At 39.1% G+C, this 144,179-nt stretch overlaps 3 protein-coding genes across 3 annotated transcripts; 2 read left to right on the top strand and 1 right to left on the bottom strand.

Moving 5' to 3' along the window:
• Positions 1 to 34,688: 34,688 nt before the first annotated feature.
• ctnna1 (catenin (cadherin-associated protein), alpha 1) lies at positions 34,689 to 106,323 on the bottom strand. Its single transcript, XM_029440876.1, has 18 exons — positions 105,984 to 106,323; positions 104,064 to 104,196; positions 103,616 to 103,811; positions 95,136 to 95,302; positions 94,623 to 94,742; positions 92,892 to 93,158; positions 89,767 to 89,970; positions 67,746 to 67,826; positions 67,324 to 67,476; positions 62,811 to 62,903; positions 61,351 to 61,507; positions 60,481 to 60,681; positions 57,489 to 57,640; positions 53,756 to 53,866; positions 51,772 to 51,953; positions 47,266 to 47,371; positions 37,543 to 37,677; positions 34,689 to 36,539 (listed from the first exon to the last, which is right to left on the bottom strand). Exons 2-18 carry the CDS (start codon positions 104,181 to 104,183, stop codon positions 36,252 to 36,254), a joined length of 2,733 nt encoding a protein of 910 aa, XP_029296736.1. The 5' UTR covers positions 104,184 to 104,196; positions 105,984 to 106,323; the 3' UTR covers positions 34,689 to 36,251.
• lrrtm2 (leucine rich repeat transmembrane neuronal 2) lies at positions 72,445 to 75,701 on the top strand. Its single transcript, XM_029440877.1, has 2 exons — positions 72,445 to 72,547; positions 73,231 to 75,701. Exons 1-2 carry the CDS (start codon positions 72,544 to 72,546, stop codon positions 74,868 to 74,870), a joined length of 1,644 nt encoding a protein of 547 aa, XP_029296737.1. The 5' UTR covers positions 72,445 to 72,543; the 3' UTR covers positions 74,871 to 75,701.
• A 31,008-nt stretch (positions 106,324 to 137,331) lies between the features above and the next one.
• On the top strand, positions 137,332 to 140,831 carry mchr2b (melanin concentrating hormone receptor 2b). Its single transcript, XM_029441944.1, has 2 exons — positions 137,332 to 137,735; positions 140,073 to 140,831. Exons 1-2 carry the CDS (start codon positions 137,332 to 137,334, stop codon positions 140,710 to 140,712), a joined length of 1,044 nt encoding a protein of 347 aa, XP_029297804.1. The 3' UTR covers positions 140,713 to 140,831.
• The last annotated feature ends 3,348 nt before the right edge of the window (positions 140,832 to 144,179 follow it).

Raw genomic sequence — 144,179 nt, 5'->3', positions numbered from 1 at the left:
CGACCCCCTCGGGTACTGTTGAAGACCTATACGCTACACACATACAAACTGACTGTGCAGGCGGAAACAGAAGTATATGTGTGTACACATATGATCAAATATTTACTTGCCAATACAAAAGTGAATTTTCTCCTCATTCTCCCCGTAAAACAAAAGTACTGAGAATCGTTTTACGTCTGCACAATAGTTTCCTTCCATTATTCATTTTGTGTGATTCATTCTTGTTAATCTGCCTGAGAAATTAAATGCATGAATTCAAAACACACCCAGTACTGTACCGTGTAATTAGAGCGTATTATGCACTTAACTGCAATTTGAATAATACAATGCAAATCACTTTCCGTTGAGATTTTTAAGGGAGGATACTTTACTTTTCACTTTACATCCACCGAGACCAGATCAGGGAATCAAAAAAGGGTGGAAAGTATTCCACTGAGCATCCCATTAGAGGGTCTGGCCTTCAACTTTTGACTCAGCTGTTGCCTGGTAGCACTTTGTACACATCACATGATGTGTCAAGCTAATCGCTAAAGAACAGCTGCAAATATTCTGCAATTGCAGATGAAAATACACACCCCATGATTTTGACCTCAATTGGTTTTTAAGTCTGTAAAGCAAACCATCATGTCCCCAAAATGCCCATCTCCCCTAATAGTCATTTTAACCGCAGTTTATTTATAAAAAGGGACTCATATCAACTGTCAGAGGGTTTTGATAAAACGCTTCTCTCAGTTTCAGTTCTCATGCAGTCATTGCAGAAGGCAGACAGTAATCGTCTTTCATAATTCAAGCCTCATAAGTCCTAAATTGAATCTCAAATGCTTTTCTCTTAATGTAATCCAGATTTATTGAATTACATATCTGCTATAAATGTATTATTTGCCCTAAGCATATAAATCTATCAAGAGTTTTTATTTTATATAGTATCTCAAAGCGCAGAGGACTTTCAATGGCTGGTCATTAAATTACAACGGCAAACTTACATGGGCTAAAATACTGTACTATTAAGAACTCAACAAGTAAAAGTCAATTATGTGCCAGGGCTTGCGTAGAACTGTTTCCTAATAAGAAGGCTGTTCAAACTTCAGAGGGATGGAATATTGGCTGCACATAAGTAAGACTGTGCCGCAGCCTTTTTACTGAGGCATGGAAAAATTGATTGCAATATAAACACATTTTAATGAGTCTGATGATCACTGGAATTCAAAGCTAATTTGATTGAGTATCACAACAAAATGCAGCTTTGGGAAATGTGAAGAAGATGAGCTAATGCCAATAATTCCACATTAAATCAGTGAATGAAATTAAATTATTCATTGAATTCTTTTTTTTATTGGATTTCTGACCAGATGGAGAACACGCTATGACGGCCCATGTGTACAAATGTGGACTTTTTTAAGTCTACTTTAGACTCCTTCTGGACTGCCAAGAATTTTCCAAAAATGTAAGTAACAAAAGGTCTCGTATACTTACCTCCACTTGTAAATGTTTGCACAATCAAAGTCTAAGCCAAAGTAAATGGACTGCTTTTATATAGCGCTTTTCTAATCTTTCCAATCACTCAAAGTGCTTTACAATGTCAGCATTCACCCAGAGTCAGAGGCTATCATACAAGGTGCACATCAGCTCGTCAGTAGTGATAACCATTCACACAATTTGGGGTTCAGTAACTTGCCCATGGACACTCCGACATTCTGACTGGGGGGGATCAATTTGTTGCTCAGCTATTTCCACATTACATACGTATATCAAATTGCAGATTTTAGGGAATGGGTTGTGCCTGCCTAGAATTTATGACGTCTGTTAGAGACACTGGCATCAGTGCTAAACCAAGACAGTGAGAGAGAGATAAATATTTTTGTAGAGACTTTACTTCAATAAAAAGATTAAATTCTGTGCGAGCCAAAAATCTTTCATTCTTATGAACCACAGAGTGCTGTCTTAATGCCAATCTATAATCAGAGACCTAAAGACTGAAGTCCCAGAGGGGAACTGGATATAGTAAAAGTGACATACTGAAAAGAGGAGCACTTTCCCTCTAAGAGACGAACTGAACTGATGAAACACGATGGATCTTTATGTACCGTTGAGGACTATTCTTCATAGATTCTAATAAACCTTATTGACAAATAAATACAAAAGCCACAAACACTTGCTTTTGATTCGTTGACTTACTTTTTCTAAATGTGTTTGAAATGTGTATTCATTTTCATACATAATATGTTAAAGCTGCACTACTTAATATTCTTAAATCAATAATGGATCAATTGTTAAAGGGGTTTGCTTATAGTGACAAACCCACAGACAGTTATCATTCAAGTCTGCAGTTACCCTCAGCTTTTTAGCATTTTTCAACTCACTTCAAGTGTTTTGTTTTTACGATCAGTGTATAATAAGTGAATGTAATCACTATGACGTTACCAATTGGTTTGTGGACAACGGTCTTTTGTCCGTCGCCATCGTAGTTTTTAGAAACCAGTGACACAAGGAGGGCTGGAGCTAAGTACTATTTGCATTAAATCTGCTTAGGTTTACACAGCCACTGGTCAATGTTGCAGTGTATTTTTGTATTTGTAACAGCCTTTACTCTTATATTTTGTCTGTTAATTGTATTAATTGTTCTTACTTTTAATGGTGGGGGGGGGGTGACAGATGTGTAATGTCATATGTCTTTTAAGATACTGGATGCCTACATTTCCCTCCGTATCAATAAAGTATCTAACCATCTGTCTATCTGTCCATCCATCCATACATCCATCCATACATCCATCCAAGTACGACTGAATGCTGAAGAAAACATTTTTAGGATACCAAAAAGTTACAATTAACTTTCATTAACTGAAAACAATGAAAGGGTTAAAGTTCTAAGAAGAAAACACAGAAAACACCCAAACCAGACAATGCCATGATAGCAACATGTCAATCACAATGTAGCCACGTCCTAAAGCATACACTGTTTGTTAGTCTAAATTGGAACATCATTTACTAAATGAACATCATGATGTATTGAATGAGACTTGAAACTATTGATTGAGACCATTAACTCATTAAGAAAATGTTATCTGAGGTAATAAAGCAAGTGAGAAGTTTCTCATCGACTTCTTTACTATCTGACTTCTTTTTGCAACCACTGGAGTCGCCCCCTGCTGGCTATATAGAGAATGCAAGTTCAAGGCACTTCCGCATTGGCTTCGCTTTTGAGACCCGGGGGTTGCAAAGGGGGTCGGAGAAGTCGCTTGGCTAAAAGGAGAGTCAGCTTTTAACTTACATTTGTTGAGAAATTGTTCATTTATTTACAACTTGTTCTGCAGCCCCTTTGTGACCCAAATGTTTTAATAACGCTGCAAAAATAACACTGGCATTAAAAATGTATGTGACAATAACATACCATTACTCCAAATTAAATGTCATATTAAAGAATTATTTATTTATTTTTAGAAATGCATACCAGAGGCAGAACAATCTACAGTTTAGGGTACAACAGAAAGCAGCACCACCAGAACTAGTGTAGTAGTGGTTTAATTATTTTTTCGAAAGAGGAGTTTGACAGGAACAAGAGGATTAGAAAAGGGTCTGTAAGTGCTACTATTTCTTAAGCAGAGGTTTTACCATTGCTATTTTGAAAGCTTCTGGGACAAGGCCTGAACTTAGAGAACACTTTATTATAATGGTTATTTCCTTAGAGAGGCACTGGAAGCAGACTTTAAAACAGCTTGGCTGGAAAAGGGTCAAGAACACAAGTGGATGACTTCATCCTGCTAATTGCAACACTGATTGCATCTTGAGTCATCATATTGAAGAATGACATTCTAGATGGAGGTTCATGGACGGGAACATACCAGGGAGTTGTTACGTCCACATTAGTGGCCCTTATAGAGACTTTTTAAAGAAATCAAATATTGCTTCACATTTAACATTCAATGCTAGATTATTTAGACTGAAAGCGAGGGATGTGTTCAAAAGATGACTGATTGTGAAAGAAAAGGCTTTAGGATTATTTTCTGAGTTTCTTTTTGAGAGAGTTAACAGGATTATTGTTCTGGCAGCATTTTTTGTAAATCAATATCTAATCTTAAAATGTTAGGCTACATGTTAAATCTAAATATTTCCTTTTTCTTTGCAGCAATTTATTTTCAACGGGCAAACAGTGTTTTCTATTCAGTTCGATTGCCTCTTTCAATTTGTGCAGGACTTACTGTCGCAGCTCAGAACTTTAGTTTATTATTAAAATCTACAAGGTACAAGTATTCACGACGTGTAAAGACTTTAGCTTTAGCTTCATGGATGTGGTCATTTGATGTAAAAAATAAATGCTGTTAAAACACATGCGCACACAAATACACAATACTAAATTCTGCCTCCTCTCTTTATCTTGTCTACGTGAGTATAAAAAGCTATAATTTGGAAACTCCCGACAATGTGACTGAGACAGTTAAAGAAAGCTGATGTTGAGTGTTAAATACAAACTAAAGCCATGCTATGCTAGGAGATACGATCACGAATGAAAAAACTAAAAGGGATCGAATATTTAAATCTGCTAATTTCAGGTTTTGAAGGGTCCGTCTCAGGCAAGCAAGGATACTAGATTGTGTTGATTATTGCCGTAGTGACTTACATATGTGGAGATTCTGTAAACATTTTTTAAGTGAGACCCATGCAATTCATTAGTAGAAGTATCTGAATTTTGTTTCATGGCAACAGTTCATTGTAATTGGAGGAAACAATGCGTCTCGGCAAAAGTACTGAACTGCGAGCAGTCGTTGACAAGACCAGCACAACTCACCTCAACAAGTAGAGGAGGAGTTTTTTTTGTCAGCCCACTTATGGAGTGTGTGAGGCTCAGTTTGGAGACCTTGAAAGGTAAGGTAACAGTGCAGCATCCTGTTTACAAGACCTAAGGTCATGGCTATGTGTCACTCATGTTGGACGCATGACAAGGACAAGCATCTGGCTTCGACTCCTTGACATGCCTGTGTGTCTCCGCAGTGCTCCTCCATAGCCTGGAGAAGCACTACAGATCCAGTTGTGCCTTGAACCAGTTCCACTTCTTATTTATGTCCTTAATTAAATAACCTCGCTATTGTTAGTGTGATGGGTTCATTTGCCATGAAATTGAAGGGACTTTGACCTGAAATGTAACGAGGGATTTGAATTGGAAAAAAGCAAACAAACCAAATGTTACTGTTTTGTTAGTTTGCTTTATCAGTTTTGACCGAGCTGTGTAACCTCAAAACATGGACTTTTGGAGATAGGATTTTTTTAAGCACACATTTTTATTCGTCATAGTAAGATAAGCACAAGTGTTAATAATAAGATCAACTATGGCTCTAGTGTCCCAGTAAGCCAGGACCGTGTGACTGAAGCAGCTAAATGTAATTCATTGCTTCACCTGGAAGTTCTGGTTTGCATACAGACAGTATACTGGTCTTTAAACAAGACAACTGGTTTCATAGTCAACCTTTACAGTACATTATCTTCTTGTATATATTTATTTATGCATGAGTTGACCATGCTATTCACATTTAGATGCCTATGTCACACTCTTGAATACATTAAATGAAAATGAAAAACGCAGACATGTTAAATTGTCTGGGCCCTGGTGAGCCACTAGTTAGTTGATTATACTCTTTCAGTGATCACGTTTGATTTCTGATTACAACCTATAAAAATACCTGATGGAGAGGTGTTTTAAACAACTGAGTCCTTTAATCATATCTCTCAACCTTGTGACCCATCTACAAACACTTTTCAGTGCAAAGTGTTTGTCACTAGATATGTAATTTAAAGCTACATTACAGTTTACAGGACCCCAGTGAGCTTTAAAACCCACTAACAAACATCCTATTGAGTATAAAGTAATAATATATGATTAAACTCTCTGATGTCCCATCTCAGTTCATGCGCACAGGAACATATTTTTAGCAAGGAGGGGGAAGGGCTGCCTGCCCTGGATACGTGCATGCATGAGACATCTTACAGATGTAGTGTCACAGTTTCTCTGGTTAAATCTTTACCTTGTGTCTAAATAATATTACAGCATTATAAAACATATATGATCAAATGCACTTAAAGCTGCAACAAGTTCAGCTGCTGCTGAATCAGTCAAAACTGCAAAAACTGAAAGGAGAAAAAAATCTTAAAACATGCAGACTGTATATTCAATACATACAAATAACAGTGTGGAACAATTGATAAACTGCACAATTAACCCAAATAGTGAAGGCAATAACTGTTGTTTGTGTAAAACGAGCCATTTGGATGAATTGTGAGCAGATTATTTCCTGTGATTGTTGCATCAGAGATCAGTTTTCCTCTTGTTGATGATCTAATGGTCAACATGTTTTCTATGAGACAGTAATGATTGAACAGAAATTATTTATATTAGAGATAATTTAAAAACGGTAAAATTATATTTCCACTGTGCATCACTCTGGCGTGTTCCTGCGTTAATGTCTCAGTTATCATTTCAAACTAAGCTGACCTGTACAATTTGAATTTGAGAACACAAAAAATAGTTATGCAATAAAACCAGAGGCTGTAAACTGCATTTAGGATCAAATCAACATTCAAGTTAATGAGTAGTGTATTATCGATTGTGATTCTGTATCATTTTATAGGGAAGGGACTACGTAGATAATATTCAAACTATACAATTAAAACTGGCCTGTGGGTAATGTGGAATGTAGGTCAGACAGTGAAAGAAATGATGGCAAGAAAGCAGTTGGTTTCCTCCCTCTGGTTAACGGGTTGATGGATAATAAACCTCCAATCTTCCAGCCCCATTCATGGCTCCTAGAGCCAGTACTGCTGCTTGCACTGCTCATGCGACCAAAGTGGTTTGAACCTGCCAAACTTTGCATCATTAGAGCCCCACGATCTAACTACTAGAGTTTAAAAGATCATTACACAAAAACAAAACAATGATGATGTGATGACCCCACAGTGGAGGGACAATATTCAGCCACACAGACATAAATGTGTGTTCAAATTGGCATCGACCAAACCGGGAATTTACTAGCCAATCACAGAAGCGGGTGACTCCTGAGGAGATGGGACTTTGAGGGGAATTTCTTCCCACACTTCCGAGCACTGTCCAAGAAGCTTACACCTACAGTCCTGACATACATCAAGGAGGTGAAGAAAATCCTGCATGCGGCAGGAATCCATCAAAGGGCTGGAGTCAATCGTCTTTTATATCCTTCCTCTTTGTGTTCTTTTACACACCAATTTAAATTAAATCCGTTTCTACCTCCTGTTTGAAAATCTATAATTATTGTTTACTGCATAACTGCATGTACAACTCCTACTTATGATTATAAAGTATTGTGACAAACTGGTAATGCTGCTGTTTTCTGCTGATTTCATTTGTTTGTGACATATTCATTAAAAAAGGAACATTAAATATAAATCTAACAACAGATATCTTGCATACATTTTTAAATCCTAAATACCTCAGATTTTAAAAGTACTGCCACTTATAAAGAAGTAGAAGAAGATACATAAATCCATAATCTGAATATCTAAAAGAATTCCTGCAAACGCTCTACATAATGTATAGGTGGTAGCGTACAGTGAATTTGTCCTGCACACTTCTCACTACGTCTAAATGAGATATTAAATAAAACATTCTTTATGGACTTAATTATTTTCAATAGAATATTTTTAAGCAAGCTCTTTATTGCATGCTGTGAAACATGTCTGAATTTTAAATTTCAAATTTGCATCCTTTGAAGATGAAAAAAAAAAATCCTCCTACATTTGAAAGAAGTGGATATGTCCCAGTGGGGACTTGGTGTCGGGGTGCACTACTGGGATTTCCTGCGGTCAGACAGCAGTACTGGGTCAAACACGTACAAAGAGAATCTGCTCAGAAAGTGGATAATTATTACAGGGGAGGATGGAGACATCTCAATGTGATTCTCTCTCGTCCAATAGGGCTAGTTACCGATGCAGTGGCCTCCAAGTAACTACTAAACAACTAAATTAAAGCCATGTTAGAAACAAGAGTAAAACAATGATAGAAACATATTTTACAGCTGGATAGCATAGACCCATTTCTTGCTTCTCTGACATGACCCCAGATCTGGGGTAAAGGTAAAGAGCTCTCTGGAGGACATTGTATGTGTACACTCTTCTCCTCATGATTTCTTTACTTGCATGGCAGGCAATAGGATCGGTTCAAAGTGAGAGTGAACAGGGAGTTTCTGTGGGTATATGCAGGGTCGAGCACAGTCAACTTAAAAAGATAAAGTAAACTTAATTTCCTAGTACAAAGTTGTCATATCCAAATAACAAATTGAAATTGAAATTGAAAATGAAAATGAAAATGAAAATGAAAGATCCAAGTTTCCAAATGATCATGCCTGGTGATGATAATTAACATGTTAATAACATGTTCAGGATTACTAGACTGCATTCTGATTCATAAAAGACTCTAATTTTTTTCTGTTCCGAGAGAAAAAAGCCCACTCCTGACCGGAGATGTTCAAAGACTGATTTAGAGTCAGTGGGGGAACAGTGCATGGGAGAAAATAATAATTAGCAGCTCAAATGTCACCGCCACTAAGGAGCAACCAATTTCGCATGCAGACATCTCGTCTCAGCCTCTTCTATTGAGGACAGAGGCAGAGGGACAAATACGATACCAAAGTATCGTTCTCAGGAAAGTAGCAAATCATGGGCAAAAACAATGTCTGTAGGGTATGTGACCCAATGTACATCCCTCTCCCAAGAGGTTTCCCAGCATCCCAGCCTCCCAGAGGGCTCCAATTTGTAGGCATGGCTAGGCACCGTCTGTCCTCCAGGGATATGATGCCCCTCCTGCTGCTGTACGAATACTCATCCACTGGAGAAACTCTGCTTTGTAAAGCAATCAGACTAGAGTCCATTTTCAGTCAGAGCCAGAGCAGTGATTCTATTACAAAAAAGTTTGACAATACCATGTTATCTCTGCGTGTCTGCAGCGGCGCGTTGTGTTCTCCATTTGACGTGCATCATCTGTTTGAAGTGAGGACTTAATACTGGCATGTGTGGCATGTGGCCTATGTGAGGAAGAGTGTATTGGAGTGCTATCTAGGAGTACAGCTCAGCAGAATAAACTGCACTCAGGTTTCCACACAGGGCTCTCATGATTAGATTCTCTTAGGGCTTCGGTAAAGATAACACTTTTGAGGATAAGCCTTTGCATGGCGGGATATGTACAGCGTGTATATGTGTGCGCGTGTATGTGTTTGGTGGTGATGATGGTGGGGGTCATACACCTCACCTGATGAGCGTGTAATGTTGTTGTCAAGGCCACAGACACCTCCACAGAGCACAGAGGAGATGAAGGCTGACGCTTCTCATCTGCCATTTCTAAACAGATTATTTCTCTTCTGCATTGAACTCTTCCCGCGCGCTTGTTGAGCCCCGACCAGTACGCAAACACAAGATAGCAAGTAATGTTAATCTGGAAAATCACAAATCACAAAAGGTTAAAATGTCACAGTCAATATTAAATAGAAACCTATCCAGGGCCTGCAGCTGAATCCTGTGGAGTTACTTTGTGACATCAAGCCTGGAGCTCAGGCAGACCAAGGCATTACTGGATATCACCCCGCCACAGGTTTAAGATCATCACAGTAACCATCTTTATCACGTTAATCGGCTACAGCTATGAGGAGCCAGCACCTGCTATTCACTTCAGATATTGAGTAGCAGCAAAAGAAGACACTGATGGCAAAAGAGAAGACACGGACACTCAGACAACTCAGACAACTCAGACAACTCAGACAATTCAGACAACGCTGATTGACTTATTTCCCCACAAAAGGACATGTCGTTATATTACTTTTTTACCCTTTGTACACCTGGCATGCGTCTTAGGCGCTCAGATCACAATACAAGTGTAAAAGACCGAGATGAGACCACTCAAAGCACTTGCAGAGGTGGTTTGTGAGACGCATTTGAGCAGATATCTTTATCACAATTTATACGCAATTGCATCACGATGCATCCCCAACAAAGACGGAACAGGAAATATGTCATCAAAGCTGCTTTTTGTTCCTCCTTTTATTCTCATCTCTAATTGATTCTCATATCGCGTAAGCAGGGACGGAAAATGTCCATTGAAACATATTACAAATGCGTCAAACATTTTGGAAAATTTGGTTTGATTTCTTCGTCTTCTTTTAATATCCGGCAGACTCGGCCCGGGGAGTGCATTGCTGCCTCCCGCCGGTTAAAAACAGCAATGAATTTGGTCTTTGCAAACAGAAATGATGTATGCGTTTAAATGCATATGGAGCGGGGAAGTGAGATCACAAGTGGTCACTTGAGACGTATTTGTAGACACATCTTAATGTCAGCTATGAACAGGGACTTTGTTCTAAACCTAAATAGCCAGAAAACTGTTTTACAGGATTCTTACAATGATAGAAACTGTAACTTTTGCCCACATGCTTACGATGTTTCAGTCTAGGACCCGTTGCAGGTTTACATGGCAAACAGACAATAGTACTACATTTCACAGATTTTCCAATGAAAAGTCCCAATGCAAAACATTTGTTTACCCGTATGCTCTGAAATACATCTGCCAATTTAACTTAAGGTGAGAGCAAAATCCTTTTCCAGAGCTTTACTTAAGTTTTACTGCTGTCATCTGTTCATTTTATTGTTTTCTAACTAGGCATAGGACAAAAGTGTCCATCAACAGCACACTCAAAAAGAAATTTAGTATAAATACTTCATTTTGTAGATTTTAGTTAGAAGACACTGTTTACTCTATCATAGTCGGTTGAAATGAAAATGTTGGAATCGGAGGACATTTCTTCATCGACAGAAAAGTCCAAACTAATCGTCCAGCAGTTTAAGATTAGATCATAAATGTGCAAACTAATTTGATATATCTTGCTTTGTGATCATAATCCTATGCTGCCTGGATACAACTGGTGGTTTGGATGGTTTTAATTTGTATGTTAACTGGCAACAAATTCAGCATCAGCAACGCTGTAGTAAAACAGCCATAAAGAAATTAAAGAGCTGAGAGACGTAACTGATTCAGCAAAGTGCACGCTTGGCAACTGCTAAACAAAGTATTCTCACTATTCTCACACACTGCCAGCTACGCATATGTCCCTAGTGAGCGACTGAGTGACCACAATAGGAAAATAATGGGCCACAATGGCATTCTTCCTCATTGTGGAATAAAGAAGAGCCCGCCCTGGTTTTTAGGTTTTAGATTTATGTAGTTTTGTAAAACATTTCACTTTGAGAAACACAATATTTTCAAGGATTCACAGTTTATAATTAAAACCCCATCCAGCTTCAAAAATATGGTGAATAGTTTTTTTTCTTTCCCATTCCTGACCTTTGGAACTAACTGTATATTGTAAGAGATGTGAAGTTCACTCTTGCATGCTCCAGCGGTTGTCGCAACTGGGGCTGGTACATCTACACACCACATCTCCATGCTGAGGCCCCAAGGCAGTAGTGTTGGCGCTAAATTGACAAAGCAAGTAGATGTGACAGGAGGAGTCCTACAATTGCATTTTGTAGGATCAGTGTTTTCCCTTCCTCTCTTGTCCCTCAGCACTTCAAAAATTAGACCATTGCTCAATTCAAACCAATATGATTTATCCACGATACCCACTCGCTGAGTTACGATGGAAGAGGATGAAGCCAGGAGCCTTGGGGGACACAACATGTAGATATGCTGTGGTCCTAGTTGATGCACAGCACTGCAATTTCTGTGTCGTCATTGACAAATACTCATCATCTTTAAGACTCTGCGACTGTAAAATGTTGTGTTGTGTTGTGATTTTTATCAGTGTCATTTCAGATCATTTGTTGCTTTCAGGTTCAACATTTTCACTCTTTCCCCTCAGACACTATAAGAAGGTAAGGTGACGACTGCAGCAGATTGCAGCAACCATTCTGACAGCAGCGCATACAATCATTTTTAGAGTGATTGAAATGTTAGATGTGTTCATAATCTGGAAGGTGGTCATGTGGTACGCCGCACCACAGTTGTGCATGCATTCATTACAATGGATCAATTGTTGCTTCCCAGGGAATAGCCTATAAAACCCCAATGGCTTAGATAGGATTCATAGCTCTTTCTTTGCAGGACACTCACTTGCTGCTAGGCTCCAGCTTTTTGATTGCATGACCGCCCTCTGAGCAAAGATGAAATGTATCAATGTTACTATAGCTCCCTCCGATCCCTAATTTCTTGGGTGCTACAGTGGAGTAAATTGCAGAGAGGCTCTGTGAAGCATGAAGCCCTAGCTGAATACTAGGTCAGCTAACAATCTCAGACCACATAGATACAGTGGCCTGAGTTTCATATCGGCCCACACCTACTGTCCAGCAAACTGAGAGGCGACGTAATTGAAAACATTGGACTGAAGCTTTCTGTGACTCCAAACTGCTCCTGAAAGCTGACCCCCAAATTATCTTCTCATTGCCTTTCCAATGTACGTAAAAGGTCACATTTCTTTTTGCAATTATTACTTTTCTTTTACCAGAAAGCGGTTCCTGCCACTTAAAAAGGTTTTGCCATGCATGTCTTTGCATTGCTTAAACAGCTAATGGTGTAAAAGGGCCAGAAAAGGTCTCACCTTTGATGATGAATTGTGGTATAGTATGATTATGTAAATGGTCTGCTCTTTATGCAAATACATATCTAAATAATAGCTGCTGATTGCTGTGCCATTACTGGTTGTTGGTGTTTAACATGTTCACAGTAAGATATGTCAGCATGTCATTTATTGTCTACCATAACCTACCATTCATTCTGCAACATTATTATCACAGGCCCTAATAAAAAAAGAATAATGTGATGAATACGATGTCCACACATTCACCCGGCTCTGAGACAAAAGGACAAAGCCATTTCCATTTGCAGTAGGGTTCTCCATAGCTGCAAGCATGCATGAGAAGGATGAAGTAACATTTGGCTGCTCAATTAATTTTAAAGGTTTTTACACTATTAAGCACAATTTATCCAGCGGCTATTACATCCCTACCTCGCTCTTCCTTTTTTTCCTCTTTGATATTTTTGTTGCACTCTCAAAATTCCTGTATTTTAATCTTGTGTATTAATATGCTGTTTGAGAGTGTCAGACCAATTGTCGACCCGGTCCTGTTTGCAGCAGAGCAAAACTGCATTTTCCTGTAATGTTATGTTATGGCTGGAAGCCCGACCACTGCTGCTGCTAACACTACAACCCCTCATCATGATGATAATCATCGCGAATGTAATCAAAAACATATTTCAGAGATAGAACTGAAAAAAAATAAATCTGGGGGTTTCTGGCTGTAAATATTTTTAACATCTTTAAAAACAATAAAAAAAGTGTATTTTCTTTTGTTGCTAGTAACTCTGCTTTTAATAGGCTTTATGCAATTTTAAGAGAAAGAAGGTGTTGCAAAAGTGATGAACAGATGTTGAACATAACCTCTGAAGAGGATCTCCTTCAGTTTTTCCTGCAACATTATCAAATATTCATAATATACTGTGGAGATTTTCAAATGTATTCTATTAATGTTTTACTGCTTTTAGCAATACAAACGAAATATCAAATCCATTGCATTTAGCAATAAAGAAAATGCAACCTCATGGACATGAAAAAAAAGCTTATTTCTTTGTCCCATTTAGATCATTAACTCATCAGATGGGTCATAATTCTTCTCATCAACAGAACTTAGACAGTAGTTATAAATGATCTAGCATCTGAATCTCTTTATACTTCAACTGGCTTCAATAGAGGGTTGCTTCCTGTTGCTTTTATCTTTTATTTCATGTACAGATGTTGGTCATAGTAAATATAAACACGTTTTAACCAGCTGAAAACACCAGGCGCCCTTCTGAAATACCCAGTGAGAGAACTATGGAGGTGCAGCGCTTTATCAGCTGAGACCCTTTGGTTGCGTCTGGTTGCTATCATACAGAATATCCGCCGAAGAAAGAATGTCGGTACAAGGTAGAGCGCTTGCTCTGTCCCTTGCTCTGAATCATGGGAAGGCTGAAGCACGTAAGGAGGGAGGACGGACCCGCTGGTATATATGGGTTTATGAGATTTTGTGGACGAGGAAACATCTTGCCGATTATGATCGTTCAAAAGCGGAGCCCGGTTCTTTGTCCTGTATTTGTCCTGCCACTCCTCCACTCTAATTGGAGAGCTGGTAAAGGCGACAGTGACCAGCATTTCATCTAAAGCTGAACATTTTTTAACTCTCTGCAACCAGAAAAACCTTCAACCTCAGAGGAGAAAAGACACTCGGCGGTTCCATTGCAAAGAATGAAAATCGTGCAGACCTACAAATACTCGAGAACTAAGAAACTCCTTTGGAGTAGATTGGAGAATATTAATGTTTGACACGTCTTAATTGAAAGTACTTTGACTTGTATTTATTTGCTAGTTTACATTCCTTTGCAAATAGGTTCTTGTCGTTTTCACAAAGTGTCATTCTTGCAAAACACACAGATCACTTACACAGTTCAATACTGAACATCAATGTGTATGGATACCTTAGAAAAAAGGCACATAAGATTTTCAACGACCCCACAAATGCCCTTTATGAATTTTTTAAGTTAATGCCATCATGTGTTTCAGATTGCATATGTGCATACTTTATTAAGATAATGTGCATTTGCCATTAACTATTGTGTATTCCAACTTTTTTTTAAATTGTTTTATGCGTATAAATTAATCATTAGTTTTTAGTGTTTCCTGAAATATCTGCGGTAGGCACAACCGATGTGCTCTTGAGCAAGGCACAGAACTCCCAGCTGCTCAGGGCGCCATACTGTGAGGCAGCTCCCTCGCTCCCACATCTCTCCATACAATAATGAACTTGTATGGGTCCCGTTGGTGCATTGTGTATTTTCGGGCCTGTATGTAAACAAATAGGTGTGAAAAATGATTTCTCTTCGATGGATTAGTAAAGTATGGCTTCTTCTCATTTCTTCAAAACTAACACAACCAGCCGATTTGAAGGTTTAGGTGCCGTCTATAAACTGGTGTAATACAACAAACCTCAAAGTAGAGACCTGTGTGTAAATTGCACATGAAAACCACCTTCAAAGAAGATGTGGATTTCCGCCAGCGCACATAGGCGTTGTTATATGTTATTTATTACAATTCATGCTTTCTGTCTTTATGTATTTCAGTGAACAATATAAAAAAACAACATAAAGCCATTTATAAGTCTAAAAGATTTGAACAGCAGGCACCACATGTTATCCACAGATTGTGTTAGAAGGCATCTCTAGCATTTGCAGTTGTTTCTTCTTGCTAGTTTCGTATTCAGCTGCGCAGGATGCAAAGGCTACACTGATTCGTACCTTTCTTCAATAACTGTGACAGCAGCAGGATGATTGCGAAGGTGATTTGGTTCCACAGAGTCTTGTTTATTGGCAGGAATTTAGCCAAGCGTGTCTTCAAAACCTCGACAAAATAATTTATCAGTTTGTAGTCTGCAGCAGTATTCTCACAGAGATACGCTCCAGAGCAAAGAAACTGGGGTACTGGCAGGATAAATGTCAGGAGATTAGAGAGATGCAGTCTGGTCATACAGTGTGTGTAACACAGAGAATGCACCATGCAGGTTTTGTGGGAAAATATTCAAATTTCTGGCAATAATATGTAAGCTGGCAGTGAGTTAAATATTAACAGAATCAATCTAAACTTGCTGATCCTAACACTTGACTCTTAGCTATTCTTCTACTTTTTTCCATCTTACTTAAAATATCACATTTCATTAGAAAGAACCCTAATCCTAACAACAAAGCCACATAATGGGATATGGCCCATGTCAAGTGGCACTACAACAAAGGAAAAGATAAATCCTGCTTTTTAATGTGATATTCACACAGTTTTGGCTTGTCAATAGTCTAAGAACCAGATTAAACTGGATCAATAGTGTTGGGCATCTGAAGAAATAAAACCAACAGTGGTATCACACTGTCACCACATTTGCCAGGTGCTTTGGAAAGGCAGCTGACAATGACAGTGTAACGCTGCAACATCTCTGAGCAGTCATAGCAGCGCTGCAACTCCTGCATCATCTGCATACTTTTATGTGAAGAAGTGCCAGGGTAAAAAGAAGAAAGCAAACTGTACTTCACCATTGTATAACCTTTCATTTCTCAAGAAAACACCATTACACATTGCATGTGACAGCATTTCTATTTACAATGTGCTGTAAATTGACAAAGCAATCACCCATCCTGCTCCATGGTGAACATACACACAGACACAGACACACACACACACACACACACACACACACGCACACACACACACACACACACGGATTATATCTAGCTGGAAAAAAAAGTGAAGAAATGTGAATTTTCATCTTGGACTTAATCTGTTCACACTGCCTGGGGCTTGGTGTCCAACCTCAGGGGAGCCCCGGCAATCCCCCGACTCTCTCTGGAGACCAGCAGAGAGAAATGTGCAACAGAATGGAAATCACAACACTCTCAGCCCTCCCAGATTGCTATTGAAAGCATTTACAGTACACTGGGTAAGACATGCAACCAAGCATTGATAATGAGGGAGAGAGTGAGAAAGAGAGTGAGCAAGTGTTACTTGTGCAATATTTGCAGACAAGTACAAGACCAGGGAGTCAACTCTTATCTTTATTTACCCCTCTAGTGGAATTGGCCATCAGGACTGGCCTTTGTGCTTCAGCCCTTTGATGCAGTGTTAGTGATCTTATGAATGACCGTCATGGGGTAGGGAGGCAATTCAGATGCAGCAGGGCTGGGGGAAGAGAGCCCTGAACAGTGGGTCTGGCATCTGCCACAGACAAGACAGACAGACAGACAGACAGACAAGACAGACAAGACAAGACAAGACAAGACAAGACAAGACAAGACAAGACAAGACAAGACAAGACAAGACAAGACAAGACAGACAAGACAGACAAGACAAGACAGACAGACAGACAAGACAGACAGAACAGACAGACAAGACAAGACAAGACAAGACAAGACAAGACAAGACAAGACAGACAGACAGACAGACAAGACAAGACAGACAAGACAAGACAAGACAGACAGACAAGACAGACAGAACAGACAGACAAGACAAGACAAGACAAGACAAGACAAGACAGACAAGACAGACAAGACAAGACAAGACAAGACAGACAGACAAGACAAGACAAGACAGACAAGACAAGACAATACAAGACAAGACAGACAGACAAGACAGACAATACAAGACAGACAAGACAGACAATACAAGACAGATAGACAAGAGAGAGAGAGAGAGAGAGAGACAGACAGACAGACAGACAGACAGACATAGAGACAGAGAGAGAGAGAGAGACAGAGAGAAACAGAGAGAGAGAGACAGTGACACAGACAGACAGAGACAGACAGAGACAGACAGAGAGAGCGAGAAGCACTGAGAGAGGAAGTAAGAGTGGCATCCATAAAACAATTATCATAGACAGGCGTGACATGCCTGGTAGGGCTGATTGCCTCTCCGGTGCTGGTAACAGGGGGTTTCAGAGGGAGTACACTCTGCAGATGACTGCATTATTTATAGATGAAAGAGGATCCAAAACAGAGCGATCAATGCACAGATGAGACCAGCTACCCAACGACTCCAGCCACAGCAGTACGCAGCAGAATGAGATGTGAGCGCTGCAGAACAGGCAGGTGCAGAGCTATTTCAATGGCTCCCAGCCCCCTTTCCCCTAAAACAACTAGCTACTAAACGGCCAGTTCTATCATTCTGACTGTGGGGGGAAAACTCTGTCTTGTCCCCATTTGGGAGAACCAGTAAATGAGCCAGCGTGACCATCGAGGAGTTACAGCCATTTGGGCAGATCCATCAGGGCAGTTTGCAGCCATGTTTCTGCATTTGAACACATTCCTGCACACAAGCACCCTCACAAATCTTTTGTTATCATCGAAGTGGCCGCTGTGAAGCCACTACACCATGTGTGATACGAACTGCACATGCTAGCCAGGGCGGTGCATGGGGACAGGAAGTAGGACCTCAGAGAGTACATTAACCTGCACCGATCTGCCAAATACAGCAGCAATTTCACACCTGAGTGGATAAAAACACGACCATCCATTTTTGCTGATGACAGGGAAAACCTCACAGTTTTAATTCAACTACTGTGTACGACACATATGTTCCCCATCATTCAAGAGAGTGTTTGCAGCAGCTGGGAAAGACATTACATTTGTTTCATTTTAATTATCTATTTCAATTATTTCCTGAGATTAACTGTCTTCTTACAAACATCTCCTCTGTTAAGCTCACAGTGTAGTGTAATCAAATGACATCATTTGTTGAATGACTAACTCTTAATTGGCCAGGTCTGATGAGTGGGTTGGTAAAAAAAACAAGCATTCAGAGGGATAATTCATTCATGATTGTAATCAAACAGCAATTGTAAACAAAATAGTTAACACAGTATGTTGAGCGTGGATTTCTTTACTTATCTTTTCTGTATCAATAGAATTAAAGTTTCTTCGATATTAAAAGGTCATGCGTCAAGTCACATTGCAAGAATAACAACAGACACCCCTATTGTGTTACACAGTGTGTTTACAGAGAGACTCTGAACCTGGTATTCATGTTTCAAACGTCCATTTCTCCTTCGATTAAAATATTTTAAACTACTGTTTTCGTGGCACTGCGGTCAATTGGAGTTATTAATTTTTTTAACTGATAATTGCGATACATATTGCAATATATCACGATTTATAACTGTTTCTCAATTTACAATTTGGAATTTGTCAACATCTGTTTTACCCAATAATATAGTATTAATAATTTTCAGCGCATTTCTGATTTCTTCGATGTCTCAATCTGTTTTGACCAACTTCCTGCCAATCCCACAGACATAAGAAAAAACTCAGCATCATCTAATGGACTGAAAAAGCAATTGTTACCAAAAAGTTTATTTTGTATTTGTAATATTAATATTTTTTACAATAAAAGATTAATAGTTGGCATCTGTGTATCAATACAATACTACACTGTATCGATTTCTTCCCCTGCCCCTATACATATATATATATATATATATATATATATATATATATATATATAAAAACAGTGAGTGTGTTTGTCATATGTTTTAGAGAACACAATGGCATGATTGAATTAATGACGAATCCAGATGTTTACTGTCGATGTGTAATTTGTTGTTGTCCTTCCACTTTCCTCACATTTTTTGATGTGCAGCTCCTATCTGGACCTCAGTGGCATGAACTGCAAGTTGACACTGCAGGAGAGAAGTTTGTATATCCTTTGATGTGTGATTTCAAGTGAACAAGGGCGAATGTGATGTACATGCGAGAAAAGACACCAATTAAGGAAGGCGCCACACTCCCAGAGAAGTCACACCATTATTTCTCTGAAACCCACTCAAACTCTGACAAAGGGCATGAATCAAACCAAACCCTTGGGCGAGGGCAGAAAAGAAAAGTGTGCGTGTTTGTGTGTGTGTGTGGTGTTATGTGGCTGATGTGTCTGTGCCTATATATATATGTGTGCGAGTGCACGTGTAGAATGCATCCGGCACAGTCAAGCTCGGAGACTGGGCAGTAACAAACAAGATAAGGCAGTCAGTGAAGGACAAGAAGAGACATTTTTAGGGATCTTCAACCAGAGAAAGCTCGAGACAGACAAGGTGACCCTCTAAGCCACAAGGCGTGAGGGCATGTTCACACAGAGCACTTTTTGGGCCGTTTTCTTGGATTCTGGAGAGTTTATTCCTGTTAATTGGTTGTTTGAGCAGGTGTCAACTATTTCTTGGTGTACACTCAGTAACTGCACTCATTTTGCCTGAACATCAGTCTCCGGTAGTACATTTCATTACCAGTAATAACCAAACCGCCCCCACAAAAACAACCGCAAACTACTTAATGCCGACCTGCCAAAATGCCAAACCTGAGAAAGCTGAACATCCTAAAATGAATACAGCTTAGACTCATTTTCAGCCGTCTCTCTATGTGTTTTGAATTGATCCCCCGAGAAGTTAAATTGAAGCAGATAACTGTCCATCACTTTTAACTAAAACTATAGTTGTTTGAAGCCGTCAGGGTGAACAATTGGGATCAAAATTAGAGTTGCAATTATTTGTCAAATTGACGGAAAAATAATTGCTGTGATGATAAAGTAATCAATGGAAACTTAAATTACCCAATAAAAAAATTAAACACAGTTAACCTTTCACCTTTCCGTTAGGATTTGTTCTGAAGCTCCCAACAGTTTCAGAGGCGCTCAGTAAACGGAAGTGAAAAAACATTACATTAGTTATCAAAAGAAGATCACATAGAATAGCGTTAATGCATGTGATTTATTTAAAGGGTCAATTCAGAGATTCAGTCGATTTGGGGAAATGTACACTTCCCCAGAGTCAGAAACTATTAAATGCTTTAGGACTGACCTTTTTAATTATGCAAGTCTGAAGTTATGTCAAGCAGCAATATTAGGCTATTTTGGCTCAATTGTTGAGTGTGGGATCAAATAATATACAATAGTAATAGCAATAGTAGTATTATAAAGTAGAGATGTGAACTTAAAACTGTCAAGTAGTTCAAACACATCTGCATTGTGAGAGTGAACTTATACCTTTTTTTTTAAAAAGGCTTTCGAAATGAGCCGTGTCCAGGTTACCAATAATTGGCTTGTGCAGTGGAAGCGACAGCCCATCAATAACAGCGGCTATGGCAGCTGGGCTGGTGTTATCTGTGTGAGCCCAATACTTCAGTGGCACTGAGAGTGCTTTCTGGTGCTTATTATGCTTTAGTAAGTAGCTGCAGAAAATAGGAACCAAACAGGCTTGTTAGGCTGTTCTGTACCAGTTGTGTAAACATCAATAATATTGAGACAAAGTCACATCTCTATATTGCAGAGAACTCTAGCAATTTCTTCAGTCGAAGATTTCAGTCTTTACAGCTGTGAAGCCACAAAAAAGTCTGTCGATTCTTTTTTAAATGACTTACCCACATCCAAACATAACAGTACGGTTGGACACTTCAAATAAATGTAATATGTAATAAATGATGAGGATCACAAACATCTTGGTATTTACCTATTACCATAATTTGGTATGAATGAGTATCTAATATCCTGTTCTATTCACAGTTTTGTGTGTCAAAGTGGTATAAGACACATCAGCTGAGAGAGTGTGTCAGTAGCTGTCAGAGAGCCCAGATTTCATAGTGGCTCTTCTCCAGACAGTGATGCATGGTTGTGCAGTAAGGACATCAGATATAAGTCTCTTAATACATGTTAATAGCCTACACCTTAATGAAACAATGTACTTTATACATTTTACATGCAATTACAAGTCATTTACAAGTCAGTCGAGTCAATTCTAATGATTTAACTTCATCTCTAAAGACCTTAAATCAGCCTACCACAAGAGGGATTTTGTGGGTTAGGGTTCACGGACAGATGGCTAGATAGAAATTCATAATAATGTAGCCACTGCTGGTTTTACTTCATACTTTCCTGAGTTTGAAAGGATAAATAGACAAAAATAATGACATTTTTCCAAACCTCTCAAATGGAAGAGGTTTAGCAATTGCCAAGTTACGGTTGCTATGGTACAGAATAATTAGAGAGCGTGCTCATGAGGGTGTGACTCAGCACTATCAGTGTACGAATTGGAGCCAGTGAATAAACATTAAGAGGATGTGAAATAAAGCATTGTTTATGCAGCTGCTGCCTCCGTCGAGTAAGTAGCCAATGCCAGCATCTCAATTCTATTTCTGTTCTTCAAGACTGTCCAAGGAAGAGGGAAGCAAAACGACCAGAAACTAGCTTTTATGGTTGCTTATATAAATGCAGATGAGTCCAGAGTCCTTAAATCTGTGAAAAAGTGAGTACACCCTCCAGATAAGATGCAGAGGTTTGTGCTCTGAGCTGTGAGAATGCAGTGATCTGTTCACAGTGCTGATATATTTAGCAGAGATTAAAGAACCATGTGATGCAACAGCAACACAAATGGTTGAAAGATGCACTTTCGGTTTTGTGATTTTGTATGGTTCAGTGTGTAATTCATTTAAAAGGAGGACAAGTCGATTGTACACAGTGGCAGGTAACGTCTAAGGATGACTCATTCAGCACTTTTGCATGTCAAGGTTCTCGCTTACCTTTCTCCTCTTTCCTAACTTTATAATGAGAACTACAGTCTCATAGTACATGCCATGTATGTGAAGCCAGACCTACATTTCATAAGATACATCATCTGTTATTTACCCTTTTCATTTTAGGATGAATATCCTCTCTAACATTACATTTCACTTAATGGTATGTGAGAATTTATGTCCCTAAGGATTTTTCACACTATGGCAAAGTAATAACCACAGTGAAAAAAGCAGCTCCACGCATTAATCACTCCCTGCTGCTCTGCTATGATCCAGTTTAAACACTGCTGGGCTTTGGCAGCAAAGCTGCAATAAAAGCAACTTGACATTGTACATTGTCACATGATTCCCTGCCTACAATAGTCTTTCTGTGAGAGCTCAGAACAAGAGGAATACACATGAATAAACACAGGAAATATATAAACACCATTTCATGAAAGATTCTCCAGGGGATGATATTTGACAGTTTTGTTGCAACCTTCCTCTTGTGTTCCCGTCATGTAAACAACATAAGTTTGAGGTAGTTAAATTCATATCTGTATTTGCTAATTGTCATCCTCAAGAAAAGAACAACGTACTTTAGTAAAGGCAAATGGAGACCTACTGGTGCATGACCCGATCAATAAGTGAGACGTTACGGTGTTTCGGATTTCTTTGTATTTATCTATCTAATTCTGCCAGCAGCAACCAATGTGTCACTGTCAGTCTGCAACTGGAAGGCTACAAAAGAATAAGTCTCAGGTCACATGGGTTGAGACGCTGGACTTCACAAAACTCTCTGAACAGGATGAGAGAGAGAACTGCCAGAGGCAGTGTGGTGCAAAGCCTCGGATCACACCCTGGTGGAGAAGCTAATTGGCCAGTAGTGTGCTTTAAGGCTAGTCTGCTCATGATTTAACTCCTTCATTAAGTGCTGCTTGCTTGCTTGCATGTATCCTCTGCAATGAGAGGAAACAGAAATGAAAGTGTCTATGAAAATGATGTAGAATACTTACCCACAATGGACCTCATTTAGGAAATACTAAGTAATGCAGGGCAATGTGCACTGCAGCAGGACATAAGCAGAAGCGCTGTCCTCTGAGCACCAAACACTTCATGTTGGCTGTTGGTACATTGAAAAAAGGAGTGTATTACATGGAACCACAACAGAAGCACAGATTCAATTCCATGTGGTAATTTGAATTAGCCAATACTTCATTTTGTTTGATTGGAACAGAACAAGTGTGATGAAAAGAAAAACACGACCAGGACAATGCATGCATTTCTACAGTATTTATAAACAGATACAACGCCAGCTTTGGAGAATATATTTGGACTTGTTTGACCATGCAGGGAGGCAAAGATTGGCCGCGCTGACCGGAGTTATTGCAGGTCAATTAACCAGAGATTTTTGCAGTCATGGGCACTGAGTTCAGTTACGACAACATCAGTTATGATGTGCAGTGACGGCTGCCAGTGCAGCTGTCACACTGAACACCAGTGTCGTTCAGGTGGTCACTGGCTGGCTCTAACTGACTGCTACAAAACAACACTATAACACCTCACTAAAACCTCATTTAAAATAGATAAAACTAGGTGGCGTAAAAAAGTGAATGCATTCCAAGATGACGCCTGACGTCTACCGTTATTCACATATTGTCATACGGGCGTGACTTTATGCATAAAATGAAGAACACATTTATGCGTTGCAAATGGTTGCTTCATGTAACGTTTAATTCAAATTGGTGAATGTATCCTGATCACATATTCATAGTGCCACTCCGCATGCTATGAAGTATTTACATTAAGACATTGAAAAGCATTCTACATACTAGAGCACTTCAAGTTAGTTGCATCGCCCAGGGCAAAACAAAAGCAGGCGTCCTCTGCAGATGCCACTGACTCAGTGATTGCCAAAGTCCAAAAATCACCGGCTGCCGCTAGAAACGGTGTGTGCTCTTCATTTTGCTGCACACCTACTACTTGCACTCCGTCTGTCTGGGAAAAATCTATAGGGCAACAAAAATTACTCGCACGCAGATGTTTGAGTGTTTCTCCGAAGCGTTTAAGGCTTGATGTATGCTATTATAAAAGCAGTGTGACGGCGGCTGCATTGTCAGCACTCTGCTGTTCTATTGGCTGATAGGGGCTGGGGGCTGTTTGAGGACTGGCTGACTGAGGATATGACAAGATAAAGAATATTAAATTACCCACTTCCAACAATAATTACATTTTAAATGAAGCATCTACGCATTAAGAGATATTAGTTAATTATTAAGGATTCTCTTGGGACAACTTCTCTCTTATATTTGACACAGTAATTACAACATCTCTAAATAAGGAATGTTGTATTTATTTCTCAATTTTTTCAGTTGATGGCCAAAAAAAACCACTGCACAAAAGGTGCTACTACGAAAGCCCTGCCTACATTTACCGATCCTCTTGCATGACAGAAAGATTTGATATCATCATGGCTGTCACTTAAAGATGCGTCTGCAGCATCGTCCACATAGCAGTGTGAAGTAGTTCTAATGAGGCTGAATCATGTTGTAATATACGACTTCATCCTAAGCCTATTTCTTTTCCACAGAATCAATCTCGACGAGAAACATGATGGGACTTTTGGTGTGCGTCTGTGCGTGTGTCTGTGTGTCTCTGTGTGCAAGTGATGCCATGACAAGTTCACTCAACCCTTAGACAAATTTAATAGTATTCCCTCCGCTTTCATATTGAACTGTTGTACATATTACACAGCCTTCGAGGAACACGCAGCAATCAAGGCAAGAAAGCAGACACTCCTGAGGCACTCTTCCAAAGCAGAGCCTCATTTTTCTGTTCTGCACCCTGTTTCATCAAATATACAGACGGACAATCAGCCTGATTCACTCACCCTGTGGAAGGTTACTAGAGAGAAGGGTGGGGGGGGGGTTAATGGCTGTTTTTTTTATGCAAGATAAATACTCCCTTTTTGATAAATACAGCTTGTCAAGTGTGCATGGTGACTGAAATCAGGCGTGGAGAAGAGTAACAGGTCATGCTGTGAGGCTGAGCCGAGTTCATGCCGCTATCACCACAGAGAAATGATTTAATATCACTTTTAATTAAGTCAGCCTACATGGCAGCTCATTATAACAGAAGGTTGATCTGCTCCGTGCATTTTGAGCTAATTTCAGTCCAGTAGCATTTATGCCTGTATCTGTGTCCATTCAGGCTCACCATGCTCAGTGGTGTCACTGCAGGGCTAAAAACATTACAACATACGTGACATCATTACTATGGGAACTCACGGCAGAAATAGCACAGGTCTTAGCAATGCATTGGTTTAAATTGCCCACAAAGAGTAAAAAAGTAAAGGCAGTATGAGCATAAAGTGCATGCATTGTTTTTCTGAAGGTTAAGTTTGCCCTTCATGGAATTAATTCATTCTTAATGCACCAGTCTGGTCCTCCAAAATCTTGTTGAGTAAGGATGATACGGGCTCCATGCACAACTAATGTGAAACTTTTCTGATTATGAAAGAATAAGTACAGTTTGAAAAAAAGTGCAAAACAAGGGTGTTATGGTTGGAGATGAGAATCACTGTCTGCTTTTATCTTCAGCTTTTAGTCCCAGGTTGGACCATAAGTATTGTATTATGCCGAATGCTAAAACATTTATTTGCTTATTGAACATTGACCAAAGCCTGACATTTACCTTCTCTAAACGGTTATACATGTTATGGAAAGGGAGGTTTTTGAATCCTCTTTTAATCATCACACATGTACACAGCACAGCACAGACAGTGAAATCTAGACTCTGCATTTAACCCATCCTAGTATTAGAAGTAGTGGGCAGCTACTTTACAGCACCCGGGGAGCAGTGTGGGAGTATGGTGCCTTGCTCACGGGCACCTCAGCAGTGCTCATGGGGTGAACCATAAAAGGATCATGCTGAATATTGTTAACCTGAGACTTAGTTTTGCCATCGACTTCAGTTTAATATTGTACATTTTCCATGAAACAACACGTATCGCCTGTGTAGCTAATGCCGGATAGAGCCCATCCATGAGCCACACTGCTGCACTGGCTATCATGTTTATTAATTATGATTAACATGGGCACTGTAGTTTATTCTGGGTCAAACACATAAACACCAGTTGCCATAAATATACTGTATTCTTGACTTGTTTTGAAAGATGTACGTCTTCAGATAGGACTAACGCTAACAATAAGAAAAAGAGTGAATAGAATATTACCCGACTTTAGTAAAAGGAAGATAAAAGGTAAAATAAAGTTAATTATTCTTTAAAGTTCAGTGGCACAAACCAAATAGCCACTATAACCACAGTTGCCTACACTTGACCATGAGCTAATCCTTTCACCTGATGCACAGATGAAAAATAATTGTCCGATTTGTTTTTTTGTCACAATCCAATTTGTGGTGGAGGAACATCATCTTCAATAAATTCCTGTCCACAAGAACTAATTTGCTTCACAGAGTTTAACGAGACTCGTTTGGAAGCATTGGCGTTTAGCTCATTAAATATTGAAATACACATAAAGTGTTAACTTCCCACCTGAGGGATGCATTAGCCACTTTCATTTGGATGCAGATAATTTAGGCCAACACAGCAAAATAGCTGCTTATATAGTTGGCAAAGAAAGCACTCTTGGTGGGGAAAATACAGAATAAACCGTTCCAGTGTGGAGGGACAGGTTTCACAGCAGATAGCGTTGAGAAGTGAGGAGGGATTACTAAGTGAATAACAAACTGGGTGCTTTGCTGCTGGAGCCGCTGTTCTTGCAGGTCTCGCTTGTGATAATTGACATGTGACACCAGCGGTACCACAGCATCATAGGGAAACAACAAAACAATTAGTGAGTTATGTCTTCGCCACCACACTCTATCATTTCTAATTCTGGCTCCATCACAAATAATTTTGGACTAATAAATTGGTTGTCGTGCAAGTTCCTGGCTGAATGTCACAACTTTCACAGGTAACCATGGTGATAGAGGCAACGGTTCGATTGGTAAACCATCTCTTTCTGAGAGATGCCACAATGCTGCTCTCCCCTCTGGTATAGTAATAACTTCACCACATGCTCGTCTTTTCATCCGCACTATATTAGATAGCCTTCGCTCCCCGTCTACACAGGAGATTCGGTCCCGCTGTGTATTGTGGCGCTCGCCACCGGCCAACTCGCTGCCCCCCGAGCAAACATACATTTTTGTGGTCTAACTCTCGCCCTAATGAGCCACAAATCACTGAGTGCATTTGAAAATCATCACTAACCTTACCTATAAAGAACACCAATAAAAATGAGCAGGTCTTCGATTAAAGCATTTAAAGCCCATATGTAGAGTGGGGCCAGTGGAGTACATTAAGTGATTGTAGTGGATTTCTATTGACATTATGCTATGAAGAGAGAGAAATGCACACACACCCACACAATACCGCAACCATGAACTATGAGGTCCTTGGTTTCTCTGCTAAATTACTCTGTTATGTAGTGCTGGGCTCTATGCCTCTCAAAAAGTATTTTCTTTTACCTTTTCAAAAAGGTCCAGAAAACATCTTTACTTTAAAAAGGACAACATATCACTCTGACCGTGTCCTCTATGGTCTAAAAGGCACAACAAAATGCCTAATCAAGGTAAATAATAGCAATATTAATATAAATCAATAGGTCTAAAGCTCGTTTCCCAGCACCATTTATCTGAATGATCTTCACTCTGGCTCCCTTTCAGAGCTCCCTGCAATCCTCTTGACCTGTCAAATCTGTGTACAGTATGTGTGAGATGCTTCCCAAACAAATAACAGTACTGCTTCACAGCCTGTTACCACAGTGGAAGACGTGTAGGACACACTCAGTCTTCAAATGCGGAGAATAAGTCTGGCTATTTGATTAATGCTGCAGCTGGGAGCGAGATCTAATTGTAAAAGCAGGATAAACACTTACTCAGAGAAAGGAAACGGTGCAAATCAGACCACTCCCCAGAGTATTGAGGAAGGAAATTGGTTTAAGGATGAGACACAGGCTTGCGTACCAATGAGGAGGCCCGTCACTCCTCCCTTACTCTCTCCATCTCACCTTCTCCACCCCTCCTGCGGCACCTTTGATTCAAATCTTCACAAAAGATTTGGGAATGTGACACAGGTCTGTCTACTTTGCCTCCTCTCTGTATTAGCTATGCTTGTCCAGTGAGCACAAAGTCAGATCCCTGGATCTGATTGTAACTGATGACTTGAGAAAATATAAATCACACTTGAATTGCAGCCCTGAGATGTCAGCCATTAAAATACAGTGCTGGGTACCCGGAATACATATGAGATGATTGGTAGTCAGCAATGCCGTATGACACTACTGGATTACTTTATGCAAAGGTGTTCAACTGAATGTTTAATATCTAGGTCTGTTTAAATAGCTGTCAGGATGTATTTCAAGTAAAGCACTGGAGAATGTCATTGAGGGAATGTTAACACCTAGAATAAGAAATAAAATTCAAAGCAGTTCTTCCTTAAGGTTAAAGAAGAAATCACCTCCACACAAGAGAGAGCTGAAGAGCTGATCGAACAAGTCCATCTCAAGAAACTGGATTTAGGTGTTTGCAAATAATCCACTGGCCTTGACCGAAGACAACACCCCTGCCACGGGGGGGAAACCTGATAGCCACAAATCACTCTAGCCTAAAGTCAATTAAAGAGCCAGCTAAAAAGCATTTTACATCTAATTACAATCACACAAATTGTCCCGGACAGCACACACATGTTCACCCCAGCCATTTATCAGCAATACAATAAGAGCAGCCCTGACTGCAGGGCTTACAGTATTAAGCTGTTTTTAACATAATTACCTATGTCTGTGCCACTGCTGATTCTATTACTTTTTACTGCCTTTTTTTGTGATTCCTTGGGAGCTGATTATAAAAAGTGACTTCAAATGAAAAGATAGTGCTCTTTTTAATGCTGGCACCATTTCACTGCATTACATACCATCCAACTCTACAATGTTTTTTTCCAGACTCACAACCCCAGGGATAAGTAGCCTTCACTTACATTAGAAAGAGGTGATTTTAGGATATAGATTTTATGTAACTGGTCTCAGAAGCCATGCCATGAAAAGGAGAAGGTATAAAGTTGTGTCCAGTGAGATAACCTTCTTTATAGATGAAAAGAGCAATGGATTTTATGGCTAGATTAGGCATTTCAACCTGTAGTTTTCCCCTTTTCTTTTTACTTTACCTTTTCAACCTGGTGTCAATGTTTAATTTTCACAATTATTACAAATATTAATTTTCAAATGCAACATTAAAAGTCTAATTTAAAATGTAATGTCATTACTGTAGCATGCGATCACTGGTTTACCACCATAACCAGTGCTGGCAGGCTCAGTGGTAGTGCTGCATGTAATGCAGACCTCTTCTCGTCTTTAGCGGACACGCAGACTGGCGAGGTTGGTAAAAAGGACTAGTCGTAAGACTCAGCAGTCACAATACAAATCTTTGCGATGACCGCTGAGGAGATTAAAAGCCCCATACCACATCACTAATTACACTTCTATAAAGAAAAGCTAAATTAAATTCCCCAAAGGACAATACTTCTACTAAACATGATTACTGGGTTACTGTGCCACTTTAAACCTGACACAGGCCGGCCAATATACTGTACAATTCAGTGCCTTACAACGGTTACCATTTTCTCCTCATGTAATTAATGTTCTTCCAAATTTCCATCTCTCAGCTCGAAGCTGTGGCTTTAGGGGATGTCTGGATTCCTTTTTTCTTCAGACAGCTCGTCGCAAAACATTTTTTATTAATGGGAAGATGTCATTATTAATGACACCCTGCAAAGGTTAGACTCATAAGGTCAGGGGAACTGATGGAAGACCTTCAAAATGGATTAAGTACGTCCCATTTACTTCTGAGTTTCTAGTTTCCAGTTGCCTCTAGTGTTTGTTAAATAGAGGAGGCATTTCATTGTCTGTGCTGTGACTGCTAAGTAACTAATTAGAAAAGTATCCATTACCTCGTTTGATTTGATATTGTACATCTGAAACATTCACCTGTCAAATGATTCTACTACAAAGAAGCTCAGGGCAACAAATAAAGGAGAGCCGCTCTGGTGTGTTTGTGGGCACCGGAGAGCAATACAACTCAGTGTCCCTGGTGTCCTGCTGAACTCAATGGGCTCTTGGATCCTGTGTAAAGCCATTGACATTTTAGTGAGGACTACCTTATTTAGCATGATAGCACACTGGTATCTGTATGTTGTGGTTCACTGGCCCTTTCAACCAGTCATATTTAACATTTATTCTCAAAGAGAGCCAAACCCATCTATCTGAGACGTCCACCTTGGCACTGACAGATTTGCCAGTACAGCAGCCTGTGTTTATCGCCAATTCTCTCTCACTTGGTTGAGGGCTAATACTTCAGAAACCTCTCCATTCCCGTTTATGTACAGCATAGCTCAAAAGCTATTGAGCCCAGCCACCCCTTCCTCAACACCCTGCTCTCCATCCATGTCGTCCCTGCCTCTCCCAGCACGGGTCCTCTAATTTTAAAATATTGGGAATGTCTGGGAAAACTTACCCTATTGATTAAACTGTCACACTTGACCACTGTGATTGATAAAACTTCATTCAAACATGTCATGGAACGACTGTAGTTTGAGTGACACAGCAACACACAAATGGGAGGAAACGAGCAGCGGGAGGGGGGTGGACATGAGGGGCTGGTCTTTGCTGTCATATCTGCATTCAAATGTCTCGTACGGCCACACTGTATTATTTTACTCCACAAAGCATTGGAAGATTGAAGTCTCCTGTTTCACAGCAGAGGAGAACCCTGTCAAGACTCAAATAGTCTCTGGGGAGCAGCCATTTTTACAGAGATGTATTCGTCTGGGGACAACTGGTGGGTTCTGCCTTAAACATGAGGTAAAGCAGGAGCAATGAAACGCTAAACCAGGTTAAGAATCTATAAGCCTAGCATACCACTATGCATACAATTTTGACATGCCTAAGACAACTTTAATGCTAATCGTGTTTTGTATGATTTTTGCTAACATGACTGGAAGTCTAATAGGACATGAATTTCCCTGAATAGTTGTGAAGGGAGCAACACACTACTAACCATTCAATGCCCTGAAAATTTGTGCCGTTATTTGAAACAGATTCAAATAATGCACGGTAACATCAGGCCAATGCAATGTATGATTTTGCAAGATGTTTTTTCTGTGCCTTTGCTTGTAAACATCCTCTACAGATTACATGGTGGCACCTGCGAGATGCAGCTGTATAAAAGTATTTAGCTCGCTTGGAATTTATTGCGTTTTAATAAATGGTGCAATGTGATGCATTCTGGATGAAAAGTATAAAATAAAGAATTCTAAAAAGGCATGTTGCTAGTGATGGAGTCATTTCTCTTCTTACTGAAAAACAAAACGTGTACTTATTTTAAATATCTAACTAACCTATATTTTAGAAAAACAATTACAGGAATATCTGTATTTATTTTGCATTTTATTTGCGCTCGTCATAGTGCGACTGACTCACACGCCAATCTGCTCGATAGGCTAACCTCAGCACCTGTTGGTACGGCTAAACGTTTCCGCATTAACTCCTCTCATCATTTTTGCGTTAGTCCTAATTTGATATTTGATTGCTTATTTAATTTGTTTCTTCATGCACTAAAAACACCCAGTCAACCCAAGTCAAAGGCAACATCAACACACAGGACTCACTGAAATCCATGGGAGATTTATTATGATTGTGTGTGAGGCCTCTACACTTTCAGACTTGTTCTGCTTATTTCCTACAGGCAGGCTAGTTCAAACCACCCTGGATATATATGAACATTGTAGGGTAAAGATTGACTCCTTACGTGACCACTCGTTATAGTCAGTGAGGGCCCACTTTATACAGAGATGAAGTGGAATACTTATATTTTTAAATTTTATTCATGATAATGAATATGTGTAATATTGAATGGGTTATTTAGGAACTCCAGTACTACGATGATTTTAGGGTACAGGTCTAAGTACCACTTAACAAGTATGGCCCATGCTGACTAGGTCTGCCCAGGCATCTCCCCGCCGCCCCCCCACCCTCCTCTTTCTTTCCTTTTTCAGTCAAACAGTGTGTGCATGGTTCCACATACTGATTCATTTTATAAAGTTCAGTGAAGATGTCAGGGCCCGGTGTCACTGACATTTGTGGAGTGAGAAGGATTGTTTCAACTTTGTGTTGTGGTGCGACTGTGGTTCAGCAGCAACACAACAATATACAATAATTGAGGATTACAAGTCCTGCCTTCAAACTTTTACTTGAGGCTGCATTAGGAAATCTTTGACTACTATAAAGCTGAAAGAATCATAAAAACATAGCACTAATTCAGATCCCACTTTACTGCATACTAAAGGCCCTGTCACACATATCCGTATGACAGAAACGTATGCCGGCGCATACGAAAATTTGTCAGAATCCAAATACGTCCAACTTTTCATCGGATCGGAAAAGTGAACATATACAGATATGTATGTCTAACCTGTTGATAGCGCATCACTTACTTATACAAAATGTATCAGACGAATGCCCAACGAATGCATAAGATATACACAAATATGGCGTATACAAAATATCGGCAACACGCTGGTGTACGTAGATATAAGGTAAGGTACAAGTATTCGTTAAGAGCTCGCTGTGTTACGCTGGGGTGCGTTGTTGAACGCTGATGTTTTGAGCTAATTTTCATATACGCCGGCATGTTTCTGCCATACGGAGCTGTGTATGTCTGGCGTGTTTGGCGTAACGTCTGTGTCCTTCAAACGATCACAACATACCCTTAATTTATATCAACCTATTGCCGATATTTCTTATGCGCCGGCATACGTTTCTGTCATACGGATATGTGTGACAGGGCCTTAACACATGCACCAAACATGAGTATCCCACTATGTGCCACAAGTGCATGAGCAACAAGATTTATAGGTAGGCTTCAAGGCTGCTGAACAAGGAGAAACAACCAGATGTCAAGGCCATCAAAGGTTTTGAGGTCCAATCAGAAATGCATATACACAACCACATCAAGCACCAACACACCACAGAATGTAGCATGATATATGTATCCATGTCCTACATCCATCAACAGCTCATACTCATACTGCAGCTGCTGTGTTCAATGTGCTAAATAGTTTCCAAACAGAAGAGAAGCACAATAATAGCAGTAGTAAATAAAAAGTAAGTTTCACTTACCATTGAGAGAATGAAGGTGTTGAACCATCTCAGGATTACATCCCTCCAGTCATGAACTGTTGGAGCACTTGCAGGTAATGTTTCTCTCAAAGGTCAGCTGGAAGCCCAGTTCTGCAACAAACTGGTTCTTCAGTGTGTAGAGCAAGACACGTTTTTACGAGTTTCAACAAAATGTCATAGAAGGAAAGTTCATAGAAAGTGGAGTCAGGAGGGCATGCCTGGTGGGTCGACTAATGTCCGCGCAGTGAGAACACCATCAGCAGCCTTTCTGCCACAACATTAGCTAAGTGTTATCCCAGTTAGTCTGTCCTTATACAAAGCACACACACTTCACCTTTAATAAAAACAGACTAAGTTTAGCTTGACTTGACTTGGTGTGGTTAGTCTCATCAGTCCCAATGCTCCCCACAGATGAGTCTTGATGATCAGTATTGTTGCCATATATATTCCTAATATCACAACTTGCACTATTTGAGTCAGTGGTTTTTGTTACTTTCCACCTCTGGCTTTGTAATAGGTATCCCCATTTATTAGTGTCAATGTATTTACATCTGATGTGATAAAACAATGTGTAAAATGCATCCTAAAGTCAGGCAGCGTTCCAAGAACCGCTTGGTTGCCAAAAGTCATCAGGCCAGGGTATGGAAGTCTTCTCACTGTGCTGCCACAATGGTGCTATCCATCTAGTTCACATGCATTTTCTGGGAAACTTTTAGAAATCGAGATCGTAAGTGGATGTAGATGAGTTAGGGTAACACCATAAAGAACAATCACAAAACCCCCAAATATAAGGATACTTAAGCTTACTTGCATGTGTAAATACATAAATGTGAAAGGGGATTTGTCGTGAGTCGGACTGTGTGATTACGACAGCACTTTGGGAAGAACATATTCATTTCAAATACATTTATTTTTACACATCTTTCTTGGGTCTCCCATTGCATGTTCTTCAAAGGCTATTGCTAGACACACCACCAAAAGACTGAAGAATGTGTTTGGTTTTGAAAGCTGCACTTTTCTTTTTAAGAGAAAATAACCCGCTAAAGTACAGCAACCTAATTACAGAAGTTACACGCTCATGCAGTATACAGCCCTCAAGTCAGTAATGCAGACTGTATGGGAGGCATGTATGCATAGTATAATACCTTAATTATGCACAGCAGCATATTTCAGTGTGTGCTAAAACTCATTTTACTTTAGAGAGAAAACTATTCTTTAGGGCTTACGCTTCCCTTGTTACTACAACATAAATCTGATATAATGGCAAAACAAAGCATATAAAGGAAAGTAGAGGTTCAAAGCAAAGGAGAAAAACATTACTTCAGTCTGCGGATAAACAGAGAGGAAAAAAACAGTGGTTTCATTTCAATTGTTTATTAAAGATATAAAGCAGGCACATGAATATAAGAAACATGCGCACTAATAAGTCAGCTCTTAATAACAAAAAATCCACAGCAAAAGTAGTTTGATATCACTCAAGATTCAAATCCAAACACGATTACAGCAAAAGACAAACCGTCGAAATGCTTAGGTCTACAGTAAACAATAAAAAGAATCCACCTGTCAGATAATCATACGTCGTGCTATAGTTCACAGATATCAAACAAGCAAAACAAGATTCAGCCCCAAGACCAGAGCAGCAGGGTTTCAAAGCCTCGCTGTATAACAATGCACCGCTATGTATGACTGGAAAACTCACACTTGATACCTGAAGTTAAAAAGAAAACAAACTCTCTCCGGTTTCATTTTAAAGCTCCAACTCATGGCAACTTGTTTCTAGTTTTCTATAAAGATTGTGCCCGACGTAAAATCTTGATTAGTGTTTTAGCTTAAGGACAAGGAATATAAGCAATAACCAGGGTTTAAAGTCAAAGAAATCCCCCTATACACCCTAAGCAGTGGAGAGAAAAACATATTGATCCCTCAATTTGGACACATTCTTAGATTGTGGAGGTGTTTGGTCTCATTGACAATTAATGAAGCTTGTCGGCTTCGGAAAGTTACGACACAGGGTCTACTAATTGTTTATCCCACTGGGTTCTCCCAGACTCTGAGGCGGCGAGGCTTCTATACAAAGTTTGACTGAACTGGGTGGAAGCGTTTGCAGTTATGCAGCAAAACAGAAGGCTGGGAAGAATACGCCTTTGATTTGCTGCATGATATGAACATGAAAACAAAACAGAAAATACAACGAGATGTTTAAATTATAAAGAAACGACATTTACCAGTCCAAATGTTAAAGGGGGTACAAGTCATTAGTTGTTCAGCACAGAAAATATTGTTTTTGTTTAGACTTATTTTAACTGTTTATAGTGGCATAACAAAGTATGTATAAAGTTAGAAAAAGGCAGAAACATGGAAAAACATTGACTTTGGTTCCTTGAGGCTGAACTAAAACATATTTAAAATCTTACTAGTTAGCCCAGCACATCCAAATGAACTACAGTTATTGCTCAAGTTAAAATAAGGCAGACAGATTTTGCATAGTTGATATTTGCAGTACAGGGATTTTGACATAATCAAACATTGTAGTGGAAAACACAAGCGACCCCACAGTATTATTATAAAACTGGTTAGAATACAAAAAAATCATAAGCCTCTTGGAATTAGTTCTTATAACACCTACAACCCTTCCTCCCATACAAATGAAAAAAAGGGAAATATATATTTTTCAATGCATTTGTCCAGTTGATTTCCCTCCAACTGCATTTTCCAGAGGAGAGGCAGTTAACGCTACAGACTAGAGCAAATTCCAAGTTATGGAGTAGAAACGAGGCAGTGTAGGAATATAATGGCCGTCTATTCAAAAGGTGGAACAAATGGGATAAAACCTTTTCTTTTTGATAGAATGACAAGCTCTATTTATATATAAACTCATTGGTCAATATTTTGTGTTCTCTTGAATCCAAAATAGGGGGAGTCTAGATGCTATCCATGGCTTTAAACTCGCTCAGAGCCTGCACAGGGTTGATATGCTTCTTCTGAGAGGATCTCTTGACCCTGTTGGTTTGGTCATCCTGCTTCTCTCTCTTCACCAGCGGCTTCTTCTCGGGAGCTTTCATCCTCCAGGAGATAGCTGGCATATTCAGGGCCTCCATGTTTTTGTTCTTCTGGTACTTAGTAGATGCAACGTAGGAGGCCTTGACGGTGGACACCACTGTGTTCATCAGGTTCTTTGCGGCCTGAATGAGGGACATGGCGCTGTCCAACTGAGTATACGGAGGAGACAGGCAGGAGAGAACACCAGAGAAACAGTTAGACTGGTAAAAATGGACAAAGCAAAGCCTGATAACTTTCAAATATACATGTCTATTGAATTCATGTCTGGTGAAAATAAAAAGTTCCTGCTTTTTTATTGTTTATTTTGCCAGTTTTGTAGGGAAAACCAAGACTGACGTGAGAACGGATAAATATAGATGTGAGAAATTTAAGACTATGGAAAAAGGTCACACTCATTTATCTCCACAATCTAATAGCCCCAGAGACACTGGTGACACTTGACTGGAAGTGTGAGAGGCATAGGCTCCTTCCAGCTCTACAGAACAAAGGAAGGAATTAATTATTTCCTGCACTTAGAGGCAACCTATTTTTATTCATTTGACTGGCAAGTAAGTAGTTAATTAAAGCGTGAAGGGTCTGTAAACATTGGCCATGTACAGTCTTATCTTAAGTAGTAGAAAGGTTAGGAAACATTTGGCCAACATTGGTCCTTTCCAGCACAGAGGAAGCCATTATTTCTGTTATCAGTTTATTCGATATAAAATATAAGCTGCAGATTACAGTGCAGAGAATGAATAATTAACTAATCACAACCAACAGCAGATGCCATTAAACTTTGGTGTTTTTAATTTATGTGGGCAACGCCAGATAATAGAACTTTAGAAAGTAGCCGATGCATTCTATTGATTTAATTATCTTTCTAGCGAAAGATTTCATTGTAAACAAACGCAATTATGTTTACATTCATCGTTTCTAACCACAATACATTGTGTGTAGCCTTTCCTTCCTCACTTTGCACGTTTACCTTTTTTTTGTGAACCACCTTTGAAGCTGCATTATGGCCACCAAATCTAACCACCAGCAAAAGTTACTTTTTCATGTAATACCTCATTTCAACCACTCTACTACTCTTAAGTTACTGTGGGGCATCTGCAGATTACAGATTGCAAACTGTAAACAATGTGTCCGTGGTTAAAATGGTGTTGAACTTACCCCAGAGACAACCAGCTCTCCTCCCAGGTTCTGCACCTCGGCCTTGACTTTGCTGCAGATGTTGAGCTGGTGGCAATACAAGGCGATACGCTGCAGGTAGGCCAGCAGATCCTGCTTACAGGTGGAGTCGGGGCACTGCGTGGGAGAAAGACAATGTTCAATTCGTATAAAAGCACAACCAGGTTTGTGGTTATAATGCTACCTTACTTGCAGGTTGTACAATTAATCCATTTTTGGAACTTGCTACTACTACTCAATCTGAATATGTATGTGTTTGTACAGATGCCATGATCTCACACTTTATCAAGATGAGTTAGTAGCACTGTGACAGGAAAGGTAGACACCCACAGTAGAACCGTGCTCAGAGCCAAAACAACAAACTAACGCCCACAACCTGGTAGATTGATAACTCATCTTCACAGGGTTAAGCACGATCAAGTCACACAAAATGAAAATTCTATTAGGAAGCAAACACTGCTGTCAATCAATTACTTTTAGGTGGCGGTATTAATCTTGTGTGAAGTATTTTTGTAAACAAAAATACATGATCTAAAGTGTTAACAGCAGTCCTGTATGTAGATAAGAAATGTTTTAATAATTAAACAAAGTCATCACCACACCTCCTGTCAGTAATCTGGGTTCTCGTGAGAAACAAGTTTGAGAACCCTTCACCCCGACAAGCCTCTTATTCTTGTTCCCAACCATGCATTACAATATTGCCAAAAGTCAGCAAACTAACGAAACAAAAATACATTGGAGCCATAAAAATTCCATCAACTTCAAGAAATCCCAATAAATTATGATAAAACCCACTTGAAAGGGGAAGCATGCAAAGAGCTCCACAAATGCATGTCATTTTGAATTGGCAATCTTTTTGAATTATTTCATCTCATCATAATTGAGACTCAGGTTCTACCTTGAAACACCATTTCCAATACATTTCCTAGTCTGCTAAACAAGCCCCCTGCCAGCATAGTAATTAGGCCACAGTGCCCATGTTAGCTGCTCATCAAGTGAGAGATGTTAACGCCCTGATGTGAGTCTGACGCTTTACATCAGATCTCAGCACATTGACATGAGACACTAATGGTATGCCAGCGCTGATCATGACATGAGAGACTCTGTTACAGACAAGGCTGGCAGCTTTTCACATCCCTTACTAACCTAACTTTACCTGTGAAAAGCACTGGGGTGACCACGTCTGTGCGCAAGCCAAGAGAAAATACTGGCTGAATAGCCACTATTTGCAGGTGCTTGGCAGTGTGAAGGAGGAGTCCTTTGGCAGTGGTTAATTCTGAGTGCAGGGAAAAGGTGAACGGGAGGTAATAGCAGCCAATCTTTTAATTGATGGAATCGCTGCAGAAAGTAGTTGTGGAGGTCAGTGCTGACGAACAGGATTGTGTGCATGTGTCTAGACAAACTGGAGGCATTTCGTCTGAGCAAATACACAGAGTGTAAATATCTCAATAATGGCCATTACTATTAAAGTGCACTAAATCCACATAGGGTGAGAAAACCCCTGATGTCGTTTCTCTATACAAACCGAGGAAAACGAAATCTTTGCCATCAAGATTTTTCCACACTTCAAACAGACTAGGACTTATGATGCTTCTAATCCTGCTGAGCGCGTCAGTATCCCTGGTGGGAGTGTAGCGCTCCGCTGAATACAGTGCACACATTCCCAGAAATACAGTCATGCATGCTTGCATCTACACACCTCCCTAGCCAGCACAACTGTGCTCTTTCATACACATCATATATCAGAGTGATGGGGTGCTATAGAAGAACTAGGACACAAAAACAAATATCCTTTATTGAGAGCTCTATAGACATCCTCTGACAATAGTTATACAAATGGAAGTCTTCTCTGTCACTACCATCCACTCCTGATTAATAGAAGGGCTAAGGAGAGAAGAGGGAAATGTAAGAGTTGACATTCTATTAAAGAAAGGTATGCAAGAGGAGATGAGGGGAAAGGGAGCTGGAGGGGATGATCATCATACATGGCTGAGAGACTAGAGAAAATGGGAGTGGGAGGAAGGTTGAAAAAAGAGGAAAGAACCAGAGAAAAATAAGTAGTTGGAGAAAAAAAAGAAGAGGATGAAGAATGAGCCAGAGGGGGAACAGTATGGAGGAGTAAATAAGGGGGAGAAATCCAACTGGGGAAACGGGACGTAGACAGGAGGATTCAACTGTAGTTGGGAGGGGGGTTTAAGTAAGTAAGAGAGCGAGTGTGTGTGCACAGACACACACATGCAATAGCAAAGACCTGGGATGAGGCTGAATGCAGCAGCCATGCTAATGAGGGCTTGGGGAAGTATTCAGACGGCTGAGAGCAGGGCACTGTGAAAGCATCACTTGTGCTCGTACTCAGCTCAGCTGCTGGCTTCACTCAGCACTCAGGAAACTCTGCAAGGCTGCTCTGAGTGTGACATGTGAATACAGAAGTTGCACAGAGAAGAGACAAGAACACCTTGGATTGTTTTTGGGAATGCAAATAGAAGCAGTGTGTGTGAGTAAGTCTTAGTGTTATTCACAAGATGATACCTGTGCTGCGCTACGTCAACGTTTCCACAAGCCAGACGTCTCAGTAGGTAACTCACATTTCACAAAGAAACCTTTTTATCCACCTGCCCTTATGCTCAATGGTATGAATAATTAATAGTGCAAATAATAAATGGGCCATATAATGTCGGTGTATGTGTTCAACGTATATGTTAATGTCTCTGCAGGTTGTGCAAACACCATAACCAAGCAGTCATGTTGAAAATCACATATAGCCTCACTATTCAAACAATTCATTTCCATTTCACCAAACAGAATTTGCTCTGGTGTGAAAAATAAAAGGATCATCACTCGTGTTCCCACTGAGTGCTGCTCTCCTCTAATAGTGACTTCAACCATTACAGCCCACCATTGAATTTTTTTTCCTCCAGTCTTCTCCGGGTGCTGCTGTAAAATGTTCCTGAAGCCTGAGGATATAGCCCTCTTGCTTTTTCTTACATGCTGTGTGGCCAGTTATGGACTGGGACAGTTAACATTGCTTGGTCAGCTACTATTGAGATATGGCAAAGCAGGGAGACAGCCACTAGAGACTTCATCACAAAACTCTGGATATCTTTTCAAGGCAAACTAATAGAAAAGTTGAGTCACCATCTTTCAAAGGGAGCCGGCAGCACAGGTAGAAATGTCAATGATTCTTGTTGTTGCTCGCCTCTTCACTGGTTGTTTTAAGTGCCTTCTCAGAAAAATAAAGGTGAAACATCAAAGTTGAGTCAAAGGGTAGCACATTATTATTCTAATTGGCTAATTGAATCTCTTAAAATTCATATTCATGAAGGTTTAACATTCTAAGTGTTTTGGTAGCTCTTAGTTTATTTACCATTTCTTAGCATTTAAACAATTGCTGTAGAGCAGTGTTAAAAAAACAAAAGGCTATACGCACACTCAGCCTTACAGAATCCATGCGTGCAATAGTCCACATGTCTCTCTGTCTCGCTCGCACACTATCCTGCTTCAGTCCATATGTGGTCTTTTCAAAAGCAACATTTTCATACACCTCAGGAAAACAGCCGATTTTAAATTGAAAACACATCTATGCTTATTTCTACTAGGCTCGCAGACAGTTTGAGAAAGACTATTTGAATTTGAAATTAAAAGCATGATATTTGACCAAATCTTACGGACCAGCAGGGGTCTTTGAGGAAGGCACATCTAGAGAAGAGCAGCGAGTAAACCAAAGGAATAATCTTTTTCCTATAACAACACACAGCCCAACACAATCAGAAAGGGAAATGAGGCAATAACAATGACAGAGCAGGATGTTGAACAAAAGGATTTCACTGTGCTACATTGGGTAATGTCCATGATATAAATGATGATCAGGACAGTCAGGTCCCATCATTGGAAATGCCATGCAGTTTCCTCTGAAATCTATTATACAGAGGCAGAGCCACTGTGCTGCTGCCGCCCAGCACTGACCTTTCAGGACGATCACCCAGAGGAAATGCCAATTTCTAATATTTACTGACAAGGCGGCATTCTAATGTGCGGCTGCCAGCAACCTGTTGGGCGGTGCCACAGGGCGGTGGACACAGAGGTATTTTCTGTTAAGTTTTGTTTTTCAGTCACTTCTGGTCATGAGAGAATTGATAATCCCACCGTTCTCACATCCCAGTGAGGTATTTAGAGTGTTTTTGCTTTGTGTTCTCATCGGAGGGCTGTTGTTTTATCCTCTCGATCTTGACCTGGTTAATGGAGAGCCAGCGAAAACGCAGCTAAAAAGAATACGGTTTTATTTCCAGAAGTATACCGATAACTATGCCTCAACCCTATAAATCACCCACTATCATAACTTACTGACAGCCCAATTTGTTCTCCTGCCAAAAGGTAAAAGACAACCTAAAAGACACACAAAACCTTCATTCAGGCAAGCTTCACTGTGTGGTGTTGTGGCTGGAAACAAATCCAAAACCATAGACCAGTCAGCACGTTTCAACATGTGGCTTTCTTGCGGTGGAAAAATAAATAAATCTGACATTTGTGTGCTTGTGTGTGCGATAGAGGGTTGTGGATAATCAACTGTGCCTAACCTGAGAAAGGACCTTTAGGACAAGAAGCCACCGGGAATCTTTATCTACCATTACACCGCTATGCTGCCACTGGGGGGGGTTGCAGGGATGCAGCGATATACGTATATATGTTACAGTGGGCCGACTGCCATTGGGAAAAATAGTGTGACTGAGATTCATGGAAAAGTTCAAAGAGATACAGGAAACAAAGCACTGGAAAGACCAGTAGTAGAAGTAGAAGATGGTGTAGCGCGGGGATAGGAAATGATTCCAACCTTTAGTCCGGACACACTTCAAGATGAATACACTGTAATGTGCAAACATTTCAATATAATAATATAAAGATAATAAATAAATAAAGTTTAAAACTTGAAAACAGTTTTACTGCTGGTTAAGTCTTTGAACAGAGCAGACTTCCACTTCACCAGACCTGATGAAGTGGAGTACGCTGGTGTTTTCTGTGCAGCCTAGTTAACGGGGCATTACAGTTAATGTGCTGTACATTAGATTGTGTCAGTCTGGTGCTGATTATGTTACCGTTGATGGCTAAATATAAATCTGCCATGGTTTACCAATATCAATCAAGTTCCATTTCGAACAGAATGATGATGACCAGAATTCCTCTCTGCATTGCATCTGCTAAAAAGATGCTCCATATTTCCGTGGGGCCAATTCAATCACACTGACACTTGAGAATGTTAATGTGACACTGAAGCAGACAGAGTTTGGGTATGACAGGAGAAAATCAAGCTGGGGGCAAGCCAAAAAGAGCGACTTTAGAGGTAACCACAGGGACCAATTAAATGGCCCTCATCATTTTTTAATGTTCAGGCTGCACCTGTCAGTCAGGCATTTCACTGTAGTACTTGTAAGCAAAACCTTTAACTTAACACGGCTGTTACTGAATAGTTAAGTGCTAACAGGCATGTTAAAACATTTATACATTCATTTTTCATTCAGACTTATATTTGGCCTGACCTTTGACTGCTTGTTGGCTCCAAAACGGCTACACAACCTCAGATTTACGATTGTAGTTCAAAGTCAAAGACTATACCTTAGGCCTTCAACAGTTGTACACTACACCCCAATAAGATGTGTAGGCTGTTCTTTCTATGTTCCTCCCATGATTATCCACCTCTGGGAGCTCTGTGATTACCAAACAGGGCTCTTCTTTTGTCAGCATTAACCTATAGCATTAAAATATCATGGGTAGATGCCTTCCAAAAACAATCCATTTGGAGTAGATACCCATTCTCAACCAGCAAATACTTGTCACTTGGTTGGGCTGAACTGCATTTGGCTGAGGTCTGACCCTTGAACCGCTGAGCTGAGAATTTGTAAGCTCTCTGGGTGGTTTTGCTTCCCCACTGCAGTAGATAATTTACAACCCTCTCTGCTGTAGCGCATCTAGGGCCAGAGCCGGGATTAGACTGTAACCAGCAACAGAGCCCATGGATCACCATAAATCGCCACTGATTGAATGCAAATTGGAAAAGTACACTATGTCTGTCAGTACACAACATGACAATAAAGCTTGCACAACAAACACATCAAGCACATGCCAATTCTCTAAATATGCAAGCCTTATTTTATGCGTTTGTATGTGTGCATGCAAGTGTTTATGTGGTGAGCAGGCAAGCAGCAGGAATTTATGGGCTAACATAGTGACTAACACATTTGCATTATAAATCTCAATTACATAGCATTATTTGTTTACCAGCCTGCTCAGATGGAATACTCATAAGGTGCCCTGCAGAGGAGGGTCATAAATTCTTAATAAACTGCAGTGCAGACCTTTGTACGACACTGACCTAAATCCTGCAGCTCATCTCTGCACTACTCGTTTCTTTAAACTTTAATAAGGCTCTATTACACATATTTAACCGTTTTTCAGAAACCCCAAACTAGACCATGTCCACCTAAACATCCCAGTTGAACACAATATGCCCGTAAGAAAACACGCCATGACACAGTCTTGCGAAGGAAAATGTGTGTTGAGATGCTGTGCTATCAGACTGGGACCATCTGCTGATGTGTTTTATATGGAGGAGTAAACCCTCATAGGCCCTCCAGGCCAGAGGCACAGAGCACAAGTGATTAATATGCCTAGGTTAATGAGCAGTCCCAGCATTACCTTTGCTCCTCTGACTCTGTTAGTATGTGTGCATCTTGGTGGTGATTCACTTAAGTATTGCTGCCAGAGTAGACCATCCCAACATGGCATGCCTTTGCTGTAAGTGGGCCTGTGGCATCTCCTGCTTTGTTCGAGATATGGCCCTAAATATAAACTGCCTGCGTAAATAATAAAAAAAAAATGTTTAACTGCCACCTGGCAATTATACTGCTAATTAAAAGGCGAATCACTGTTAATGGATTCATCTCTCAGGAGGGACGTTCCTCTCTTCACACAAATGCACTCTCCCTTCTTTCTACCTCTCCTATCGCTCCATCATTCTTCTCACCACCCCATGTCCATCCCTGGGAGCCCTGGGTGATGTGTTATGGGTGAGTGTCTCCTGGTCTGCTAGTGTTTTGGTCTCTGCTGAGAGCGAAAGGCTAAGAGGGACAGCTGGATGGGTTCAGAGGCTGGAGGGGTCTTCACTACTGGCAAAGACTTCTGTTCCAACAGCCAAAGCTCTTCATTTATTCATACTTTGAGTGCTTCAAAACCCCAAATCCCCTAATAGTGTACACACACACACACACACACACACACACAACACAAACAAACATAAACACAGAGGACAAGATAAAGAAACAACCTACAAATAGTTGAGGATCGGAGAATAAAATAGTTGCACAAATCCAACACATCCGTACACATGTGCTTGCGGAGAAGCAGGCCAGTCAACAGTCGTGTTCATGTGTAGGCATACACACGCACGCTCACACACCTGCACAGTTTCCCATCTGTTTTCTTTGGGGGATAACACTGTTTTCATTAAAGTGAATAAGCATCTTCTAAAGCGGCAGTGAGGCATAAAAAGTCACTTTCCAGAACGGCTTATTCCCTGTTCAGATTATTTGGATGCAATTAGGTCAGAACAGATAAGACTTTTAGTTGGTTATCGATGTGGGCCTGTTATATTAAAGATCTGAGGTCACCGTAAATAAAATCTTGGAGCCTAGCAACTCATGTCAGACTACGAGGGAGAGATCTAAATGCAGATGTTTCCGTTATGTGTTGGCATAATTAAAACCCCAAGCACAAATAAGACAAAGGCACTTGATATACCTCATACATCCTCTTTGAATGTGAGAAGTTATGGAAAAAAAGTTTTCTGCCAATATAAGTACATGTGGAATTTACTTCACAAGTGCCCCAGCAGCCCCAACATCTCTGCTCATTACACAAACAACCGGTAGGGAAAAAAGCTATGTTGTAAAACTACATCATCTTTGAATCAATTATTAACCAGGCAAACCTGGACTGTTTGGAGACACATAAATTATGGTGCTAAATAGGATCAAACAGATTTATTAATGACCAATGCATAGCATTAAAATCCATGTGTTGTAGTCAGCCCTGAAACATTCCACTTGCACATTACTTAACAAATAGGCTTTATGCCGTTTTTGTCATTTTGCCAACATATCAGTAGAGATGTCAACAAAACGAGGGCAAAAGACAGACAACACCTTTAATGTTATCAAACATGAAATCTTTCAGAAAATCTCTAAAGCCAGTGTGTGCTTTTCTGAGTTTTCTGTTTGTTCTTTGATAGAATTGGAAGAAACCCACAGCTGCTACATCTAAACCACAGAGGCAACCAATGTCTTTATAAGAGAAGACCTCAATCCGCCTGCCATGTCTTGTTGCAAACGTCACAATTAAACTCTTCCATGATTTAACAACAAATGGTATACATATTGCAGACATGGAGGCTATAAGTCTCAGCCTAAGAGATGGCAAATGAATAAGTTGGGGGGATAAATCATGTACAGTGTCTCCCTGAGGAAAGGTACAGTGCAAGTATTTAAGTGAAATATGAGGCCATGGATAATTGAATGTGTGTTTCCCAATGTCAAGGACCATAGTCACTGGGGAAAAGGATAGATGTGGAGAGATGATGGAATCGGGAATTGGGGAGTGGGAGATGGAAGAAGGAGAGGGTGGGAGTGTTTGATCCTGAAAGAAATTGGCAAAGACTGGTAAGGGGTGTCTCATGAATAACACAAATCATAGCAGTTGTTTACATCAGAAGGGGCCTGCTGCGTTAGCCCCTTACTTGGATTTGCTCCAAAACATGCAAAAGAGAAAAAAAAAAAAAAGGAAAAAAAAACATTTCTCCAAAACAAAATTATATGTACTGAATGTTTTTTTTTTATACAACTCTAAAGTAATGAGCACAGAATATTCTAAGAGAAAAGTTTGCCCTCTATTCTGAGTTTTTAAGTCTGGCTTACACACAGCGCTGTTAAGGACAACATTTAAAAACAAAAAGGAAGGAGTGTCAAGATGCAATCAGTATGAAAGCTTTGCTTTTTTAAACCCTGCGTGAGCACAACAGCACGCAACAATGTCAGTTCCTTCAGCAACACAGGAGCAGAGAACGAGTTGTGCATTTCTGTAATGAAAAGCTTTACTCAACTCTACACATGGTGTCAGCTTGTGTCCCGTGGTCACAATATTTCAAAACTTAGTAGATTTTAAATGAAACTTCGGAGGTCAATTAGTGACCATCACAATGATGACATGCACCCATTGTTGAAATTTGTACTGGAAGAAGTAGGATTAGTGCCCTTGTCTTCTAACACACACAGCACAGGTTTGATTCTTTGAGCACATTCTAAGGTCTTACATACCGATAGACAACAGGGAAGCAAAGGTAATATACGACTGGAGCAGTTAAGAGGGAAATAACTTAAATTGTAGCTAGTCATTTAACAACATCTTTCATGCCCGAAACATGTTACTTTCCAACAGGCATGACATTACTGTTATGTCACAAAGTTTGTGGTACAATTCATCTACACAAACAAATTAGTAATTTTCTTTCATTTGTGCCATATGTGCTAATGCACTTGTTGCTAATTTATCGTCCCCCAACAGTGTCGATGAGGCACAATTCCAATTATATATTGGGGTCACTAGTACAAAAGGTGTAGACTACATCAAACCCTTTGAGATGGAGGTTCATTAACGACTTACATTGTCAGCGATGGTGCGGCCCAGCTTGTCCATTCGTGATCCTGCCTCTGCAATTTTCTTGGCAGCGCTGATGACATCAGACGTATTCTTCAGCGGCCCTTTCCCCCTGGGGAGAAAAAGTGGAAAGATCAGTCACTGTTTCTGATCTCATCCAATATGCAGGAGCAGCATCTCATTTATGAAGCGGCTGTTTGTTTTGGAAGGTTTTTATTTTTTTGGGTCAGAGGCAAGTATGGATAGAAGAGCGTGATTTATGAGAATAGCTCAGGGAAACATCACAGAAATACCTGTGTATGCTGGTGCACAGATGCTTCCACACACACACACACACACACCCAGCCACCCACACACCACTAGCAGTCTGGCACCATATTGTTCAGTCAGAGCTGAGCACGTTTTATAACCTATTAAATTCAGAGGGGCAGCCTTCACTCTCAGGGCTCTCCTTAAAGACTGGGACCACAGCGTTGTGTACTCTCTGTTGTAACACCATCACCCCACTTACAAAATTGGGTGTCAAACTAATTTTTCCCCCAATCGTAATTTTAGCATACGATACTAGACAGAACTATCATATTCAGAAAATGAAACCGATTCAAGAGACCATAATTTTATAGTGGTTACCGGTGCCATATGCTTTCTACCACAACAGAAAGTAGCTTTGAGGGGTTTAATAAAGGGCTAAGACGCAAATCCGACTGGTTTCTGTGTGTTCTGCTGTTTTGTCTGCTGGCGGGGAAATGTTGGTTTCCCTCTAAAAAACTACACACACTATCATTTGTTTGGTCCTTTTCATCTAAGAATGGGACAAAGATGTAGAGCCAAAGAAAAGGAGATAATTGAAAGTAGACAGATGAGATTACAATTCCATTTAAAGACTGGTCATTGTCCTAATGTTAAACATCCATCAGTGACCATTCTAGAGCTAAGCGAAGCCCGTCCCAATACAGGTCAGTCCGGCCTTGACCTGACCCACTGTAAAGCTTGTCAGCCATTTACGAGGGTTTTTCTGCCCCCACAAGGGACTCTGGGACACAGTTGGCAAGAGGTACAAATTGGATTCAAAGCTGCTCTCTCCAGGCTAAAAAATGAGCAATCCAACACAGAACAGATGGAATTTTGTGTACTGTTCCCTCTCTTCCTCTTCCCTCCCCTCCCCTCCCATCACCAACACTTCCCCTCTTTTGCACTCCCTCTGCTGCTCTGCTGTAAAGCAAGTCAGGGTCCTAGTGGAAGAGGCCACGCATCAGAGAACAGACTGGAAGCTCTCCAGGGACATGTCAACCCCTGGAGACAGAGCTGGAGGCATTGTGATGGGTTCTGGGGGAAAAAAAAGCCTGCATGAATGTATGTTTAATAGAGTGTTGCTAGTCAAACGTTGTAGTTTGCCACAATAAAAAACATCACATTACAGTGCATAAATACAGCAACCACTGATTTCTCCCTCACCACTGGTTTCCTTCCTAAGAATATCCATGGCTTTAGCCCGGAGATATAAAGACCCAGCTCTGCCTAAATCGCCTAAAGTAACAATAGAGAAAAGGACAAAGAGGCCAAGGCGATAGACAAAAGAACTCCTGACAGGAAGACACTTGTAAAATTTCCGTAGTGGATTTATACATGGAGAAGAAACTGGGGGACTTCAGGTCTGGTGACAGATGCAGGCCTTCAGATGGGTGTAAGCCACATCGGACCGAGCACTTCACAGCACAGAATGCTCGAAGACAGGTGGCTCCCAAATATGTTGCGTGTTTCCAAGCCACGCATGCCTTATTCATGAGTGCCTCGACACAGCCATAAGCGATGCAAGAGTCGACATGAATGTCTCTCACTCTCTGCAGATTTGTCAGGAGAGGCCCAGAACAATTACCTCACACAGCATTAACCTTGGCCGGGCTTTGTGCCAGCTCAAGGTTAAGGGGGCAATAATTTGGGCACCGGCTGAGTTAGCCAGCGACTGACCTTCCATGTGCTACTGCCGCATGCGAGAGTCCAGGCATAATGTGAAGGTCTATATTAAATCATGACAAACATCCTTGTGTGTGCTGTCAGACACTCACACATTCATATACATACTGTAAGTCTCAGAGTGCCAAATAAGAAAAGTCACAATACTAAATTGTATTAGCCCATAAATAAGAAAACCCTCAAGGAGGAGCTTCACTATTAACCACAAAAGCCATTTCCACAGCTTTCTTTCATAAACTCCATTTCTAATGCCAATAACCGAGCATCGAGAATAGATTGCACTTATCAACAGTGATCACTAAAGTTAAAGACATTAAAGCTGGACTCAAAATATTCTGAATTTAATACTTGGCAACCCAACAATACTCAATAGCTACAAATTACATTTCCTTTCAAAAAAATTATTCATATTTAATGAATAATGCTAACATTTAACAAACAAATTTAGTAACGTCTTAGTTAGGTTTCTAAAATGTGAATCCAGACACTAGACTGGATTTATGTGTATATTAAATCAAGAGAACCATGTGAATAATGCTCCAAAGCTCGACTTCGGGACACCCCGTCGTTACAGTTGCTAGGTGACAGTGACGCAGTTTAGCCATGGTGCTTTACCAATATGTACATGTCATTTGGAAAACCTTAGCTGCCGCTGATATCCAACTATGGAACGACATTCCAAATGAAAAACATCTGTTCTTTCACCATTTAGGTTGGTGGTTTGTTATTAAATCCTAGATTAAATGTGCTGCAGATAAGAGGCTTGGATTTTTTTATGGTTTAAAATTCAGCCACGGCCCATAAAAAAGCCTCCTAAGGCATTCAACAGGAAACAGCATTTCTCTTCTTGTATCGCTCAAATGTTACCTACTGGGATTTAGCTAATGAAGGAACTCTCTGTACTGTGATTTAGTGTTCAGGATTGTTGCTTTTGGGTTAGAGCAGCTCTATTTTAGCAAAAAAGGACACCTAATGTTCAGTACAACACAAAAGCTCTGTCGATTACTAAAGTCGCAGGGTTCTGTGTGACCTCAGTCAAACCACTGGCTGTGTTACTACTTGAAACGCTGCTAGAGTTTTCCAGTATTGTAACTCTTTGGCCGAGGAGACGGGATCTTTGAGCTATTCAGATGATGAAGATAGAGAAGCAGCATTTCATCGTCATTACGGATGTGACTCACGAGTTAGGCACAAAATGTCCTTGTGAGTAATTCACTTGAAAATGTAAAAAAGGCACAGTCATACAAATACAGTCAGGCGCGAGCACAGTCAGCTAGTCAAAATTTCTTCTCACATCCCCCACACAAACTCACTCGCAATGTGTGAGCGAGACTATCACGCAGAGATAGAAATGCTGTCCAACCCTCATCACAAAGTATTAATATAACCACACCTTCTGATGTCATGTACACATAACCACAATTACAGAACTAGCATATGATTTAAATGATAAAAACAATGTTACATCATTCTATCATGGGTTTTTAAAGGTTTTACAAACTGTACAAACATTTCACAATACCAGAAATCATTACATAAATGTTGTCTGGGCAAGAGTATTGATTAATTTAAGAGTTTCCAAATCGGTTTAAATCCTCAGTTTGTATTTTGTTGGTGGCGCCATGCTTTCGTTTATATCTGTATCACCGATGTTATAAAATCTATGTGATGTTCATTCAATTCAAATACATTTTTCATCTCTCTCAAGTAGTTGGTTACACTGTCGAGATTTGCCAAACGACTGCTTTTCTGCAAAATCAATATTTCTGAAATATCAAACAAGTTTGTAAATTTACCGCAAATACCCTGCTTGTAACCGCAGATTTCAAAACGCACTGATTTTTTACTAGAGGCATAGAAGACATATTTACTGCAAAGATGTTTCATGCTATTCCCGGACGCGTCAGGATTTCTTCTTTTTGGAACCATTTTTCTACCATTTTTATGTTCTCAACAAACTACTGACAAGGTTGACTACGGCCACGCTATAGCGGCTCTGCAGAGTGAGACTGTCCATTTAAGATTTACAGTGCAGACCCAGCTTTATTCGTGTACCAGAGAGAGGGAGATTTGATGCACTGCTTATGGTTGTGCATATTAAGATTAGGGAAGAAAGGAAAAATAATCAAGAAGAAAATTCTACCTACAGTGCTGCTTAAGGAAAATGAAGAGCGTTGATGCATGAACAGTAGTGTTAAACTGGGTGCATTAATAGTGTGCAGATATGGGCAAATGTTGGAAACAAATGTGGGCTTATTGGGTGATTGTATTTGGCTTAACTTAAACATGCATTCAGTCTTGGAGGTATTTTGCTTGCACAACTATTTGAATATTAATGTGAGGACGGTAAGAAGACAAACGCATATCGGCCCTGTGACACAGATAACAATCTTAAAAATGTGCAGCCATACTATAAAACATTCATTCAGATTTAGTCTTAGGCCAGAAATGTATCTACAATTACAAAATGGGCCATCATTTGCAAGGAGAGAAATATGGCTGTGGGGGGTGTGAGCCAAGCGGTTTGTCCAAACTCACCTGGTGAAGTCTGTCATCTCCATCATGATCATGCACATCTGCTTGGCCAACACAATGATGTCATTGCCGCTGTCATCCCACTTGGATACCTCAGCATCCAGCTTGCTCTTCTCTTCCTGAAAGCTTGCCACCTGTTCGGCAATAATCGCCCTCTGCTCCTGGGGCAACTGGGCCATGATAGCCTGAAGGAGGAATTATGGAAAGTGTAGCGGGTTAGCACACTAGACCTCAACATACTGTTAGGGAGGCCATTTTTGTCTCAAGGGTATTTTGTTTTACATCATCTCCTATGGTTTCCGTGGATGCACACATGTTTTTTGCGGAATGCCTCTTGCAGTTGCCCGATCGCGCAAATGAAGAATAAATGTGATCTTTATCAATTTTTTTGTGTCGGAACATTTTATTTTGCTAATTTGATGGTTTGCCTCTGAAGTACAACAGAGTCGCTGCTTAGCGACGGACTCTCGTTCAGCGAGCTTTTACCAACTAAAAGAGGAAGGCAACGACCGAGAGGCAGCGGGGGGAACCTTGTGTAGAGCTGGCATATTTTTACCATCTAACTCGGTTAATTTAGAGCTAGTTAACGTTAGCGGACGGTGGGCAGCACAGTCCTGCTTGGCTAAATACCTGAACTAACAGCTAACGTTACAGGAAGTACCTTGACAATGCTTCTAATGTTCAGATTTGTTAAAACCGTCTGAGAAGTGTTTCTAATATTCTCCATTATCTTTGTAAAGGCTTGGGTTTGAATTGGGTTTAATTACATTTTACAGGTGTACAGCTGTGTATAAATTTAGTAGGAAAGTCAATTAGTACTCAATTGTAGTCATCAAAGATGACTAGCGGGCATGTTGGAGTGAAGTCTTAAGACTGAAAAATGACTTTATGAATGGACACGTCTTTTCTGTAAATAAATGCCATGACCAGGGCTCTCAAATGGACATTTCCCTCATTGGTCCATGTTAAGTGGAGACTTTCTGGGTTCAAAATGAGGTTCACAGCCACTAGGTAATATTATATATATTTATTGAACTGTTGCCCTGTTGGCCACTGAAGATCAATATAAGGGCATTTGTTTAGCAGTACTTAATATCATGTGCAAATGTGTTTAGCACCCTTTCTATCAATCCTTTTGGGCTTGACGGTTAAAGGGCAGTTTCCAAACAGGCAATCACACATTCAATGAATGGAGCTTGTGAGGCTGAAGTGGGCAGACACTTAAAAGCAGGAAATCGAATATCATCGCGAGAGCGCTCATTCCATTACTGGTAAATGGGACTCTCTCTCTCTCTCTAGAGTCACCTAAGCTTGAATAAAGCTGTTCAGGGCAGTGCAAAGATGACTAACAAAACAGCCGGATAAGCTTTGGTGGACAAAACAAACAGCATGTAAATGTACTGATGGATCGCTCCACCATTAGGGATTTTTGAGATTAATTACTCTGTATTTTTTTCTTTTCTTTTTTTTAAAACACTTTATTTAACCAAACAATAGCAGACTCATTATGTATCATCATCAGGTTGGCTACGCGTTTGAAAGAACAGTAACTCTGAAAACATTAAAATGAGGGAACAATTACAAAAGATCCTAAATATATATTGTCAATGTTTTAAATATGTAGAATTATTTTCTACAACTACAGCCTTGTGAATGAGATATGAAATTGCTCTTCTACACTTTATTTAATTGTACCAGGAAAATCATAAGATTTTTCCTCTAATGCATTGTCAAACATGCCACATGAATATATTAAAGATGGCAATATTCAAGCATGTAACTCAGGTCTTTATGTACGCCTGTACGTCTGAGGGGCTCTAGTGAATGCAATCTCTTTTTTGGAAATATTTTCAAAAGTATTTGAGGTTTCTTTTCACACATATCTCATTGGGTATTGTTGGTGCCATTTGACAACTATAGATTTTAAAAGGCAGGAGATAAGACCCAGAAATGTCTATAAATCCCACAAGAAGTGATGACATCTTACCCGCGCACTCTGGCCGGCAATAAGCTGGTCATCCTCTGTCTGCACGCTGGTCCTGCTGCGAACATCAAAGTCTTCAGTCTCAAAGTCAGAGTCGTCCAACTCCTCTGGAGTCTGTAATGGATCAACAGAGAGGGAGAGAAAGAGGCAAAGGAGGAGAGAAGAAACCAGGGGAAACGGTCAAAAAAAGCAGTTGGTTGTAAGTATAGAAGATAAAATAAATATTGGCAGCCTTTTGAGCATTATCAAATAACCAACCTGCTTACTATCTATGAGAAATGTCTCGAGCCTGCAGCCATGGCAGCGTCAGATAAATGTCTTCTTCCCCATAGCGTGGTACAAGAAACGTTAAACTCTAAATTAATTTGTAAATCAAGTGTAATGTGCTGCATGTGCATTTTGAGGGAAAATTAAGGTACAAGCTGGTATGAAACATATTTTGGTGGCAAAATACTTCAGAGTCCCATCTGTCGCTACTATCTGTAGAGAGGCGGGTGAGGCAGGAGTTGTGTTCTTCAAGAGTGTTGCCACTTCATCTCTGATCTTTCACCTCTTCCATAGTTTTGAATGCAAAGCAAGCTATGAGCAAGCATTTTCCCATAATACTAACATTCAAAAGAATTTCTATCTCTACAGGTCATGCTTGAGGCAAAATACAATACTGATTGACAGGAAAATGTATTCAGTGGTGATACCGGCCCAGGGAAAATGATTCGGACAGATAATGGTGCATCATCACGCCCGTGCCGCTACTTGTGCTTATCCAGCTGTCTCAATACCTCCCTTCTGTAATGGATTTGGAGCCCTCACGTCTAAAAATAGCTAAAAGGTCTCTGAACAACCTTACACTGCTTTATGAAATGTAGAAATGCTCTTGTTCTCAGGGGAGTAGGGGTATGGTTTCAGATACAACGCTGTAACTGTGACTCATAGGCATCTCTTTCAAGCCAGACAATGCTGCTCAGTGGGGCGCAGGTATCACCTGCTGTGGCCTGTGCAACAGATAACCTGTGAATGTGGGAGGCTCAGAAATGATAGCTCATGGTGAGCACCCAATGGGACACTACTGTAGAGATTTGACAACAATAGCCTACAGTTTAATTAAAAGGGATTCTGTAAAGGTAGCGCTGTTGGCACAGAAAATTATATTTTGTACTATCTTTCATGCTGTGGCAAAATACTAATCAATATTTTATTGTGTAATGTCCAGACTCTCCACTATCTGTCTGAAAGCTGAACTATTTAGTTCAACATGTATCCACATGGTATCTGAAGTGTAAAAGCTGCAAAATTAGCTTAAATTGTGACGCTAGGAAGTAGGCTTTAGTCTTATTTAGTATTTCTGTCTGCTGATGTAGATGTGGATAGGGCAGTGAAACCGTAAAAATGGCCATAGCAAATATTTTTGTGACATTCTTCTCATAGCCTCTGTAAGTGGAGCAGATTTCTTTTTAAGGACAGAGCCAGAAAAAAAATCACCTTGGGCGGTGACGCACAGCACAAATCATAAGGTAACGACAGCTGCCCCCTGCATCTCGCTGTCAGCAGCTCCCTGACTTTGAGACAGTTTGATGTCTGGGAGGCACATTCTCTGATGTCGCTGGAGGTGGGGAGAGGGCTCTGTCCGCCTGTCAAATATCCAAGGGACGGCCAACATAGGCTGCCTGTGCACCACTTAAAGAGGTTAAAGACTTGTCTATCTTAAGAAGCCCCAACCACACACTTGTCTGTTCTGATTTAAGAGTGGGCCACTGTGCCGCGCGGGTTTATAGAAAGCTGGCTGGAGAGCGAGTGTGCAAGCGCGTGCGTGGATATACCCTCTAGAGAAGTTGTGTCATAGTGCTAAACTCAGCTGATTTGCTTTATTTCATACATAATTTACTTGAAACTGCTTTAATTCAGACTGTCTCCTTGATGCTTTTTAAAGGATTTTGACTTTATTGAAAGTCTCAGGACATGAGCATGTGCACACACACATACAGACACAAGTGAAACATGCCTGGTTTCACTTGTAAACTGTGCCACTGAAAAACAGTTCGGCCAAGCAAAGAGTTCTTCTAGATAGAAATGATAGTATTTGATACACTTGTCTAACTGCATTACAAACAGCAATTAAAAGTAAGCGTGAGTAGACTGCTGTGCAGATGCTGCTTGAATTCCATAACTACCCAGTTAAGCAGCTGAGGCACTTCCTGCTGAATAAACACAACACAATCTGTGATGATTAACTCACACACCTGATCAAGAAAGGATGAAGTTTAAGTCGAGTCTCACCACTGTCTCCTGCTCAGTTAAGAATGGCAGAATTAATCTGACGGATTAAATTTAAGTACCGGTAAACAAGATTTTTTCGTAAATCCTCTCTTATTTTTAACACACCTCCACACACACACACACACCTACACACACACCTACACACACACCTACACACATACACTGTTCAGCCTGCCCCACAGGCCCAATGTTAACAGCTTAATCAATCTGGATAACAAGAGAGAAGCTGGGGCAGACTGAAAGTGATTGTAGTTCTCTGGCTTGCAGTCCAACTCAAGAATGCTAATTAAAACCGCCATCCTAAATCAATTGCTTATTATAATGCAAATACAGCATAATAGTCCCTCTTTTTTTTGGTTCTCGTCTGTCTGAGCAGCATTATTCATGGGTGCCCAGGCACCGTTTTGGAGCACCATTGTCAACAGAAAATGTGCTGTCAAGACTAATGATTCCAATTCAAAACATTAAAGTGTGGAAAATAATGGAAGGTGGCATAACAACCAACGAGCACATTGTGTCTCAACGTAGTTAATACATAATTAGGCACTGTGACACATAAGATGCAGTTAAAACAAATCCACTTACTTCTCAATGCATACAAAATCTAATTGTATTGAGTAGTCAAACTAGTTATACTATAAGGCCTTAAGAACTATCCATTACTTTTTATAACTGGAGTGGGTTTTGTTGTTAGCTCATTGTCAGTCAATTAGGTACCCAACTACCATCTGTCTCTGTTATAGTTCTCCTCAAGCAAAGGCCATTAACCAACGGACAACTAAGGCTGTCGTTGCACTAGATTGCAAGACTGGTCAATTAGGTCTGCTCTTGCATGAGACAAGTTAATCATTGGCTTCGAGGACAGCACGCACATAGTTTCTCACATATCATTAAAACAGCATCTGGTGCAGCCCAATGTGCGTGCGTTATTGTATTTTCATATTCTTATTTTTTATAACCCTAAATATTTTTTTATATATATATATATATATATATATATATATATATATATATATATATATATATATATATATATATATATATATATGTATCTATCTATCTATCTATCTATATCTATATCTATATATATATATATATATAGATATAGATAGATAGATAGATAGATACATATATATATATATATATATATATATATATAGATATAGATATAGATATAGATAGATACATAGATATAGATAGATAGATAGATAGATACATATATATATATATATATATATATATATATATATATATATATATATATATATATATATATATATATATATATATATATATATATATATGTATCTATATATATGTATCTATCTATCTATATCTATCTATATCTATATCTATATCTATATATATATATATATATATGAACATAAAGGTTTGTGGTGAAAATATATATATATATATATATATAAATATAATGAAGATACATTTTTTTTAGAAAACTTACTCTGATCATGAGGACAGCCTTGCGAATGTCGCGAATGCCATCATAAACCAGACGGGACGCGTCAATGAACTCATTCTCATCCACAGGTAGTGAGGGGTTTGCACTCAAGGCCTCCACTGCAGACTCCACTTGCTCCGTGAACCGTGGCATGACTGACGAAGGTGAGACGAAGGTTGGGAGAAGGGAAAAAGAAAAATATTGATGAAGATTCACTCCAAAAAACACAAAAAAGGGAAGGTACATAACCAAAGTAAGCACAGCCTAAAAGAACAGACAACAGACACATACCTTGTGAGGGATGACATGTTTTATACCACAAAAATATTAGAAAAAAGAACATAGACAGAGCTAAGTGTTGCAAAAAGCAACTGTCCAGCCACCACCTCCGACACAAAGCCGATGGGTCTGTCAAAGCATTAGCACAAAGGTGAGAATTTACCATAGCAGTGTGCCTCTGCTCAGCTTCCTTAATATTCCATATCCAAGACATTCTTACTGAGAATGCAGGTTATCAAAAACTACTTCAACACAATGAGTTTACGGAGGAAATATATATTTGAGATTATTATAAATGATCCCTCAAAGATACTAGTACAGCATCGTTCTGTCAAAAAAAAGTGTGTCAGTGAAGATAGTGGCTTCTGAATAATTAATTAAAAAGTGTTTGGAATTTTGCACTGTTTGTCTGCTTACTTACTGCCTTCGTGGGTTGTGTGAGAAATAGGGAACAAAATGCTCAAGGGAATAGATCCCATTTTTGGCATAACAGAGTTTTCCAAGTAAGAAATCACAAAGCTCTCCCAGTAGGCATGTACTTTGCCCCATTGACGATATAATAACAGCTCCAGAGGGCTCCCATGAACATATGCATTAATAGTATTTTAGATTCAGAATTTGGGATTCAGCTGGGCTTTCATGGGAGAGGCAGAGACGTCAGTATGCAGATGTGGAGGCAGAGAGCAGGAGGATTTGGTTTTGTGCTTGCAGAGCTTTTATAACCTGCAGGCTTCCATGTGAAAATTATGTTAAAATGAAAATTGAAAATCTGGTAGTACTGTGAATGTTAGTCACACAATCATTTCCCCATCACTGCAAATTACACGTTGTTTTTTTAAATAGTGGCCTTAAGATTTTTTCATTGAGTCCAATATGTTGTATCGAGTTAGCCATCGTATTAAAACAAAGATTGTGTTTTGTATTCTTCTAGTGTTTTGAAATACAGTCAGTCATTCTTTGGGTTTATCAATGTCTTTAACTAGGATTCTTAATAAATGCACAATATATAACCATTACATACAACTAACAGTTAATATTATTTTCAAATTAATAACAAATAAAATAAGAATTGTATATTAACATTGAGTCAGAAAGCAATAATGGATAATAATGAAATAATATACTGACTGATGAATTTCATGTCTTTGAAACTGTCCCAAATACTTGGTTCACACAGTTGAACAGTTGACATTAAAATGTGACTCTGTAGAGTTTGAACCTGAATTCCATCATTTTATTTTGGAGCTGACATGAGAAAATCTGACAGTCTCACAAATCTATGTCTCAGCCACAAAATAAAAAATCCAATTTGAGCTACAGCCTAAATTTCCTGATTTTTATGGGCCCACCCTCAAGAACAGTTTCTGAATCAGACAACCAACAAATCATTCTGCCATCTTGTTAGCTTGCTCGTGATGGAAGCTAACGCAGCTCACACATACTGGCTGAAAATGACATGGCACACAATATAGACAAAAGCAACTTATATGATATAACTTGGGTTTAGATATTGAGGGCTATATAACAAGTGAACAGGGGCTGTGCAGATCAGTATTGTCAGTTGAGTGAGAGGTGGTTGGATCTCACAATGCAGCATTCATAATAAATACAGAAAGGGCTGAGACAAGACTCATCTTCACTTAACAGAAAATTGCACTTCCCAAGCCAATTTGAGGATTTTGTATCTTGCTTTTTCTAAAAGCCAATAACATTTAAATTTGAGATCGCATTTACAGGAGAAATAAAAAGCTCTTTGAGAGCCGACTTCTGAGAATTAACTGAGTAGACTGATCAGTGGCTTTGGCTATAACACAAGACACCGTATCGGGCCTAAAGTGGATACAGTACCACACCCATCCCAGATAGACAAGTTCAGATGAGGAGCGATCGACAATTAGCAAAAACTCAGGAAGGGTTGGGAATGTTCACCATGCCCACCTTACGGGCCGAGGTAAGGCTAGTATAGATAAGAAAACAAGTACAAATGTTTAACCCTCTTTCTCATGACACTGGGCCAAAACACGGTATCCCTGTAGGGGCCATTGTATTCTTGTTTCATATGCAACATTTCATGAATATAACGCATAGCGTCTCCCTATTGAATGAATCCATGAACTTTCTTATGCATGTGTAGTTACAACAATAAAACAAGGGTAGCCAACACGGTGCCCACGAGCGTCTGGCCGCCCGCAGAGAGCCAATAAGTCGCCCGCAGAGCACATTCTAGAAGCAGCATGCGCCACACTTTAACTTTAAACCTTTGTCCAGCAAAGCAGTATTATTCCGTATCATAGCAACTAGACGCAACCACAGCGTCTCTGCTGTTTAAACACTGAGTCTACAAAAAGCTCTCACTGGCCTTTTCAGAAGAGCGCCTGCCGTTTTCAACTGAAAAATACGCATGGAGAAAGGTAAACAGGAACATTTATTTTTTTCGGTAAGATTATATCTAACAAGTATCCCTCCATATTACTCTCTACCCATCAGGTAGCTCAGTCTAAGTTGTTTTATTGCAGGGGTCACCAACCTAAGGAAAGCATGCTACAGTAATTAAAAATCTAGAGAATAATCCTGGTATGTGTAAGTGAATTAAGACAGTTTAATCATCCGATTACTCCGTTATAGTCCAAATTATTTAAGTGTATGTAAGAGCAGGTGTTTTGGCGGAAATAGGCACAACTATTTGGCTCATTACGTAGTTGAGTTTCTGGGGTACCTGTGTTAGTGAGGAGTTTGGTGGCCTCCAAGACCTTCTCAGTGTAGATTCCAGGTTCATAATTGTCCATTTCAGAAGTGACCACATGGACGACTCGGGCAGCACGGCCTCGGATCGCCCCAGCAGTGCGATCTAAACCATCAACATCCTTCTCCTGCAGCGCAATGACACACTTATTCACGTCCTCCAGGATGTGGTTCTCTGGGGACAAAAAAAACAATGTTGGAGTTAGGAGTGTGTATACTTTGTATTACTCAAACATGCCATCAGCCTGGCTGGGTGCAAATAGGTTATAGGTAAAGTTTAACTTGAAATGGTACTTTCATTTTGTTAGCATAGTCTTCAAATTTAGAGGTCCACCAGGAAGATCAAGTATAGGATGGGGAGGGCTGAAGACAAATTATCAGACTGCTTAATAATGGGGCTGAGCCTGCAAAATGCAAATGTCCACTGTGTAAATTAGTCCGTCCTTGGCTAGGGGTGAGAGAAGTCACTCTGCTTAATGCTTAACGAGAACTCTTTAAGGGTATGCCCGACAAACCATTTGTGCGCTTTAACACACGTGACAGGATGTCAATTTCAGACGTAGTGTTGCTGATGCTTCAGTGCTTTCCTCTGTAAAGCCCAATCAGCCTCTGTATGTATGGCTCTCATCAGAAAAGACTAATACCACAGATACTTTATAGCTATTTACTTCCTCTTAATATTGGTTTTAAGTGCTTTGGGCAACCCATCTTATTACGGACCAAAAGCACTGTCAACAGGGCAATGTCTGTTTTCACATTTGAAGGAAATCACAAATCATTAATGATCATACAAACAGTATGAAACTTTAAATGTGCCCCTACATGGCAAAAGAGAACCACTCACCAGACACACAAAGGAAGTCATCAATGGATGTAATGTCATCAACAGCATCAGTGAGGACACGGACTTGCTTCTCCCACTGCTCCTTGAACAAATCCATATTGTCCTGGGCCACCTTACTGTTGGGCTTGGCAGCAAGGGCTAACGCTGCATTAATCACCTGTAATCACCCAATTACAGCCATTAAAGCTCCATTACAGCATAGCCCTCAATCACAACATTAGCATAGGTTGATTGTGCAAAGCCTCCCACTCTGCCACCCCAATGTTGGGACTGCAGCATGAAGCCAAGTCATTCCTGGGAGTGATTATAGACACTGAGTGTTTTGAAGGATTGAATGAAATAAACTAATAGCTGCTTGTTTTGGGGGAAGAAACAGCTGTGGATATCAAAGCTCAGGATGAATGAGAGTCATTAGATGATATTAAAAGGAGAAGTGGCAGCATAGTGGAGGAAGCTGGCAGGGGTGCATATGAGAGACTGGTAGTGGGTATAAAAGATGGAATCAAGGGTGGACAAATGGACAACAAGACTTGAGGTGTTTTTGCTTTACCTTACTCTACCCCACGTGTCCTCTATATCCACGATAGTATGTTTGAAATTAAAACCACAGAGTTGGATCATACCATTTACAGCTTTCTACTGTAGTAAACTGGTTTCCATTAGTTTTTATCTTCTGCATTTGTTTAACAGTTTAAATAAGTGCCCTGACTTGTATCACTATAGAGAAATATTCTCAGTCGGTATTTTATTCCTTTTTTGTGTGTACAGAACCTCTCGATATCAGGGGGAGGCAAATGTCTAGCTAGCCAGCACATAGACCTGGAATTCGATGCCAGGTAGCGTTACATTTGGCATGGTTGTATGTTCCAACAAACACTAAAAATCAGGTGGGAAACCAGTGTGGGATCATGTCCTCGCTGCTGTACTGGCAACTCAGTATCATTACCACTAGCTATGCCACTTTTTGTGTGGCATGTTTGTGACTCTTTTCCATATTCTATTTAATTTAATCATTGTTAAAATGAATACAATGTGGGAAGAAAGACAACACCCACACACCGCTTTGTGTCCAGTTCTCTACACAACCTTTCGAGCACAAATGCAAAATCACAAACACCGCAAGAAATTAGAGTAAAGTGTATTCATACCACCCTGATGTAAAAGATTGACAAGAAAACTAGAAGAAGCTACAATATTGTCCTAATCTAGTATTACAATACTTAACAGCATTTAAGAAGGCCTGAACAGTCTTTTTTCTTTTTTTTATATCAAAATCATGATTTGAAAAAATAAAAACATCAGAGCTGCAGTTTTAATTATAGCCTGCAATTAGTGAAGCCATTATGTGTATGAATTAAAAAATATATTTTGGCAACTCCTAGTACTAAAAGACAATTGGAAACATCTCAAACAGGTGCACATTCAAAAACAATGGGAGGAAGTACAAAACAGCCAGGTACCTGTGGGCAAAGAGTTTCCAGTTGAGATGCTGCCATGCGGACCAGCTTCACTCCCTCTTCATTGTTGGAGATGGAGCATGCCAGGTTGGCCACCTAAAGAAAAACACATGCACATCTACTTTTTAGCTACAGACAGGGACTCAGACAGTCTTATTTTGAGAGAAACAAAGAAAGGATAATTAAACTTAGAGAGGAATCCCTAATTCAGGCTACAATAATGAATGTGACTATCAGAAATGGAGTAGCTCTGCAATACAATCAATCCCTGTGGAATACAAACCCACTGCAGAGGATTAATTTATAAAGCTGCTAAAATAATACAATATGATAGCACAGAGGGGGAAAAGGACAAGCAGGAGGGGAAATAAAAGCGAAGCTGTTGAATGAATGGATAAAATACAAGTTTTGTATTTTGTCCACAAGAAAATAGTCAATTTCTCTAGATGTAAATGCAAGTTGTAGCCGAGGACTCAAAGACAGGTTATTCTGTGACTTAATCACAAGGTTGTCCGATTGCCATTACGCTCCTGGTTCATAGAGGCAAACATTCCTGACATGAGTGAGAACTGGAGTGCTGAGCTATGCAAGTCTTCCTTGCGGCTGCCAATATTTATGGTATGTGTGTATATTTTCTTGTATTGACCAACAAATCATGCTCTTGCACAATTATTTCTAAATAGTCTTGCATCTTCCAGAGTAACATTATGCATCTACTCATATTCACAAATATTTAGGTCAGACACTTTGAATATTCCCATTTGTGGGAAGGGATGTGATGTGGCAACAATGCTGAAACAGAATGACTGGGATGTGATGGAACTGTGCCAAAGTGGGATTATCCGATGGACAGAAAATGTGTTGAAACAATCAATTACAGAGGCAAAAAAACAACTCCTGATTGCACTACAGCATGAAAAGATCTGAAATTAGTTCGTTTTTTTAACAACCTGGTTATTATTTCTGTAGTTTCAGCCATCAATCTGTTATAATTTACTCAATGTAATTACCGAGATCTGGGTCACACAGAAACATAAGTCGTAGTTTTACCATAATATTATAAAGTTGAGTGCAACAGAACTGTCAGTTGTTGCATTCTGTATAAGTTCCACTGGAAAAAGCTAAAGCAGAGTCGCGTTTGATCACATTAATGTTAAAAATGCACAGCTTGTGTATTCATTTTAATATTTAGAATTATTTATAATAAAAAATAAATAAAAATAATAAATAAATAAAAAGGGGAACGGTTTATTTTCAACCTTTGGAATTCTTTATGATTGCTCATGTTTGCCTTGATAAACTTTACTAGCGTCTCCAGATTTAATATGGGAGATAAAATAGTATTATGAAAGCATAGAAATGTGGATCAAATCTATAATATTAAGACTCCGGTTGTTAAAGAAAATCTATTAAAACTCTGGCGGTGGAAAGCATAACTGGCTGTAAAAGTGGCAGAGTGAATGAGAGTGTGAAAGACCCTCATCCTCAGTCTCTTCGATTCTACAAGAAGATGCCCGCCACCAACTCAAAATTCCTGAGCAATTTTCCTGATGCGACAATTATTCCATTGCGCTGGCGACCCACTGAAACATTGATATAAACACATGCTACATCACGATGCAAACCCATGCAGGGAACACAGGGAGAACATTCAGTAGCCCGAGAGGAGGGGTGAGAGAGTGCTTGCATAACGAAAAACTGCCACTTCATGGAGAGACCTGCGTTTTCACTTTCATGATCTTTCACATAAGCTTTCTCTTACTCTCATGATACCACTGGGACAAAGCCATTTCAGCATAAAGGGACTGTGCTGGAAGTCAAACAAGAAAATTCTTGTTTGACTATCTATATATATATATATATATATATATATATATATATATATATATATATATATATATATATATATATATATATATATATATATATATATATATATATATATATATATATATATATATATACACACATACATACATATACACACACACACACACACACACACACACACACACACACACACACACACACACACACACACACACACACACACACACACACACACACACACACACACACACATATATATATACATATATATATACACACACACATACATATATATACATATATATACACACATACATATATATATACATATATATACATACATACACACATACATATACACACACACACACACACACACACCTGCTTTTCTAAGCTACATTCTTTCTCTGCTACCTCAGTGCTAAAACCTCCTCATCGTCCTGAGTACCCTGGAACCTTTAGGAACATAGCCTTGAGGCAACAACACTGAGCTCAGTCTATTTTCCCCCTGCTCTTAAGATGATGAATTTCACTGCTTAAAAATGCCTAGTAATATGGGACAAAAAAAAACCATGGATTTATTACCATAGTTTCTTTTCAGATGCGACTACATTTTAACACAGCCTAATAACATTTTGAATAGATTATGAATACAATGTGGAATATTTCAGCCCAACTCCCGAGAGCAAAAGGCTACAGCAGTGGCAGTTAGGCTTGCCGGGGTAGTCAATGTTACCGGTGTTCACGAATTACATAACTTTCCCACCGCCCCTATCATAGTTTTTCTTTTTTTATAGAAATAAAACCCATTTATATAATTTTCACAGGAGGCCATCAGTGCCCACGTTCATCAAATAATAAAACCGGGTTATCATGCTTTGAAAAGTGTATGATTACGTGAACTTTGTCATCTTACAGTTACAGGCTGTTTGATAGTTTACACAAAGTGTATCAGCAGGATTTGACACTTCAAGTAAATGAAAAGCTTTATTTACTTATATAAATACTAGGTTTCAAAAGCATGATGTTGTGATAAACAAGGGTAGAGGAGCTGCTCAAAAAGGGGCTTACAAATGAATGTGGGTCAGTCATAATGTTGCTTTTAAACAAATGTTTATGATCTAATGGACCATTTGCCCTAAGGCAGCCTACACATGCACAACGCGTGATGTCATACATATCCAAGGAAAAGCAAAGTGACATCAATCTCAGGCTGTGTTTGTAACTACCATTGCTAATTTATGCGTGACAAAAGATACTTTAGCTGATGTTTTATTAAGAATTACATCAAGCTAGCAGTTTAGACTTTACAGACATGGAGACTTACAAGGTAATAAAATAGAGATGATATTGAAAACTATCACTACCATTCTCTAGTATAACTGTATGGTAGTTTTTCCTGCAGTACATCTTTTCTTTCATTGTTGACATTTAATTGGTTTATTGAGGACAGTTGGTTTTATTTGTCACTTGCGCAGCTAAAAAACACTTTGTAAGGCCTTTATCTTCTACACTTAGATTGACACCACACAACCATTCCTATTTAAATGCAAATGTATTCAAGTTCATTGTGAGATTCACATGCAACTATGTTCAACAATTACAAAAAGGTATTTTCTATTTGATGCCATTCGTACATAACATTTTAAATCAAAGCTGTGCTTTTTCGTGCATCCCATCCAAGTGTTATAAAAATATGTAATGCCTGAGCATTAGGTGAGTCCACCAATGTCATGCTGTAAAGTCAATTCTGACACTGAGGCCTTCAGGGTCCCCAGTGTGGTCCCCTTTTCCCTCTAATGCTTCAGTGGGTTCCCCAGTGAATGCTTATACTGCCCAACCGATCCGACTACACTCGTGGTCCTCTGCCCTCAGGAAGAAGCCACTTTCAAATGTCAACATATGATGCTCTGACACAGGCGTTCAAGAAAATGAAGGAAATAACACTACTCTAACATTACTCATGTTTCTGTTAGCTTGTTGCCAATCCAAGTCCAACGCTTTGCCTTTCCTCATGCATCTGTTTTCTTGTTGCTATGTATTCAGCACTGGAGACATACAAATCCCAGTCATTCCAAAAACACGCACCTGTGTTAAGACATGACATCAACCACAGAGAGGGGCAATACGCAGAATGCACTGGGCCCAGTTTAAGATATTTATCTGTGTAGGTATCACTATAGCACTCATATCGAGTTGGCCCACTGAGCATAAACAGCTGTGGAAAGAATAACATTTCCTAGAGGTAGCACTATCCTTGAGTTGTGGTCGTTTCACTCGTTTGGTTCCACTTAAAAATTGTATCTGTTGCTATGACTACACATATGTTCTCCTTGTTTGCTCACTATAGCATCACAGCATCAGATTAGAATCAGCATCACCTTCTTTTTTACAAAGAGTGTGACTGCGTGTGTGTCTTTCACTCTGTGTGTCACACAGTGTGTACGTCTTTGTTTTTGTTGGGGGGGGGGGGTTTCTGTGATGTAATCCCTAAAGTGTATCACAAGGTAATCTCTCTGAGAACAAAGTCAGAGTGAGAGAACAGAGAAGATGGATGAAGACTGATGCTTACTATAACCTAAGCTAAAATGTCTGTAATCAATGGGATGTACAGGAAAAATATGAATGATCTGCATTTGGGTCACATTGGGTTTTGTCTCTGAAAGCCTTCAAAATCCTACATTACCTCGATCAGCTTGTTGGCGTGCTCCCGGAACACCTGTGCATATTCCTTGACTTCTTTCTCGTTGCCATTTTTGGCAGCCTCAATCAGGACCAGCAGGGGAACATTGGTCTCCAGGAAAGAGTCAGAGACATGGTCCATCACAGCTTTACGCAGCTGTGAAGTAAGAAATTAAGAAATGTATATTTAAAAAAGGGCACTTTTAAAAAAATATATCCCCCTGTACACATCTTCAGTAGAGATTTTTGATCTGACGACATTATACACCTTTTCTCCATAATCAAGACTCCTAAAAGAATAGCTTATCAACTATATTAGCCAAACTACAGATAACATGTATATACACAGCACCTTTTTTTCAGTGGGCAGGTTATGCGCAAGATGAAAACACAATGGAAAAAATTGTCAGTCAGGAAAAAACAAACCTGTCTGCGAAGGTCTCTGGTCTTCTTTGTCATCCTGTCGATGGCTGTGTTCAAAGCATCGCTCCTGTCCTTCCTTCCAGCCTGAAAAATGAGCACGGGAGAGGAATTAGTGATTTGAATGGTGTAGTGACAACTATTTTCCGAACATGTTTATTGTGGATGCTCATATGACATACAATGTGATGACCCTGAAGATCAGAATTAATTTCTGCAGACATAATGTAGCTTCAAAGTTTACCGTTGAAAATAACGTTCATAGTTCAAGTCATGTATCTCTCTCACTTGTTTCCTCTATATTGTGTTTTCTCTTTTTAACAACCAAATAATTTAGTTTTAGCGTCATTAAGCTGTCCCTCCAGGATCTGGGTATTTTTGTGGTTGCTAACTAAAATGATAGAAATTGTCAAAAAATAAAGTTATTTTAAAGAAATTTAAAACAAAAGAAAATAGAAAGTCAGCTGTAAAAGAAAAGGATTATTTCAAGAACTTTCTCCATGATGTCAATATATATATTTTTTTTTTCCTGGTTTGTTGTTAAATTAATAATCCCATGAAGGGATGTATTGTGTGAATTACCAGACAGACAACAATAAAACGATTCATTCATTTGAATGTAAAAGGTTCCAGTGAGAGTGAAATTGATCTTCACATTTTAGTGCAGCTAGTGTTTTACAGAGCCTGATCCATTTCTGGATGTATTGTAAATCACTGTGGTGGACCAGCTGTCTGTTGAAATACTGGAATCATTTCCTAACTGATAGCATTGCAAGTGAACCATGGAAAACAAACAAGCAGTGGCCGACAGTTTGAATTAATAATATACACACACTTAAAGCATGCATCAGTAAAAGGCACAGCTGCTTTGGGTTAAAACACAGCTAATTTGCCCCTATATCAGTGCTATAATTCATGGTCACCAAACCCTCTTAAGTGCTGCTGTTGTAAACTACATTTAAATTCAATTTCTTTTTTTCTGCAAGCCACAGCTCTCTACATGAATATTGTACAGAACACAATATATTACAGTAATCCATTAAAGACAAGCTGTGATGCTGGCTTTAGTTTCTTAATGAGATAGATAGCTCTGAAATTCCATTATTGTAATGACTAATTCTTATGTCAGCCTGTTACATAAATATACACAGGGATGTCACGATACCAGAAATGTAGTAGTCGATACCAACACCAGTCAAATTTGGCCAGCGATTCTCGATACCTAATTTGATACCACGGTAAAAAGAAAAAAAAACTAAACCCCATGTCACAAGACCTTATCATTTGCATACTGTTTTTTGTTAGGAATTTAAACTGGTCATAATTCCCTTTCTAGTGTCTATTTTATATTAGTGAAAACATCGCCTTCAAACAACTTGATTTATTCAAGTTTTCAATTCAATTCTGTGTTAAGAAGCTATTTGTATAGCTCAATATCACTTACGTTTATTTTTTGGACTTAATAAGCATCATCAGTAACAATTGTAGAAATCCTCGAAACACTTTTCAACAAAGCAAGGATTGGCTTGGCTTGTGTGAAAGAGTGGATGTACCAACATTGCCGCAATCATTAGAACATTTGAAACTCTGCTCTCTCCCTTGAGACTACACCCTGAGATCGATATTGTCACAGTTCTCAATGATTTGGTCTATTCTCCGTTTATAAATTTAAAAAACACAGCTTTAAAAAGGATAATCTCCATGCGCACTAATATTAGCACTAGTAACACTGAAAATAATGTTCTCATCTCTTTCCCACAAGTGCATTTTTAGCTCATACTCAATGAGACATTTGTGTTGATTAAAAGGTTATAATTTACTACACATAGCTAACTGTGTAAATTATGTCTTGTAGTATTGTAACACCATTGCCAGTTGTCACACAGCTAAGCAGCAGTCAAAGCACTAACTACTGGTCCCCACTGAGAGCAGAGAGATGTTCAGTCACATTCTGCAAACTGCTCAAGCGAAATGTGGAAAATCTAAAACTTTCAGGAAGGATGGAGAGAGATGGAGAGAGATGGTGAGAGAGGGAGAGAGAGGGAGAGAAAGACAGGGTGAGACAGATAGATGGGCAGATACTGAAGAATAATAAAATTAGAGCAAAATTAGATGAACAGGAAAGGGCAACAGGGAAAAGGCAAAGAACCAGTTGGACTCTGGGCTGTTCATCCCCCTGTAATGCTCAAATCAACTGCTACATAACACCATGGATGGTGGTGACATTGACCTGCCCCATCCCCCACTGCCCTTTGCCCAATGGGGGGTTGTGTACATAGTTAGGGGCCAGGGAGCTCCAACGGCACTAATCCCCCGTGATTTTGTGCTGGTTGGATGCAGTGCTGTGGTAGGGCTTTAGTCTGCTCTGTCCCTACTCTCTCAATCCTATTTCATTCACGCCTAGCCTATATTTCATTTCCACGCCAGAGGGTTCTAAAGCACTTCTTCAGGTGCTTATTATGGAGGCAGTTTCTCTGCGGCATCTTTTATGATACTCAAGTGAATCTCTATCCATCTCCTTTAGGACAGATTTAGGAACATCCCTTTTCTACAAAACCACTAGTCCGCTCGATTATGGAAATATTCAATGGAAATAACGGATGCTCAAGTGTCAAACGATATTCTATGATATTGTTTTATGCCATTTCAGCAAGTTCTCTTAATTGAACGTCCATTTATAATTTCACATATTTTTTCTTTTAAAAATGCTTTTTTAAACAACTTGAATTCCAAATGGGAAGGAAGCCCACATCAAATAGAGTGAATATCCATCACGCTCCCTGAGATTTAAGTTTATTGCCTCGTATTTTCCGCTCTCCCAGCGGGAGATGTAGTCTAACACAATGACTCGAGAGAATGACAGCAGCATGCTTGTGAAGTGACCTGGAAAGTCCCAGCCAGATGCATGTCTTGTCTTAAGACTTAAGTTCAATGAAATTAATTAGGAAGTATAAATGTAGTTACATCATTATCAAGTTATCAAGACAAATTCAAATTTGAATTATAGAAAATGTGTTTCAGTTACTCTTTCACTATCATCTGCTGCCAAAGCACACAGTGGAAATGTAATTCTTTGCTTTCATTAAGTACAATTTATTGCCTGTAGCAGTTGCAACAAGAGTTAAAATCCATATCAAATACATCAAACCAAGGTAATCAAAGTAACATACAAATATAAATTAGGGAGGGGTGTGGTGGGCTAAAGCAATCTAAGGTCATGATTAATTAAACAATGCTTGATGGAAAAGTGTTAAAGTGCAAAAGTTAAAGACTACAGTATCTGTGCTTCATATTGCCTCTTGTATCTAGTCTTTGGCTGCTTGAGAACTAGTTCATTGAAATTACCCTCACACCCATCTCCACCCACATTAAATAATTAAGAAAAAGTCAGCATTTTCATGCACTGAACTACGGACATCTCGTTCTGTTTAGCACTCTAAAATGGTGCTGAAATGTAGTCTTCTTTTAACAAAACCACAAATAAAATCCATCTGCTAACAAATCTAATAAAAAAAATGTAACAGCATTTTATCTCCGATATGACCTTGTGTTTCACATTTTCAAAAAAGTATTTGGTCTAGTCTATTACATGTTAAAAGCTAGCTTAATTTAACTTCAGAGCAGCTGGCCATACATCACATATGAGCACTGCACTCAGGATATGTAAATTATGTATATAAGCAAGACATCCTATGTTAGCATTGCTATAGCATACTCTCTCCTGTACAGAGATAAGAGAATGCAGCACATCTTTGCTCTCCCAAGCATAGGTTTATGTTGTCAAGAGACACATGTTACAAACTATATTTTGCTTCGTTGTTATTTTGTTTATGTCTTTGGTATACATTCATACACAGCACATGCCGAAGAGCAAGGCGAGGCAGAGATTTACAGCTGTGGTTAATTTCAACAGCAAGCTGCCGCAACACGTTCAAGATATCAATATTCTGATGGTGACGAGCCAGTGGGAGGGAAGTGGGGATGCAAGAGGGAGGTGGAGGAAGACTGAGGTGCACAAGGAGTGTGTATGAGGCAGGGAGCAAGTGACTGAGCAAGAGAGTGAGAGGGTGTTTGTGAGTGTGGGAGAGAAAAAGAGAGAGAGAAACAGTAGTGATGATCGACGCCAGGCTGCCACCACTCTGTAGCAGTGAGTGGCTGCAACAAAAAGCACAGAATAACATCCCTGACTCCCTGCTCTGCTTTTTTCTCTCTCTCCCTGCGTCTCAGCTAGCAGAGGAGGGCTCCGCACAGTTCTGCAGAGGCTATGCTGAGACTGAGCCAGCGTCGGAAGCAGGATCTCTGGCTGCCATCAACAAGTTAGGGTTGGAAGACCACAGCCATGAATAAGGAACGCTTGATCTTCAATTAACCATCTGAGCAGACATCATTGCGGTGGAAGGGAAACAAAAGGGTAAAAAAAAAAAAAGGAAAAAAGGAGAGGAGGGGGGGTCTGTTCACCGGAGTCGCTCTGGATGCAACTGATCAACTTAAAAAAAAATATATATATATATATAAATAATTATTTCAAGGATTCGTGGGATGAAGGACAAGATTCAACCCTTTCTTTGAGCTTGGATTTTCAAGGACTCTAAGCAAAATAACAGGAATAACCATCATCTTGGGTCATGGAATTTCATATTTTGTTTCAATTGGGTGGGCTCAGAATTGCTTTATTTCCAAAGAGGCTGATTCCTTTTGTATTTACTCAAAAGGGTTTTTTCCCTTTGGATTTTTCTTCCATCTGGTTGCTCCAAGAGTCTGCGGAAAAGGACAGTTGAATGCAGCCTCCGATGTGCACAAAAGAATGGGTAAGTTAGTCCCTTTATATGGCAGGTCTGGACATGAATAGGGAAACAAGTAAGAGCGAGGGAGGCTAAGGACTAAAAGCTCTTCAGCCTAGTCCATTTACTGCAAATGTCCTTGATCTTCACCAACACACGAGTTCGGAATATATACATGTTAAATACCATTTGTACTGGTAAGCAGACCTCTAAAGTAATAGACTTAAGAAAAGAAACCTCAATCAATTAAAAAAAAACTAAGAACTCAAAAGGACAACAGCATATTTGAGCTGCTAAAAAAGAAAAAGAATATACGCAATAATTGATGAATGACAATAATCAGCAGAATATTAGTATTTGATCCAAATTACAGAGCACAAAATGTATGTAACATAGACTAATTAAAAATAGCAAGGGTGTGGAAACAAAGTCCAGCTCATGTCTAATTGATCATTAAATATCTAAGAAAATTACATCTCCATTAATCCTAAACTCAAAATAATCATTTTTATGTACATTGTGAAAGTTGTCAATGTAAAATATCTAAACTGGTGTATGCCTGTTTGAATGTATGTATGCATGTATGCTTGCATGTATGTATTGCAAAGAACACAAAAAGCACAATCGTCACCATGAATTAGTAATAAGTGCTCTGCAGAGATAAGCTTTCCCACCCCACAGTTCATTTTGTTATCTTTGAACCCACCCAGGTTTCCATTCAAGGTGGCCATTGGTGGGACCTGCACCAGCGGCTCTGTGTCTGTGTGTGATCAGCATGCTCCTAGTGTGCCTGCTGCCTCCTGCATCGTGCACAACCTGCCCTCAAAAATGCCGCTGTGAGGATCTGCAGTTCTACTGCGACACCCAGGGGCTTCAGGCACCCCCAGATGGTGTGGACAAGGGGGCCCTGGGGTTGTCACTACGCCACAATAGCATCACTGAGCTCAGCCCTGACCAATTCTATGGCTTCAGCCAGCTCACCTGGCTGCATTTAGACCACAACCAGATTACAACAGTACAAGAGGACGCCTTTCAAGGGCTCTACAAGCTGAAGGACCTCAATCTGAGCTCCAATCGTATCACCAAGTTGCCCAACACAACCTTCATCCACCTCATCAACCTCCAGATACTGGACCTGTCTTTCAATCAGATGACTGCATTGGAACCAGAACTGTTTCATGGACTGAGGAAACTCCAGATACTCCACCTTCGCTCTAATTTACTTCGCACCACACCTGTTCGGGCATTCTGGGACTGCCGCAGCCTGGAATATCTGGGCCTGAGCAGCAACCGTCTACGGAGTCTGGCCCGGAATGGATTTGCTGGGCTCATCAAGCTTAAAGAGCTCCACTTGGAGCACAATCAGCTGACCAAGATCAACTTGGCTCATTTCCCTCGCCTTGTTGCCCTCCAGTTTCTGTATCTGCAGTGGAATAAAATCAGCAACTTAACATGTGGCATGGAGTGGACCTGGACCACTTTAGAGAAGCTGGACCTCACGGGAAATGAAATTCGTGTCCTGACATCTGATGTGTTTCAAACGCTGCCAAATTTAAAGATTTTGCTGCTGGATAACAACAAACTAAGCAGTCTGGAGCCCCAAGTCATGGATATGTGGCAGTCTCTGGGTACCATTGGGCTGTCAAGCAACTCTTGGGAATGTACCAAAAGGATTTGCTCTCTGGCCACTTGGCTAAGCACCTTTAAGGGAAGGTGGGAACATTCCATTCTCTGCCATAGTCCTGAATATGCCCAAGGTGAGGAGATACTTGATGCTGTTTATGGATTCCAGCTTTGCCAGAATTTTTCAGCGCCGGTTGTTCAGACCATAAGTACAACCACAGACGCTACTATAGCTGCAGAGATCACAAGCTCCTTGTTTGGAATTATGCAGCCGACCCCCACGCAGGACTATGCAGAGGATTTTGGGAGCTTTACCACAGTCACTACCACAACTACCACAACACCACCACGCACTGCTCAAGCAACTACCGCTACATTGGAAGAGGCAGCTGTAACAGAGGACTTCTCTGCAATGGACAACACTGTAATGACTCATAGGGTTATCATTGGAACTATGGCCCTTCTATTTTCATTCTTTTTCATCATTTTCGTTGTGTACATCTCACGGAAGTGCTGCCCTCCCACCCTGCGCCGGATACGCCACTGTTCGGCTATTCAGAACCGCAGACAGATGAGGACCCAGCAGCGGCAGCCTATGGCAGATCTAGCTACACAGGTACCCTATAATGAGTATGAGCCCAGCCATGAAGAAGGGGCACTCGTGATCATAAACGGCTATGGGCAGTGCAAGTGTCAGCAACTGCCTTACAAAGAGTGTGAAGTATGAACTCTTATTTATTCCTAGAGCATATGGTTTGCCATTTGACCATTTCAGATGATACAGGGTTTGCTTTTTTTTCTATTTTTTTTCCAGTTTATGTATAAAGCATAATTTCTACAAGTGAGATTTAAGAATATGTGAGAAATGTTGAATGCAACAATGACAGAGGTTGGACATGACAGTTTAGGGATGATGTAGAGATAGTCACAAATTTATTTTTCTATGAATGCAAGGTTGTTCATATCAGGCAGGGGCAATCATTTTAAACAAAAAAATTGTAAAACTGTGAGATTTGTCTTCACATTATCACTATATTCTGCAGCACAGAGAAAATACTTAGCCAAATGGCCCTCTGCTAATGGAATACATTAAGTGGAGAAATGTGATTTATGTCATTTCTTTTTAAAAGTAAATATTTGAAATCATGTTTCAAACTGCACCACCGGCACTGTAAGCCAATCACTCACTCACTGGGGAAAATTATTTGGATCAATTATCATAATGTCTTTTGTTTTCCAGTTTCGTTGTTTTAAAGATAACTATTATACATTAAAAGACCAAAATGAAATTCTGATTAATAACTGAAAAATAAGTCCTTATTGTTATGTTACAAATAAAAATAAATACCCTTGAGAGAAGAACCCTGAAATTAAATTTAGCATACACAAATGTTATTACATTTACCAAATGAGACACAAATCAATTAGGCACATCTATAATCTTCCATCAGATCAAAGGCCTCTCAGTGTTTGTTTACAGAATTTATTTGGGCAGCCCACCCCAAATAAATGATTGTTTTGCTTAAATTTGGATTATTTCCAAAAATGTTTATTGTTTAGCTGCAACAAAAATGTTTATATATATATATATATATATATATATATATATAAAAACCATTTTTGTTGCAGCTTGTTGGAGCTCTCGCCCACGAGGGCCAACCACCACAAATTAATTCTCAACCTGTGGGAAACACTAAGCATTGTACATATGTGGTTAATCTCCAATATACTACACTGTTTAGCAAAAACACATGGATGACTTCCTCATCTTAGACATCAAGAACAAAATGATTAGACCTTTAAATGTACAATGCCTTGTACATGGATTCTCTAGCCCCGTAATGCCACACACACTGTGACCATAATAATTCTATCAGCCTAACCTAGTAAGTACAGTTTGCTGATTTGCTATTATATACTAGGATCAATAAATAGACGATATAGTGTGAGGGTAGCAAGTGAAAGGGTAATGACCAGCACAATGCCAGATAGGAGCGCATTTCATTCTGAAAATAAAACCTTTCCCCAGCAGCCCAGGCCCTTTACTGCTTACACACTAATCAGGACTGACAGGCCCAAGATTGAACCAATTAAGGCAAGGCAAAAATAATCTAATATTCTGTCACCCACACCAGTGATCCAGCAACATTTAGCTTGTTGAGCCACTCAAAAATAGTTCTAGTAGAATCATCCTGCATACCACATAAAAACATAATTAAACCTTTTACTTTAAGACATTGTTCTTGTTAGGGATAATGGGTTGTCATTTACAAAATTACAAATGGAATTATGATGAAGAAAACATCTTATAATAGTTCTTTGGTTCGCAGTCACAAGTGTCAAGTTAAACTGCGGTCAATAGCCTGAAAGCGAATGGAGATCCAGTGATAAGCAAACAGCAAGCCTGGGTCAGGACACATTTGTATGCAGCAGGGAGAGGATGTGCATTAGCATCAGACTAAAGCTGCTGCCGCAGCTCCGCACTTCTTTGTGTTCAGTTTGGGAGTGGGGGCAGGGTGAAAGAGAGAGGGATTGAGATAAATTGATGGGACGATGGAGAGGGGCAATGATGGGGTAATGTCTTCGTTTATTGAAACCAACCAACCAACCAATCTTTCATGCCAAGTAAAAGTAGTAAAAAAATAAATGATAAAAACTGAAGGAGCACCATGAGCTGGAAATGCACACACCAGAAACTATTTATTTACAAGTAAACCAATTAGCTACCCAATGTGTGAACAGTACAACAAGTACAGAAAGATCAAGTACAATTTTTAACACGGGATGTTTGAATATGGAATTTTCTTCGAAAGGTCAACTTTTGGCTTTTAACCAAGTCAGTGATAGCACAGCCCCTGGAGCAGAGATATCTGTCTTTGAGCAATTAGGATGCAGTTTGTTGGCTAGTGCCCCCTAGAGGTGACATGTGTGGCTTTGTCTCTTTATTGAGGCTGTCAAAATGTGGCTTCCATCTCCAAAAATGAATTCTCGTGTCATGTCTCTGTACACATTGTCATATGATGCCTACAACAACTTCTAAGAAAATGTTTGTGTAAACCAAAAATTGTTACACTTCACATTTGATTCAACGAATAACATTGCTTACACTGATCGTAATGGTTTCCAAAGTCAAGCACCTCCACTTGGTTTCTGATTTAGTTTTCTTCCAGCTTCGCACTGCTTTTACTACTGCCCTTATTATCTGTCTTGCATGTTCAATTGAGTTGAATATTTCTTAATGTCATTCAGCAAACATTATGGAGAGACTTCATTTTTTATATCACCAAGAATGGGGATGTGTGTGGAATTCCTATAGAGTTCTGTCAATCATTTGACATTTAAATGTTTAAGACTACGGTTGTACTAAGTGACTGAAAATCCACAAAATTTGTAGAAATATGCATCCCTTTGCACTCTGGCTCTTTGTAAACTGTTTTTGTTTCCTCTTGTCATCCTCTAGCCCTGGTCCCCACCCTGCCTAAAAATAAAAAAAAAAGGAAAAAAACAAGTGAACCAATCCCCTCTCTCTTACCCAACCTCTTTGTGCAAAATGAATGCTTTTCTCTTCCCATTTTCCTTTTGTATTGTAATATGTACAATTTCATATCTGTATAGTGGATAAGATGTGCCAAACTGAAAAAAAAAAAAACATTTCCCCTCAAAACATATATTTTTTAAATAAAATGGTTATAATTTACAGAGTGTTTGCTAACTGATGAATGCTCACAACTTGGTTTGGTCTTTCATTATAGTTTGGTTTAATATATAAATCGTTAGCAATCCTGAGGCAAACCAAATCAAACCCAACCGTTGATGAAGTTGATATGCAGCAGTATATTGTGAAATGTCTGAAAGTATGTGTCAAATGAAACTACATTTAAATGTCTAATATCTTTGCTTGGCACAGTTTAGAGCACTAAAGGTTAAAGGATAAATGTGATTCATATTCCCTTCGGTCATATATGTCAACATAATGATTACAACATCTACTTTACAAGTGGATGAGATTAAAATAAATCCCAATTATGTTGTTAACTCTTGTTTCAGGTGTTCACAATGTGAAGGAGCTTTAAACCCCAGTATGCAGTGTTTTTACAGTTCTGGATATGGGCATTTAAATAGAATAATGCAGAAAAATCTGTGCCATGTACTGTTGTCTACTGGAGGAAGAGGAAGATTTAAAAGAAAGCTGCAACTATTGATTGTTTTAATTATCAATTACTTTCTCAATTATTCTTTTCAATTATTTGTTAATTGTCTATTAAGTGTTGACAAATATTCACAAATGGCCATCACAAGTCTCATGAACCGAAGGCAACGTGTTAAACTATCTATTTTTGTTCAAACAGTCCAAATCTCAAATGTATTGAATTTATAATGATATTTAAACAAAGGAAAGTGTTAAAACTTCACATTTGAGAACATAAAAACAGCAAATTATTTAGGGTTTTTTTCTAGCTAAATGCCTATATTGAATAATCCATTAGCTGACTGTATATCTGCACAACTAGTAGTAATTTAGGACGTATTAGTCATCAGGGTGTTTACTAACAGTTCTCAGTTAATGCTCCAGTGAGGTAAAAAAAATAAAAATGGTTTTGGGTGAAATTATTAACCATTTGATTTTTCATCTAACTAACTAAATGTTTTAACAAATTAAAACTACATTTAAGTACTGTGAGGCAAGCGTTAGTGCAGTAAAAACTACAGAGAATAATCTCAGCAACCCGGTAAAACCAAAAATGACCCAGAGCAACAGATAACGCATGGAATTGCCTGTGGCAGTTTTCAGAACAACAAAGGATGAAAGGATTTTTAAAGGCTGGCTTTATACTCTGAGTTTTTGCAAATTGGACATGGCAGATACTACCTGTGCAGATGCAATTTTGGGTTTCCAGCTGAGCAGATTGTATGCATGTTGATCAAGACAAGTCTACCTATTCTACCATAGCAGTTTTGAAAATTGAAACTGCATGGTGTACACCATGAATATCATAGAAGCCGAGAATCTTTGACCACAGCATGAATCTTACCCACACACAATGTGAATTGTTTGTTACGATGTAAATGTCAAAGTAATGTCTCCAAATGCCAATTAAGGAGACAAAGTAAACATTGCATCACCCATTTGTGGAAGGAAATACTTTTTACCTCATTTTATGTTTACATAGAAACATTGTGAGAAGAGAAACAACACCCACATGTCATCTGGTAAGTCAAAGTAACTCCTCAAACTGATTCTTTTGAGACCATTTAATGATATGACATCTAATTGAGACCAAGAGCCGCTTACGTTCCATTCCAGGAGTCTTGACCGATGGGGCTCACTCTTTTGAGATTAGTGAACTAAAACTATATAAACAACTGAGAGAAAAAAACCTTAAAAGGGTTCAAATTTCAGTTCATTGCACAGCAGACGAAATCTTTTGACAAATGCCCGTTGTAATTCAGCCTATATTTTCTTGTTGCACAGTCATTCTTCTGTCAACCATTTTTCAATTGGACAGCTGTATAACTTTCAGACAGACAGACACTTAATATTACATGACACATCCCAGACTGGGGACTTAAAACAAAAAACTCTCCCAAGAAAACGCTATGCCAAGCTTTTCTAATTTGTCAGAAACAAAACAAGCCTAATGTGCTCAAAAGAAAGAGCATAAGAGTTTACTTTAAAGACTGTAGGTAGGCAGTTTCAGGTAGACAAGTTAACTGACATGTATACTCTATCTGAAGGAATTTATATAGGCCGACATGGCTATCAAACTTTAAGAACCACTTCAATTTTACCTGGTCTTTTTTGATGAGGCCTACAAAGAGCAAGCTTCAGTAATTAACCTACAGAGCGTACCCAGGTAGTGGAGGCAATAAACCGATGAATCTGACTACATGGCATCAGGCGTCGGCAGGGTTGAAGGACTCAGAGCTTATGTATGCTTCACATACTCATTATGAGGCCAATCAATCTAAAATGCTTAAGAGGAAGGACATATTGATCTGGGCTGTCATCAACAAATATCACCCATATATATATATATATATATATATATATATATATATATATATATATATATATATATATATCCTAACCATAACACATTTAATGCCAGTCCATCACAAAATCAATTAGGGCTCCAAGTGCAAACAATAGAGGGATGAGCAAACCCACTAACTGCAAAATGCTGAACATTCCCGTTTATCTTGAACTTCGCTTCTCACACAAAAACAACTACATATTCAATCTTTGCATTCTAAATTAATTAATTGGTTCTTACATCAAGGGTAAGAGGAAAGTTGGTGACAGATCCAGACACAAAATTCTTTAATATAACTACACAGAAATTAAAAAGGAACTATAAATAATTGTAAAGGAACTATTAAAGTGGCCTATAGAGAAAATAAAGCAGTAATTATCCTAATAAGCAATGTAAAAGGTGTTGAGACAAGTACTGTTGAACACCAAGACCAACCACATCGACATCTGCAAACTTCAGTCTTAAAATAAACCGAATATAAGATATTACAAACATCTGAGCATAAATAATTAAAAGCAAAAACTAAAGAGACAATTGTACAAGAGCAGCGCTATCACCTATACAGACTGTGTCCATACTTACGGCATCAGCCAGTGGCTCACTCCCTCAAGTTGACCGTCACAGACAGAGACCATAGTTACTTACATTGTTGTAGTTTTATTTCCCTCTTTGTGGTGCATTGTTTCAGTTAAAACAGGCTAAATAAGAACAGTCTAGGCACTCCAGATGTCAAGTCGACCATTTCAGCCTCCTACCCACAAAGCAATGCTCTTAAATTATAGGCAAATGGTTCAAAATGTCATAAAACATTAAATAAAATGCACTGCTGAAAGCACTTGCTTTAAGTAACAGCTCTGACAGCTCCACCTCAAGTGTAGACAAACGTTTTCTGTACAAAATAAATGGATGACAGCAAATATCAATACATTATCCTGAATACCTCCCCAAACTGCTGGATTACAAAACAATAGTGGTTTGCATTGTTTTATGACCGCTAGAAGGTACTTTGTCCGAATACAAACTGGAACTTTTCGAAGTGGACTTTACATGTTCTCCTCATGTCTGCTGGGGTGTCCTTCAGCTGCTTCAGTTCAAAGACTTGCAGGTCAGGTGAACTGGAAACGCATCATTCCCTGCAGCCTTGAAGTGATGGTCTGTCTAAACATCAGTATCTGTATGCATGTTTTAAAACTGTGATAGAGTGGTGACCTGTCCATCTACACTGAATGTGTTCTTGGATAGGCTCTAGTCCCCTGGGCCCTGAACAGGATATAGGGAACGGATGAATAGATATTGGTAAAGGTTACAACAAATCAATATTAAATATCTCGAGTATGTGCTGAATGTACTCCTGCAGGGAAAGAAATGTGGGGTTTTTGAGGAAAGGAGTTAAAATGAGTCATTTGTTTAATAATGTCATAAAATAAAGCAATCCCCATTCTCCTTTTTAATTTAATATAATTAATTTATTGATGCCAAAGTCAGTGGTATGTCTGATGAAAACAAATGGACTTAATTACGTGTGTGAATGTGTGTGCATCATTTAGAGATATTCATCACAGCTCAATTCACTTTAATTCAGTCTGCATCACCTTCAAGCCAATGTAATTATCTGGATGAACACAATTGCAAACAACATATTCAAATCATGGTTTTCTTATAATGTTGAACAATGTGTGCATGTGATAATTAAATAATGTATTACAATGCTCCTAAGACCAAAAGCACACTTGATATCTCCTGTTTTATTTAAAGTGACTATACTGCTAACAAGTTCACCATATCAAGATAGAGTGATAATTAGTCAGTTTTGTGTTTACAGATCATTTTCGCTGCTTAAAAACCTGTTAGGTTCAATCTTAATGTGACAGCATTAAAATGAGACTTAAGCATTATGAAAAGAAAATCTGGTCCATTCTAGCGCGATGGGCAACGCAACTACAAAAACAATTACCAAAGTGAAATTCCCAGCATTGTTATGTAATAAAGTGCATGGGAGTCGTAACATTTTTTATGTTCTTAAGAAAAACATTTGAAATGGTCTCACAGAAGATAAGAAACCAAGATTTGATCATAATTGGATGAGAACAATTTGCATATTTAGCAACATACAAAAAACATTTCTGGAACCTTGACAACAGCACATTATGTATTGGATGTATTGTAGTTTTTAATTGGCTCCATTAGGCTGCTGGTTCTTTTCTTGTCTGATGAGCTGCCAGCTGGTTGGGGTTTTTCCAACTACAGGTTCTATAGCCTGGGCTAAAGCACTAATATTAACATTTGCTAATTGTGCTAATTATAGAGGTATTGTTTTCTACTGCTTCAGTAATTTGGGACACTTGAGCTTCGACACCTCCAATCAGCTTTTAGTCAGCATTAATATACCTGAATGGTTTTTCTTATAAAAAGAGGAAGGAATTTCTTGTCCAATACAGCTGCAAGATTAAATTAAATCAATGTAAGACTCCTCTCTTATACTGATACAGTCCTATAGCCACTGAAATGTTAAAACATAATAATGATATTAATAATGCAAATGGTGTGCACAATTTTGTATACCCTTGTCATCAGACTTTATATATTTATTTATTGTTTATAATATTTTGTCAATAAATGCATCAAAAATAAATGCTGCTCAGATCTTAAATTATGGTAAATACTGGTTTTGAACAACTGCAATTCAGAATTGTTATTTTCCCATTGAACCAGCAAAAGTTGATTTCAGTGGATTCTCAATAGATGTGGAACAGATTGAAATTTAAAAAAGGGACTCAATTAAAAGGATATTACAAAAGGCATACAAAAAACATATGACCGTGTATCCCCTTCTATATCACAACAATGGGAATGCTGTCAGAGGCCAGTTAAATGGGAGACTGTTTATTTTAATGTTATGAATTTTCTTTATAAAGTACAGTAAACAAAGTTAAGACACGTAACTGAACTGATAACTAAAAAAAGATTAATAGTTATCAAATGGTTCCCATTTAACCTTCAAAACTACTTCTTACTCCTTAGGAGTAATAAAACTCCAATTCAAAAGAAGAATGCAAGATGAATTTGACTGCTCTGCAGCATCACATTTGCCATGTGCGCACAAAAGGGATATTTGGAGGAATTAAGTAATCCCAAGGGCTAAAACAGAGAGCTTTTTAGGCTGAAAAGCAAATTGCATACTTAAACCAGTACTGCAGCAACACATTGTGCCTCAGACTGTATAACAAATGGGGGGAAGGTTCAGACAGGGAAACAATAATATATTAATCTCCAGAAATACATATTAACCTGTACAGACAAAGGTTGGCAAAATTGCCAATAAAATCATCCATTACTAAAAGCGCCAGACAAGTTTATAAGAAGGGCAAGCATGTTTCCCATGGGTTAAGTTCATGCACCCATTCAACTGATAAAAGGGGAAGTTAGACTTCAACTGTAGCATTACAAAATGTACATTCATGAGGCGAAGGCATTATTTATCCTTTTAGCTGTTAAGGGGGAAAAGAGTGCATCTTATCTACCTGTCAGCAAAGCGAATCAAAAAGCCTAGAATTCACCAGCAAAAGATCAAGGGCCAGGTCTGGTAAACGTTGCCTGACAGGCTGTTACTGACAGACCAGTGTTTTATGGAGGCTGTAAATATACAAAAAGCCTTGGGGACACTAAATCTTTCCACTGTTACATTGTGTGGGGTGTAATTTGTTTTAATTATGCATTTAGATGAGATTACAACTAGATAAATTGAACTGCTTTCACGCTGGTCTTGCATTAGGTCTAGCCCCTTCGAACGCTGCTCCCATTTTTTGCACACAAAAAAAAACGAACAAAAAAACTTTGGACCACTACACTCTACATTGTCTGTTAATGTTTTAGCCCTGTATACTATATTTTCACCCTTTTGGATTTGCATCATCGCTAACATTTTATAAACTTGAGCCGCGCCGCCGCGCCCCGCCCGAATAAAAGTGCATGTCTATTAGTATCCCCCCATTAGAGGTAACTTGGTGTGGCGTTGTTTTTAAACTCGACACCCATCATGATTTTCATTATCAGGTAGGCAGGGTAGATATGCTCCAAGATCCACTCAATCTAAAATGTGTTTAAAATGAGCGGCAACTATGCAGACACTGAGGAATAGGGATAAAGCTAAATTCTGTCACTCACTGTAGATTCCCAAGGCAAAAAGACAGCACGAGCTGGGAAAAGAGTGAGCCATCCAGAGAAAAAGAGACACAAACTGGAAGGGAAAGATTGTAAAGATGGAAGAAACGAGAAAGAGGATTTAGCGGCGAGAAAGCAAAGTGTAAGGGAAATACTACAGAGCTCCGAGTGGGCTGACTATATTGAGAAACACAGGGGAAAAAAGGGCATTGAAGAGAGATGCAGGGGTTCCACCGCAGTGGCCAGGCATGTCCTTTACATGCAGGTCCAGATGATAATGTATCACTTCAAATTAAAGGAATTTAAATGTCAACAGCTTAATATGTCAAAGCAAGCTAGCATCACTCTCTTCTGTGAAACAAAACTCTAAGAGATGCTGGGAACTATAGATGCATTATTAATCAAAAGTGGCAGAAACAGTTACACTCAACACGTGCCATGCCAAACTGTCATGACAATATAGAATAATTGAGGCCACGCTATGTGGCAGTGCTGGGGCTACTTTACCCCCACCCGTCTTTCCCCTTCACTGGCTGAGTAGACAAGCTCTAGTCTTGTTAAATGATCATCATAACACAGTACACACTTTCCACAACAGGACCAGTGAAAAAAAAACACTTGGCCCCTTATTCCAGTAATACAACAACATAATGTGTTCTATATATCAAGACATTCGCCACATTTTTGTTTCTCAAATCTCAAAGTCAGCCTTCCTTTCCCAAGGGTACGCCACGTCTCCAATCAATGTGCTATATAAAAGTATATTAACACACAGCTTGGAAAGTTTAAAATTAGAACTAAAAAGAATGTCCAACAAATAGAAAAGAAACACTAAAAAATAAAAGAAATGTATGTATAATTTAATAAAAATCCACCTGACATCTGAAACAAAATTAAAAGATGGTGCCACAGTCTATTAGACTGAAATTGAGCTTTTTAGCCACTTTACTGATTGCTTTTATTAGTATAATCCCAGTTCTATGTAGATCATGGAGACATTTATTTCAGAGACAATTCAAAAGTAATTTTCAAATAACCAATTGAATACTCTCTGCAAGAGTCTAATTTCTCCTATTTAACCGATAGATGTAATATTCCAACACTTTTTCCCATTCATTGATTTTTCCTCTCGTGGTTGTTTGTCTAGTGTACTGTGGGGATCCTCAGTTGAGGGCATACACCCAGAATTAGGTTACATATGACAAAATCACAGAAAAAGGCTGGTTCCGCAATTGTCCACTCTGTCACAATATATTTAATTGAATGTAGGAGACTATCTAGTGGGTTGTTGTCAAACTCAAAAAAATGCATGCAACACTATTTAGGTCATCACACATGATGGTAGCTGGCACTTTCTTTGTTAGTGACCACTGCTTGCTCAATATTTTCTTTTATTATTTCTACATTGAAGAATATCGATATTTTTTTACCTGGAAAATAAACGGTAGACTAACATATGGCAAACACGATAAACGGCAAGTAATTGATTTTGAACAAAGCCCAAGTTTCAATCCTTGAAATGCCTGAGAAGATGGTGAGGTAAGGCTGTCTAACAGAATGCTCGTCAAAGTGTCTGAAGGAGAGGAAGAAGAATTGAGAAGGGGGTAAACACAACTTATAGCTGGAGGGCATGAAGAAGCAGAAGGGATGAGAGAGAGAAAGAGAATGATTTAGGAGTCCATCCAACAGCCTCATCTGTGAGTGTAAACCCATATGCTGTAATGGCAAGATACTGTTTAATGACTTGCAGTGCCCCATCTACAATCAGAAATGTATTCGGACAAAATCAAGGCCATCAAAACACATGCAGCCAAATCAGTGATAAGTATGGCCCTATAGAAGGGCAAATCCTTTCCTGCATGAATGACATATTTCAAAGTACCTCTACAGCTCTGCTTTAGAATGAGAGCACACACATCCTCATCAAGTCAATGTGAGGTTTGTTTAGTCTGCCACGTTTAATCACAGATGCAGTCAGGTTACCGGTCACACTGTCTAATATTGATTTAAATGCTATGACACACCAAACAGACAGTAAAGAACTAGTGGCGACGAAGATGACTGTTGCGTCCCCTCACGTTGACTGCGTATTTGCAAAAAGTCACATTTGAACACACCGCAAAGACTACAGAGTCAACAGCAAACTAGTACTTATAATCTGCGCCAGCATGAGAGGATATAACTCTTAACAGCAGGCAGCGGTAGTCTGTATTAGTCATTAAACGGGAAACCGGAAGACCTATGACTGTAAATATACAAGCCTTTGTTAAGATACACGATTCAACATGACAAATCCGCGCCAGGGACTGTCTGCAGGGCCGAAAAGTGCCAACAGTGCAGGACTCACCACAAAAACAAAAAGGCCCACAGAGAGCCAGACATTGACCGGCAGCTGACATCGGTTTGGTGTGTCGCAGCCTTAAGGCACCAGGTCGAGGCACCAGGTCGAGACACCAGCTATCTCACTATGCTAACCCCATGTCAGCCACAGTTCTAAAAGGCTGTACAAGGCCATTAAATGCACACAGTGAACAAAGACATATTATGCTTCTCATTGGTTTCCTTCATCTGGCCAAATGAGCAGCCAAGTCCCTGTCATGTCCACTCATCATCACTGTGGTGATTAAATGTGTTCTGTAAATCTAAGTTCTTAAGTCATACAGGGCTACATGAGTGGCATGGAGGCGCCCAGTCAAGGAGAAAACTTGTTTTGAAGCAGACCAGAGATGCTGCATGAATGCCTGAACCTTAAAATAAACTGGCAGTGTTCAGGATGAGCAATGAGAGCAAACCATGGCTGTAATGCCTGAGCATGGACAGGACAATATTAAGAGAAAATGACATGCAAACTTAATGGAGATCTGACTTCTTGTTATTGTGTCCGTCAGGTTCAGTGAAAAACATTTGTCTACAGTTTACAAATGTTACATCCACCAGCTTGTAAATTGTTTAAAACTGTACTTCCAAGCTTGTGTGATAATTCTCCACAGCCCTTTATGCCTGTATGGAACATGATATTATTCTATTTCTCATGCCCAGTGCATCCCATGAAATCCAAATCACAAAACATCAGCACCGAGGGAAACGATAAACATTTTCCAAATGGAGCAAAAACAAAAACCAGGGATTTAGCCATGATTGTATGTATCCTTTTAATATCAAATACTTGCCCCCAAGTACTACCGAGATGAGCCAAACTACTACACTACTACTACAAAATACTACTTTACCATACTGAAACAAAGCTAGTTTCTCTGAACTGCAGAGTTAATGCAACCGTCATAAATATTTAAGTACCACCTTGATATGCTGTTATCATATCAGCCAAAGGGGCTGTGTTTCTGGTCCTGTATGTTTGTCTGTTGCTTAGCAGAATCCCTCAAAACCTACTTAGAAGATTTCAGTGACATAACATGGAGAGTTTGGTCAAGGGCCAAGAAGACACATTCATTTTGGGTGCAGATTTGCCCACTTATTAAGCAGGCAGGCTTAGGACATTGCCCAATAGTAAATAACCTGACCCAGCAGCCATGCAGCAGATGTGCCAGTCCTAAATTGGCCTATTTATAATATACCTATAGACCTTTAAAATACTGTTTTATATAATGTTAGGTTACCTCTTAACTTAAGAAGGTTATTGCTGTAGGTAGTAAGCAAGCTACACAGGAATGCTAAAAATTAGCAGTCACCATTCAAGCCTATAGTCGGTACTTGTACAAATTGGAAATCAATTTGCAGCATTTGCTTTGTTAAGATATTTGCGCTCTGGCAGAATTATTGTTGTGTGTGGATAAGAGTTAGACTGCTCTACTATCACACTGCCTGTCAAAACATCCATTACATCCACAGGACTTCACTAATGAAATGGTAAATATGTGCACTTCATAATTTGACCTCTAAAGACAGGAAGTACAACAGAAAACAGATAAAGTTTTAAGCTCATAAATGGTAATAAATAAGGCATTACCACAACAACATTTTTCTGGATGACACTGAAATTATGCTGTTACAGGGAGGATATTCAGGGTGCACAGACACTGAAACTCCATTGTGAAGTAGTACGCAACATATTTTTGAAGAGATATATGATGATAATCCATCCAGATACTTCCGTAATCCTTTGATTACACAAGAAACATTGACTTTGTGGATTCATCATTTTAAGAAAATGATAGAATCTAAGTGGATTTAACAGTATAAGATGGATTCAGACTATGCATCACATGTGAATTTTGGATGGATAGATAAAGTCAATGATCTACTCTAAAACAACCAGATAGAAAGTGGAATCTATATGTACAACATAAAGTAAGTAAAGCATAATAGAAATTGCATAATTTGTTACAATTTATTTGGAAACAGAAACTATGGTACTTATGATATCTACTGTCAACTAGAGACACCAGACTTTTGATTTCTTCGGCTGAATGGTTAGAAAATGAAAGCCCTGAAGCGACGTTCATCAACAAGTAGTTTGTGTTTTGATATAGCTTACCGATGACTACTCTCACCCTTGAAAAGTGTTGATTTCATAAACATAATGGCTTATCATTTGTTTAACAAAACAAATAGTATAGACCATCTGTGTTCCCTGGTATCATACTAACCCCATTTAAACCTAGTCACTTCGTGCCGATTTTAAAAAGCTACCTGTAAATGTATCCAAGAAACTAAACTGATTGAAATCCAAGGTTTCTTAATACATCCATGGTCTGTGTGCTCTGTCTTTGTGATAACGGCAGCTTACCTTGCAATAAAATTAAACTGAGTCTGTGATGATGAAAAAAAGCAGCAACAACAGCCGCTCCAAATTTTAGAAGTACCACCACACAGCAATAGATCAAAAACTCCACCAGTCCCCATCAAAACCACCAATCTCATATTCCAGTCAAAAAACAATCACAAAGCTCACATGTCACATGTCACATAGACAATTAATACATGTATACCAATCCCATCTCCTTTTTCTGGGATTTGCAGAGCCTATCCCCAGCTATGGCCCTAGAATTAGATAACTTGATATTTTTCTTTTCACAACTTCAAGTAAGGCAAGTAATTGGCTGGATGACAAATATAACCATTATGATTTTTTCCCATAGGGCTTTGTACAGTTTTGTATGCGCTAGGATTCACTTGGATCCATTCAAGTTCGACTTCATCTTAAAAGTATATTTTGTTTATGTTAAACGCAGGGGTAATGCTTAGTTGTGTTTTCAAAGTTTATATGGTCTGAAATGAACACCTCTTAAATTAAATAGTTTAGACTGTGGTATGTCTTTTGACCTTACAAGTTACCCTGTCAAACTACTGTCCAATAAAGACAAAATGCAAATATAGAAATAAAATAACAGCGCTGTTGGGTTGAGGATACAACTTAGAGTTGGGTGTGGTGGCAACATGTAGTAAATGGAAAGGTAAGACACTTACATTGCCCATATACTCAGACAGAAGGTCCTGAAGAGCCTGGCGCACAGAATTGCATTCGGCCACTATGCGCTCCCTGCGGTCATCACGTGTGCAAGAAGAGTCGGCCATGAGGGCAGCACCACTGATAATGCTCTCAAGGCGCTCCTCCAGGGAGGGACGGAAGCGCTCCTCACTGAACGCCAAGGGGTCCACGATGATTTGTTTCTGTGAGGAAGAGTCAAGAGGGGAAATTAGAAAGAGAGGAAAACATGCTAAAAGTCATCATAGTACATTGATCTCTCCTTCTACAAGCCACAAAGACAGAAATCTGGCAAGCAAGGGGAGAGAAAGGCTGATCTGACAGACTCACAGGGGGGGCTGGAAAACCTGAAGAAAAGAATGTGTTGAGCGGTCTCATTTGTGTCCATAGGTCAAAAGACAATTACCTGGTCTACAGTTTCAGTAGCGGTGCAATAAAGGTATGTTTCTTGACTAATTATGGTACGACCAGGGAATTAGGGTACAGTCACTTTTGTCTTCAATTTAATTAAATTGCCTTACATTCCACACAAGTGCAATAGACAGTCAACTGAAAAACTATTTGATTGGCTTGTGCAAAAAACATGACTGTCCTTTCCAAATCGGACTCAGGACTGCCCTCTTTTGATCTGTTTCACAGAGAGAAAATGACAATGGGTTATCCAAAAGCTAAAGTCTGTTACAAAGTACAAGTTAGCGGTGAGGAACTTTTTTTCTTTATCCTCTTTAAGACTAGGCCTGCTCCTCTGCTCTCCTGATTATCATTTGTTTGACTTGTTAAATATAGCTTCAAAAATGCACTCTCAGTGCCCTGACTGGAGAACACAAGTCAAAAAAATATAACCAATCTTTCAGAATGGTAAAAACACAGAAACAGAAAAGTTCTTCTAAGGACCTGCTGAATAAATCAAAAAGGGAAAGCAGGATCATGTCTGCAATGTAGACTACGAGATCCATTTCAGACAACAGATGTGCCTATGAATATGAAATTATATAATCCCTTTGTGAAATTATTTAAACTTTATAGCACTTGCTACTTTTCTTTTGAGTCTAAGAACTGCTGTAGTAAACCACTGTCCTCACTTTTATATCTGCAGGCTGAAAGAGGCCACTTAAATGTCTGATTTTACAGGGGCAAGCGTGCTGAGAGAGGCAACTAGTTGACATGCTGGAGAAGCACTGCAGAGGGTTAAGGTATCACCATGACACTTGGGGCAGCTAAAGAAAGAATGTAAATTCCCAAATGACAAATGAACCCGGGGCTTCCACGGATGCCTTGTTGCTACAAAATATTAAACAATTCATCTGTTAGAATTGTGGTTTATTAGGCCGCCCGCCCTCTATCACAGCCACCTCCAGCCCCCTCCTTTCCGTCTCATCTGACCTCCTCTGCTTGCGTGTCATATCACTATGGCAACAGGCACACGAGAGAGACACGGAGGAGGAAACAGAGAGAGAAATAGAGAGGGGGGGGGGGGGGGTTTGACTCATTTGCTAATTTTGCCTTGCACTTCAAAATGGGCATCAGAGAGGAGCTAGTCTGAAAAAGGCACGGCTACCTGTAAAATAATCACTGATGCAACAGTTCCGAGAGACTGCATTGTTGACGCTTGTTTTATAGAGATTAATCATTTGGAGCATCTGTCTGAGAAGAATGCGTTTATAGTTGAGAACAGTGTAGCTGTAAATCCACTCAGAAAGTGGCCAGACATCAGTCCATTCCTGAATACAAAAACTTGAGAATCGCTGTTTCAACACTTGAAACAGGAAAATCTAGTGAGTGAGGCTAACTGCACGATCAAGAACATAAACTTCTTCCTCTAGCCATCAGGTTACCATTCCACTAAAAATACAAATTTGTTGAAAGCAAATACACTCAGTACCGAGACCAGTGTTTCCCCTAGGTTTACTGCTTTGGGGGGGGTGCTGCCTGGGCTGGATCGGGAATAGAATAGAAATAGAAACCTGTACTTCTATAGAGCTCATAGACCCAGATTTAATTTGTTGTTGTGGAGCTGTTCAATGTCTTTGGAAGCTGTCTGACTAATTAATAAGTCTTCTGTCAGACTCACAAGGCACCTTTTTATTTACAGAAGTCAGAGGCACTAATAAAAAAATTAAAAAGACTTGGGTTAATCATTTTTGCATTTATCACTCCAGGAAGCATTAAGATGATTAGCACTATGTTTTACCCGGCTGTTGTGTTGAAGTCGTTTCATGTCAATATTATGATGTCTAGTATGTGATACATTTCTTATATACGTTTTTAGTTTCATATTCTAACTATTCTTATTATATTTTATTGAATACAAAATAAAAAGTTAAAGAGTAGTTCACCCGAGTCAAATGTGGATTTTAGGGGCACGCTGTATCTAGTTTGAGTAAACACTGGATGACACTTACTTTACTTTCAGAGGTGAGAAAGTGTTTTTAGTAAATTAGGGTTCCTCCCTGTACTAATTGTCAAAATTAAGTACACTTGTTTTTAACATGTTCTCACCTCTTCCCCCTAGGTACTTTTTCAGTTTGCTATGCTTTTCTATCGACGATGAATCCAAAATATACTCAAGCTGTATTTTCCAGAAGCAGGCAACCTAGCAACAGTAGAGCAAGGCTCAGAAGCTACCAGCAGTGAGGATGTTAACTCCATTTATTTACAAGATATATTTATAAGTACAGCCTAATGTGACATCTCTGTCTGAAAGCAAGAGCTGTGTTAATCTCCTTCATTTGACATAGAAGCAAATCAAGGAATGAAGTAGTAGTGACTCAAGAACATATTCAATGTACCCCAAAGCCATGTTCCAATTTGTCCCATAGCTCATCATAATTTCCACCTCAATCCTAATCCCTTCAAGGGTTTTGGTCATTTTATGATTCAGTTGGTTTAGTTCTATAAACTAAAATTCTGATCTAACCTTTCTGAGCAAGCCCTCATCCATCTCCGTTAACAAATAGTTCTATCATACCTTTGGAACTGAGCCATACTGTTGGAAGGGAAACAATCTTAAAATGCATGTTTTTATCTGGCAGATACCTGGATGTCAGGCAGAATTAATTAAATAATGCAAATGGGATGTGACTTGAAAGCCACTCATTTGACTTACATCAAAATTGTTGAGTGCATAGGCGAGCTCTCCACCCCCTGCTGCATGGAGTGCTGAGTCCTCAGTGGCCGTGGCCTGAGCGGCGTTGGAGATGCCGGAGACTGCATGCTGCAGCTGCTTGTAGATCAGGTCACGGTTTGCCTTGTAGGCTGCCACGTCAGGGTGCTGGAGGCAGGCACGAGATGCTGTGTACAGCATGGGGATGTTCCTTTGTAGCACCCCGCGAGCAGCAGCCATTTGGTCCTTGTGGTGGACATCCTTTAGCTCCTAGCAGAATGAGATGAAAGGGAGAGTAGAAAAAGATGAAAAAAATTATGGGTTAAACCGGAGGATGGAATACTTAAAGGGGGGCTGGATGGTAATGTACTTTAGATACAAAATGGGCCTGTCATGCCCTTATGGAGACACTAAGTGTGACAGAGTTTGTTCTGGATGACCCAAATTTATTTCTGTCCCCTGCGGCAACACAACACAGTCATAATCAGGCCATTATAATATGCCTTTGCAAATTAATGCGTTGCTATTCAGACCCCAGCATTATATTGCAAATACATCTTCATAGAAGAGAAGAGATAGTGATCGTTGGCATAGATTTATGGCATAAAAAAAAAAAAAAACAGCTCGCATACACAAAACGAAAGCCTCCCCTCCAAATGGAACACTCCCAGAGCTTTCTTCTACTATTGCTTCAGAAATGCTCTCAGGAAAACATCTGTCTTTAAGCCCCATAACTACTTCCAGCATTTACTTTTGTTAAACATTTTTAACAACATTTTCAAAAGTGCAATTATAAGTAAAAAGCAATTTCCTCACAACATGATCAGATATGGTATTATGATATGGAGAAATAAGATTGTGTCTTGTGGTGGGATTTTTCCGTAAAAGATACTATTTAAGTGCTTTTGTAAAATGAAGCTGGTACTCATCACTGTTTCAACTTTTTGAATTGCATCATTCAATATTTTTTCAGTGTGATTTAATAACTTGAAAAAACCCTCAGCGTTACCCATTAATTATCTAGGCAACCGGAAATATTTTATACACATCTCAACGGGTAGGATGCCTGGCCCTCGTCAGGTGCATTTCTTCCATGGTGGTGTGCCACGAACGACTATGACGGCTTGGAAAGGCCTTACCCGGACCTAGCCGCCTTCCGGGGCCGTGGACTTAGTGAAAGCTGCGCCCTCTCTCTCTCGCTCTCTCTCTCTCTCTCTCTCTCTGGAGGGACTTTGCTCCATGCTTCCGCCCATTATAAATAGGGTGGACTGCTCAGTGCTAAGTGTTTACGGCGATGTTGACCCACCCGACCCGTCTTGAAACATGGACCTCATCTCGTTAACCATGCGATTTAGGTGCAACCTTTTTGCAGTGTCATCACTATTCATATCTATATCCTACAACCACGTGTTCATATGTTTTCATAAGCAAGAATCAAACCTTTATGCTCTTTTATTGCACTCCCAGCCCACCTCACTGCAAATGGTAATAAGAAGATTGTTCATGTTTACGGCACTCTTCTTCTTGCTTACTCCCTCCCTTTGTTTTACTTACAATTTGTAAGTTGTTTTGTTATGTTATATTTTGTTATGAGTGACAAGACCACTAACACCCATTCAGGCACCCGATAACCTCCCAACCCAATGATTAATAATAAACTTTAATTCAATATTTAAATCAACGAGACTCCTCTGCTCCAACAATCTGACCGTGTTCCTCTTAACTGTACATTACCTGCTGTCTCTTGGCGGCCATCATGTTCAGCTTGTCCACCTCTGGTTTCAAGGCCTTATATTGGATCCCAAGGTCCTGATCTGTTCCTGCATTACGCACTTTCACAAGATTTTCCTCCACCTAAGCCAGAAAGGGAAGAATAAAAAATGAAGACAAAAATCTGGCCCACTTGGTTAAAGTATATCTACACTCTAGATCCAGAAATAAATTGCCAAAGATCTTCCTGAACATTATTAGACAATTCATGTAAACTTGCACTTCTGGGTGAATTGGATTACTCCAACCACTGCAAATGCTTTGATCACATGAATACCTTTATGCGGTCATCAATACAATGAGGTTGCTGTATATGCAAATAGACTACCATACAATTTCAGTGCTCAAAATAAGTGCTCTGTTGGTAATCCTGTTCTTGATAACAGATAAATTATGGCTTTTTTCCCATTGAGTGGAAGAAAATATAATTAAGCTTGTTTGTAATGTATAATATCCAGAAGAATGAAGCTATCTCACCAGTTTAAGCTGCAGTAGAAGTTTGTAGACATCAGACATGTCTGCCAGTACCAACAGATGTGTGACTGCCGACAGGAGGGCTCTGGCAGCACGAACCATATTGCCCCTCTTTACAGATGAGCAAGGGTCTTCTGCAAATTCTCCAGAAGCCTGCCGCATTGACTCACCTGAGAATGAGTGACAAAACAAAACATCTGCTGTAACTCCAAGGTTTAAACTGAAACTTCAAATAAACTGGTTCAAAGACAGACTTTTGAACCAGCAACTGGCCTTTAATATTTTAATTATCTAGGTATGTGCCTCAGCATCAGGCTGCGATATGGAAATATGAAAAAAAAACTACCGTAATTTCCGGACTATAAACCGCGACTTTTCCCCCATTTTTTGACCCTGCGGTTTATATAACGGTGCGGCTAATCTATGGATTTTTACAGCCACTAGGGGAATTCCTAAATCTATGGATTTTACAGGTTACAGTCCACCGGATTCCGAAAAAGATCGCGCAAAAGTAAAAGTGGAACCGCGAGTGGTACGAGAGACAGACGGACATTACGAGAGCGAGACAGTTTGTTCAGTGGGAGGCGTGGATGACTAGTGGCGATAAATCATTCACCAAAACTGGTCGCATGCGAAAAGCAACTTTCGCTCAAGTTTGCGAGTGGATCCTGACAGCGTGGAGGAGTGTTAAAACATCCACGATCACCAACGGGTTCCGAAAGGCTGGAATGCTGCGTGATGAAGAGGAGGACGCCGCCACAGCTGAGGCCTTTCAGGGGCTGTTCGATTCCGACAGTGACGAAGAGGAGTTCGTTGGTTTTGAGAGCGACATCGAAAGAGAGAGGAGAGTGGCTGACGAAGCCACCCTGAGCCTGTTCCTTTCAGACACTGAAGATGAGGACTTTGGTGGTTTTAGTACGCAGGAAGAAGACGAAGATGAGGATTAATGAATCCCCTCTGTACACGAACCCTTACATATGGTAATTAAAAAAACCTGCGGCTTATAGTCCAGTGCGGCTTATATATGTACACATCAGTCAATTTAGCTTCTGCGGCTTATATTCAGGTGCGTCTTATAGTCCGAAAATTACGGTAGATCCAATGAATCACAAAACAACAAATAATTGTTTTTCAATGCAATGAACTGCCTTTCTTTGTTAACCATTGAATCAGACAACATTTTCATGTATAAAACCGTTTTATTAGTGATAGTAGTAGTAGTAGTAGTAGTGACAGTAGTATCAGTAGTAGTAGTAGTAGTAGTGACAGTAGTATCAGTAGTAGTAGTAGTAGTAGTAGTAGTGACAGTAGTATCAGTAGTAGTAGTAGTAGTAGTAGTAGTAGTAGTAGTAGTAGTGATAGTAGTAGTAGTGATAGTAGTAGTAGTGATAGTAGTAGTAGTAGTAGTGATAGTAGTAGTAGTGATAGTAGTAGTAGTGATAGTAGTAGTAGTGATAGTAGTAGTAGTAGTAGTAGTGATAGTAGTAGTAGTGATAGTAGTAGTAGTGATAGTAGTAGTAGTGATAGTGTAGTAGTAGTGATAGTGATAGTAGTAGTAGTAGTAGTGATAGTAGTAGTAGTGATAGTAGTAGTAGTAGTAGTAGTGATAGTAGTAGTAGTATAGTAGTAGGATAGTAGTAGTGATAGTGATAGTAGTAGTAGTAGTAGTAGTAGTAGTAGTGATAGTAGTAGTAGTGATAGTAGTAGTAGTAGTAGTAGTAGTAGTAGTAGTGATAGTAGTAGTAGTGATAGTAGTAGTAGTGATAGTAGTGATAGTAGTAGTAGTAGTGATAGTAGTAGTAGTGATAGTAGTAGTAGTGATAGTAGTAGTAGTAGTGATAGTAGTAGTAGTGATAGTAGTAGTAGTGATAGTAGTAGTAGTGATAGTAGTAGTAGTAGTAGTAGTAGTGATAGTAGTAGTAGTGATAGTGATAGTAGTAGTAGTAGTAGTAGTAGTAGTGATAGTAGTAGTAGTAGTAGTAGTGATAGTAGTACTAGTGATAGTAGTAGTAGTAGTAGTAGTAGTAGTAGTGATAGTATTAGTAGTAGTAGTGATAGTAGTAGTAGTGATAGTAGTAGTAGTGATAGTAGTAGTAGTGATAGTAGTAGTAGTGATAGTAGTAGTAGTGATAGTAGTAGTAGTAGTAGTAGTAGTAGTAGTAGTAGTAGTAGTAGTAGTGATAGTAGTAGTAGTAGTGATAGTAGTAGTAGTACTAGTGATAGTAGTAGTAGTACTAGTGATAGTAGTAGTAGTAGTAGTAGTAGTATCAGTAGTAGTCTACAGGAGCTGCCAGGAGTCAGTCTTTTCCAGGCTACAAGGTCATTGAAGTCTTCATTTGGGACAAAGGAGTGTGTGGGAAAGAAGCAACAGTCTGACACATCTCCCCTGCCTGCTTAGGGTCAGCACGTGTCACACAGAGTGACAAAGACACACACACAGACACACACCTCTTCAATGTCGAGTAATAATTTCTGCTTTCACAGACATGCACATACAGCCCCCTTAAAAAAAATAAAAAAAGAGGTCAAAGCCACGACAAAGGGCTCACTGTCTGGTGTGTCCAGCACTATGCTTTGTCCTACATTGGATGGGCCTGCACAGTTGACTGGGCACACAAATAGACTTTGTAAGCTCACATTACGGACAAGACAGTAAATCCGTAAATAGTTTACTTCAGTTGAGGCAAAGCCAAATTCAAACTCTAAAAAGTGCCTTAAAAAACAGACATGTCGGGGATCCAAAGCAAAAAAAGAACTTGTCCACTATGATGTGGTAGAGAGCTCAAGAGACAGAAGCAAAAAAAGATGACGAGAAGCAACCAGAATGATTTTCCTTACAGCGATATCACTTGTGCTCTGGAAACAAGACAACTGAAAACTAAATTAGCAGCAATTAATTTTCCCTTTTACCCAATGTGTGCTGGGATTGACTCCAGCCACGCCGAAACTAAACAGGGTAAGCAGTTTAGAAAATGATGGATGCTTTCAAAGACAATAGAGATGTAAAAACATGTTGCGGCATGGTATTTCATAAAGAAAAAAAGGAAACACTGAACAATGGATCACAATTCTAACTAAACCTTATAAACTGGCTATGTAAAAGATGCGGAGTAAGAGCTGGATGCCGTGGAAGTCAAAGTGTCAGTGTACTAGATAACGAGGAAGCTGTATTTAGAAACCACGCTAAGTGACTCCTTGGATTTGACCTCTGGAATGTTTTCTTTGTGTTCTGGCCACAAGCAGTCAATGGATGAGTCCCCCAACTGATGTTTGCTGTGAGAACAAAACTGTATGTGTGACAGCTCAGACAGATTGATTTCCAAATGTATCTGGAACTACAGCCTCTCTTATTTTCCTCTCTACCACCTCTTAACATTCATTGAGTCATGCAACTCAGAATAACTACATACTTTAACTCGAGTACAAACATTTTCAACTCGAGCAGAAGTAATTTGCAAGAGCAAATCTGTTGTTTTCCGTTTGTTTATGGTCGAATCTATCCGCTGACTCGTCTTCATGCCACCTCTAACTAAAACGTGGCACCATAAAATCGAACTGAACGTCAGCATTTGCTTTTAGGAAATGGGGCTTTGTTAATTGAGAAATGTGTTTAGATAATAGCAGTCCTACCAGGTTTTATACACTTGCTCCTAACCTTCATGAGAACATCATGATCTAGCCAGGCTTAACTGGTTTAAGAAACTTCAGTGTCTGAAAAAATATATAAGCTATTCGGCTTAGTAAATGAAACATCAATAACAAGCCATCAGCAGTCCCCCCTTGAGGCAGATAAACTGACAACCTGTGAGTAACTCTGATAAATGTTGCTTGCTGTGCTAATACACACATCCCCCAACCTTTGCTAACGCCAGCAACATGCATGCCCACCAGCACTTTCAGTTCAATAAATGTGCACTTCAATAATTACTTACTGAAACTCTATACTCAACAATCAGAGGTTCAGATGTGTGCAAGCACGGCTCCCAACCAGAGAAAGACATGTAATTGAAGTGTTGCATTTCCCATCATCTATGGATGAGTTTTTGAAACTCAGGGACATCACAACGTAATGAAAACAATTAACTCCTAAGACTTTTTATCTAGTAAAATGCAATGTTCATTAGCGTTTTAAAAACGTTTGATAGAAAACATTTGTGTACATTACACAAATGCCATAGTATAACCATTTCCCTTACTGTATGCCAAGAAAGTTTGCTTCAAAATTCTATTTTAGCTCGTCAGCACATGCATAGTAAGTGATTTGTAGACACTTGAACTGAAATGCTAAGCTGATTTCAGCCCAAAAAGAGGCTTTGTTACAGAGCCAGCGTAGACACTAGGCAGCGTCATTCAGTTACATTTCAGCATGTCTATCCTGTCAGACAGACAAACAGCTATAAAATGGGTGAGACAGAGGTGAGCAACATCATCATGCATTGGATGTAAAAAAAAAAAAAAAAAACTCAACCTAGTACACTTCAGTTTGTGTACATTGCCAACCCATGCAGCAATTTATTGTTTATTAATTTATATATAGATATCCCAATTTAACCAACAAACAACTGAAAAATTAATACTGTTTATGACCAAAAAAGGACCAAATCCTCACAGCTTTGCCAACCAACAAAAGAGTAAAGCTAGATCAAAAGTTGATCAATTATCAGCCATCATTATTGAAGTAAAAAAAAATATATATTTTCAAATGGGCAGAATGCAATACATTTTTTAATTTAGCAAAGCAATGATTTGACCATTGAATCTGTGAAACAGATCTCAAACTGATCATTTTACCCCGACAGAGAGCGAAAGTAGTTTGTGCAAATGATCGACAACACAGACCTGAAACAGTCCACACTTCAGGCTGTTATTTCCCCCCTGTGAACAAAATCAATAAGGCCATTTTTAGAGGGCAGATAGTGACCAGTGCTCCTTTAATAAACTTCCATCCATCTAACGCTCACCTGCGGCCCACCAAGTACATGATGAAATGATTAAAATGTATATCACATTATAAGCTCGCCAAACATCAGGACAACAAAGACAAGGAGGAAGGGCAAGGCAGAGAGAACAAGGACATGGGCAGACAGAAAGGTCTGCAGAAAGAAAAGAAGTCCTTAAAAACAAGGGGACAAGAAATGTCTACTCATTTCAGTGATGCATGTGGTAAAAAAGGGGGGGGGGGGGGGGGGGGTTCAAATATTTAGAGAATATGTTCATTTGAGAAAAGAATCCACTAAATATAAAATGATTTGAAAAAAACTGGGTTCACTAGCCACTTCAACATGCATTGTATGCACAGTAGGGTTGTACAAAATGTCTTCTTTTTTTACATTTACAATAGCAAACAGAGTTATTCAAAGCTTTGAATGTCTGTCATCATATTGTATGATGTCATCACCCTAAAAATGTTTTTAATAGCGATTCATTGAATTGAATAAATGTTTTTTTTATTAAATCAACTTTCTTCAATGAAAATAACACATGTAGACGCTGACTGAGGGCCGTGGTGCTCGCTGTGTGTGTTTGACAGAGTGGGTAAGTGAAGGTGGACTATTGCACATTATATTTCTGTAAGTTATTAATAACTTACTCGAAACGCTGCATTGTCACCCACCCACTAATCCACCCGAACCTGTGATATTTTCTAGTAAGCCTAACGGGACCCGCGGGTTGACCCACGCATCACTACTACGCAGCTCCCACTTGAATGTAATTCTACCAATAATATGATAGTCTACTACCGTAATTTCCGGACTATAAGCCGCGACTTTTTCCCCATTTTGCGACCCTGCGGCTTATATAACAGTGCGGCTTATCTATGGATTTTTACAGCTAACGGCCACTAGGGGAATTCCTAAATCTATGGATTTTACAGGTTACAGTCCACCGGATGCAGGGAAAGAGCGCGCAAAAGTAGCGAGTGGTACGAGAGACAGACGGACATTACGGGAGCGAGGCAGTGTGTGAGACACCCTCATTATGGAAATATATATATTTATTTCGAGGAGTCTTATTTTGTTAAATATGCTTTTATGTTGATACTCCTGAAACCGGATACTCCTGAAACCGGCACTTTCTGGGGGTTCGCGCCACTTTTTCGGGAGACGGAAAGAAGGATACGCTGAAGAGAGGGGTGCATGTCCAAAAACCCCGACTGTGGAGTTACCGTATGATGATGACTTCCATGTGTTTCTTCTGTTTCAACGGTAATTTATGGACAAATTAAGGAAAACACCAACGGTCAGAGACAATAAATGCTGATTGAACAGGCAGAAGTTCTCCATCGTTATTTCCTGGTTCTACACAACACAACGCAGAGTCGATCGTGGTGTCAGCTACAGACCGGCTACATACACATCAGTCAATTTAGCGTCTGCGGCTTATAGCCCAGTGCGGCTTATATATGTACAAATTAGTCAATTTAGCGTCTGCGGCTTATAGTCAGGTGCGGTTTATAGTCCGAAAATTACGGTAATTATATTAGTGTAGCCTAATCTTTATATTCAAGTGTGCAAAAATACTTACAACAGGATGAATAAATGATTCAAATGTTGATTTAGAATTTGAATGTCAACGTTTTGAACAAAGCTTCAAAACTCAAGCTATTCGGTACAGCCCTAATGCACGGTCATTCTGATTCTGATTTCTTTCTCCAATTTTAAAACAGCTGGTAATCCACAGCTGGGGGGGAAATTATTTCTGAATCGAGGGGGTTTGTGTGTGTGTGTGTGTGTGTGTGTAGAGGTGGGGGGGGCGGTGTTACTCTACTCAATAGCAGTATTATCAGTCCTGACACGCTCCACTGAGCAGCATGGCATAGCTGACAGCCAGGCCTAGGCACCAGCTAACAGTGAGTGAATTCCAGTCCAGTGACAGCTTACCACAACTACAGTAACATTCCTGGGCACTGAGCACTGCACAGGCTATAAAGCAACATGTCATCTACCTCCAAACTACTCAGAGCGGAGCTCGAGCAGGGGACATCTAACTTACTGGGCATCTGGGGAGAAAAGACACAGTGACACAGATGTCGCTTCACAAGGTGATAACAGCCACCCTCAAGTCATAGCTCCCTGGTCTCAACGGTCTGCTAGTGTGTCAGAAGACGGTCAGATATCCGGAGCAGAGAGGAAAAAATTAGACTTGCAAGTGTGGTTGTTAGATGGTGGAATGCGCTATCACAAGCCAAATGGTAATTTAATTGGGTAATTGGCTGGCGATTTGATGGTTGATTCTGGTTTTGAGATGCACAAGTTGTTCATTTTGTCACACATGGAACTGGTACTTCACAAAACAACCCAACAGATAAACCTTATACACAGAATGCCAGACAAATCCCACCACCACCACCACGCTCCCTCAATAATCTGCATAGATAACACGACTTGATTTTGTCATCATCAGTTTAGACAACTTTAGCTGCTGAACAAAGGCAAAAAAACTAATACGTCTTACAGGCTGACACAAAGATCCAGGAAAGGACCCATTTCAGCCACTATTGTGAATAAACAAGTAAATCAAGCAGACTATATGCTCCTGACAAAGGTCAAGCACAGCTCAAGCAAAAAGGGTGAAGTAATAATAATAGGATGACTATAGTGGAATTATATTGCAGGGCTGCGTGATGTAGAGTGCAGCTGGACAATATGGTTGAAATTATGATCACAATATTAATAAGAATATGTTCCCATTATAGATGTAAATCATAAGTACATTTCTTTTGAACAGTTAAAACATGTTACACAAAAGCATTACCTAATTTTTGTATTTTTCCATCATACTGATATGAGACACGATAATATTGAATTATTGCCCAGCCCTAATTTGTGGGATATTTTTCTTTTCTGATCAACATTGCCGTTGTAATTTTGATCTATATCTATCTCTATATACTCCGGCCCTGAATTATGGTAGATAAATAAGAAGTCATACCAAACTTTTCACAAAAACAAAAAGAGTGAACACATTGAAAGCAATACATATGCTAAATCAATGTTCACCACAATTGTGCTATTCTCTCCTGTGGTCTAAATTTAAATCTTTGATTATCCATCTGTCACTCTTTGTCATAGAAATACACAATAGACAAAAAACAAACAGGAGTGGAAATATGACAACAATTAAGACTAAAAAGAGTAAGGTTTGGGATGCTGCAGTTCAAATACACCCCGAGCAGCAAGATCACAAACATGTCTGAGGGTGAACATGGTTAGATTGGATCCTGGTAGATGGCAAGGTAAAGACAGTGTATAGCTTGATGTGAATGTTAACAATCTGCATGCTTAAATTAAAAGACTATTAATGGGTTCACTGCATTCACCATAGCGAAAGGAAATCTATCAGGCTTAAAGCATATTCTTATTTTAAGGTCATCTACTGGGGAGATGATATGTACATAGTTTATGATTTATTTATCATACCTCCTATCTTAAGAAGCACTCTGTACATACTGGAAACCACACACTGTTGCATTTTCAATATACCTTGCTTGCGGACATCTTCCACAGCAGCAGTCAGCTCATCCTTCAGGAACTGACTTTCCTTTGCAATCTTTTCTCCTTTGTCCAGGAAGTTCTGGGTGGCATTCTCCACAGATGCCGCCAAAACATGAGCCTTCTTGGAGCGTCCTTTCTTCTTGTTAGATGGGCCTTTGTTGCTGGAGTTTACTAAAGTGGTGACCTATGGCAGGGATACAAATGGCTCAACAACAGAAAATGCTGCTTCGGTATAATACGTTACTTGCTATCATTTTAGAAAAACAAAAGCTGTGAGGTGCTCCTTTTTTATTCATTTTAAATAAACTTAATTTATATGCTTTCGCATCAGTTTTAAATGGTTATATTTGAAAGCATTTTTTGTAATGCCCCTGCCACCTATGAGCTCTTTGACCCTGTCCCAATAATCTAAATAAAAATGCAGTGTTTTCATTACCTGGGTGACCAGGGGCTCCAGCAGCCTCTCCACTGCCAGAGTACGAATCTCTAGGCTCTTTGGGTCCCATTTAAAGTTGATGTTGGCTGTATTGATGTTGGCTGTGTTGATGTTTGTCATGGTGTCTGGAATTCTGGGGATAAAAGAATTGGCAAAATAAGGGAAAACAATTTTGAAACCGATGACCAGGGCTGAGTAAATTTCATTCTTCAGAAGCAATTATGAAACAAAATTTAGACCATCAAGAATGAACATATTTTCTTCCAAAACCTTGAATATCTATGTCTACCCGAGATGATTGTGACTGTATGTTATAGATGGCAGGCTTTTAGTTTGCCAAGAGAACAATGTTTGCTGACTAAATGAAGCTTCCTTTATGAATTTCAGACTTTTAAAAAAAAAGTCTGTAAAATAGTCAACATATTCAGGTCTTTCTTTGAGTCGGCAATGCTACTTCCTTTGCAGAAAGACTGCCAGAGGCAGAGCACAGTAACACGGTGGCCCAATTTTGATTTCTCTTTTCAGGCAGCACTGCAACACCATTGATTATCTTTCTAACATGGAAGGGCAGGGATAATCAGCCAGCCCTGAGGGCTGAGGGGCCTCAACTGAAAAGTTGGTCAGCTGCATTATGAGAAGAATGTCATTGACAGCCACTAACCTACATTGTCAACAAAGAAGGCATAAATATTATAAAAATGTGGAGAACATTTGAATGATGACTACCTAATGATAATAGTATTAGTATTGAACTGTTATTTTTTGGATGAGTGTGCTTTCAATTTTGCCTTAAAATCCTGACTAATGTTTACATTTGGATGGGGTACACTTGTGATCTATGGCCCCTTTTAACTTTTAATCAAAAAAAGCCAGCCAGTATGGATGGATGTGGATTGTCTGGCACAGTTGTAACTCATTTTATGATGGACAACAATCTTAAAAGCACTTCTCTACGAGTAGTTATCAACCACTGCAAGGTTTTTCATCCACTATAATTTAAAAAGGTCAAGTCACACAGATCACTTAAAATATTTTCAATGTCGGTACTTAAACATAGATAGTTTTGGTGTTATTTGGTGTGGACCATGTCCATTGAAACCAAGGATGTAGTTGCATTTAAAACGGGTCTATTATTGCTGGGACGGCGCATGTGAAATACCGTTTACCTCTTTAGTATGGGTGTGGCAGAGGAAGTCTCTGAGATAGTTATCTCACAATCTGGTCAAATAAAAAACTATCTTTAAGGGAGGATACCACTGTCGGTGAATGTAATTTTGGTGAAATACCCCCCTTTAAACTCACAGCAAATGAACGTTAATCCATTGTGTCCAAGAGACACAAGCAAGGTGGTGTATTTTAGGATAATTAAATTGCCTTTTCTAATCAAGATACGTCCTAAATACAATAACACGTTAAAGATAACACTAATTACTAGAAGCAACAGGGTGGGACAAACACCTACAGGTTAACTAACGTAAGCTAGGCACTAATACTAACGTTAAGTAGCTTACGTTGCACCTGTTGTTTCTAACTTTACCTACATTAACGTTGGTTTTACTCAGCCAAAGTAACGTTAGCTAAATCTATATAACAACTACACGATGCAACTTTTCAGGCTTCAAAACTAGTGTTCACTAAAAGAACAAATTTCCCCAGGAGTTTTCTAATTAATAGGTTATTAACACTTCGAGGCAATTTAGCTTAACGTACGTTATGTTAACCTTACCTGCTAACGTACAGTGTGCCAAACACGGCACCTTGCTAATGCTAATGCTAACCGACACAACAAACATTAACGCTAACTTAGCTCCGTTAGCCTACTTTAATACGGAGAAAAACTTTAACTGTCGTGTCAATACGCTGTCCAATTAAGTATTCCACTTATTAAACAGAATAATACAAGTAAAGTCGTAAACTTACCAAGGACAATCCACTGGCAAAACTGGAGTTTAAAAGTTCAAAATGGAGGAATTGGAATTACGGAGTTCCTTGCCTCAAAAGTTTTCCTCCCTTTTCCTCCTCTCAGTGACTCAGTTTAATTGTGCTCTTAACTGTACTAGGTATTTCCTCTAGAAAAAAAATCGAAAAGTAGATACAAGAGCAGATTACAACGATGTTCAGCCGTTGGTTATCTGAAAGGTTTCGGTTAAGATTGTTTCGATGTAGCAGACTATTGCCCAACAATGGATGCGGCCGAGGGGGGCTGGGGCGGTGACCGAGTTCCTGAACTTCCTGGCAGCGGGGCAGGGCAACCACAGGACACAGCAAGCCCGCAAAACAAGGAGGTGTTTTGGGCGTGGCACTAACTGTATGTGTCCATATATGGATTAATGATTGCTTCTGTAAATCTAGTGTGCGACAAGGCCGAGCTGTGGGACAACAGTTTCACCTACTTAACATTTAGTCTAAAGAAGGAAATACTGGCAAACCTTGGAGTGAGATAGTCATGTGGCATCTGATACTTGTAGTTGGTACATTTCACAGTAAAGCACACATTCAATTATCATTTTCTCTAACCCCTGATTAACTAACTAACTGTTTGATGTTATTGTTTACTAATTGTGTTAAGAATTTAATTTATTTACGTTTCATATTTAATTTGATCAACTTTTTTAAAGAAAGATTGTTTATGACCTACCTAAATTGTCATGTGGGACCGTGAAGTCAAAATGGTGGCAGCTACTAATGTTATCTCATAATCTTGGAACATGTGCGTGTAAATATAATATAAATGTTTATTTTCTAATAACAATATTAAAGTTTTATTTATAAACTCTTGGGCAATTCACATTGTCACAGTGATTGAGTTAACAGAGAGGAATGTTTGATCCAAAACTCATTTTAGGTTATTTTAACAAGGCAACATACAAAGTATCATATTTCCACCATGTAAACCATTCATTGTTAGAGATTTTAAAATATTTTCTGTTGGAGGGGCATTTAATTGTGCCTGTGTCACTTCTCTTCAGGCGTTTAATACTGTCCAGCTGTGCCATGTCAAAACTCACACCCCAAATTAATTCAAATAATTACAACATTGTAATAATGGGATCATACATAATATGCTTAACCCCCATAACACAGCATTTGTCCCCCACTATAAAAAAGGATTTAAGTTAAGGATTTAATTCTCAAGCAATTTGTATCCACTTGGGGAAAATATTCACTTTTGTCTATTACTAAATCTTTTCAAATCACATGTGACTCTAATCTTCAAAGTATTTTCCACATACATAATATTTTAAGACATACAGTTTTGCATTCCTCCCATGACTATCATCAACTAAGATAATATGTCGTTTTTTGAAGTCCTTGAGTTCAAATGTTGGACTAACAAATTCAACACAAGATCCCAAAGTCAGCTGATGCGGCATCAGGTGCACACACACAATGAGCAGGTTGAAGCTTCGGTTTCTCATATTTCATTAATATATAATAAACATACTTCATAACTTCAGCAGCACTGACATTTCAGATAATACTTTTATTCAGATAGCTAGAGATGTCTGGCAGATGCTACACATTTCTTACAATTTCAAGGTAAAAAAACAAACTATATAAGCTATGATCAGTATGCAGAATTGTCACAGTTTTATGGTTTGATGCAGCTGTGACTGATAACATTGAGACATTTGATAAACATATTCTGCAGCCAATATATTTCAGTTTGGGCCTAATGAAGTGTGAAAGCTATAAATAGATTATCTAAAGAGACCAGGTGCCACCACTCCCGCCTCACTTTTCTACCTTACACACACAAACACACACACACACACTCACACACACACACACACACACACACACACACACACACACACACACACACACACACACACACACACACGCACACACAGATTTTACCTCATGTTTGTATAAAGTAGCTGGAACGTTGTTGATTTAAATTAAATTGTCTTTTTTAAGCCTGCATTGTTTTAGCACCTTTCCATTGTTGTGTTTGCTCAGTCAACCATATTGTCTGAAGATAACAAATATGTAATCAAATATGACAAGGCAATGAAAGCATGTCATAATGCCAGTTATATATGTAGAGAAAAAGAAAAGAAAAAGAGCAGACAATTCAAAGAGGTGGCCACAAAGAACATTACAAACAACAATGGTGTTTTGTTCTGCAGGCAAGTACAACTAACACACTTCTATGTGTTGGCTGGAGTAGGTGTTAATTAAGAAGCTCCACCAGTGCAGCATGAATTACAGTCCTGAAGAGAACAAGCTTACAAATGTACTCTCAAAGCTCCTAATGAAGGCCTCAGAATATAATTATCCTCTAGAAAGCTGCTCCTGAATATCTTTTTGTGCACTAATAATTTGCCAAGTAATTGTTTTCTCCACAGAGTTTTGACCATGCCAAAACTAAAGGGTCATGCATTAGATGGGCATTTTAATCCTGCAAACTGAATAATATCAGAGAACTATTTTGTGTGCAATATTAATTTCAGCCAGACACACAGGAGGACCTGCCCGTTACATAATGTAGCAGAGATTTGTTTATCCAATTAATACTGTGTAGTGTAGAGGGATTAGATGTGGTCCAATTGTATGCTTGAAGGATGAATGTTTGTCCAAGTAACAGCTTGCAGGGAGGGCAAGTTTGGGTGTCCTTGAACTTCAATCTTTTTGTACCTGTTGGGCCTGACAAATGATAAAATCACAGCATGCTATAAATAATTCCATCTCATAATGAGGAAGTGCACATGTTTGTCACACACTGAATATATAATGAGTACATGCAAATCTGCACTATGATTCATCGAAAAAATAGAAAAGATGGTAAATATATGTTATCTTTGTATTTCTATGTTCAAAATTATTTTTAAAAAGCCATTATTTTTTCCTAAACATTCTGCCAAGTAATACTATAGATTAGTTTTACATTTCTCTTCTGGAAACACAATGTCTTATCGAATGGAAGTCCTGGCACTGCTCTATGCTGATAAGAGAAACACTCATGATTGCAGCCACAGGTGAGTTTCTTTCATAATTGTGTTATCTATTGTTTTGCAGACATGAAAGTTCCCGTACATTTGTGCTTCCTGTCAGAGTGGTTACTCATACTTTGACATTGACTGAATTGGATGCTCCCTGACTTAAGGAGGATTTTGTTCCCTGACAAAACGAAAACAGGGACTTTCAGTCTGCCCACATACACCTGACTCATCCTGACAGCTGTCCATTGAGCTGAATGATGTCATCTGTAGGCTTTCCCATCCCGAGCGAGACCTTGTACCTCCATGATTAGAAATGTGGAGCAATGTAGGCGTCACTCTTCCATGGCAATACCCAAGGGGTGGAAAGGAAAGTCAACAGGCCAGTAACACTGATGATTATCCTCGTGAGCAGCCGTTCACTGTGACTGTCTTACAGAGGTGAAAAGAAACATACATTATCGCAGCGATTTCACAAAAAGTCTTATGGGAGGACACGTCAGGCATGTTTACAGTCAGATGTTGGGACAGTGATGTCAAGGTTTCAGAAGGTAGCCTTGCCAATTTGATAGGACCATTGAGAAGGTCACAGCTCTCAACTGCTACTAACCCATTGTCGACAGTATGAGCTCCACCTGCTGGTGTAGTGACTCTCCTCTGCTTTAGAAGGGGCAGGAAGTACCTAAATGAAATGCCTTTTGTGCCTGTTGTTGGACCCCTGAGTAACCTTGGGTAGTGAATAATTTCCCTCAGATGGTCTGTTTTTACTTATGAAACTTAGATCTGTAAGTGACCATCCCAAGCTTTGTTTTCTATGCTGCATTCAAGACAACCCGGGAGGTTGGAATTTTCCAAGGTTGAGATGGAGGAAGCCAAACGGGCTTGGTGTTTAAAGTGAGAAAATGAAACCTGTGCCTCCTGATATCCTGTCCTATTCTGCACATCGCCAAACGTAAGCAAAAACATGTCTGACAGTGTCAAAGTCATGTTTCTTTGGCAACTGTACACACATTTAAACTGTCAGCAGCCTCCACACTATTTGGGACATTTGTAACGTTTTCCCGAATAAGTTTTGTGCAGAGAAGATAACTTACCGTATCCACCTACTTTATAACATTGATTATATAGTTGAAATAAAATTGATTGATGGATTGAAGAGGTGATGTTGATTTTTTTCTGGGAAACATTGCCGTCGACAATATTTAAGTGCCTTTTCTGCTCTCCCTGCAAATCTTTTTGTGATCATATTAACTCTGTTTGCGGATATGTTTCACAGATGGGAAGACAATAGCATGTTCATAATCATTTTACACAATCAAGGATTACTGACTGAAATGCAATTACCAGCAGACCACCGACTGAAAACCCGCCCGTGAGTCACTAACAGTGCACGCACTATTCCAGAAACCTTGTTTTATTCCACAATTCTCCAGGGAGCTACTGCCCTAATTTTTTGCTTTCCAAATGGGATTCAAGTTAAAAGGAAGGTGAAAAATGTGGAGGAAGCCACAAAATGAAACATAATGCATTTCAATGAGATACAGGTTCAGACATCATCAAAAGCTTATAAACCAGATGTCTGTGTGCTTCACATTTACCTTACAGTGTGCATGTTGATGTTGTCAGCACTAAACACACACAAGGTCACAATATACCTCGAGAGAGCTAAAGACAGCGTATAAACATCAGACAGTACATTACTGTATGGTTTTCTTTTTTGAAATAAGGACCTCTGAGGACATCTGTGTGCCACAGGCTTTAAAAATACATTTTAATCTGTGACTTTTGCTAGCCAAGTAAAATAAATTCTATACACAGAGTCTGCATATGTAGATATAAATACATCTGTTGCACCTTTATTTGTCAATTGAGTAAAAAATAAACATTACATCATGATATGTCTTCAGACATTTCTACATGAAAGTGGTATGGAAATAGAATCAAATAGAAAGCATAGAAGGATTTAGGGCTGATAGAAAGTAAGACTTATTTGAGGTTTAAAAACTAATTATGCCTATAAAAGTAACTCTGGAGCCGTAGGTCCATAATTAGAACACTACAAAGCAGCCTGAAGAAACAAATATCATTTTTGGGTTAGTTCTGGATTAGTGAAAATAAAATCAGTGTGTTGTTGCTTGTGACTTCAAATGTGCCAAAATAGCTAAACTATATGTCACCTATATGAGCTTCAAAATGTCTTTTGGTCAGTTTTTGAATGTATTATACCCACTGATGTATATGTATACCCACAGCATGTGACTGAGTCCGACTATAGTAAGAACACAGTTGATGGTACATTGTGCTGCCTGTCCGAGTCAAGGGCTCCAGAGAAATAAAATAAAAGAAGTAGTCAGCTAATTCCTAGAGGAATTGTACAACACTGTTAGTTAGTCTTTCCCCAGATAAATAGTAAAAATGACCCAGGCAGTCTTGTGGCAAATTGGAAGTTGAACCCAGCATGTGATGGACACGACTTCCAAGTACGGGAAATGACCTTTCAATATTAATGATGCAGAGAGCCATGACATCATCAGGACCTGTTTGGGTCCATGTGCTCCTTAAGAAATGAATAGATATGACTGTACGAGAGTACAAGCTTACCCACAGCTCCATTTACGCCATATTTACTTGAATAAAATTGTATCAAACCTACTAAAATGCTCTAAGCTCTTTATTGAATGCAGCAGCAGAAGTGTATATTGTAATTCAATGAGCACATCCTCCCACTCTCCACACAGCTTAAGATGTCTTGTTGAAATGCAGAATTAATTTTTTCTGTAGTTTAAACAGAACTGATACCCACAAACATTTATATTTGTGGCCAGCTGAGAAACTACCTCACACAGTGTATTGTAGAATCAAATGTTCTCCAAACATAACTAATGCAATCACCTTTGCAGAGACACATATGTTTTCATCAGGCAACCACACAGCGGAAAAAGGGGGGAAAGTAATGTTGCTCTTTCTGTATACTCGGCCGAGCCTTGTTTTTGATACAGTGCAAAGCATGGGTCATTGAAAGCACAACATTTTCGCACGTCTCAGAAACAGCAGCGAAGGAAAGCGATGCACCGTCGGTCTGACACTGATTATTTCCGATGTAAGGACTCCTGGTGGGAAGGGTGTCACCAGAATGCTCGTTTATTTGTGGTTTCCATCTTGAGCTGCTGTCACTCACTTTCACCTGATGTGCTGAGGTTTGAACAGATAATGAGGTGTAGAAACCTTTAGCAGCACCTGATAGCAGCAAAAGGCATCTCCCACCTTCAGGGCTTTAAAATTCAAGAAGCATCTTGGAAAAATAGCTTTGTTTTGAATAATGAATACGAGATAGAAGAAAAGCTGAGCCACTCGTATGCAAAAATCTTGTACGAAATAAAAAATACACAAACTACAAATGCGACTGAAGTGATTATCCATTGAATGTTTTACGTGCCTACCATTTCCCAATAACAACATGGTAAATAGCATATTTTATTCCTCTAAGGGTACTTACAAACCTTAAGGGATTGAGCGAAAATGTTGATCGTCAAAGTGCGATGCATAATTAGCCATAAATTATCCAGAGTGCTATTCCTTTCCATTCCTCTCTCTGTAAATGCAATATACCTGCAGTGAAAACATGAGTTTGAAGAAGTAAAAGCTAACACAAACACAGCAGGTCTGTGCTGCACTTTGGTAACAAACCAGCACTGCTTACTTGGAAGTGTGTAGTTGCTGTGAACCGGCTTGCTGATGGCTGTGAGGAGTGAGATGCAATGTTGAAATACTGCGGGACCAGACAGCAATAAACGCCCGGTCGTTGCCAGGGTCCACCACAGTAAACAATCGCTGGGTATCTGTCAGCTGGATGTCTAATCAATCATGGGGATGTGTCCAGTTTAATGCACTGTCAAGGGAGGTTTATGGATTTCTATTTTGACACGTCAATGTTGCCAATAACAGGGAATCCCATGCGTCTCTTATCAACATTTCATGATATTTCATAAGGGGAGATCAATTCTGTTGTAGCATAAAATCAATGGACAGATTTCTTAGACTGACCAATTTTAATTCACTGATTTTGAACACCAGATTGCCTTCTTCAACCATAGGAGTAATAGGAGTTTGTTTTTCTTCCAATTGTACACACTACCAGTGCTGCAACTAACTGTTATTTTCATTATTGATTAATATACTGATTTTATTGATTAAGCATTTGGTCAATGCAGCACAAAGCAAAAAATGCCCATCCCAAGTTTCCAGAACCGATAGAAAGATGCTTCGAAAAGGCTTGTTTTGAACAAACCAACTGTACAAACATACATTTATTCAGCTTTACTATCAGAGCAGACAAAAACAACCTAAAATACAGCAAATATTCACATTAGTGACGCTGGAACCAGTGCATTCATACATTATCAAAGTTGCGGATACATTTTTTGTCAATTTATTGATTCAGCTCTACTGCATATTGTACACAGTACAAAGCTGTGGAGACACAATAGTTTCAGTAATTTACTGAGAGACTTTAAAGTGGCTATAATTGATCTTTTTAATAAGAACATTGTGACAATAGAGAAGGGGTAGCTCGTAGTAAAGAATTTACAGGGAATTATCACCTTAATCTGCTGCTCTACATCTAATCTAATCTACAGTAGGTTTCATCTCATTGTTTAGCTGTCTGACCCGTAGCTTTACAGGTTTGGTTCACTGCTCTTAAGGAGTCGTTTTCAGCTGCAGCAGGCAGCTGTTTTCAGACACAGTTAGCAACTAGCAGGTGAACACAGAGGAGCACTTAGTAGCTCACAAACCAGTAATTTCCCTCAGGAGTTGAGAGAGACCAAAAGCAGAGTTAAAAGAGAGTGAACATTGGGTTCATAGTCATCATGTGGTCAGAACACAACTCCAAATGAATAAAGCAACTGTTTGTTGCCAAATTCACCATATTGACATAAAGGTGTTGATGCGTCAATGTTGTTTTCACAACTTTCAATTTAAAATGTACTTCTCCATAGCACTTCTAAACAGTTAAAAATATAGCAAAATAAAACCACTATTATATTATCTGACCAAGCTAAAAGGAAAGAGGTGAAGAAAGCCATATTTGTTCAAACATACAAAACACATAATGTCAAATTGTGTAAGAAATGATAAGCACTATCTGTAACAATGTCACATCTCTAATATTGTTCTGTGTTTGCAAATTTGAACACAATTCAGATGTCTCGCACAAGTTAAATGCCAAGGTCCTAGCACTGATAAACTGTAATCATTTGTCCAGTAACTAGGGGTGTTGCAAAATGACATTTCACTTAGTGATCTTTCATTGAAAAGTCCTCTAATTACATTTGGATGTGTACAAACAACCTAAACTGAAGGAAAAGGATAAATGTCCAGAAGAAAAATGATCACACCCTATCAGTTTACATTGTGTGTGACAAAGCTGACGTCCACAGTAGGATGAAATACATGGCAGCGGAAACTAATCCCAGGGTTAAACTATAGTTGACTGTTGCGCTGACATGTCTTTGAAGACAGACAAAGACAAGACAAAGTGATAATAAAAGACACTGTCATATTGCAATTTCCTCCAGGAAAAGAACTATTGTTGCTCAATTTAACATACCAAGGTTATCTAGTGACAGGAGACAAGCCTGAAAAAATACAACCTGCCTGTGACGAATATAATGCCATAACGTGTCTTCCCTTAAGTATAATGAAACCATTAGGCATGAAGCATGAAAAGATAAGAATAACAAGTGGGATGAGTAGAATGACCCAGCTGTGTTGTTACAAAATCGGAGAGGCGAAATGGGTTTGGAGGGGCAGAATAAAAGGAAAACGCAAAGTGAAGGATGGTCCGAGTAAAGAAGAGGCACTGATCAAAGCACAGGAATATGTAAGGACTCTGCAGCCAGTCTGGGTGTTGCGGTGCCAGGCCCACCATTGCGTGTGTCAAAGAGCTTCAGTTGGCCCCTTTCTCACATGCAGGGCCACCGTCTGCACCTTCGACTCCTTTCTTGCTGATTGCTTAGCTTAATTTCACTGATTGTTGTAAATGTTTCATACACTATTGGAGAGTGTATGCCCGCAAGGAAGCTTCCTTATAAAAAATGTATCCCAACAGATGTCTAGGTCTGCCTCCACTGCCACGCAACTCTTATCTAAGCCAACAGAGAATTGATTAGAAAGCTATCTATGCTCACTGAGAGGACACATTCTTCAAATGCTGCATTGGATCAAGTTGCATTAGAAGAACATTTATGCAAATCATTAATATCAAAATTATTGAGCCACTAAGTCGCAAATTGGGCTCATAATGCATAATGCATATTGAAAGCACTAATCTTAGGCTTCCCAAAAGTGCACACGGACATGCTGTTTAGTATAACTGAAACATTATTTATTAAACATTAAGAAATAATACCAAAAATCCAAACATAACGTGATATAATGCAATTTAATGCAATCTTATGTGGTCAAAAAACACACCGTGCTACACACACCCATTCACAAGAAGGTCCATTAGATTACATAAAGTAAATTAACAGTTCATATTGATTTCCTAAATCATACTTTTAACCATAACTAAACATATATTAATTAGATATTTTCATTCCAAAAGCAAAACATCTAAATGGCAAAAACACATATAGTGCAGAGTAAGGATATTTCTTTTCTAAACATGAATAAATCAATGTTTATGATATTAACATTCATCAAAATATGAGCAATATGAAAAGTGTTGCTCAAAAGCATGGAAAATTGATACTCCAAAAAAATAGCTCTTCAGCTCTACAGATCTTTTTTGGCCGTTTTTACTAATTGCTTTGGTTTTACGGCCCACACGTGTACTGTAAGGTTGAGTGGGAGCCACTCTCATTAAACACAGAGAATGATTATCTACTAGCTGGCCGAGCAGCTAAAACCCAGATATTTCTTCTCAGGAGTTCAAAACAGAGATAAAATGCCAGTAACTATGGAACTTAAATGCATCAGTTATGCAGAAGAAATGTTTTTTAAATGACTGCTTATGTTGCCCTATGTCTGATCAATGTGTAAGTAGAAAGTGTTTGCTATCATTAAAACTTTGTAAAGTCGTAATATGGTAATTACTGAGTGGCTGTCACCAATTTTCTGCCTCCTACTGGTTAAAAGTCATCATGAATGCAGTTCAAATGGATTTATAGGATAAAGGATTAGGGAGTCCCTTCAATTTCATTAGTGGGTTGCATTTGATGACGTTCCATATGGACATGTACAAAATATTGACATTTCCTCACTTATTGTTTAAAAAAGATTACCAGCTTCAAAGACAACGCCAGTGGTGTGTGTGTGTGTGTGTGTGTGTGTGTGTGTGTGTGTGTGTGTGTGTGTGTGTGTGTGTGTGTGTACGCGTGCGTGTGTGTGTGTGTCTTATGAGCTGGTAGATTGAGTCAACACATTTTTCATAATAAGTGCCCTTCACTCGTCAGCAGATGCCATGCAGATCAGCCACTACCTAATCTCTTAATGAAGAAAGTAGAAGGACAATTAATACTCTTGACAGATTCCAGTGTTATTTAATAATTTTAGCATTTATGTCCTTCCACACTCTCAAACCTTTTAAACATAACAGAAAAAAAAGATAAATAAATCACAGATGATTCTGCTCCAACAGAGCAGTATCACTGTATCATTTAATAATTTAATAATCAAATAGACAACAATAGTAAATGATACACAACAAATACAATAAAAAAACAATAAACAAACAAAAGAAAATGCAAATCTAAAATAATAAATGAGTAGTAAGGAAACTATAAATAAGCTATATACTGTATATATTATGAGATCATTTGTACAAAACTATAATAAAATATCAGGTACTTACATTTTGTCTATACAGGTTAAAAAATAGTTGCATTATAGCATAACATTTCTGAGCGCAGCCTCTTGTAGAATAGTGAATTTTCTCCAATGTCAAGTGATGTATAAGGTCTTTAAGCCACTGCTTAAAGGTTGGAGGAAATCTTTCTTCCATTTAAGCAGTATAAGTCGTATGGCTAAAAACCATGCAAAAGCTATTATATTTTTTTGCCTTTCTCTATCTCTCACTTTCAGTAGACATTTATAAATTCTGCTTTCCTTTTTTCTACACTGCTATGCTGATGACTCTCACCTTTATGTAAACATTAAACAGAATAACTTATTTGCAACTTCTAATCTTAGAGTTGAACTGAATTGAAACTACAGATGTCTGTAAATGTCATAAAACAGTGTTGCAAGATTGTCTGTGGCCTCTCAGATGTTAACGCTAGCCTTTTGTGGCAAGAACATCTCAGGGAGGCTTCAATTCGGAAACTGATCCTTTCTGTGCAGAGTTTGCAAATTCTCTCAATATCTGTGTTGGTTTTCCTAAAGATGCTTTGATTCCCTCTCACAGTCCAAAGACATCCAAGTGAGCTCAACAGGACACCGGCGAATCCTTTGTTCAGTCTTTGCTGGTAGGTGACATTTAGGAGCAGCTACCATATGGCATATTACGAAGATTAACATCATCCTGTTTATCAGATCTTGTTGAATCATATACACTGCCACGCAGGGTCATTGCTATCAATCAATGCCACCAGGTAGCCTTAACGATCCTCCCTTGCATTAGAATGGGCTGTCTGTTGAAATTGGGGAAGCAAACTCTGTAATTCTCCTCTAAGCCCGTCTGATCATGTTATTTGTTTCCCTCTAATGTAGTCAGCCTACACTTTAAACAGTTACTGCAAGTGACCCAGTACCTCATAGTGAGCATGAAGTCAGACTCCTGCTGATTGGAATTGATTCAGCGTTTTCCACTTCCATGTGCTTTTGTTGATTAAAATGTTAACGTCTTTCAGGGCGTGTGTGTGTGTGTGTGTGTGTGTGTGTGTGTGTGTGTGTGTGTGTGTGTGTGTGTGTGTGTCTACAAACTCATCATGTATTAATTATGGAAAATTATTATGCACTGTTGTTAACTTGGCCAGTGCTGTTGGAAAAGCATGATTAAAAATGCATGTTGTAATGATTGAGTTAACTGATGTATTAAGCATTCAGGCTTGTAATAAGCCTTGTGACATCATATATACTGTATGTTATTCTACCTACGTATATATTTGAGATTTCAGATTATGGTTTTTGCATTTTATACTTTGAACCTTTGTCGTAAAACTGGGCCAAATTTATCATAACTATAAATCAGATGAGCATGAGGAGCTGAAGGAAAACCTTTGACACCGGTTTGCTCATTGATAGGCTTACAGTATGTTCTTACTCTGACCTTCCTCCCTAAACTGCACTGAAATACAAGGCTGTCAAAGGCAGAGTGGTCAGGAATGTTGAGTAGCAGAGGAGCACATTTACAAATACAGATATGATAGAAGGAATTACAAGTGGGAGAAAGTGATGCTATTGGTGTCAGTATTAGCAAGTATTTCTGCTAATGGATTGCAATAATCTGTTAGTTTCAAACATGTAGGAGAAAGTGGATGAATATTTTATGAAGTGATTGGCATTTTCTGTTTTAATAATAGCAACAAGGTGGGGTATTTGTTAGTGATATCCATCATGTTATGCAAGTCTTATATAAATGTGAAAATATATTACTGGGTTTTTAGACAGAAATCAATGATATGTTGTGAAATCTGTCTGGAACCTGGCATGAATGTGCTATATTAAACCTAAAGATGTGTTCTCGTGTGTGTGTGTGTGTGTGTGTGTGTGTGTGTGTGTGTGTGTGTGTGTGTGTGTGTGTGTGTGTGTGCGTGCATGTGCGTGTGTGTGCGTGTGTGTGTGTGTGTCAGGTGTGTGCTACAAAAGGTGGATTTTCTCTGCATGAATAACTTAAAGTGTTTTTTCTGTCTCCACATGTTCAGCTGTGCACCTGATGAAACTGCAGTTATATTACACCTAATTGTATTTGCAGAGGGAATTTCATTACAGAATCTCTAAATAGGGATAGACTTTTTTGAAAATGAAATTCCACATTGGCCTATACAACTATACTATACAGCTGAACCTTACCTCAAAAATGAATCTAAATGATGTTAACTGACACATGACTGCTAACAGTGTAGTACTGATGCATACTTTGTTTTTTTTTAGCTGCTGTTTGCCTCCCAACACTCACAAACCTGCAGCATAAAAACTGTTAGAGCAGATCTGTCATCCAAAAATAATTCCTGATGGCGAATCATCCATCATGCTGCGAAGCAAGGCTTTTGTGCTGCAATCATGAATGTGTTTGCCGTGGTTCATTTACAGTGGTAGTGAGTTAATGTCAATTGTAGGCTGTATCGTGTGCTCTACCTGGAGGTTGTAAATGCATAGGCAATGGGCTTTGTTCATTTTGCGAGGAGCAGAGGACATCAAAGCCGAGCCATTTAATGTGCTGGGTTATTGTAAATAGATGACTGTCCTTAGCTATGTGATGCCAGTTGGACACAAATATACAGACCAAAGGTAAGAAACCACAAAAGCAATCACATGAATAAGCATTACATAGAGATCATGTTCTTCTTTTTTCTTTCTTATTTCCTAACAAACAACTCAAGCATTTGATTGTAATGTTCTGGCCTAACAAAGCTGAGATTGGGATTTATTTGATTTTTCATTATCTGCCTCTTGATAACAAGTTATTTGGTGATTATGGTGAATGGGGAAGCACTGAGTCAATCAGTTTCCAAATGGAAACGGGATGGAATAAATACAAATTGAATATGCAGAATGTATCTCAAGGGACACATCAGACAGACGCCTGGTGAAATTCTCAGCATGCTAAACAACTTTTGGATGATTTCAATTCTTGCAACCCGCCCAGTGGATGGCGCCAGCCAATTCAGCTGACAGTACAAACAAAAAGGTTAAAACTATATTGAGACCCTGCAAACCAAAATAGCTGGCGAGAATTTTCATTAAAAAGCAAGAGAAAACTAACCACTTTGCATGGACCCTGGCTATAGTCATGGTTGAAATTCCCTCACAAAGCCTTCATCACAATGCTCCACTGACTTTGATAAATTCTATTCCACATAACTTCAACCCAATGATGCCCCGGCATAGTCATCCTATACACACACACAAACACACACAAGAGTGTAGCATGCACAATCACGTAAACACAAGAAGAGGGAGAGAAAAAGAAAACTAGGCATGAATTCAGGGCTCTTAGGAAGGTGAGGAAGAATGAATCCAGGCTTCATTGCTCACTATTTTATTGCCAGAGAAAACACACTTTCCTGTGACTTTTTTACTGTCACCCTGAGGGACCAATGCTCCCTTGTGCCCAATACTGTCTGTCTTATATTGTAGCTTTTTCATATCTGGTAAGTATCTGGGAGGAACACTTTTGCTGCGCAAAGTGAGAATGTTTCACTATTGGGTGAAATCCTTTATTTCTTTCAAACCCTCCTGAAAAGCATGCATGCTATAACTCACACAGCCACCCATGCTTTGCAGCCAAGCCCAGGAGCTTCCTTGGAGGAGATTAAAGAAGAAAATTCGGAACGCATGGAAAAACATTTGCTACTCTGAACACTTATCTTGACTGTCAGGAGGAAAACACATGCACAATGACATATGAAGGTAGAGGAAATTGTTCACAGGCACACAAATGCAAAGAATGCAAAGAATGCAAAAGCCCATGTTAGCTATTGTGTTGTTTTGTGAAATAGTGATCACTGAGGTTGAAAAGTGCCGTCTTTGATGAAAAATAATAAAACTCTGATCTGTCCACTCCTCTGTTATGAATACATTCCTTCCCATTGGCTATCATGGCGAAGACACGGGCCTGCTAAATTAAATCTAGCCTGTTGAGAATAAAGCTATTTTTACCAGCATCATGAGACTGAGAGTCAATCCAAGCTGTGGAGCTGCCTATAAAGAGGAGAGGCAATCTTGGTTCTGAATGGATCTGAACGCTCAATCAGTAATACAGTGCACTCCAAAGGAAATAAGGCAACCATTTCAATCCTGACATTGATTTTTTTCCTTTTCTTATACACATTGTGTTCATGATCACAGACAGTCACATAACTCCACATTATACTCACGGAAAGGAGCGTCTATGATATTTTGCTCGGATGAAACGTGCGGTACTAGCCATGCACTTACATTTTTCTCATGAATTGCAGATTGTGCACAGATCAAGCTCAGTTTCAGCCTCAATATGTTTATCAAAGCTCTAATTACCTGGCACAGTTATAAGAGCTGCAATTTCAAGCCAATGTAATATTGCATCAAACCACAAGAGGGGGAGGCACCACCTATTTTATTCCCAATAGCTGAATATCAGAGCAGCATGACAGCCTTAATGTAAAGTGCACCACAAGAATGGCTTGTGTGCTGTGTCGTCCTATTTGAGTGCAAATTTGCAGTATGGATCAAAAAGTGACGTATTGGACAGATTACATGCAGGGACACCTGAGAACAGTGACACAAATCAACACAGGCCTGTCTCAGCCTGTTTTGATGACAGATATAAACCCCAGAGGCTGCCAGTGATATGCTCCACTGACTGCAATGTATTATATAAATATGCAAAAATGTTACATGCATTTCTACTATCTGCCAAAATCTCTATTTTGCAGCAGGAATTTAAATTTGTATCACAAACTGGAAAAATGAAAGGGGCGAGGAGGATATGCAGTATTATAAGTTGGCCAGTAGGGGGAAATACATGCATATTAAGTGGCTGAGTCAGTGCCAAAGAGCTTTTACTGCAGTGCCAGGAGCAGGAAGAGGAACCTTTAAAGTTTTCAGGCAAAACACATACTTACTCTACCCACATACTACAAAAAATATCAATTATTGAAAACCTACATTGACTATGGAATAGTATGATATATATGAATTATTAAGACACAAAATATATTCGCTCCGCCACTGAAAACACCAGTGTTGCTTCTGTTAAGCATGACTGTGAGTTTTATGTAATAGTTTCATTATTTTTTATATTTAGTATGAAATGAATCTTAACAATTGACAAAACAATCTTTGACGCAAGCTTCGTCATTTTCGACAATACCACAGCATCCTCCTCACCGGTAGACATCAGAGTTTGTTCAGTTGCCATGGAAATGTAAAAAAACTTTCCATGATGTAAGCATCTGTAAAAAAAAAAAAAAAAAACTGCGTGTCCTTGGACAGCAGTTGGCAAAAAAAAATCTCCACTCAAAGTCCACTCACTGGATTGTGTTGCAGCTTTGGTCCTCTTAACATGATTCTTAAAAAATGGTAATTTGTTGTGTTGCTTTCACCTGAATGTATTGCTGTAATCTGTATACTGCAAATACCTGACAAATAAACTTCAAATATGGACAATGTTGCACTTTTTAATTTCAGCACAACTGACTGGCAACACTGAACAGGAGACCTTCACTCGACATAAGACAACACATTTTGATGAACAATAATACAACAAAGATTGGCATTTGTCAGGTATAAACCTTCCCCTGTGGTGTAAAGAAAAAGTATTATTGATTCCTACTGCTCTATAGGCTTAGTGTTTGACCGTATCTCCACGGTGAAATCACTGAAATCCACAGAGGATTATGTTTAAGGTTGGCTGCAGAGTCGATTTGCTTGTGACCATCGGCACTGATGCAGTATCTACTTCTGTAAAGAAAGGCGACCAAGAGATGTTATCTTGAATCGCATTTAGTTTGACATGTTCATTTCTTTTTCTTTTTTTTTTACAAGCTGACAGTTGAGTAGTAGCAGATAAACAAGATTGGTTCTTTTGTTCACAAAACTCAAGTGTGTTGTCTGTAGCATGTAACTTCAGCACAGTATATTTAGAAACTAATCAGATAAACCCACTTGACCAGCAGCTCCATCTGCATCAGCACCTATTCAAATTATTAATAAAATTTTATGGCTAGTGGGGAAAGAATTTGCACAACCCTTGGTTGATTGGAATGACTGTGTTGGAGCCTGTGTATTTCTCATAAATATAGCAATAAAGTATGGATCAACAAAGGGGCGGGGAGGGCGGTAGGGGGGCACGTCACAGAGTTATTTGCAGACCTGCAGGCATGTGTGCTGCATACTGATAATGTTGAAACCCCACAGACACTGTATGAATCCCCAGGCACTAGAGTGAGGTGAGAGCTCTCGCTGTGGAGATGGTGAGCACTAATTCATAAAGCCCCCTGGGCCCAGCAGTATCAATACAGAATACATATTTCTTTTTACATCTTCAAGGTGAAAATAAGCTGTTTATTATTTATTTAAATGTTGTTTATTTCTGGAAAGCTGACTGAGACTTTACACAACCATCAAAAGACCTGCTATGGATAAACGAAAATTTGTGCCCTCCCTGAAGCCTGATGAATAGAGTAATTATGCCGTCAAAAACTCAAAATTACATAAAAAGTATGGCACTAAAAATGTGTCAATTCAACAATGCTAGGTTTGGCACGCCACACGAAACAGCGACGGACTTGGCAGGAAGACAAATTGTGATTTTGTACTTTGATTGTAGTTGCAAGAAAAATCTATTAAAACAACTGTAATCAAATATTGCGCAAACAGATGGATTTTCCAAATACAGTAAATTTGGCAAACAAGTTTTTGAAAATACAGGAAGGCAATCAGTCACTGCCTTGGTGCATCGATGGGTCTTCAGGAGCCAGGACATTTTTAGGAGCCCATGACTGGAGGAATAAAGATAAAGAGATGAAAGGGGCTTTCTCAGAAGTTGTGATTAAAGAAGAGCAAATCAAAGTTCTCCATCAGTTGCCTTATTGACATAAATATCATTACAGAGTTAAATCATAGACACTATTTGTTACAGTAATTATCTTTCTTGAACACAAGTTTGGCAGATTGCCACAGGCTGTTAACTTCACTTCATTTTCCCCTTTTCTGTTAATAGAATGACTCCACTTATAGAGGCAGCTATGGCACACACTGATATGTACTCAGTAGGATAAACAATTAAAGGGAATGTATGTTTGCGCATGTAGCAAAACTATTTTATTCCTTTTTATATGTGTTATTGTGTTGTTCAATGGGAGGAGGGGGGATTGGGGGTGAAGGGGGGAGGGTGTCAACTAGTTGTATGACTTCACCATCCCTGTTTGTTTCCCTTTTCCAACAGTCAAAAATAAGAAATAAAATAATGTGTTATTTGAACATCAAAGCATGTAAACATGTTTTAGTAGAAACCCAAAATACAAGTATGAACCTGAAAATGGGCATGATATGCCCCCTTTAATGTAACTATGACGACGAAGCTCCCCTACCCATAATGTGGGGAATAATTTTTCCAACAATGATTTGTAACGGTTTTGTAAGGCAAGGAAAAGTTATCTTGTAACACATCAGACATGTGACCTTTCCCTGGGTATTTTTGCGTCTGATCCTGGTTTAGTTATGAGGTTTCAATATCTAAATTCACTAAGTTTTAAAAGGTGATTGGCGGTACTGTTGCACACTCTACATAAGAACAGAAAGACCACCAAAACAACAACAACAACACACGACCACAGACATTTCACTCTAAATCGACACAAAGATTCAGTATTCTTTATGCTGTTGCTGTTCATGCAGTGGGTAGCTGAATAATAAAGAGCCGCAATATGAGTCACACACTCAATGAGAGAAGTTCCCAACACGACAGTCAGGTAACACCCACATCTCCACAATTTTCCTGTCAATGTCCTGCTCTCTCCCTTGTGAACAAACCCCAGATTGGCTTGAGCTACTTCACTTGGGGCAGCTCCAAGTGAGTAACTGCTCAGTGTTTACTGATAATCAAAGCACACCTTTCAGTCCCCTTTTCAAAAAAATAGGAGCCTGATTTGGCTTTCTTTTCTTCTTTTCTTCTTTTGGACTTTGCAAGAGCTTGTGCCAGTGGATTCCCTGCTCTTAATATTTAAGGCTCCTCCTAGTAATGACTCCTTTAACCAACTTATTTAATACTTTTTATGTCCATCCATCTATCCATCATCTACCGCTTATCCGGGGTCGGGTCACGGGGGCAGAAGCGAGTAAGGAACCCCAAACTTCCCTTCTCCAAGGCCACATCCGCCAGCTCCGACTGGGGGATCCCGAGGCGTTCCCAGGCCAGTGAGGAGATATAATCTCTCCACCGAGTCCTGGGTCTTCCCCGGGGTCTCCTCCCAGCTGGACGTGCCTGGAACACCTCCCTAGGGAGGTGGCCAGGTGGCATCCTTACTAGATGCCCGAACCACCTCAACTGGCTCCTTTCAACGTAAAGGAGCAGCGGCTCTACTCCGAGTCTCTCACGGATGGCTGAGCTTCTCACCCTATTTCTAAGGGAGACGCCGGCTACCCGCCTGAGAAAATCCATTTCGGCCGCTTGTACCCGTGATCCCGTTCTTTCGGTCATGACCCAGCCTTCATGACCATAGGTGAGGGTAGGAACGAAGATCGCCCAGAAGATCGAGAGCTTTGACTTCTGGCTCAGCTCTCTTTTCGTCACAATGGTGCAGTAAATACCGCCCCGCTGCTCCGATTCTACGGCCAATCTCTCGCTCCATCGTGCCCTCACTCGCGAACAAGATCCCGAGGTACTTGAACTCCTTCACTTGGGGTAAGGGCTCATTCCCTACCCGGAGTAGGCAATCCACCGGTTTCCTGCTGAGAGCCATGGCCTCAGATTTTGAGGTGCTGATCCTCATCCCAACCGCTTCACACTCGGCTGCGAACCGATCCAGTGACTGCTGAAGGTTACAGACCGATGACGCCATCAGGACCACATCATCTGCACCTCCCTGTTTAAATGGTCCTGTTCCCCCTGGTCTTGTGCGAGTTCGTACTTGTTCATGTGTTGTGAGTATCGTCTAGTGATCAGGTCAGTTTAGCTTTTTCCATGTGCCTGTTTGTGAGAATTTTTGTTTTGTATTTAGATTGTTGATATCCTCTGAGAGAGTGATCTTTTGTTTAGTACTTTGTGTTTTTCATTGTTCTGTTTATTTGGATACTTGAGTTCACCATTCTTGTGTCTGAGTTCCTTAACAGTTTTATGTTTCTTTGTGATCATTGTGAGTCTCTTCCTGGTAGGTAAATGTCTCTTTGAGTGACACTTTGGTAGGCAAGTATAATGAATAGAAGGATGGATATATTAAAAACATATAAAACAATAGTTATTAAAGTGCTAAAGTCTGTTAGTACTGCTTTGTAGTCTTTCCTAATCTTTACATTATTTGATGTGCCCCTTAGAGGTTAGAAATCATTCTAATGTGACCAGTCTAATTTGTTTACAGTTATTTTAATAAAAGCATCACAAATAATTGAATGATGCCACACTGATTTGTGTGCTTTCTATGCTAAACAAAGCATAACTAAATGACGTCTATTTGTCGTGCTCTGAGAGTAAGACTTAGTGTCTGTACAGAAATAGCTGCATGGGCACAAGGTTGAACTATCAGTACTTAAAGCCTTGGCCAAAGGACAACCTAAACCCATCTGATAATAATCTTAAAACCAAAAATATTAATCATCTGACATGTACATATATATTGATAAGAGTCAAAAACAGCTCAGACAGTGGAGGTTTGTTGGTGATTTGATTACAGACAGAACATTTATCCTATATTGTTCCTGCGGAAATATTAAGACTCCATACAGGTTTTTGTTGTCACATAGACACCTACACAAAGTAAAATGACTGACAGGAAGAATACAAATGAAAATTCATATTTTTTCTGTTTTTCTTTCTTTATCCTGTAGATTAAAATGCATCACTGTTGCCTCAGTTTGACTCAAAGTGTCGTTGTGACAATCTGAACACCACTGTTGATATAAATAAAATGCAGCCGAAAGGCATTTTCTTTGCAATTACTTCCCATACCACACTGTTACATTATGTTTGTCACCAGTGCTTGTATTATATAAGAAATATCTAATCATATGAAATATGTTCACGTTTTCTGTAGACCACTAGAAATTCTAAGAATCGCTAAGAGACACAGATTTTACTTAAATCATAAGTGAGCAAACACAATTGATTCTTGTTTCACAAAGAGACCTCTGTGCTTTCATCTTCAAAACAAACTCAACATCAGCATCAACCTGCTGTCACATCTGTGCACATTGAGGGTAAACAGAGACACACTGAATATATATATTTTTGACCATTGTCAGCATTCAAGAACCACACTTCAAAATCTTTATATTTTGTGAGTCAAAGCAAACAGTTAGCTGAAAACTTTTCTTAACTTCTCTCCTGCATGACAAGAACAGAGACTTTTAATACTGACAACAATATTCTTCTTACTTCTGATAACACACAGTACTGTATAAAATGTCGGGAAATCCCTACTTTGTCAACAGCCTGTAAGACAAAGAACATAAAGTTGTTATGATCTTTAATTCTCAGAAAGATAAGTCTCTGGTGAAGTGAGGTATTTGTAACATCGGAGTAGATATGAGGTTACTTTATAAAGGAATGGATTCACCACATTGTGTGAATTCATCTTGCTCAATCCCCCGGAGGAGCTGCAGAAGGAGATCATATGATTGTCCCACAAGATCTGTGTTATCAAGCAGCCAGTGGAGAACAAAACAAGCTAAACAAATTCTATGGTCAGAATCATTTCAGGGCAGCGGCTGTCAAAGCTTTCTTGATTCAGACAAGCGTAAAGAGATCTAACTTGAGCCGAACATGAGTTACATGACTCAACAATCTAATAATATACAGGATTAGATGTAAATGAAGAGTTTAACTGACACAAGTTCATATTGACAGAACTGAACCGCAGCCGCTGGGTGTCAGTCATAATCTAATCAACCGTCTACGGCAACTTGAGTGTGAAGTCACACACAGGTCTTGTTATTGCTATATGCTATGACAGAAGAAAAAAAGCTCAAAGCCACAGGTGTTGTTTAGGACTACTGCTCGGTCACAGGAAAACATTTCATATGCACATGTTTTCTTTCTGTGTTAAATCTCTATCATAAACATTTCATTATGATTAATCTGCTAATCTGACTAAATAAGGAATGCAAACACAAAGCCACTAGTGTTGCACAGCTCATGCAGTGCATGTACTGAAGGGCTAAACATTTTCTGCTTATTTACAAGTGAAACATACCAACAAGAGAAATACAACTCCACACTGGCATTCATAGCCGGAGTAGATATGTAAATGAGGCTGCGATGGGAACACTCCTAACAACACTGTAGGAATATATCATGACATTGAACTCTCCTCAGCTCATCTTGACCTTTCCCATTGTGTTGATCATCACATGTCTAAACCCTCCCAACTCAATATTGTGCATTATCTTTCCTGAAGAGTTAAATATAAACTAAACCAAAGCATGCAATTATCATTAAAAAAGGCCTGGAGCATTTATTGAGATATTTATCTTATCTTGACAAAAGATCATAGGACATCGAAGGCATGTGATACTATTAATTGGGAACCAGACAGGGCGTTTTTGTTGCTTCATGTATTTTCTGTAGATCTGTGCTCAGCTCTGACATCAACAGGCGCTTTAAGATTGATTCGGTTGTACATGCAGCACAGGCTAATGTATATCTGTCACCCACCATTATATAATCTAAAAGTCCCTTCATATAATGCAAACAGACATTGTGGCAACAGGCATTTCAGTTCACATTCTCTTAATTCAGTTATAGGCTTGAGGCATACCAGCATCTATTAAATTAAAGACTGTCTTAGAAAAGTTAGTTAAGCGCTCAGCTGCTGTAGGTCCACGTTTTACTAGATATTCACAAACAGCACTTATCACTCACGGTTTTCAGTCCCATGTCTAAAGGGTTTATTTATGGAGACGGAGGACAGGATGTTCTGAGGTCTGTTTTCCCTGATGTGATAGAAAATGATTTGCTGTTGCAGTTCGCTGATCAGTATTAGAGTCTGTCTATTAAAGGTAACTGACTGGATGTTGAGCTTGTTAAATCATCTAAATATAATGTGGTGTGGGACATTAAAACATAATATGTGTGCATGTATGTGCTGCATTTATATGGGCTGCACATTATTGAGTATTCTCTTATTGTAGATGAATGAGGCATAAAAACAAACCTTGTATTCTGGCCAAAGCATTGTTATTAAGCATATTTTAACGTAACGTTGCTCAACTTACGTCACGTCCGTAAGTTGAGCAACGTCAAAAATACCCCTATAACACCAACGATCTTTACCTAAACTTAACCAAGTACTTTCATAGTGTTTAAAACTGCGTCGGTTACGTTAAAACTGCGATCGTTGGGCAACGCTCCTGTGGGTCGTGTTAGAGGGTAGGAACAAACGACATGTGGTTTTATGGGTTGGAGGACAACAACAGGTTAAGGCCCTGTCACACATATCCGTATGACAGAAACGTATGCCGGCGCATATGAAATATCGGCAATACATTGATATAAATTAAGGGTAAGTTGTGATCGTTTGAAGGACGCAGACGGCACGCCAAACATGCTAGACATACGGCCCTGTCACACAGTTCCATATGGCAGAAACATGACGGCGTATATGAAAATTAGCTAAAAATTTGTCAGAGTCCAAATATGTCCAACTTTTCCACAGTGGTGTTGTAGCTGACGTATACTTAAGCAATAGCTCACGACAGGCCGCGGTATATGGTCATTATATCACAGTTAAGGGCCGTGGTTCGGTCTGAAGTGAGCTATTGCTTTTATAAAACGGTTACCAAGTGTGGCAATATGAAAGAAAAATACACACTCCAATTTAAATAGTTTTTATTAAATAATGATGTTCAAAATAAAATAGTCCCTCCGTTGCCTTCTGCACAAAACATAGTGAGAGGTGGTTGCTATGCAACAACACTAACAGCTAGCGAACATATTAGACAGACAACGTTGATCAATTATTTGGCTATTTATTTACATTAATTTGTATGTTGCCGTTTATTGTGCACCCACTGAAAATCAATCCACTCCTCCAGAGTAAAGCTTTGTAAGTTTGTTTCTTAACGGACGTAATTTAACAGCTGTAACGGTTGTAGCTTTTTCTCAGACGCGGAGGGATACTGACTTGTTGTGAAAAGTAACTACAATTCTACCCGTGATATACGCTCATTATACCACGACTAAGAACCAATCAGATTCCTTGATTTGACAAGTCCATTTTATAAATAACGAATACATAACGAATTATTATACGCATGTCAAACATTGATATCGTATCACTTACACTTACTAAAACGTATCAGAGTGTCTGTCCAACGGAGCTGGAAAAGTGCCATCTGGTTCACGTCATGCTGATGCTGGAGAACGGCTAACATGCTGAACGCTAGCTGTACTGTAGAAACACGTTTAATAAGTTACTCCGTCGTCAGGCATCATCTTAACATCAGGTAGGAATAGGTTATCCACTCGGTATCAATAAACTGGCTGTAGGGTTCACCGTCAGCTGACGTAGCCTATATCTAACGTTCCTCTAACGTTTTCACATAGGTATTCACGTACTGTATTTACGTAGGTAAGTATTCACCTATGTATTCCGTATTCACGTATGTCTAACATAACGTAACGTCTGCATATCTTATGAAGCACACGTCGGGTACGTCCGGTAATTTTGAACATGCTCAAAACATCAGCGTTCAACAACGCACCCCAGCGTAACACAGCGAGCTCTTAACGAACACTACTTATACCTTACCTTATATCAATGTACACCAGCGTGTTGCCAATATTTTGTATACGTTATGCATTCGTTGGGCATTCGTCTGATACATTTTGTATAAGTAAGTGATACTCTATCAATAGGTTGGACATACGTATCTGTATATGTCTTTTCCGATCCGATCCGATGAAAAGTTGGACGTATTTGTATTTGTATTTGTACGTATTTTCATATACGTTTCTGCCAGACGGATATGTGTGACAGGGCCTTTACTGCAATTATTTTATTCCTGACAACATAACTAAACATACCCAATGCATCTGCTCCACACGCTGGCAAATGTTTTTCATATCAAAAGTACACCTGCCTATCTAAAATGACATCCGGCATATGGGCATCATGAATCTGTTTCCTTTCTACTTGATGATGATGATCTTTCTTCAAACACGTCAGACAGTTATGACTCACATACTCTCATACGACACAAATATTGATAATATGTTGGTCCTGATATTAACTTTTTTGAAACAAACCTTAGTCTAGGTTCTTATCATTACTATAGAGAAAACTAATTAAATTTCTAATTAAATGTTTTTAATTATTGCATCCTAAAAATCACAGACTACTACAAAATTAGACCAAATGGAAATGTGCCTTACTGAAGAAACTATGAATTGTATAACCTTGTAACCTTGTATATTGTATAACTTTATAATTGTAAATTGTATAACTTTACGTAACCTTACCTTTTAACGGAATGTAAAATCAAAGGTTGTGTTTCATTTTGTCGTGCACACAAAAGATCACCGTAAATAGATTTAATCTTTTGTTGATACACTGGGAAAAAAGTGATTGCAGGCTGCATATAAAGACCATCAGACGCAGTCATAAATAGCTTTAATGATAGTTTTGAACATTACACCGGAGCTTATGAATGAGGAAGGGAAAACATGCTCCAGTCTTGGCAGATTTTAATGTCAACCTTTTTAGAGGTGAAAATCTGTCTCAAATTGAAGATTTTTATTATTATTATTATTATTATTATTATTATTATTATTATTATTATTATTATTATTATTATAAGCTATTATTTATCCAACAAAGGGGATAAATCTGCAACTGTCAAATGTCTAATTCAGGAATACTATACACACACATTTCCAATCTTCCAAGTTACGATGACTATTAGAAATAAGAACTAAAATAAAGATGTCACAAAAACATTTAGAAAATCTAAAGCAAATAACAAAAGTAGATTTAAAAGAAATCTAAGTGTATATGTAACGAGTGATGCGGATACATATTCATGAAATTATTTAATCTAGCATTCTCTAAATGTTTTCCTTATTTAAAAAGATCGGATCAAGACAATAATATGAATGTGTGGTTTACGGCAGGCTTGCAAAATTCATCCAACATAAAAAACAAACTTTATAAAAAAAAACAACTTTATGTTACACCCCGAAAACTAGCAAATTGTAAGATGTATAAAAATAAATAAAATCATATCTGAGAGCAGTCAAAAAAAGTTTTTCAGCGATCAGTTCAAGTTAACTCTGCAAGTAACATCAAAGCTAAAAAAGCATCCACAAAATGTCCTGGCAGTTTTTGGATGGGAAAACATGCATCACAAATCCCTTTGATACTGTGTCCTTCTGTGAATGTGGGAGTTTCTAAAATGTTTGGTAATATCAACGATAGTCCAGCTGATTATATGAGAGATTGCTTTTCATCTGTTTGCTATTTTGATCCTCATGACAACAAACACATAACTGATATTATTTAAAGCTTTATGGTATTTGCAGGGAATATTAATTATAATTTGTAACTAGTGAAATTGTATATTGACCGTGTAGAAATTATGATAAAGTTATCAACAAGATTTCTAGGGATCTTAATTGATGTGGAACTAACTCAGAAAGATCACATTAGTTTTTTTAAGGTTATAAAATCTCAGGGGATTATGAGTAGAATAAATTCTTTACTAAATTATTCTCGTCTTCTAACATTATACAGTCTAATACGCCCATACCTTACTTACTGTAATGTGTATGGGAAAGCACTCTTCATTAAATTCTACCGCTGCAAAAAACGATTTTTCTAAACCTTTTCCAAGATTGTTATTATGTTTAGTTTTTTAACGTAGTGCTGTTTGTCGATTAGATTATACTGTTACTGTCCAATGTGATTAGGCATTTATAATAGATGTACGACGTTTTGCATCATATATACAGTATATATACAGTATATATAACATATATACATATTCTTTTTCTTTTCTTCTGTTAGGTGAGGTTTTTTAATCAAGTTTGTAGTGGGTTTCTACCTCACCGCCACACTGGACACAAACGTGGGTGAAAGTCCTGCATGTGTCCTCCCTTTCACCATTAGTGGACTTTCACACTCTTAATACTACGTGCGTTGCTCTGAGCGTCTAGTAAGACGGGGATGGGTTTACATTGTAGTTACCTGAAAGCCCGGTGTGTCTCATACAGATGCTGAAGGGTGCCTTGTGTGTCAGTATCAAGATGCTAATTCAAACTGGCTCTCTCAGATATTGTATGTAAAAACCCTAGATTAACACTAGCCTAGAACAGGTTACACTGATCAATTCTGAACCAAAATGAAGACAGATAATTCATTAATGTCAATTAAAGTAAATTGATCCTCAAAAGAAGCAGACTTCAGAACCGTGCTGTTCGTCAGTTATGGCAGGTGGATTACTCGGCCTATTTCAGTAAACAAGCCAGACAAATGTTCACTGACAGCAACAACCCACGCAATCATTTTGCTGATGGCACTTTTTTTAAATGCAAAAAATTAAAAAAGCTGTTGTAAAATCTTTACCACAAAGCCAGTATTCCCTTTCCTCGTGCTGATCACTTTAAGAGTTTTGTGTTTGTGACGTTGGTCTCTTTTTCTGCTTCTGTTTTTACCCATGATGCCATCATACTGTGGGCTTAATGTGATCTGTTCCAGCTTTCATGAGCCGCCTCTGGTCAGAACGCTGTCCACATTATCAAATAGTTACAATTAAGTAATACAGGACTCCTTTGTCAAGAAGTAGCTAATCCATATTTGAGACTTCTTTTTAACAAGCAGTCATGTTTATTCTTTAACTTAAATCTGGTTGCAGTGTTATTGAGCGCTTCGGCTCTTTTTCAGCAACGTCCTGCTTCACATTCACACAAGTGCAAACCTGTGAACTCAGGAGCTGACCAGGGCAAGCACCGTCCTCCAATGTCCGCCACTGGGCCGATGAAGTATGACCATATTAATCCGGTTTTGCACCAGTACTCACAGTGGCATTTGTTGAAAGAAAAGAAACACTTCTGGAGATTTGTAGCAGCCACAAGCAGCACACTCATACTAATGCCAACAGTGCTGTCTTGTGAAGAAAGTTCAGCTTTGTTTTTGAGGTAGAAAGCTGCAAAAAAACCAAACAATTGCATTTATAATTTATAATTTCACACAATTCTTTATCTACTGGGGCTGTGAATAACCGATAAACGAGCGCCTTCTAAGACATAACTAATCATATGACGCATGGACAGATCAGGAGCACTGTGTTTCTCTGAAGAGGAGCAACAAATAAAATAAAAGTGCATAGAAAGCTTTCCACTTCCGTCTTTATAGGCTAAATCTTCAATTTAGCATCCTGCTGAACTATGCCACATTTCCCAGACAGCTGACTGTTGAGGATGTAAACGTTTGATATGTGTGAATCTGACAGTCTGGATGTGATGTGCACCGGAGAAGGTTTAATCTGCTGTCAACGGAATTTAACGTTAACCCTCTGAGTCCCTTTGCCGGAGAGTTTTGCATCATTATTCCTTCAGCATCATTGCTATACCTCACTGAGAAATTAGCATGTGCACCTTTCCCTGGACGAAGACAGCACCTGCTGGGCTGTCATTTGTCGTGACTTTCAAACTGACAAAAGGTTGCTTTGGAAAAATATTAATCTATTCATAAAAATATGTTTCTCTCTTGACGGCAACACCATCTAATCTCATTATTTTTGAACAATGCACATTTGTTTCTCTTATTTACATTGCATTGTGTCTTTTCTTATTGTGCAAATTAACCTTTCTCAAAGCGTTCTCATTTGTGAGTTAACATTTCTTGGTGCAAGCTATTTTTCAGAACATTTTTAACATTTTTATACATTTTTGACCTGATGTTGGCGCTAGATGAAAAGTCAGAGGATCAAAGTCATCACGAGTCATCCCGAGGGGGAAGCAGAGGACCTCCATCATGGGGGACTGAATGCAGGTCCTCGACTTCATTCCTCACCTGAATCCACTGTATCTGCAGGTCAAAGCCAAAGCCTGTTCCTGTTTCAGTGTTGCAGATGTTTTGCCACTTAACATGTTTTTTACTTGTTGACACACTCTTCATAGACACACATGATGACTCTTTTATCAAAGCGGGGTTTGTACTCAGATAAATTGAGATCAAAATGATAAACTATAATTTAATAATGTGATTTTTATTCAGGGTGGATTTTTCGTTTGCTGTCAGTAGCTGATTCTGTTCTGGACCACTGAGAATGACCAAAGGTGGCTATGTTAAAATAATAATTTTATGGTGCACTTTGAACAGCAGATGGAAGAGAAAGTACGCATCATAGGGGATGAATAAACGGTACCTATAGCCAGAGGAAAGCTCACATGTAAGCTGTTCACACTGACCTGTGGTCAGATCCCAGCAGAGCCCTCACAGTTGAGTTGGATCAAACTCTGGCTCAGTTACTATCCTTTTAAGTGGATTCATAATGATGTCAGAACGAAGCTCCAAAGAAAATCACAGCAGCCATATGGCAATAGCTTCCCTCAACTGAGCCAATCGGATCGATTGTTACCACGACAGTCCGCTGGAGAGATCAACAGTGTATGAGAGATGTAAAAGAGATGACGGCATGGAGCAACTGACCCCGCTACTTTCCGGCTACAGACTGTGACTGCCACTGTTTTCGCTGGTCGAACCAAAGTAGCATTAAACACCTTGATAATGTTTGAATCCACTTACAGCTGTGAGTCAGATGTCTCCGTTATGAGCATTATTAAAACTAGAACAGTTTCATGCTCACCAATGAACGCCTACACATGTGCATGAGAATGGCACTAGCTCCATTAAAGTCAAGATTCTACTGGCAGGGAAGTCAGGGTCATTTATCCAGGTAAAGGAAGTAGACAAAGAGATATAGAGAGAGAGAAAAGGAGCTGCTCAAAGCTCTTTTTGTAGTTTGCAGAGACCATTTTCTATTTATTGTATTCAGAAGATTCTGTCTTGTTTTCTTTTGTTTGAAGTTCATTGTGCTATGACTCATTTAGTTTATGGTAAAATAACTATTTGTAAGTGACATACACGTTAAATGGGATGTATGTTAAAAGTATCCTACTTTGAAAATAGACAATAAACATTGTTGAAATGATATGAAAATGCACGTTGTTGATTTTATTCGATAGGAGTAGGTTATATCAGTGGTTCTCAAAGTGGGATCTGGGGAGCCCCAGGGGTCCAAAAAGGGGAATTTTTTATTTAGGTAGGTAAAGGTAAAACTATGAAATAATGTAGGACTATGAGTCTCAAACACTTATAATAAAATGGATCCTTTACATGAAAAGGTTTGGCAACCAGTGGGCTATATGACGCAATCTAGACATTATGACCGGGGGTTATTTTTAGTAACTAGACCTCATTGAATTTGAATTGAAAAGCCCTGCTTTAGGGTATATTCATCATTACAATATATGTAATTGCTTGTGATAACCTGAATCAGTTAAATTTCTTAGAGCTGAAACTAATCAGAATTTGGGGAAACAAAAGGTGGGATGTTTAAAAGCTCTCCAGGAAATGTGTTGTTTAATTGGAATGCAAAAAACAACACAACATAACACAAATCTCTTTATGTTTAAAAGTAATTGGCCCATGTGGCTTAAATGTGCAGGTATATTCTGTAGTATAGATTGCTCCCCCTTTTATCTTCCCAGTGTCTCAACTGACCTTAAAGAGGTGATTGTTTAGTCTTATTGATTCTTCCACATTCTTTTTAAACATGAAGTTCTTCATTATATATTTGCAGAATGAACATTACTTTACACTTGTTAAAGTATTTCATAAACGTGTAGCACAAACATATGGGGATGCATTAAATTACACAGTGCATCAAAATGCATAGAAATATTTTTATTTTACTCTCCTCCTTGATTTTAATTTGTTATCAAGATGTAAAAAAAAACCCACAACCTCACAGGCTTCTTTTCATTTGCTTGTTTTATTACATGACACAGCAAATCATCTTTGAAAGGAGGGAACTAGTATCCCCTGAGGCGCACACTGCGTTTGGTAAAGCGCACCGCAGATGCACACGTTAAACGGTCAAATCATAGTTTGCTTCCAGAGATAAACATGTTCCAGAGACCATCGTTGCTTCATGTACTTGAGACTTGATTAGATTTAACTTGTTACTGTTTTGAATCATATAATATTTGTTTGGGAAATCCAAGGACGAACTCACGGAGAGGATAAGTGCTTTTGGAAAGTGCCCGAGTTTGCTGCGCAAGTTTAGAGACCCGACGCCGGCTGGAGAGAGCCCGGTGCGCGCTTAAATTACAACAACTTCAACAACAACAACAGCAACAACAACAACAACAACAACAACAACAACAACAGCAACAACAACAACAACAACAGCAGCAACAACAACAACAACAACAACATCCAGGCGATTATTAAGAGAATCTGAAGATGAATGACACCGACGTTTTTTGCAAAAACAATCAAACACAGAACTGGACTGACCCGTCATGTCTGAGATCAACTCCCGCATCATACAACCACGTCGACATCACCACTTTCATGCACATATTCCCTTCAATTTATGGCATCCTTTGTTCAGTGGGAGTTATAGCCAATGGACTGGTAATTTACGCAGTGAAAGCATGCAAGAAAAAAATGGTATCAGACATCTACGTGCTGAACTTGGCAATAGCCGACATGCTTTTCTTGCTTGTGATGCCGTTCAACATTCACCAGCTGGTCAGAGACAGACAGTGGGTCTTTGGAAACTTTATGTGCAAAGCGGTTGTCGTGGTGGATGTCAGCAACCAGTTTACCACAGTGGGAATTGTTACTGTGTTGTGCATTGATCGGTAAGTGTTGACTCTATCCGTATCACAGATTTTGTGCCAATTCCTGTCGATGTTTTATTCAAATTCCTTTGGAAGGTGTTGAAAAAAAGTAAGAGCTATACAGTACCAGACTTTGACAACAAAATACAGCATATGAATAGTGAAAAATGTCCTTACCAGTTTCACAAAGTCCAAGGTGATGTCTGTAGATGTGTTATTCTGTGAGCCAAAGCCCCAAGATATTCAGTTTAATATGATTTAAAAGGAAATCTTCATATTTAAGTGGTTGAAAACAGCATGTTCTGTAATACAAATGACTTTTAATTGATTATCAAAATAGTTGGCGATTATTTTTTCTCTCTATATATATATACCTATATATATCTATATATCTATATATAGATATATATAGGTATTACATTTTCCCCTGGTGCCCAGTGTATTACAGGTTCAAAAAGAGGTAATCACTTAACAGTCCATCTGAAAATATACTAATAGAGGAGGGTAATCATCTGTGCAACAGCCCATGAAGACTCAATGTTCACAACATGAATGATATACGTGTCCTGTTTATGATCTGAACACATTAAGGACATTTAAATGAGTCTGTGTGCCAAGCGTTAGACTGATAAACATCTAAATTTGAAGGTAATCACTGGAGCAAGAGTTGCTCTCACAGCTGTAATGTCACACATCGTCAGTGTGATACACATAATGCTTTTGTGTAGGGCCGCTGTACCAGCTAATTGTGTTCTGATGAGCAGCACCACCTGCACTGAAGACCCTTTGCTGCTTCCATAACATTTAGTTGTAGTGCACTTATTGCTTTTAGTTTTATTCATTTGATTAATGCTGTTTTGAAGTATCTAGCTTTACCATCACACACAAATTCAGCTCTATCCTTTCAAATTACTTTCATTATGTTTTTTAAGTTACAAATGTTTGCTGCAGCAAATACTGAGAAAGAGATCAAGCAGAAATTAAACTCCAGCACCTTCAAAACCAGAAATTCTAGGCTGTAATATTCTGTTAAAATTAAACAGATTATAATTAAGCTAATAATAACCTATCACAAAAAAACTAAAAGCCACCTAAATATTAGAAATAATACAAAAAGTAACTCTAGTTTTTTAAATCTTTCACAAGGCTTATTAAATGTATCGTTTGACATCCTAATTCTATGAAATTGTGATTACAGTTTTTCCCTTCGACAGCTCCAATGTTACGTCTCAGTTTCATATCCGACACAAACAAAATCACATGTCTTTGCAGTTGTTTATCTAAGTGTACGTGTACAGTCTAGTCACAGTAAGCAGACATTTTTGTCCAGTTACAACTAAAACTCTCTCTAACTTTTCCTTCTCAGCTCAGACACATACCAAACAGACATTATAACTTTACTACCAGGGGAATGCAGAGAGCATTCTTCTGGTACTAGACAGTCTTGTCTTATTCAACACAGGAATAGTTATTTTTGCGTTTTCCACTTTAACTCGGGAGTCAAATACATGTGCAAACATTTGTTGAAGAGCAACTTTCAAAGAAAGTACAATTAATACAAGAAGTATTTAAAGATTAGAAAGAGATACTTTCAATGGATGCTGACAAAATAAATATTTTTTCACCTGAATCCATCTGCTCAAGTCTAATGCCGTTTTTGTATTCATATCAATATCTTGGCTTTGCTAACCTGAGGCCACACACTAGGTATTGATCTACACTTACTGATTCAACCATCTAAACTAAAGGTATATTTACTTAACTTCAAAAGAGGACACCCTTTGTTAATGATCAGAATGCTAAACAATTCATTTATAGTCGAAGATAATTGTGTGTGCAGGCTGTCTTGGAGCAAATCGCAAAGGAATGTAGGAGGTTCAGACACCTGCTGTGTCTAACCATGCACGGACATAGAGTTACATGCAACATGTAGACAGCAACTGGAAATACGTAATTCGCTCCACAAATGACACTTGGTGTAAGTGATTATAAAGTGGTCATTTCCTTTAAATGTCCTCAAGACTGTCAAGTGTGTCTTAACTGGCTGAGCAGCTTTTCAAATTGAAACACAATCAAATGCAAAATCCAAATGGAAATGTGTTCCTTTTCCACTAAATTATACCAATTTGTCATTGCATTCATAGCTCTACTGCGCACGTAATACATTGAGAGTGTATCTCTGATATGGTATTTGATTTCATCATTCCCCCTTCCTTGATTTGAGTCTCTGAGCTTGTCAAGAATGAAAATGACCTCTTGATGCAAAGCTAAAGTTCTTCACATGCACATCAGCAAATGTGTCATTTGTGTTGCTGACTGCAGTCCAGCTCTAAACAAAATGACTTCTTCCTCCTGTAGGTACATAGCTATTGTCCACCCCACTTCAGAGAAGAGGACCATACAGTGGACCATCATCATCAACATGCTGGTGTGGCTGGGCAGCGTCCTCCTCACTGTCCCCGTCATGCTGTACGCCAAGGTTGTGCGCAGACAGCATTTGGAGGTGTGTATGATGTACCTGGACGGGCCTGAGGACATGTACTGGTACACTCTCTACCAGTCTATCCTGGGCTTCATCATCCCCCTCATCATCATCAGCACCTTCTACTCACTCACCCTCTACCACGTATTCAGCTCCATCCGTCGCGTCAAACGTAAACAGTCTGTTTGGGCTAAAAGAGCCACCAAGATGGTCCTAATGGTTATCGCCCTGTTCCTGATCTGCTGGTCGCCCTACCACGTCATCCAGGTGGTCAACCTGACCAACAACACCCCGACTATTGCCTTCGTCTATGCCTACAACATCAGCATCTGCCTCAGCTACTCCCACAGCTGCATCAACCCGCTCATGTTGCTTATCTTCGCCCAGAATTACCGCGAGCGTCTCTGCTCCAGGAACGCGATGCACAGCTCCCGGCACTCATCAAAGGTCACGGTGGTCAAAACGGACGGCTCCAGTACGACCAACGACCCCAACTACCGCTGTACTGTTATCTAATCCGAGAGATATCTTTTTTTGTATTTACACATGTAAATGTTTTTGCTGCTCTCCTATAAGGAAGTGGCTTAATGAATGGTGTTGCCTTTCAAGTCATATTCTGCAGCTGTTTCCAAATAAATGTGAGAAATTGATACCATACAAAAAAACTGGGTATAAAGTTTGAGCAGAAATGTCAACTGTAAGTAAGTAAAACACAGATTACAGCAAAGGTTTTAAACATATGCAGTGCAATACTCTCACTCACTGACACATAATCATTTTCTCTACACCTTTCTTTACTCATCCTGAAGGCTCTCACGCGTGTAAACCCACACTCATGATGATAATGAGAATTACCTATTATTCATGGTAATATTGTAATTATCGTATTACATTATGTGTTTATCTACCCAGCTCTTCCCGCACTTTTGTTATTGTTACTAATAATATTTTTGATTTAAAAAGTTACAATTTAGGCACACCTGAGACACAGTATTAAGATCAACCCACTTGCTCATTCATCTACTTACATTATACATTATTATCTCTGCACTACTTTTTCTCACAGTATCTGCCCATCCCACAGTCCTCATGACAAAACGGATTATTGTAATCTCTGGTGGAAGGTGCCAACTTCAGTGTTTCATAACTTTTTTAAAGTTCTATCTGTTTTGAGTTAATTTGCTCAGTCTTCCTTCTCTCTTCTGTCTTTTCTCTTAGTTCATAAATATTATAAATATAAACACACTCATTATTTTGGGGGGGTTGAGTTTAGTCATGTTTCCTCCATTCCTACATGTCCGCATATGGGAAGTGTTGTCTCTACCTATGTCTGTATTTGTGTACTGTCTCTTTGCACCAAAAAACAAATGCTCTTTCAGATGGACTGCTCAGAGGAACGTGGGCGCGCTAAAAAGGAAAGCGGCTGTTTTTGAGCCAAAACTAGAGGGAATATCAGCACTGACTTTCAAAGATGCACTGATGACAGGGGACGCTGACGATCGACTCGAGTGTGAATCTTTTTTCTTTTGGACTGAGAGCTCTCATTAACCTTTATCAACTAAAGGTTACATCAAGTGTCATGCTGGTTAGTGACAACACTGAAGTGCAGCTTCAGAGATCTGTCACTGACAGACATTAACGTCGTCAAATGTGAAATGCTTAGATACTAGCTGTCTTATTATAAGACGGCCTCCTGGGGCTCATGATGAAATCAATTCCACTTCACAGCTGTAAGAGTTGTTTAATGGAACATTTTTATCTCCACACATTGTGACGTCTTTAGTCTGAATACTTTCTAAACAATTTGAAGGGATTATAGTAGCTTTATTAATGGTTAATGGCTTTATAGATCAGTTATAAGCCAATAATACAAACACATTTTGGAATTTCAGGTTGTTAAAAATCTTATTGGTTGGTGTTTATCCTTTCTCTTTTGGTTATAATTGTTGGTAATCTATTAATAAATGCTCAATTTAGTCTTAAATTGAAATAAGACTTAACAAGTCTGCATTTATTATTGATAATAAGTCATTAATAAAGTCTGCCTCTGTAAATGTTAATAAATTGTTAATATACAGATTTTGTTCAAGATTGTCTGCACAACTAGTACGAGTTTTCACAACCTGGCAACCCCAAAGTGGTACTTATTAATGGCACATAACTCATTTAAAAAACATAGATAAATGATTTATTAATCATTAATAACCATTCATTTATAATCCCTTTAAACCCTTTGAATTCCAATTGTTACTGAAGCAATTGTTTGACAGATGAAAGATAAAAGGCACTTCATGCTGTAGTTCATGGTTGTCAGACAAAGAGAAATAATGGCTGTTCATCGTGAGCACAGATTCAGAGACTGTTCAGAGACTCAGCAGAACAAGTCCTTTCCTGTTTGTTTTAGACTCTAATCTCATGCAGCGTAAAACACCAGTGGCTGCTTTACAATCAGTATCTCACTGAAAATAAAGACAAACAAGAATCTGTCAGATTGTCATGATAGGCCGATGGCAGGGAAATTGATCCCAGTGGAAGTATTACCATCTCAGTAGATTAAGTTTAAAATAATATACATCCGTTACATTCTGTGTTTTTGCCTCTTTTTGTTTACTTATCCAAATCCTTAAGCCTCCTGAGATAGTGTTCTCCTGTTGTCGTATTGAATGTACAATGTCCTTTAGATTGTGACAGTTGTGTGTCTTTTTATTTTAATGCAGGACCCATCTGTATTCACCCAAACTGCTCAGGAGCTGCTTTTGGGCTTTGAAGTGTATTTTTTGTGACAAATACAGTGATATTGAGACAAGAAAGACAGTGTGAAGGACAGGTAATGCTCTCGCATCAATATCATGTGGTTTGCACTGATTGTACGTCTGCATAATGAAAAGTGAGAGGCATGTACAAGAAATGTATATATTTGCATCATATTTGTCATCAGAGTTATTAATGTATGTATGTTTACAATGTCACTAGAGCACTAAACGTGGACTGTGTGTCCTGTACACAAATCATGTCGCCTCCATTCAAGCAGAGGTGTATCACACTGTCAAATATGGTTCTTCACTGAGTTATGTGCGAAGATTGTAGGGAATTGATTTAACTTCAAGGCTGGAGATTTCCAGCTGTTCAAAGCGGGCCGTAGGTTCACTGATAGTTTGATAATATGTTTGGTTTGGTAATATTCATCACTAATGCACAATGTAAACATGTTCTGTGCATGTGTTGCCATAACGTAGGCCTGTTTCATATTTAAATGTATGTATTTTGACAGATTATTTGGATTTGCAGGCTAATAATAAGCAGAAAGTTTACGGTAGGTTAATTTCAACCGTGTACATCACTTCTTAGTGTCCCCTGGAAACAGTTTACATTGTGTACAAGTTGTGTACCACGTATTGAAATAGAGATTATCTCTTTTGGTGCACATGTCTTGTCAAATTGGTGAAGAGGTTTTCTTAATTTGCAGTGTGTTGAGCTCTCCGGGCCACCGTAGACAACCCCTGCTAACATCACGTTGACATCATCAGGGGTAGCAAACATTGTCCGAATGAGTTTATGGTCTCAATTGCTAGTTTCAAGTTTTCTTCAATACATCTCGTTGTTCATTTTATAAATTATGAGTAATATAGAAGACAAACCAGGGTATTCTTCAGGGCGTGACTTGTGATTGACAAGTCGCTACAACGGTGCTGTCCGTGTCTGGGTGCTTTTTGTGTTTAAAGTTTACAACTTTAACCCTTTCACAGTGGGTTAAAGCTCATGAAAGTTAATTGTAACATTTAGGTGGCCTAAAAATGTCTTGTTCAGTTGTTGTACTCTACCCTCACGTATCACTTATGGTGGCTTAATCCAGCCCTGATTATGATATAGTCTTTCTCAGTGTGTGGTATTGTTGAGTAGTTGTCACCGTTTTGTGATGGTTAATGTATCCACTGGCCAATGAAATCCCTCAAAGCTTATGTGGTTGCTTTAGTCTTTAGTGA

This window comes from Cottoperca gobio, chromosome 10 (genome assembly GCF_900634415.1).
Source record: "Cottoperca gobio chromosome 10, fCotGob3.1, whole genome shotgun sequence".
Classification (NCBI taxonomy): Eukaryota; Metazoa; Chordata; class Actinopteri; order Perciformes; family Bovichtidae; genus Cottoperca; species Cottoperca gobio.
The sequence above is the reverse complement of the archived record's forward strand: the minus strand, read 5'-3'. Positions and strand labels throughout refer to the sequence as shown.

Bases quoted from the DNA above. Each gene is read 5' to 3' on its own strand.
- mchr2b (XM_029441944.1), top strand. From the start codon at position 137,332: ATGAATGACACCGACGTTTTTTGCAAAAACAATCAAACACAGAACTGG. The intron at 137,736-140,072 runs GTAAGTGTTGAC...TTCCTCCTGTAG, and splicing joins ACTGTGTTGTGCATTGATCG to GTACATAGCTATTGTCCACC.
- ctnna1 (XM_029440876.1), bottom strand. From the start codon at position 104,183: ATGACAAACATCAACACAGCCAACATCAATACAGCCAACATCAACTTT. The intron at 62,904-67,323 runs GTAATGTAGGAT...GTTTTTCTTTAG, and splicing joins ACGCCAACAAGCTGATCGAG to GTGGCCAACCTGGCATGCTC. The intron at 47,372-51,771 runs GTGAGTTTGGAC...TTTTCTCCCCAG, and splicing joins GAGATGACAGACTTCACCAG to GGGGAAAGGGCCGCTGAAGA.